General features: G+C 28.5%; 10 protein-coding genes across 17 annotated transcripts in view; 3 read left to right on the top strand and 7 right to left on the bottom strand.

The window, feature by feature from the left end:
* The window catches only part of LOC112688028 (putative ATP-dependent RNA helicase TDRD12), a 47,420-nt gene extending 38,059 nt beyond the window's left edge, over window positions 1-9,361 (bottom strand). Inside the window, exons 1-2 of one of the 2 annotated variants that reach the window (XM_025561043.1) lie at window positions 9,093-9,361; window positions 8,881-9,030 (exon numbers count right to left, since the gene is read on the bottom strand). The gene's annotated coding sequence lies outside the window, so the exon portion shown is untranslated. Of the gene's footprint in view, window positions 1-8,880 lie in introns of both variants that reach the window. The other variant, XM_025561050.1, reaches the window with a different exon arrangement.
* Window positions 9,362-12,303: 2,942 nt separating this feature from the next.
* LOC112687724 (THO complex subunit 5 homolog) lies at window positions 12,304-21,174 on the bottom strand. The gene is made up of 13 exons (XM_025560608.1): window positions 20,870-21,174; window positions 20,576-20,713; window positions 19,301-19,512; window positions 19,158-19,233; window positions 18,901-19,095; window positions 17,598-17,730; window positions 17,409-17,503; window positions 15,230-15,556; window positions 14,970-15,162; window positions 14,726-14,899; window positions 12,791-12,924; window positions 12,570-12,736; window positions 12,304-12,471 (listed from the first exon to the last, which is right to left on the bottom strand). Exons 1-13 carry the CDS (start codon window positions 20,939-20,941, stop codon window positions 12,402-12,404), a joined length of 1,986 nt encoding a protein of 661 aa, XP_025416393.1. The 5' UTR covers window positions 20,942-21,174; the 3' UTR covers window positions 12,304-12,401.
* Window positions 21,175-22,558: 1,384 nt separating this feature from the next.
* On the top strand, window positions 22,559-28,457 carry LOC112687490 (sterol regulatory element-binding protein 2). Its single transcript, XM_025560223.1, has 16 exons — window positions 22,559-23,810; window positions 23,878-24,278; window positions 24,353-24,452; window positions 24,523-24,695; window positions 24,764-25,030; window positions 25,489-25,666; window positions 25,722-25,909; window positions 25,990-26,171; window positions 26,235-26,501; window positions 26,564-26,753; window positions 26,831-27,023; window positions 27,083-27,248; window positions 27,308-27,431; window positions 27,490-27,654; window positions 27,891-28,026; window positions 28,103-28,457. The coding sequence occupies exons 1-16, from the start codon at window positions 23,762-23,764 to the stop codon at window positions 28,321-28,323; spliced, it is 3,000 nt and encodes a 999-aa protein (XP_025416008.1). The 5' UTR covers window positions 22,559-23,761; the 3' UTR covers window positions 28,324-28,457.
* An 849-nt stretch (window positions 28,458-29,306) lies between these two features.
* LOC112687837 (max-binding protein MNT-like) lies at window positions 29,307-52,558 on the bottom strand. 2 transcript variants are annotated; one of them, XM_025560795.1, is made up of 9 exons: window positions 36,719-36,904; window positions 36,233-36,605; window positions 35,247-35,403; window positions 30,706-30,889; window positions 30,310-30,609; window positions 30,066-30,176; window positions 29,869-29,970; window positions 29,683-29,798; window positions 29,307-29,591 (listed from the first exon to the last, which is right to left on the bottom strand). In XM_025560795.1, exons 1-9 carry the CDS (start codon window positions 36,792-36,794, stop codon window positions 29,466-29,468), a joined length of 1,545 nt encoding a protein of 514 aa, XP_025416580.1. In that variant the 5' UTR covers window positions 36,795-36,904; the 3' UTR covers window positions 29,307-29,465. The 2 variants fall into 2 exon arrangements, with proteins under 2 accessions (XP_025416580.1, XP_025416573.1); XM_025560788.1 differs by lacking the exon at window positions 36,719-36,904 and adding an exon at window positions 51,842-52,558 and having other exon boundaries at window positions 29,309-29,591.
* Window positions 52,559-56,251: 3,693 nt separating this feature from the next.
* On the bottom strand, window positions 56,252-61,899 carry LOC112687851 (phosphorylase b kinase gamma catalytic chain, skeletal muscle/heart isoform). Of its 2 annotated transcripts, XM_025560808.1 has the most exons (10): window positions 61,806-61,899; window positions 61,315-61,450; window positions 61,044-61,198; window positions 60,692-60,976; window positions 60,265-60,355; window positions 57,355-57,384; window positions 57,169-57,275; window positions 56,978-57,075; window positions 56,675-56,920; window positions 56,474-56,614 (listed from the first exon to the last, which is right to left on the bottom strand). In XM_025560808.1, exons 2-10 carry the CDS (start codon window positions 61,398-61,400, stop codon window positions 56,474-56,476), a joined length of 1,239 nt encoding a protein of 412 aa, XP_025416593.1. In that variant the 5' UTR covers window positions 61,401-61,450; window positions 61,806-61,899. The 2 variants fall into 2 exon arrangements, with proteins under 2 accessions (XP_025416602.1, XP_025416593.1); XM_025560817.1 differs by lacking the exon at window positions 61,806-61,899 and having other exon boundaries at window positions 56,252-56,614; window positions 61,315-61,644.
* A 13,816-nt stretch (window positions 61,900-75,715) lies between these two features.
* LOC112687150 (helicase sen1-like) lies at window positions 75,716-94,220 on the bottom strand. Its single transcript, XM_025559723.1, has 19 exons — window positions 93,962-94,220; window positions 93,749-93,875; window positions 93,206-93,331; window positions 92,048-92,206; window positions 91,789-91,870; window positions 90,251-91,452; window positions 89,974-90,179; window positions 87,123-87,232; window positions 78,360-78,533; window positions 78,213-78,301; window positions 77,811-77,960; window positions 77,494-77,752; window positions 77,295-77,422; window positions 77,078-77,226; window positions 76,842-76,992; window positions 76,392-76,651; window positions 76,194-76,334; window positions 75,951-76,131; window positions 75,716-75,867 (listed from the first exon to the last, which is right to left on the bottom strand). Exons 2-19 carry the CDS (start codon window positions 93,845-93,847, stop codon window positions 75,751-75,753), a joined length of 3,783 nt encoding a protein of 1,260 aa, XP_025415508.1. The 5' UTR covers window positions 93,848-93,875; window positions 93,962-94,220; the 3' UTR covers window positions 75,716-75,750.
* Window positions 94,221-99,422: 5,202 nt separating this feature from the next.
* On the top strand, window positions 99,423-106,528 carry LOC112687035. Its single transcript, XM_025559563.1, has 3 exons — window positions 99,423-99,528; window positions 106,160-106,304; window positions 106,366-106,528. The coding sequence occupies exons 1-3, from the start codon at window positions 99,423-99,425 to the stop codon at window positions 106,526-106,528; spliced, it is 414 nt and encodes a 137-aa protein (XP_025415348.1).
* A 9,544-nt stretch (window positions 106,529-116,072) lies between these two features.
* On the bottom strand, window positions 116,073-118,495 carry LOC112687138 (tRNA (uracil(54)-C(5))-methyltransferase homolog-B-like). Of its 2 annotated transcripts, none has more exons than XM_025559701.1 (8): window positions 117,956-118,494; window positions 117,588-117,815; window positions 117,352-117,519; window positions 117,042-117,274; window positions 116,739-116,950; window positions 116,537-116,679; window positions 116,397-116,475; window positions 116,073-116,341 (listed from the first exon to the last, which is right to left on the bottom strand). In XM_025559701.1, the coding sequence occupies exons 1-8, from the start codon at window positions 118,070-118,072 to the stop codon at window positions 116,127-116,129; spliced, it is 1,395 nt and encodes a 464-aa protein (XP_025415486.1). In that variant the 5' UTR covers window positions 118,073-118,494; the 3' UTR covers window positions 116,073-116,126. The 2 variants fall into 2 exon arrangements, with proteins under 2 accessions (XP_025415486.1, XP_025415494.1); XM_025559709.1 differs by having other exon boundaries at window positions 116,235-116,341; window positions 116,401-116,475; window positions 117,956-118,495.
* A 2,774-nt stretch (window positions 118,496-121,269) lies between these two features.
* Window positions 121,270-137,710, top strand: LOC112686863. Of its 3 annotated transcripts, XM_025559337.1 has the most exons (5): window positions 122,160-122,199; window positions 127,064-127,200; window positions 127,355-127,456; window positions 133,588-134,909; window positions 137,588-137,710. In XM_025559337.1, coding segments are annotated over exons 3-5 (1,371 nt in total). In that variant the 5' UTR covers window positions 122,160-122,199; window positions 127,064-127,200; window positions 127,355-127,408; the 3' UTR covers window positions 137,589-137,710. The 3 variants fall into 3 exon arrangements, with proteins under 3 accessions (XP_025415114.1, XP_025415122.1, XP_025415108.1); XM_025559329.1 differs by lacking the exons at window positions 122,160-122,199; window positions 137,588-137,710 and adding an exon at window positions 121,270-121,805 and having other exon boundaries at window positions 133,588-135,096; XM_025559323.1 differs by lacking the exon at window positions 137,588-137,710 and having other exon boundaries at window positions 133,588-135,096.
* LOC112686881 (lanC-like protein 3) lies at window positions 122,213-124,699 on the bottom strand. Of its 2 annotated transcripts, XM_025559356.1 has the most exons (5): window positions 124,574-124,699; window positions 124,025-124,501; window positions 123,262-123,480; window positions 122,718-122,834; window positions 122,213-122,648 (listed from the first exon to the last, which is right to left on the bottom strand). In XM_025559356.1, the coding sequence occupies exons 1-5, from the start codon at window positions 124,650-124,652 to the stop codon at window positions 122,401-122,403; spliced, it is 1,140 nt and encodes a 379-aa protein (XP_025415141.1). In that variant the 5' UTR covers window positions 124,653-124,699; the 3' UTR covers window positions 122,213-122,400. The 2 variants fall into 2 exon arrangements, with proteins under 2 accessions (XP_025415141.1, XP_025415134.1); XM_025559349.1 differs by having other exon boundaries at window positions 124,025-124,699.
* Window positions 137,711-144,179: the final 6,469 nt, after the last annotated feature.

The following is a 144,179-nucleotide window of genomic DNA, read 5'->3' as shown; positions in this document are numbered from 1 at the left end:
AGTTGCCAACATGAATAAAAATAATATTAATATAAAATATAAAATGATTAATTTGTTTAATTGCCAATATAAATATGAAGAATATTAATCTGAAATCTAAAATAGTTTTTTCGACATTCTCAAATTAAATTTACATAAAAATTGGATAAGGATATAATGACTAAATTCACTACGTAATACTCAAATTTCTACAATATTTAACAAAATAATAATAATATCTTGAAAAAACAAAAATTCAACCAGCTACAGGTTTTAAGTTCGAATGAACACAACGTTAGTAGGTAATTTAGTAAAATTTCAAAATTTTATTTTACCACCAAAATTGAAGTACAATTCTGCAGATTGACCTAATAACTATGTAATACTCTTTTAAATAAATATTATTTGTCCTAAGAGCAAAGGTTCTACATTATTACAAAAATATTAAACTCATACGGTCAGATATTTTTTGGATTAGCTGGGCTATTTTGCTCAATCTAATAGTCTAGTTAAAATATATACAACAATTACATTAAAGCATTATTATAATTTATAATTTACCATTTTTTGTATCAAAATGTGAATGGAGATAAACATGTATCATATAATAACAATGGAATAAGTAAACTTTTTGATCAAAAAACTAAAGAAAATACTATAGTTACATATTTTGGAAGTATTGAATATAAATCTTTGAATTTAAAAAATAAAACAATACATAAGCATAGCCAAGGGACCTTAGGATATACAACTGCATATCCTGAACACTTATATAAATAACAATTTATATTCTACTTTTTTGGAGGTTGCTATTTTTGTTTGTAAATACACTTTTTACATACATAGCTAATAGATATAGCTTTCTTGTTTACCTAGAACACGTATATATTAGTTAATAACAGCATAACTGATCCAGGTATCTTATCATATTATAATATAGTATCGCTGTTATGACACAGAAAAAACAAAATATTCACTCTCAATATTGGTGTTGTTTATTAATATATATACCGTATAAATAGTGTCCATACTCAACCATTTAAACACTATCTATTGTATGTATTGCAGCTAAATAAAAATCTAAAAATCTAAGATGTTTCTGACCATGCCAGCAAGATACCTATTTGTTATGAATCCTAAGCCTGGGTTAAAATGAGCTGCATGTCCCCAGCCCCCCCCACCTCGGACTTTCAAGTTCAAATGTTTACAGTCGTTTGTGCTTGTTTGTGCTTTTATTCCCGTCGTTTGTGTTTAACCCGTTTCCGAGTTATCGAACTTTCAAGGTGGGGGGCTGGGGACATGCTCAACCCCCCCCCCCCCCTTGAAAGTTCGATAACTCGGAAACAGGTTAAGTAGACCAGTCAATTTCAAAATTTCACTATCACCATCATACAATATATTATAATGAAAAAGAGTCTGAGTTTCCAACACTATGTAGAGTTTTATAATAACAACTCAAAAGCAGAGCCCAACTTAGAAGAGGGCTAGGGAGGCTACAGCCCCGGGCCCCAGTATTATTTGGGGTCCCGGGCCTCTGTTGACAATTAAATATTTAAGTGATATTGTAAAATTTTAAGATATTTCTTTCGTTTAACATTTACAAAACAAATTAGTCATGTTTCGTAATGGAATTTAAAATTATTATCTAATCGATAAAATAAAGCTATTCAATTTTGAGATAAAGTTGGCCAAAAACACTTTACCATTTATATTTACCCATCCTGTCACCTAACCATCAACGTATATACCTATAGGCCAAGTTTAAACACTTGTAAGATAACACGAATCGCAACAGTTGTAAGCCGCGCATTATTTAAAAATATCTTGGGTTTTTGCGAACACTCAGTTTATCTAAACGCGGGTATTCACTATATAGTCTACTGTTTACCTCTATCAAATCGTTAAGGTATTTTCTATTACATACATTTTGTTGGTTAGTTTTACATCGTTAATACAATCGGTACGTTAGTTAGTATTCTGTTGAGTGTTGTGACTCGTGATTTTAAATTGGTTTTAAGTAGAGTTCGTGAGTTTTGTTCGTTATTAGTGTATAATAAAAACTATTGAATTTGAAAATGTCAGACAAAAAAAGGATTTATCTCAGTGGTTATGTAAAACGAAAATTAAAGAAGGAGGCTGAAGATGCAGTAAGCAAATTACCTAAATTAACAAATTTAAAAAAAAAACTGTCAATAGTGAAAACGAAGTAGAAGTAGAAGCTAATACAAATAATAAAGATGATTTGGTTCTAAATAATAGTTATCTTGATGTTGAAAACATAAATAACGATAGTAATAATATGTCTAATACAATACAATCACTTCAAACTATGATGCTTTAAATTTTTCTGATAATGAATCTGACAATTGTCCTGCAGTAGAAAATCCAGTGATTGCTATTAATTTTAATTTAGATGTTTATAACTTTGAAATTGATATTGAATCATATCAAAATCCAGGAATGTGGCCTTTAGTATTAAACAACACTTTTATAGAATTATGCTGCTTAAAAGGACCAGCATTTTTCAGAATATGGATTCAAAAAAATTCCATTCTTCCAAAAAAAAATTTAAAAATTATAATCGCTCATTAAATATCTCAGTATTCGAATTAAAATTGCCTAATGGTGAAATACACTCACGTAAATGACTTATGTTTTCTGCGCATACTGGCATTGTTTACAATTTTGTTTGTAAACTATTTAATAAATCAAATAATTTAAGTTTTATTAATCCTGGTATTAACTATTGGAAAAAATCATACGAAAAAAATTAAAGAACATGGAAATAGTGAAAACCATCGTGAATCAATGTTAACCTAACTTGGTTAGATCGTGTAAACACTTAACATCGTATAGATAAAACTATGGCCGAAAAAATGTTGAATGACAAAAAGTATTGGGTTTAAGTGTTGCACCATGTAGTATCTGTTGTTAAATTTTTGGCTGTTCGTGGGTTAGCATTTGAGGGTAATGACTTGCAGTTGGGTTCTCTGAGTAATGGAAATTTTCTTGGAATTCTTGAAGTTATTTTCGAATTTGATCCCTTTTTAAAACAACATATGAATGAACGCGCTAATAAAGGATCAGGCAATGTATCTCATTTTTCGATGCGAATTTTTAACGAAATAATTGACCTAATGACAAATGAAGTTTTATTTAGAAATAACTAAACAGTTACAAGAAACTAAATACTTTAGTCTAATTTTAGATTCTACTCCAGATAGAGCACATAGAGATTTATTTGCTGTTGTTGTTAGATACTGTTATAAAGGGTTAGTTGTTGAGCGATTCTTAACATACATTCATATATTAAGCCATACTGGTATTTCAATGGCCGAAGAAGTATACATTTTTTGGAAAATAATAATATTAATTTGCAATACTGTAGAGATCAATCGTACGACAATGCTAATAATATGACTGATATATATGAGAGTTTACAGGCTTAAATAAAAAAAAAAAAATGTAGTGTTGCTTTATTTGCACCTTGTTTTGCTCATTCCCTAAATTTAGTAGGGTCTAATGCAGAGAAAAGTTGTTTAGAAGCAATCAATTTTTTTGGTATTGTTCAAAAAATGTATGTTTTTTTTGCGGTCTCATTACATAGATGGAATTTGCTTTTAACTGGTTTAAAATCGGAGGAGAAAAATAAAATAATCGTTTTGAAAACTTTAAGTAGTACAAGGTGTGAGTATCACGCGGAGTCTTGTAAAGCTATTATCTTAAATTATGACCAAATAATATGTACATTAACAGATATTTTTGAAAATTCTAATGAAAAACAAGAAAATCGTCATGAAACTAAATCAATGAAAAATAAAATGATAAAATTTAAAACAACTTTTATGGCAGTTTTGTGGAGTGAAAATTTATCGCAGTAAATACCTTTAAAAACCGGGAATAGATTTATTTACAGCCGTAAATTTATTGAAAGAATTAAAAACTTATGTTAGTTCATTAAGAGAGAAGTTTATATATTTTGAAAACAAAGCAAGGGTATTATCAACAAACTTTCTACCCTGTGTTGGAAAAAAAGTGTAAGAAAAAAAAAATTCTCGGATGGTACAATAGAAGGAAATTCAAATTTTTATGGTATAAGAAAGTTAGAGATTGATACTTTTTACGCTATTATTGATCGTTTAGTTACTGAACTTGATAAAAGATTAAACGCATATGATAATGTTTCTAATATTTTTGAGTTTATTACAAAATTTGGTTCGGAATTATTTTCAGAGACTTCTGCCGACATATTCATTAGCACATTTAAAGATGATATTGATATAACTAATATAAAACAAGAAATTATGCACTTTTAAAATTATGTAATGCAGTTAAATTTACCAATAATTACTCCTTAAAATATTTACTTCTATGTACATGAAAATAATTTAAAAAAAGTCTTTCCAAATGTGTGAATTTCTCTACGAATTTATTTAACTTTGCCAATTTCGAATCGTGAAGCAGAAAAAATAAATTCAAAATTAGAACTTATTGAAAACGCCAGAAGAACGTCTCTTCACCAAGAAAAATTAAACTCACTCGTTCGTCTAGCTGCTGAAAGGGAAATAACTGACACATTAGATTTTTCAGATCTAATTCAGAAGTTTAGTAAACTAAAATCTCGAAAGAAACCATTGACTTAAATTTTTATTTATGTAATTTAGTAAACATTAATAAATAGCTAATAATTTTCATTTTTACCGGTACTTAATAATTATTTTTAAATATAATACGAGTTTTAACAATTAATTTTTGGTCTGTAAATAAAACTTTTGTTCACTAATGCAATAATGTTATTTTAATGTTGACTGTAATTTTTAAATTACATTAAACAAATATTAAAAGCCCCTAAGATTATATTGCCCCGGACCCATATTTCATAAGTTGGGTTCTGCTCAAAAGTAATGGAAATACAAACGAACCAGGTCATACAAAACAATAAATGATGCACCAAATCAAATGTTTACATTTCTAATTGTAATAGCAAACTGTATAAAATATACTAGGTTTACCATACATTTTCGTGTTATTAAATTTTAACTTAGTGTATATTTTTTATTTTTTTAAATATATATATCAATAGCTATGTATACTTATTTAAATGTAATAAATAATAATATAAATATACTAAATACAGCAAAACTTCAAATACCAATAAGGGTATTACGTATTACTACATATACTATATATGTATGAATATGTAATGAAAAAAATATATAAACATTTTAAGAAACTCACAAGAATCATTATATAAGCCAAATGGTTTGAATGTTTTTAACTATAAAACTTTACCATATAAAATACAAGTAGATTAAAAATGTATTTAAAAAATACGTTATGACATAAAAATTCTGAACTACATGTGTATTCAAATATAATCAATTAAAATCTAGATGGAGGATTTTCTGACTTCTGGCCATAGAAAATTCTATGAACATTTGACACTTAAATATAATTAACAACTTATAAAACACTTATAAATTGGATTATTGGAAATACTAGCAAAGTAATAATTTACTATTCGTTCCTAAGAAAAGCAAGTACTGTATTTTAGTTTTACCATGTATTATTTATGGCTATATAAACGAGTTTGATTAAGAGGTTGTCTTAAGTTGTAAATAAAATAATTTTTATACTACTAAAAATCTTGAAATTTGATATTATATTTTTATAACATTAGTAAAATAATGTATAACCAAGTATTTTACTATTCTATTACTTCTACTATTTATTATAATTATTATTTGTTTGAAAATAACTTGATTATATGTTAGAACATTTAATTTTAGTGTTGAATATTTTAGTAAATTTATAATTAATGTTTGTGTTGGTGTATCATGATTATACAGTATAGATATGAAATACATATATAAATATTTATTTTATTTTTTGACAAGTAGATTTAAAAAATATTGAAAAACAATGAGACTCGTATATTAATATACAATTGTCACATAACTATTATTCATAAACAAGTAATTTATTTTTATATGATTTTCAATATTCGAACACCAAACAATTGTATGGTGATGAAAAAAATGTATTGTTTTTTCGTAATAATAATTTTTATATGATTTTCCATTGATAAAATTAATTATTTATGTGATCAAGTTTATATTAAGCACCAATTAAAAAATCAAATTTATTGTAAAATATAATACTTATATCTTACATTGATAAATATAATTGCTCTGATTCTAATTAATAATACTTCTGAACCAATAAAATCAGTTATACTAATTGTTAAATATGAATATAGTTTGTGTATTAATCATGTAACTTTATAGCATAAATTTCTAATACATAATTAGCTACAAAGTAAAGTTTCCTTCCGTAAATTAATTTTAGAAATACGATTACATATTCCGTATAATTTTTTAATTTGTACTGTTACTTTTTAATTCGTTAAATTTTTGTATAATATTCAAAACTTTGGTAAATATGGTTGAATGAAAATTAGTAAATATTATTTTCATAAACATTATCTCACAGAATTGCACATCATCTAACAATCACCAATTATATATCATACAATGTACACAGAAAATATTTTAATATTTTCCTAAATAAATCCTCCCGTGAAATTCCATGATAGATATTCTAATATTTATCATTATTTTAAATACAAATTTAAAAAGTATGTAATATTTCTACAGAGTTATTTAAAAAACAAATTAATATCCATTCTTTATTTTAAAATAAATAAATATATTACACAATAGACGCCACTTAATTTGAATGATATAGTCATAAAATGCATGATGAATGTTCGTTATTATGTTGTAAAGTAATAATGTATAATAGAATAGTACTTAAAGAATAAATGCATACCAAACATAAGAAATCCAAAAACGGCGCGTTGTATAGGCATTTTCACCACATTTATGTGTTGAATGCTAAATACGAGATACGAGAGTATTTTATTCGTCTCTTATTATTGCTTAACTCAGTGCTTTTCAACCTTTTTTGTTATAGGGCCCCTTAAATTTAATGTAAAACTGTCAAGGTCCCCTCAATCAAAGTCATTAATTATTTATTGTTAATGATATACTAAATTAACATACACTATTTCACAAAGTTAAATTATTAAAATATAAAGAAAATAAATGTTTTTAATATATTTTTGAAATGTAATCTTATAATTGTATAGTATTTACACATTTATAAAAAAAAAAAGAATTGGTAATAACTATAGAGCAATACAAAAATATTCTATAATAATGTTGATTTGGTTTCAAACAAATGCTAGGTTAATAATAATAATAATAATGAAAATAAAAATAAATATTATAATTATGAATGTGACGGTTGGGCTTCCATATTTTCGCATAGCATACTTATGTCAGGTGTGATATTTGAAAATAAAATACAAAGTTTGTTTCTAAAGCTGTTGTGAAATGCATGATCTATGTTTGTTTTTTTATAATTTGAAGTTGTGAAAATACAGTTTCACAAAGATATGTTGAAGCGAAAGGTATTAATATAAGTAAAGCTACTTTCGAAATTACAGGATACTCTTGTTGTCGTTTTAACCAAAATTTAGTAAGTTTTTTTTTCATTAAATTCTGTTTCAAGAGCTTTAAATTAAATAAATATTTCACGGCCCATCAATTATATAACCAAGGCCCCCAGAAGCACTGACTAAACCAATTGCTTTTTTTATTGTAATACTCGTATTATTCATCTGAAAATTACCCCGAAGTAGAATATTATTTTTGATTTCTTCGACAAAATATTTTCAACTCTACTAAATCCACCAATAATATAATTATACCTATTGATATGAAATTAATTAATATAAATCGAGTGCCAGGTTTTAACCGAGACCTCACTGTTGCGCACCTTCTATTGATGTGAGACGATATTCAACAGGCATGTTTGTACAAATCTAAGTTTTCCCTGTGCCCTAATATCTATGTTCGTACCTGTCTAGAGCATGAACACAAGAACCGTGTTAGATACTGTGATCTCCACTGGATGGTGTGCTTTTGTTACTATCTAGTGTTTGTCCCGGCAACCACCACGCTGTAATCGAAGTAAGAATCTCCCTTGGGAGGAGAGATAACATTTTTGGAACGGCAAGCCGTTCTGACTTATGATAAGGCTCCCCCTCCCGTGTTACCAACCGAATTTTATATTGACGTTAGTGAGTAAACCCGAAACGTTTCACCGCTCTCACTATTTTGACTTCTCAACCGACTAGTGATGAACCGAAATTCATACAAATGTAATAATTTATTTAAACTATTACTACAATTTCAATACTTGACATAACTATTGTAATTGTTTCAAAATTAAAGAGAATTAAATTTTAAAACAATTTTTCTTTTTTAGAATATACCTATAGGTACTCTAATAGTATGAGAATAAAAATCTATTATTTAGATGCAAAATAGTTTATCGAAAATAATAAATTTTACGAGTTGATTAAAAATATATACTTGAACATTTTTTCTTGTCTTAATATAATCGAAAATAAAGTGTTATGAAAATTAAAAAAAAACAAATTTGTTCTAGTTATAAATTAAGATACAATTAATAACTGATCAGATTTAATCATCATCGTTTATCCGTTCAACATTTAAATTATATATTTACGACAAACTATCAAGATTTTTTGTGGGTAAACGAAGTGACTAGTCATAGTAGGTTATCATTGTAATCTAGTGTCATAGTCGTTATCAACAGTTGTAATAAATTTATATGTTTAAGCAATACGTACAATAATTTGATAATTTGATAATTCATAATTAATAACTGAAAACCTATTTTAATAACTATCACTCAGTACGTTAAATTATGTATAGATAAAATAATTATTGAATAATTATATCGTATAATACGTGTAAGTGTAGTGTAGTAAAGAGCGATAACACAGATGTTATGTAGCAACAAACTCACCTGAAAATTGTGGATTGCCGGTTAATCAAAAGACGACGTGCGTGATGTGGGCATTATATACGGGATTGAACGGACGTCCGAGGTCTGACCGTCATCAAAAATGTCGGATGTTATATTTTCGAAAAAAATCCACCGAAATCAAAAGTCAGACTGAAAACGTTGAAAAATTCGTATGAACAAAAAAAAATGATAATGGATCGGATTATTATTACGAGTGTACGTGCGCGTATATATCTGATGTGTAGTATGTGTGTTCATGAGCTCGAGAGAGAGAGAGAGAGAGAGAGAGAAAGAGAAAAAAAAGAGAAAGAGAGAGTGCGTTGTGAATGTCCGGTCACTTGCCTATTGGCATGTTGACTAATATAATGATCACATCGCCGTCGTAGTCGTAGTCGGATGTTGTCCTGACAGCCATCCCGCCGTTCGTCCCGTCGTCATGGAAACGCAGCAACCCAGCGCAACGGTATAGCGGTCCATGCGCTTTGCCACATCCGTGACGTATGCGGATAGAAACAATGATAATAGTAATTGTAAATACCATACGCGTGCGCGCACTCGTGTGCGTTTGCGTATCTGTATGTGTAAGAGCGATCGCGTGCGTGTGTGTATGTGCTTGTGTGCGTACGCAAAAATATCCGTATACCTGTGCATATGTATGTTTACCTAAATTATAAATAAATACGAAATATGCACACGGCAGAAACGCACGCTTATGTGCACACGCACTGCCGCACACATAGACCCAGCGTATGCATTTAATAGATCCAGAAATGATAGACAGCTGGTGGGGTAGTGTGTGCACTTTGCATGCAAAGGTAGTATAATATGTATTTAGATGTTAAGTGGGCCCATCTAGTGTATGTATGTGTATAATATATGTGTATATATATATATATGATTTATGAACGAGCTACACAATGCAATACAACAACAATAAAGTGTGTACGAAATAGTGTAATGTATGGACGAAAACGACGACGACCGCAACAACGTAATATTATTATGTATACATTGATGAACGATGTCTTACGGCCAATAGCGATAATAGTATACGTGTAACGGAAAATATCCAACCAAACATATAAATATCATATTTGTACGTTTTTGATACCAAAAATAAATGCATGAGCATTTCGCTAACTACGTACGCGCGAGCGTATCAATTACACGCCAGATGTATACCAGACGTACAGCACGGATAAGTAACTCGTATTATAAAGAAAAATACGACCGAGTAGTCGACGGCGACGCACTTTGTTCTTGCAATTTTAAGATTTATAATTATATTATATATATATATATATATGTAACTTTGTAAACATTTTGCCCAGCTAGTTAGTTCGCATCCCGAAGGCCTTATTTTATTGATTTTATTTTCTACTACTAACCACCTTAACCGCTTCAACGGGAACAAAGCATTTTAAATGTATGTATACCTAGTTTTATACACTATGATATATTCTGAATACACGAGTTGTACGAGCTCTACACACTATATATGTCACAAATATAATACTCACTTCTGTTGAAATCTACTGTTCTTATATCTATATTCTATGTTTATATACAACTATATAATACAGGTACATTTGAATATAAACGTCAGTTGAATGTTATTATTATTTTATATAATACATTAAATTGATTGCTATATATAACTGTATAGTTTATATGATGGCAGTGTTTTTAATTTACAATATGATCTACTATATATACTGTTGTACGACACGTTCATTATTGTACAATTGCGTATTTTATATTTAATATTCAGCGGAAATTAAATTACGATTACAATATTGCACTAAAAACCAATGATTTATATACGTTTACTTATCAATTCGTCATAATTATATTTGTTATTTTTAAAGGATTCTGATTTGGTGTTGAAATAAGTACCACGAAATACCTATATACAAATATAGTGCAACGTGTTTACGTGAGAAATAATTTACCCGACGTTTATATTTTCTTATTATCATACTTTTTGTAGACAAAACAATTAAAATTGTTTTATGAATCAATATTGAAATAATAAAATTTAATTTATATAATATATAACATATTATGTTGTTTACAGTTATTTTATTTGTGTGTGATTTAATTAATTAAATATTAATAATTAATATTTAATTAATTAAATATTAATAATTAATAATTTAGTTGAAATCGCTTTTCTAGTTGTTTTATGTAGCTTAATTGTATTGTTATTTATAATTACTGAGGCAAATATTTTAATGCACCTCTTAAATAAAAAAAAAAAAAATTGTTGAAATCTCAGTGATAATCAAAATTCAAATCAATAGAATACGGACAAGTATAAAAGAAATTAATGAATCCTATGCTTTCCACGAAAACTGCCAACTGGAAAATATTTAGCTTACTGAGTGCAAAAAAAAATTATATGCATGAACTATTTTTATTTTATTCAATCAGTATACAGTAGGTATAATTTAAAAATATATTCAAGACATGTTTTTCTCTACAATCGAGTTATAAGCTATACACCACGGACGGTCAAACTTTTTTCGGCCACGATCTACTAAAAATATACTTCACCTTTGAAGATCGATTTTCTTGGAAAATTTTTTTATAAACCAGAATAAAAGATAAAAACTATACAGATAAAATTTATCGACAATTTGTTCATAACCACTATTAATTTTCGTGCACGTGGCCTAAAAATAAATTCTAACACGATCGACTCTGAAATCGTCCACGATCGACCGTTTAACCGCTCCTGCTATAAACCATTACAAAGATTAAAGTTCATGACCGCGGTCGTAGATTTAAATAATCTAATTAAAAATATATTCACCTATTTGTTGTATCCATGAAAACGATTGAAAGCATTTTCTATCCCAAAAAGTTTACCAAAATAATTAGTTTTGGATCCAAATATTGGTCAATTACTGTAGGTACATTATATGGCAATTTATCCAATTATTTTTCAACCATATTGGTAATAATTCAATTTTTAGATTACATATACACCATTTTTTTTAATAACATGAATGATATTATTATTGCCATAAGTCTAACAGACATCTAATAGAAATCATAATGAAAAATTACATATAGATATTACATGTAAATTTTCCATGTATTTGAAATTAAATTAATGTTTTTCAGTGGTGTTAGTGTTCATATATTATGTATATCAAATTGCATCAAATTATTTTCATCATATTTGATTAAATTAATAACTTTACTATTTTAACAATCTAAGACATTCTTTAAAAATTGTCAAGAACTGTCAAGAAAAAAAATATAAACTACATATTTATATAAATATGAATATAAAAAATTTAATAAAAAAAAGTATTTATTACAATATATTAAAAACTTTATAGATTTAAATAAAAAAAATCATTTAATTACATAATAAACTTATTTATTCAATTATTGGAATTTTAATTAAATCATCAATTGAGTAAGTTTAAAATAAGAAACCAATTAACAGTACAATTGTAGAATTAAAAAAAAATACTCTATAAGATACATTCTAAATAAATAAAAAATAATTAACGGTGTTCAAAAATAATTCCTGAATGATGTTTCACTGCCTTAAATGGATGACTTCTGGTTCGACCCCTATGAATAAATAAAAAATAAATTTTTTTTTTTATAACTATTTGTAAATTATATTAAAATAAATTTAATATTTTATTAGTCTATTTTTCCACATTTACCTTATATTGTATAAAATTGTTTTAGTTTTGGGGAAGTCAGTATGTCCCCAAGTCTCCATCATCACCTCAAAACATACAACGAGACGGCCAATTAAATCGATTAACATTTCATTAATGTTTTTATCTTCTACTTCTTCATGGAAAATATTGATTTCTCTTTCTAATTCCTAGATTAGTTCAAATTAGTAAACTTACAACAATGGAATTTCATCTGAACTTACTCTAACAGAATTATTATTTGTAGAATTCAAAACTGATATCCCTTCATTTATAGTTGGTATATTTAATTGAAGGGCAAAAATAGGTTTACTCTTAGGATAATCACATTTAATAGCCATAACAACAGTTAATGTAGCTGAAAAATAATTGTACCATAAATATTATCAAAAAGTAATACATAATATATAAATATGTACCAGTAGTAGCTTGAGTACAGGGAAAAATGGGCAATCATTAACTCTCTTGATAAAATATAAACTATTTTATTTAATTTGTTTGATATCAATTTAAATCAAATGTCTAGTTATTTAGATGAAAAGTATAAATGATAATTGTCAACCATTTTGATAAATTTATTTTCAATACTTCAAAAAATATTTTATGAACTTAGTATATATACTTAGTATATATATATAGAATATATACAGTGTGTTCAACGATAAAAGTAACACGAAATATTTCGAACGCATAACCTTGTATGCAATTCGGATTTTTTGTAATGCATAAAGGACATAAAATTACATTTATTTTTGATAAATCTTAATTTTTTAAAAAAAAAAATTCTACACATGCGAAACAAAATAAATTTTTTTTAAATGGCACCCCCCATTTTTTCAAGCAACTTTTTGACCTTTAAAGTTTTGCTCTATTTTCAAATTGACTGATTGAGGATGAGTTAAACTTTCGATTTATAACATTTGTATTTATCATATTTTTCAATAGTCTATTTAGGAGTTTTACAAATTTATAAGTGATTTCGTATGAAATTTTCTTAAAAATTAAGTGTACTGTCACAAGTACAAGTAATTTACAATACTTCTACAGACATTTTAACACAAATTTCTTGTAAATAGTATAATTTTGGTTAATTAAAACTAACACATAAACAAACAGACTAAACAAACTAACACATATTCTATTTTTTTGATTCAGTTTTAAAATAAAATTTTGATTTTATTGAACAATTAAATTTTGTACAGGTGAATTTTGATTAAATTTTACAATTCATCATATAAATTGCTTAAAGTTATTACCATTATTTGCAATGCATGCTTCACACTGTCACAATACTTCTCTGTGTGTCGTAGAAAGTATTTGTTCCTCGGTTAACTATGGACACGCAATAATTATTTTATTTTTCAAATCTATAAGATCATTTGGTGGGTTAGAATAGACAACTGTCTTCAGATGTCTCCATAAAAAAAAATATTAAGGTGTCAAATCTGGTAATCTTGGAGGCCATTGTACTGGCCCAAGAGTATACATCCATCTATGATTTAAAACACTCTCTAAATATTCTCGAACAATTAATGCGCAGGTGAGTTAAAATTTCTGTAGAAGTATTGTAAATTACTTGTACTTATGATAGTACACTTAATTTTTTAGAATAATTCATACAAAATCACTTATAAATTTGTAAAACTGTAAAAAGACTATTGAAAAATAGGATAAATACAAATGTTTTAAATCGAAAATCTAACTCATTCTCAATCAGTCAGTTTTGAAGATAGAACAAAACTTTAAAGATCAAAGTTTCTTGAAACAATTCACATAATTCCAATTTGAACTCAAAAATGGGGAGTACCATTTAAAAAAAATTAGTTTGTTGCGCATGCGCAGAATTTTTTTTTTTTAAAAATTAAGATTTATCAAAAATAAATATAATTTTATATCCTTTATATATTACAAAAAACCCGAATTGCATACAAGGTCATGCGTTCAAAAAATTTCATGTTACTTTTATTGTTGAACACACTGTATATAATTTTTTTTATTAATAAATAAGTTAAGATTTTTCATCGACAACCAATTAATCAATAAATATAATAGGAAAATATATATGTAAAATATAACTGTATTTTATACATAACTAAATTACTATAAGTTAGTTATATTAACTAGATCAGTCAATGATTAAACCATAATGAAATAAATACCTGTTTTATAATTCACTACGCGTTTAAATAACAAATCATTTTCTGTCACTGTTCCAAATTCAACATGTGGTATACAGTATTCAAGCTTATTAAAATTATCCCATGTCATTGTATTCCAAGGGGATAATACTGAAGTTAAATTGACTCCATTTATACTAAATCTACGCTCTAAATCTAAAATAATAATACTAATAAAATTAAGGAAATAAATAGGTTAGATAATATTTTTGTTTTCAATTCTTACCACTACAATCAAGCTGAGTAATTAAAGAAAGTCGAGTCTTAAGACGATTATTAATTGCCTTTAATACTTGGGCAATATGATTTCTTGAAATAAGGAAATCAGGTGAGCTAGGGTTCAAAAAATCAAAACCACATATACTCTGAGCCCAAATATAAGGCTTACCAACATCTAAAGTGTTTAACTCGGTTTTTGCCTAAATTATACAGTAAAAATTTAACTTCAATAATAATTAGCTATTTAAAATAATTATAATTCCTCACTTCTTCTAATTGATGAAAATTTACTATTTGTGGACTTTCTTTACCATTATCACCAGGGAATAATGCATCAAGTATAGAACTAGGTGAAAGCAACTCTCTAGAGTAGGATGATGAAAATCCTGACCATGATGAAGAGACAGTAACCGTAATTAAGTTTAAATTAACCAAATAAAAAAATTCCATGACAAACAGAGTATTGTTTTTTAAATTCAAAGTCAATTTAACAGATAAGGGATGTTTAGATAACAAACTTTTCTGTTGAACAGATTTAGTATCAGTACGTGATTTTTTATGGTGTCGTTTTTTGGGTTTTGGTGCATCAATTTCCTGTAAAATATAATGTGTAAGAATTAATTTCAATTTCTATGTAATTACAGAAATTAATAAAAAAATAATAAAAATAACATTTTTATTATTATTATTACATTTATTACATTTTTTAAAATCAACAAAAAATATCAGACCAATATAATTTGAATAAAAAATAAAAAATGTCACACTTGTTATCGTAAAATAGCCAAGCTATTATTTGCAATAGCGATTTTGAGAAATTTTTTTGGAGGGGGGAGAATCCTTTGATATTTTCTTATAATATATTAAGGCATACAAATGTTTAACCCATTAATAATTTATTACTTAAAATATAATTTTTATATTTAATTCCTTATATTCTTAAATTTAATTATTATAAAAAATAAACATAATATAACATTTTAAACTCGAGCTATCAGAATGAATAATATATCATTGCCTGAACTCAAGACCAGAAGGAAGGAGGGGTTGAGACCCACTGGATACATGTGAAACCACTACTATATATATGAATACCCTGGTTATGGATATATTTTACACACAATGCATTATTTTTTTAAAAACAATTTATTTATTATAGAAAATTCATAGTAAAATCATAGTATTTAATGATTCTGCTTATTTCAAATATTTAAACAAAATTTACTATAAATTTTATTGCGATTTCATTATGGAATAACTATGAAAATTATATTATTGGTGGAAATTATGCACTTTCTTTGTTTTTTTATTCTACTCAATTGAACAGTAGGAAAAGTAGGGGAAAAAAACTTAAAATCAGTATAGTTTGCAGTAAAACAAACTTATAAATTATTTATTTATTGCTAAATCAGAAATAATAAAATTTAATTGTAATAATATTTAATTTAATTATAAGATCACCAATATTTTTATTTTTTATTTTTTATAGAATTTTGAAATATGAAAGCCTTTCAACTATTTACCAAGGAAAACAAAATAAAAAAATTAATTAATTCAAATTTTCGAAATTAAAAAAATAAGTTAATTTAGTAGATATCAGTTATAATAAAATAAAATAAACTTTTAGTTAATATATTGTATAAAATAATATAGTAACTATAGAATATCTAGAATTTTATTTAAAAATAATAACTAATAATTAGCATTAATTGGAATACTTAAAAAATAAGTAGAAATATTCGGTGGATCCCAAACGGCTCCCGTCCATTATTGGCTTACTCCCAAATGACTCCCATTAAAAAAGGTTTAATGAACAGTTATGTTAAAAGTTATACAAACAGGCAAATTTCCAAACTGCTGAGGGTAATACCGAATATATCTGACGTTTTTATAATATCGAAAATGCCAAAACTAATTATATATTATATGTACTAGTGTACTTGGTAAACATCACCAATGCTTGTTTGTATTATGTCATATCTATACTAATTCGTATATCACTGATATCTAATTGGCGTGTATGGCATGTGTTTATGGCTAATTGATACTATTAACAATAGTAAGTACTTTAAATAGATACATTATAATCGATAAAAATGTACCCAACATATAATTTTTTTTTATATTTTTACATATAAATACAATTTTTTATATTTTTTAATGCTAAAATGTAATAAAATTTAATTCACAATAATAAATAATATTTTTATATATTTTTATAATGATTTAGTGTATACCAACACATTTTTAACCATACCTTTTTCAAAACAGTCCTTCCTTCCTAAATTCCTTCCCACTACATATAAAGTCTATATGTAGTGAGAAGGAATTTAAGTTATATAAACATGAGTCGTTTAAAAGTTTACCTGTTTGTAAAACCTTTTTTAATGGAAGCCAAATGGACTATGTCTGAAATATTTACTTGTATATATAATTAAATATTTACCTCATCAGAATTAGTATCCACTACATTATTTTTATTGGAATCAAATCGTCTAGCTTCTTCTTCATCGCCATTTGTTAAAACAGTAAATTTAGATTCTAAAATATTTTTTGTGATTAATATCCATGAGATTGATTAAATATTTAAAACCTCACATTAAGTACATACTAATTACTTATAAATATAACTTACTGCATGCTTCTCTATATGCATCTGTTTGAATGTATAAATAATACAATGGTTTGGGTAATAAATTTACTATATCTGCATATGATCTTGCTTGACAAGGAGCTAATCCAAAACTTTGCTGCAATGGCTGAGCAGCCTGCAAATAAGTAAAATTTTATTTTAATATAATTGTAAACTTATAAGTGTGTGTGTGTGTGTGACATTAAAATTCAGAAATTTACATTAGCCAGATAACCAATTTTAGTAATGTTAACATTAGCCAGATCAAATTACATTACCTTTAGATAATATCTCAATACTTATAAATATTACATGAAATAAAATAATTTTAAGCTTACAAGGTGTCCAGAGTGAAGTGACCATACAAATTCATATGAATATATACCAAAAATGATAAAGAAATACCCTTTAAAGAGGGAGTCTAACTTTTATTTTTTTTAGCTATGAACAATTTAACAATTTAACAATTTTTAACTATACCTTACATAAATTTTTAATGTACTTTTAAAACTTTTTAACTTTTTAAACTTAATATTTAATTTAAATCTATTTAATTTTACTATCAACCAACAAACACAATTAAACAAGAATGGACATATTATTTTTATTAAATTGAAAAAAATAAACATTTTTTTATAAAAAATTAATATTTTTAAAAAAAAATTGTGTATTAATTTAAATAATTTCATATTTACTATGGTTTTTCATCACATTTTATTGTTCTGCGAAATAATACCAAGTATACCTAAAGTTTGGTTTTCATATCATTCATATTTTAAGAGCTATACCCTGTTAATCATCATTATCTTAGTTTTCTTAGAATGGAGTATTAGTCATTGATTGTTATTATTTTCTTTAGTAAATTTTAGTTGTCGTGAAAAACTATAGTAAATAAGAAATTATGTAGAGTAATACACAATTTACTATAAAAAATATGAATTTTTGATAAAAAATGTTTACTTTTTTCATAACATTTTGATAAAACCCTCCTTGATATATCATAATTTTGTCAAAATATTTATTTCATAATGTGAATAAATATTAAGAAATAGCAAAAAATGGTTTAAAATTCATTTATAATATATGAAGCAAATCAAATTAACATTAAATTTATTTGAATTTTATTTATAGTACTGATAATAATATTAACAAACTGTAGTCATACTAAATAATTAATTATACTAAAAGCATTTAATTACCATATAAAATTATAAAATTATATACATTTGTGAATCATATTTACATAATTAATTCTTAATATTTAATATTTATATTTTAATAAACCCGTAAAAAAATATTAACTTACAGAACGTATATCTTTCAGCATAGGTAAAATACTTTGTAAAATTCTACTTTCTTCTTGAATCTCAGAAAGTATAATTTCTTTACTTTTCTCAACTTCATCACATTGTTTTTGTTGAGTTTGCCTTTGTTCAAGTTCCCATTGAAGACGTTTAACATGTAAATCATGATCACTTATCAATCCTTTCTGCAGATTATCCTAAAACAAAATATAGAATCTAAATAATTAAATATTCTTAATTATAGTTTTGATTCACATACTATATAATCAATTGATCCTGGTGATTCTCGATTAAATACATCTAACGGTACAAGATCAATATCACAATCGCTAGATCTAAAAAAAAATGAAATAAAACATAATATGTTTATATTACTCAAAATATATTAATTTGGAAGTATACTTGTATTGAAGGCATTTTGAAATTTCTTTTTTTAAATAAAATAATTCATTTAGCAAATTTTCTTGCTGTAAATGTTTACTGTCGATTTCTTGTTTTTTTTTGTTTAATAAATCTTTTTTTTGTTTTGAACGGATTTTGTCAAGTCTATTCAACTTTTTTAGTATTAAAAAAAAATGAATGGCATCATTTTTATACTCTTCAATTTTTTCTATCTATTTAACAAACATTTTAAAAAAAAATATTATGACTGAATGACATTAACAGAATGTTGCTCCAATTTAATTGTCTTTGTTTAATTAAATATAATATTGTTTGACAAAATCATAACTATATAAAAATTTTAAAACTGAAATTCCTGTACTCCTTCATCAATAAAATCACTACAAAAATATTATTTTTTTTTTTTTTAAATTTTGTGATATTGATTTAAATTCTGAATCTTGTATAAATGTCAAACTTAATTTTCTGCACAGAATGTATTTTTAAAAAACATGTTAAATAGAAAAACGTAACCAAATATAAACTGTTTCCACTTAATAAAAATAAATAATAATAGAAACAATAAAACAAATCATTATGTTCTGTTCTTAAAGTAATATTTCATTTTTGTAGAATGTATAGTTCATTTTTTTTAACTATAAAGCTGTATATACTTTACCTAATATATATAATAAGAAAACATAAGTTAAATTAAAAAATTATGTGAATTTAAAAATCAAGATGAATACTAGTAAAAATTAACTAATTTAACAAAACAAAAAAATTAAAATAAATTTTTGAAAATGTGAAATTATTAGTATATTAAAATACCTTAAAAACTAATAAATATTGTTTATTTTTTATATACAGAACCAAATTATTTTCAATACTATATATAAATTGCACATAAAACTAAAAACTAGAAAGATTGAATATAATTAAATAGAGCAGCAGTTCCCAATTTTTTTTATAGTGCAGACCACCAATTTCGTAGAAAATCGTTGAGGCCCACCGATAATTATAAATGTATAATGTGCACGTACGTCAGTTATTACAATTTATTTATTAAAAAAACAATTTTTTTATCAAAAAAAAAAAAAAATTATTCAAGAATTAAACAATTTAATGTGATTTTCGATTTCCCCCCAAATTGGGAACCACTGTAATCGAGGACAATTTTAATAGGTATATTTTAATAGTAAAAATAATAATATAAAAAACATAAAATTTTGTTTAGTAAAAAAAAAAAAGTATTTTAATAAATAGGATTTTTTATTTTAGTACTATCGAACTCACTGGTGGGTTTTCTTTATTTTTTAACTCAAAATTCCATTTCATTACGTCTTGCCATTTATGCAAGGTGTTGAAATAAATTGCAGAATCGCAATTTTCATCTCTATTGATTGCTTGTTTTTCTTCATATTTTGCTACTGCCTATTAAAAGAAAGTATATGAAAGTATATACATTTGTTAAGAGTGTTAAAAGTTTATACTGCACATGATGTTTAATTTATAGTTTAATATTTAAATTAGTAAACAAAAACATTAATAATAATATTATGGATTTCTAATCATAATTAAGTTCTGTACCGTGTAAAGATCGATTTCGGGTTCTTTATTCCTGATGATGGTCGGTTTATTTTGTAAAATTTTTTCATTCATCGTAAAATCAGTTCGATGTAGTTTACCGGGAAAAAATGTACAAAACCAAAACAAACGATACACAAAAATATGAGAGAAACATAAAGGTGTGTTCTTAAAGATAATTAATAACTTATTCTGCTAGAGAAATGAGATAGGGTATCGTCATAGATAATGTAAAGAAAACAAATAGTTAAACGTTTAACTAATGTAACCTAAAAAAATAAATATTGCTGCTATAGTGTACAAGCGTCTAGAGACAGAAAACGCCGAATGGCTGCAAGATGGCAGCCTTATGCTTTTATCAATCGTACCTCTTATCTTCAAAAACATTTATCAGTACTATCACAGAATACTTTTATTATATGATATTATCTCAAGAGATTATGAAATATTAAATATTAACAAACATTCATAGTTCATAAAAATAATTATTAGTAATTCAAATTTTAATGTAAATAGTTATAAATTATAATAAATTCAACATAGTTCAGTTATATTACTATTTTACAATATCAATTTCAACAATTTTTTTAATTAATTTTATTTATTTATTTATATTATTATATAATACATACAAATATATTGATCCACCTTCTATAGCATTAAAATTTAACATTTTATATGAACATAACATATTACTATGCTGGCCATATAAATGAGTCAAATCAAATGATGCATCATTAGTTAAACAAGTTATAAAAAAAGCAAAATTGCATGAGGATTGAGGATTAACAATATTGTATATTTACTATTTCATAATCTTTTTTTTTTTTTTTTTGTTATTAATTAATTTTATTATACAATCTGTAAATATATTATTTTTACAATAATTACAAGTGTTGTAAAGACAGAAATAGAATACAAATAAAATAAAAAGGGACTGATGACTTGAACAAAAAATTCATCCAGCGATGGAACTTCTTGAAATTGTGAATGGGCTTTATTCAGTCAGATCCCGGCACCATTTGCGTCTTAAACGTCTTCCAGGGTCACCTGGGATGCTGAGACTAGATAAGTTTGAGATTACATAATTTATTTAGATTAGACAAGATAATCTTTTGAGATAATATCACATAATATAAGTATTCTGTGATAATACTGATAAATGTTTTTGAAGATAAGAGGTACGATTGATAAGAGCATAAGGCCGCTATCTTGCAGCCATTCAGCGTTTTCTGTCTCTAGACGTTTGTGTATAGTGCTGTTACCTTGTGATTATTTTAGTCATATTAATGAGGAGATCCTCATATAACTTGATTATTATTTTGGATTTGATATTTATTACAAATATTGTGTTATAGTCAGTGCCGCATTACCCATTAGGTAGAGTAGGCGCCCGCCTTAGGGCCTAACTCATTTAAGGGGCCCCGTGAAAACGGAAAACTTTTTTTTTTTTTAATTCAATAATACCTGTATTCTATTGACGAATTTACGGGGAAAAAATCATTATGAAATATAATATATGTTAAGTTGTAGGTTTTATATGCAGTAATAATAATAAAATTATTTTGAAAAAAATTAAAACAGTGTAACAATTGATTAATTTTTCTTGCAAATAATAAAATGTAATGAACACGATTTTATTCATTATTAATATTCGGTTATAATTAAAGCTTTTTATTTTAACTATTGGATACTAATGTTAAAGATGTATATAAAAAATAATTTTGTAGGGCCCAACATTTTAATCACCTAGGGACCCATGAATGTTTAATCCAGCTCTGGTTATAGTGTACTGAAATGAGGAAAACTAATTGCTAGATGCTTTTTAATGAATAGTTAGGGAAACACTTATTTTTGATTTTACACTTCAGGGAAGAGGGGACGCAAAATTTTGTAGCCCCTCGATGGAGAAATCTTAAATACGGCCCTGGTCTAAATTTCAAATACCAATAAATAGCATAAACACTGTCGAAATTTTTACTAACGAAAATCAATTAATGAAGAACCTTACAATTAATTTTCAAGAGTTTTTTAATTCAAATTTCAAATGATTAAAAAAAAGTTGTGATTGAAGACTTCTCATTAAGTTCACAATAGGTATAGTATGTTAAAAAAAATGTCCATCAGTAATATTCAAAAACAATTTGATTATTTCGAATATTCAAATAGTTAGATTGAGGTTATCAAATAGTTCGGGTACTATTGAATAGTTCAATTACACTAAACCACAGATTATATGAATATTATATAATCTGTGACCAAACTATCGAATAATCTTATAGTGCCCATCACTAGTTATATGTAACTAAGTAAGTAAAGATTTTTCAGCTAGAGTAGAGCAGTAGCTACAGCTGTACACCCCAACGACATACGCATGCACCATCTGATTTCGCTATCATATGCGTTTTCCATAGTTGTTGTTTTCGATGTTTACATATATTTATCGTGAACAATATCAAAGTGGTACGATGATTTACTCGAATCCGATACGATGAATTTGAGTTTTATTTTAATGGGTACTTTTATTTCATTGATATTCGTACACTAATTGTTGTTTCAAAGTTATTAAGCTACTACTACTTTCAAAGGCTTTAACGCTTCATAAAAACAGATGTTTATGCTCTTGAAACTATCCGTTCATTTAATCGTGTAACAAACCTGTAGTGTCAGTACTTAACGACGTGTAAACGTGCTATTCAAATTCTAATCGTCTACAACCAATCATGATCATTTGAAAGAACTCATAACAATGAATCACTTCACTATTGCACCTGTTTGTATTTAATCACAAAAAAACATGTAAAAGGGATTAGAGTGAGATGACATATAAAATTTAAATTTTTTTTGAATAGTTTGAGTTTTTTTAAACATCATACATTTTTTTATTTAACAACTATGGATTCTTTAGACATGTCGGAAGATTTAGATTTTGCTGGTTTTGATGGTAAGTGTATTAAGTTATATTAAATCTGTCGAATACTACTAAGAATACTCTAATTGTTCTTTTATAGACTTGTTAAACAAATATGATATTCAAATGCCAGAAGTCAACACTAACATGTTCATTGATGATAATTTACTATCTGAATTTGATGATTTACAACCAATTGATGTATCTAAAATTGAACCAGATATTCAGATATCTCCAATAAAAGTTGAGATTCCACAAATTGATAATAATCCTGTAGTTCCACCCACTACTTTAAAGAAGCAAGAGGTTAAGCTTTGCCCTAAATCATTTAATGTTATTAAACCCAATCGTAAACTTGTTGAAAAACCAATTCAACCTAATTATGTTATTGAACAAAACGTTGACCAAAAATTAAGATATATACAAAAACCTGGTATGCATACTATTCTTCCAGTTCAAAATGTTAGACGCATAAATTTACCTGATGATCAAATGGAACAAGTATTTAAATATTTATATATTTTACTAAAAAGTTACAGTGGTTAAAGTGATAAAATCCAATAATCAATTTTTAGGTTATTTTTAATTCCCAACTAAACACATCACCTACTGTTTTATATACATCAACAAATGGTCAGCCAATTATACTAAATAATGCTGCTTTTGTTACATCAAGTAATATAATTTCATTTTTTATGAAAATTATAAATAATCATTCAATATAATTAAATTATGATAATTTTAGGCATACCTGTTATGATTGATTCAGATATGTCAATGAACTATAATATTAATATAAAATCACCAAAAGATGAAAAACCACGAAATTCTCATAATGTTATTGAAAGACGGTATCGTACAAGCATAAATGACAAAATTTTGGAACTAAAAGATATGATTCTTGGACCTGAAGCTAAAGTATATTTAATATAGTCAATAGTCTTGAGTGTATTTATAACTACTAAACATTCATGTTGTTTTTTTAGCTCAACAAATCAGCTATACTTAAAAAAGCTATAGATTATATAAAGTACTTGGAAATGGCTAATGAAAAATTAAAAGCCGAAAATAAAATGCTAAAACAAAATGTTTCAAAAAAACATTTCATCCTAAGTCCTTCTCCTTCTCACGAAGAATACAATACACCTGCTCCACTTACACCTCCTCAATCATATAGTTCTTTTTCTTCACCGGAAGGTGTTTCATCTCCACCTACATCACCTGAAATCTTGACGAGCACACATACTATTTTGGTAGAGTATATTCATTTTTACTTATAAATTTAATAGCATTATAAACAACTTATTAAGTTTATATATAATAAATACAATTGACCAAAATATATCTACCACGGACAACTTCTGAAATTTGAAAAACTGTAAACATGTTATATCTAAATAAAAAATAAAAAAAAAATTGACAAATTTATCTTGAACCAATATTCATTTTATTGTTTTAATTATTTGATTTGATTTTTTAATATTTTTAAAAGTAATTATTTGTATTTGAATTAATATTTCTTAATAATTTTATATTTTTATTTTTCATTCTTTATTTTTAAACAATAAATATATTTAAACTTTTTTTATTTATTAATTGAATAAAAATAAAAATTGTTGGAATGAGTTAGGAGCTTGAGCTTAAGAAGAAAAAAATTATTTCAGCATATTTCTATTCTCTTCTATTTACTATTATTTTTTAATAATTATAGAGCAAAAAATCTGGAAATAAAGGAATGGCTGATCATTCAAGATTAGGATTATGCATTTTCATGATTGCAGTTATTGCCTTTAATCCATTTGGAAATATATTGAATAACAATGTATCATCTTCTCAATCTTCTTGGACAGAGAAAGTTGATGGTAGAACTATTTTAAATGCAAAAACAGGTAATTAATTATTAAACTATTTGTAAATATGTATTTATGATAATTGATTTTAAAGATTCTGTTATGGATACTGACACATATCAAACATATGCATTTACTTTATCGGTTTGGGCATTAAATATTCTTCTAATGATCATTAGTTTAACCTGCCTTCTTATTGATGATCCAATAATATACTCAGATTCTGAAAATTATAAAGATTATATTCAACTGAAAAAACAAGCTGAAGAAAATTTGTATAAGGTTGTTGCAAAATATAATATATATATATATATACATATATAGTACTTCTATTATTTAACCAATATTTCAATAATTTACAGGGGAATAAAAAACTTGCTGTTCTTGAGTTTTCTAAGTGTTTAGAAATGTTAGGTCGGCCAATTTTGACAAGTCGTAAAAAAATATGGACTTCATTAATTTGGCAAATTATCAGACAATTTTTACATCAATTCAAAATCATTATACTTTTAAAGAAGTGGAATAATTCAATTTTTTATAATGAGTATGATACAGTTTTATTTTTTGTATAAAATAGCTAATTGATAATTTCTGTATTATTTGATAGGACCAAAAAGCATAACACTTTAAATACAGCTAAACAGCTTAGTGAAATATACCATGTTCTTCACAAATTGTATTTGATAAGTGGATCTGATTGTCCAATACCTAATACTCATAGGGGCATTGGTTTATACTTAGGACTTAGTGCACTTAATATGGCTGAAGCAGCTGGGCAACAAATTATTTCAATTGAAACTCGTGTGCGCCTTTATTCAACTATGGCTCTTCATTTCAAAACTGTATCATTTAAAGGTGTTGGATTTTATACAAAGTAGGTATTTTATATCAAAATATTTTCAATTATGTAAAAAAATTTTTTTTTTTGTTCCTTAGGTATTACCTACATAAAGCACAAAATCAAGTGGTTAACTTTAATAGATTACCAGCCAATTTGAATTGGCTTACAACTGATCATGGGTTTCGATTTTTTATTGATCATAACTGGACTTTTACTCCATTCACAGCTACATCATCTTTTACAACACTTTTAGACTCTAATGACCCTTTATCACATGTTACCAGGGTATGTAATTGTAATCTTATTTGCTACTACTTTAAAACTACTACTTTCCTACTTTAAAATATAATTTCTTTAATTAGCTTTTCAGAGAATATACCTTAGAAAAAGCTTTACAAACGTTGATATCACCTGGGACAAAAAAAATTGTTCAAACAGTTGGTCATGCCAAACAACCAACAGTAACTTCAGATGTACTACTGTATATACAACGCATCGTAGAATCTAATTTAATTACAGCAAAACCTAGATTAATTGGAAGTTCTGAAGTAAATGGTAAGTCTTAATTAATAAACTATACAACTAATATTTAAATTTATATTTATATTTCTTAGTGGTAGAAGACGAAAAAGTTGCATGGTGGGGTGCAATGTTTGCTGTTGGAGCTTATTGGATTTTAGGTGAAGATTACGGTATAGATTTACTTGATAAAAAGATCTCAAATGTTCCACCAAGTTTACTAGTAGACCCATTGGCACAAGCTGCATTGGCTGCTTACAAGTATGATTATTTACCATGAAGTAACTATATATTTTTTAACAACCAAAAATTGTATACAGATGTCGAAATAAAATCCTAATGATGAAACCAAGAATTTTAGAACACCATTGTCACGAAGCTAGCAAAATACTATCAGAAACTTTAATCCTATTACAAACCAATAAACCCTCTGCAGTTGTTATAGTAAGTCAAGTATTATAAATAAGGTAATTATGAATAATTTGTTTTTCTTTTATTATAGATGACGTTATTATTGGCTTGCGACTGGTTATTGGAGACTAGAATGTTATCATGGCAAGAAGAATATAAGAAAATGCCGGCAGGCTATATCAATTTGGAATTCTCCAATTTGAAAAGTTTCCAAGAAGATTTAAATTCTTTACGAAAAATTGCACAATTTGTACCTGTAAGGCTTGAATTATACTAGATAATATTTATTTAATTTTATTATGTTTAAAACTTAACCTCAATTACTAATGGTTAAAGAAAATGACACTTATCTAATTACGATTCAGTCATTTACAAATCAGTACTACTGACCTTATTACTCTTAATTAATTTGTTCCGTATATATAGATAACATTATTTTATTTAGCAATTATATTTACATAATACAGAATTTATTTTGTTTATTTTTTTTAGTTTGCGACGGCTAAAGTATTCTTGTATGAAGCAACTGCTCGGTTGATGGCAGGAGCTTCACCAACAAAAACCCAACAACTATTAGATCGTAGTTTAAGACATAGATCAACAAGACATTTTGTTATTTGTACTAAAGGTATGCACTTCTTAATAAACCTTGTTTTAAAAATAAATATAATACATAAGTTCTTATTATGTTTATACTTCTTTAGGTAAAGGTGAACAAAGTACAGTAGGTCTAAGGGAACATGCAACCGCATTATTTCTGGCATGCAAACATTTGCCCACGTCACTTCTATCACCACCTGGAATTAGAGCTGGTATGTTAGCCGAGGCAGCCCAAACATTAGAAAAAATCGGTGATCGTAAAAATCTAATGCAATGTTACAAATTATTAAAATCCATTACAACTAATTCATCCGTCTCAGATTGATATTTTATAACTGAAAATGTTTTAAGTAATTTTTATTTTATTACAATTTTGTAGTTACCATGTTACCTAATGAAAATGACCTGATCATTTTTTATTTGTTGAATAAAGAATTAAACCTAAAAACAAATCTAAAATCTATGTTTAATGATTGATTAGTTTCAAAATCTATTCCATATTTTGATTGTTCCCAATTTATTATTATTTTTATCATTTTCTTTTTAAATTTTTATATTATATCTTTTACACTTCTACAGATATATAATATTTTAATAAAAACCCACAAAACATTTAAGCAAATAACCAATTTCCATATATCACTAGTAATGACAACTTTGTAAATAAAAATGCATATTTGCTAAATAATTGGTAAATATTTTGTGAACTTTTGCATTTTTATTATAATAAAATAAATAAAACATTTTTTTTTTTTAAATAGTTATTAATGACTAAATATAGCAATTATTTTTGTATAGTTAATAATAAGTCAATTAAACAGAACATCAATTCTGTAAAATTATATTACAAAATAAATAATATTAATTCATAATTTTATAAATAGATAAAACTTTAGCTTAGTTAAAAATACTAATTATAAATAAAAAAAAGGGACAGTATGAACTGTTTTCATTAATCTAAAAAAAAATTTACTGAGATTATTTGGCATTGTACACTTGTCAGTCTTAAATAGGGTTTCCGTACTTCAAGTTTTAAATTTTCAATGACCTAAAATATAACCTTAATAAACTGAACCAGGTAAAATAATATTAATATATAGAGTTAATTGGAATTATATGCAATATAATGACCAAAATTATCATAATGACAAATATATTTAATTACGATAATTAATTTTTTAATGTGATATCTTTTATAACTTTAATAAATAAAATTAAAACTATAATATTTACAATAGGCTTTTAAAGATGTCAGGTTTTTGAAATAATAAATATAATAAAATAATTTCATTGTAGTCTATATAAATATTACATGGTACAAAGTCATTTTTTTTTTTTTTGTTTTTTATTTTTTGTTTTTTTACTGTTATTAACACTATTTTTATACACTGTTATTACCAAAAACCCCAAAAAAATTAGTATTATTGTACAATAGTTTATATAATTTAACATAAAGATCGGTGAATGCTATGCTTTGTGGCCGGAATGATGCGATTTAGGCTGTGAACTGTTCATAACCACCATCGCACTCGGCTTGACTAAGAGATGACCATTAGACAGTGGCGGTATTTGCTGATTTGGAATAGTCACTGCCTATAAAAATCAAATACAAATTATATATTAGGACACATATTATAAATATTTAAGAAACTATAACAAAAGGTTAGTTATTTTATTACTATACCTTAGAAGAAGCTGTTGATAGTACTAAATGAGCTGGAGAAGAGTTAGTATGATGATGAGTTAGGAGTAATGGCCGAGTTATGACATGATTTGGAGTAGGTTGTCCTCTATTTACAACTAGAATACAAATCATGATAGAAGCTATTAATCTTTATGCATAGTTTAATTTAAAAACAAAATATAGTACCTGACGTTTGTGCTGTTATTAAACTATTATTCTGCAACAGCCTGATTGGTGCCGCTGCTGTGTTGTTGGAATGATCAATCACACTTGGGCCAATCTTTATGCCTGGAAAAAAAATGTATATGAAAATACCAGGTGCAATAATGTTATGTAAGTACAAAAAATAAAAACACATATCTAACGTTTTCATTATTGCATACCTGCAAGAGACACTTTGGAACGATTGGGTGTTAGTTTTGGATCGCCATACAAGGTAAATGAACCATTCGACACCTTGGTCAACACGGCTTGAGTAGTACCATCGTGTTGATCTAAAAATAAGTAAGTACATTATGTTATTTGCAGGTTTCTGTCGGAGAACAGATTGTAAATTTAAGCAATAACCATATAAGCATTAAGACGAAAGGGGCAAATATACATTATATTCAGTAGTTTGATACTTACTCAGAGCGTCTTTATGATGGACAAACGTGAGAGTTTGCTGTTGCAAAGTGTTAGATGGTAACGAAGACGAGTTTCTGGGCTGAGGAACTATGTGAATGGTACTCCCCATCATCGGAGACGTGCTGACGACTTGCACCTGATGGGGAGTAATATCGGAGATGAGCGGCAGAGTGGGCGGAGAGGAACTTGACAGCGATGATGTACTACTATACAGAGCACTGAGTTTGCTGTCGTCCGCATCGCTAGTAACCATACTAGCGTCCCTTTCCGTCTCGAAATCTCCGTTTATACTTGTGGCTACTGTAAAGCGAAAAAAATTTCCCAATTATTTTTTATATAGTTTTATTATTATATTTTTTTTTTATTAATTACAACTATTACGGATAAAAGACTCACTAGTAGTCTTCCTGGTGGTCATCACGTCGGGCGGCAAGTCCGGCAACAATTTACTGAAATCAATGTGATCCCATTTAGCAGCCAGCTCTTTTTTAAGAGATGCGTGCCTCTGTTGGGCCCAAATTTTTTCCCTGGCTAGTCTTTCCATCTCGTGCTCCAGCTCTCTCTCTCTTCGCCTTAACACCTAAAACAATATGATGTATGCAGTCATAATTATGAATCGTCAAATTGGTACTTAAATTATAGTACTCGCTAAGCACTACGGAAGAAATCATGAGCGCAATCGTTGTATCATAGGTGCAAATAGGAGAGTTATACTAGTATTCTTCTATCCCTATTTTATTGATTTTTTTAAGTGATACTGGTCCACGCAACATAGATAAAATAATATTGAGATGCACATTTCTTACCCAATGAATCTCACAATTCAAGCGTATAGTAATGGTGTACAGAAAAAATTTTAAAAATTTCCAGGGGGAAAGATAAATAAGTTAGTAGTTTTAAATAAATAATTTCCAATTGAAAACTGAATAACGTCCTTGTTCGTATAATTCGTAAAATATTGACGATCAATTTGGATAGCCAAACTAACGATTGTCATAATACGTTATTATATTGTATTAGTTTTAATATATAGTAAAACCGTATATGAAATAATGGTAAGACGGAATCCCAAACATTCTTCACTATAAAGCTATACTATTCATATCGATTTTTGTTTACGGCGTATAAATTCATCGTTAATTCAAACGTCAATACTCTTATATACTTGACATTCAATTGGCTTGCTTAGAACACTTTTATGTACCGCGTTAGTCCATGTGCACAAAACGAGTTAAATGCTATTTTTTAACTCATCCGAAACTATCAGACAATCGTTCATAAATTATTACACTTATACATTTAATTTATCCAAAAGCTACCAAAAAACCAATCGAAAATCAAACTAAAATTGTAAAAACCCTTTTTCAAATTCGTTTCGTTTGTTAATGAAAATAATGAATTTTAAAATGAAATTAACGATTAAATATTTGTCTACAACCAACAAATGATTCTTATGCACAGAAAATTAATTTAATGTCATAAAAAACAAGCTTAGATGTATATTTATATTTTTTTTAACGTGTAACGCATTTAATTGTATATTGTAAACTTTAACATTCACAGTAAATTATTATACTAGTTATAAAATATGTAAAAACAAAATCCGATTAATAAACTGTATTTACATGTATATGAACAATCGGTAATGAGTAATACATCATTAAAATTACGCAACGTTGACTATTGCCGAAAAACTTCAGTATATAATTTTATAATATACCTACTTATTATAAATTATTTTAATCTACAATTATTGTAAAAACGCGAAAATTATTTACATAATGATAGTAAAAACGGAAATCAAAATTTACTTATGTTTTTTTAGAATTTAAAATACTTCCACAGTATAAAGAAAAACTTTTTTTGCTGACATTTATGGATTATAAATAGTCATAAATATTATATTGTGCGTTAGAATTTTAAAATATATATGTTAGTAATACATATATATAAATATATATAGAATGATTTTTTAAATATTGGTTCAATACTATTTTAGGTTAGTTAATACGTTTTGGAAAAACATATTTTACATAATATGAAGTCTTTTTTTAATATGATTTTACGAAAAATAAATATGTTTACTGCAATCTTATTGTAATAATTTTATTAACTCTTATTTTATAAGGTAATACATTATTTTATATTATTCTATAACCAAATATTTTTTTGAATATTTTAATTAATATAAATCAAATATCGAATCAGTAAATTATTTACAAATGCTAATAATTTTAAAGTGAACTTTAAATGCTAGTAAATAATTTTTTACTGGATCGCTTGGTATTCAACTTTTGTACATCAACGTTTTAAAAACAAATTCTGCATGAGAATATGAAATACAATCATAATCCATTGTCATTAAGAAAATTATTATAACACCGTAACATCAAAAACTTTTCTAATAATAAGTGATGTTAAATATATTCAGTGTTGTTTCTTGTTACTGTTATCATTTATCGTTGTCTACCTAATTGTTGTTATCCTGTAATTGATTTTTATTATTATTGTTTTAATTTTAGTTCTTACTGTAAAATGCTTTAAAATGTTAACCTACTATTGCTCACACAAGTGTTATTTCCCGTTTACCATAAATAAATAAAAATAAATAAATATTTAGTATACGTAATAACAAGAAAAATCTTCGGTTGAAGAGAGTTCAATATATCGTTTTTTGATACATATACAAATGTTTTTATACAGTCAACATTACATGGAGAGTTAGTATCAAATCTATAAAAAAATTAATATATATTTATGACAATTTAAATAAATATATAAAATAATAAAAATTACTTTTCCTTATTTCCTATACACATCAAAAAGTCGAATTACGTGTCGAAAACCACTTAGTGCGTAGAGTGGGATTAATCTTTTACCTCATAATTGTTTTCACTTCGTATGAACGAACCTTTGTTTCAAAAATATTTTAACGATGAAAAAGTTGTTTTGTCATTCAAAAAACAAAGATATATTTAATTCACGTGTACTCGTTTGGAAATGCAATTAAACGAATTTTAATATACCATCTATTGATTTATATTTGTAAAAAAAAATATTGTTATGTAGGTATGCTGCATATACTTAATAAATACTTAAAAAAAGTTGTTGTTTAGACATAGTACACTCACAAATACTTATAAATATTTATCACATTGATACACAAACATTTATATAGACACATTTTCCTCTTCTAAGTATATAATGTGTCGATAATAAAATAATTTTAACAGAATACTGTTTTTATTATTTTTATATTTATTTTTACGTAATCCGAGTTCAAAATCCTCATTCTCGATCAATATATAATTTTTAACGTAGGTAACATAACAGTGCGCAATAAGTACGTATAAAAAGTGTGCGACATTATATACGTACATACAGAGCGAGTAAAAAATCCATCGCCACCGCCTGTAGGTCATGGTTATGCACATGTGTGAACAGTGAACCAAGCGAATGACACTGCGCGGGCGCAGCTTACGGTGGGACTGTGATGTGAAAAAAATGCCCCTACCAAATATTATTATATTTTGATCTTTGAAAATGACACGTGGAAAAAATAATAAACTACAGACATGCAAACATTTTTATTATAGATAACTGCTACAGTTGGGTTAGATTTTTAACACAATTTTATAACCAATCTCTAATAGAAAAATTACTCTACTCGTATATTGATTATATAAACATTAGTGGCAGAGTCACTAGCTGCATTAGATTTCGAGAAAATATAACATAATATATTTTGTTTGTGTTACTACAGTTTATTATTTTGAGCGCTAAAACCTATCCTCAGACCAGTATAGTAACAATTAATAACTTATGTTTTAATTAACCTACAAACATAAAAGCTGGTCAAGAATAATATTTGTGCTAAAACTATCAATTTTAAGTCAACAATGGCTGTATAAAAAATTAATTAAATACATTTTTCAGAAAGTAAATTATAATTAGATGAAAATATTAGATATATTAGATCAATTTAACGTTACCAATAAGTGCATCATTCGTATTGAACACTATTGAAGATTAAATTAAAAATTAAATATATTCTTGAAAATTAAATAAAACCGTTAGGAATGTTCATTATATCTATATTATTATATACAAGCGTAAAAAAAAAAGGAAAACTTATATTTATTACAAGGAACACGACATTTAATACACGCAAGACAACTTTTTTGGTCATAAGAGAGGTTAACCTCACGTGTGTAAATCGAAGAACATTATAGATGACAGTACAACTCCGTAAATATTCAGGGGCAATAAATAGTATAAAAGGAGACCTCAAGCGTTGTGACTACTAACCTGTCAAATCATTGTATTTTTACCAAAATCGAAAACAATTCCCCCACAGAGAATTAAATGTACAAAAAAATAACTTAAAAATATATTAATGCCGTCGGTAAACTGTAGATACCTAACCTACCTATGTATAACGTGAGACCAGATTAATCAAAATAAAGGTAAAAACGTATTCTGTTTTAGAAATTTCTAAACAAAATATAGGAACACTGCAATAACAATATTTAAAGCAAATGAGCATTTCCACCGGGTTTCATTAATATTATTTTTTTCGAGAGATTAGCAATATATATGTGTTTGTGTCTTTCTATATATATATATATATATGTATGCTTGTGTGTATATAAGGATGTATATGTATATTAGTGATCCTGTCAGAAAAACTCACGAGGCCGTTGATGGTGTATGCTTATTTAGTAAATGACCTCCTACGACCGTACAAACAATAAATGTGTGCCAATATATACAGTACGGAGGAAGCATGCGTGCATATTTTTAACTATATTTATAATACAAGAGTTAGTATTCCATTATAATAAATATAGACAAAACAAAATAATAATAACAATACCAAACAATGCACAAATTGTGAACATGCAAATGTAAAAGATATTATTAGAACATCGGCTTACCTGAATATACCGAATTGCGCTCCTGAGTATACTTAGGTTCGAAGTCTTTTTCTCGTCTTGAGATGCGGGTACTTGTTTCTTGAGCAGCTCGAAACATTCCTTAAGATGCGCACGGCGGTTCTTCTCCAATTTATTATGCACTTCTCTTGTGCCAGATCTGAAATTACACCTTATTCTATACAACAATACTTCCATACATTTTTTAACTTCAATACTTAGATAAAAACGGATAATTAATATAAACACATGCGTTACCACTAAAAAATGAATATATACGAACTGTACTATATTGGTATATAACATAAATTCAAGTTTATTAATTGAAAAATGATTATTTGTACATAACGATGACTGGAATTATCAGTACTCTTAAGTTTATTTATGTAAACATGTATCAGTAGTCAAATCGGTAGTCAATTTAGACATACAATTTAGGAATAGTCATTTTTAACTAGAAAATCCATCATAATATATTTATTTCACATTTCAATTACAGTTTAAAACAATCATCATCATTAACCATTAAATCAAAAACTCATGGTATATGTTTAGTATTGAATGGAAAATTTTTAAAAAAATATATTTCCGTCTCTAATTTTCCTACAACATAACATTTATTTTAATGTACAATGCTAAACGCAAATTCCTTAATTATTACATTTTTTACGAAAAAAAAAAATTAAAATTATATATTTTATTTTTAATTAATATCATAATCATCACAAAATTATAAACATACAATAAAATTCTGAAAGTTTAAAACTTCCCAATTACAACCTTATGGATGGTTTGTATTTTCCACTTAAATAAGAGTAAAGTTAATATAATAAATTTTAAAAACGTATATACGAAATACACAGAGTACACAACAGAATTCGAAGAAATATATATATTTAACTAAATTGAAACAACTATATTTGGATATTCGAGAAATGCGATATTATATATAGACTAAAAAAAAAAAAAAAAACGATAAAATCACTTACCCGGTGCGTCTTTTAAGTTCTTGAGCCAAAGACAACGCGACAACATTTTCGTCGTGATTGTTAACAATGGCAACAGCGTTACTATTGTTAGTGGTTACAACGGTTGTGACTGTAGGTTTATATACGTGGTGAAGATGTTGTGTTTGAGGCTGTTGTTGTTGTTGGTGGTGGTGGTGGTGTTGCTGCTGCTGTTGTGCTTGTGTTTGTGGTTGAGGTTGTTGCTGTAATAAGACAGAGGTGGCTTGCTGAAGCTGCTGTTGACTTGGTGGCGTGGATGGCGGTTCGATATGGTTTAACGACCTCGGTAGATCGGAGCTAGGTAATGTTACCGAGGATGGATGATAACCAGCATCGCTATTCGACAATGGTTCTTCTGAAAAGAAAAAAAAACAAAAAATGTTAGTAAATACTTGGATATTGTTGTGTAGTAAAAAATTAATTATCGGCTAAGTAACATGTGAACATAGTATATCAATAACTATGTACCCAGGAGATAATGTTTAATCCACTTTTTTTTCGGTGGTGCCACCCAGGAGTCAACGTTTAAAATCAACACTCCCATAATAACAACAATACAATAACAAATATTTGATCGCAGTGATCTTCGAGTTTTCTTATCAACGGGAAAAAACGTTGCAAAAGAAAATAAATTATTAAAAAATTACATCGTCTATACTTTGCACAAATTATAGATAAGAATTCGCGCACGTACCGGACGGATCGAGTTGTCTGAGCTCAGGAATGGCACTGCGAGTCGAGAGACATTGGAAACCGAAAGCAGTTTTAGGAGGATCGCGGGCGAGCAAAGCTGAACGTCAACGGTGACGTCACGGGCCATCTCCTACCGCCACGCACCGCCCACCTACGGAGAGCGTGTTTGCTACCGTCACCGCCAATTTTGTGATATCATACAATATAAATGTATGATAATTATACATACATACATATACACATAAGCGTAAGTATAATTTGTTTTATTATTATACATGTGTATTAAATTTGCTACGTATGAATCTACGTATACAGGGTGTCCCGCACGAGTATGTACTATTCAAAAATGGTAGGCGAGTAATAAAAACTCTATTCAACCATATAAAATTATTAAGTCCTAGCGGCATACTCTGTATGTACTATCAACATAATATGTTATACATTATAAATTATGATATAACCATGCAGATATCTAAGAGTTTAGTCCTCACGTGATTTCGTCAATACAATATTACGTGTATATTATACATATTTATCTTTTTTTATTATAGCATTTAAACTGTATATACTTACTCCACCCAAACCCATTAAGCAAAAATTGCATGCGCTTGTCTGTCTAGAGCACACAACATAAATACATTTATTATCACACTAAAAGTATAATGAACTCTATAGCAGAATTTATTCTTGATGGCTAGAAGTGGGGGGGGGGGATTGAAGCTCGTAAGAAGTTAGGAATTTAATTTCTGATTTTATTCTAGTTAAAAATATTACACAGTTGCGCATATAATAATAAAAAAAACGCTTTTTTAATTACGCATATATGTAAAATGAATACATATAAACATATACTCATGAATTTGTTAATCACACAAAACTATTTATTAAACTCAACTGATCCATAAAAATGAATAATTTTAAATTTACATAAACTAAAATAAAAACAGAGCCCAAGAGGGATGGGCGACTTACTTATCCCCCAACCCCAATTTAATAATCAAATATTGTTAATATTAAAATATCAATATAATTTAAAAAAATGTTATTACTTTGTTAGCACATAACTTATTATCAAAATGTTTTTTTTTTCTTTGATTACGTCTTTCAACTACATGGGATCGATCAACTTCCGTCTTCGTCCACCATATGTCCGACACTTCACCAACAATTTACTCACATCATCTACCTTCATAAAATCACCCTCAATTGTATTCAATATTCTCTTCCTTGATCATCCATATACTCGTATAACATAACATCATTCACTACCTCCGCTTCACTTTTCTTCATATTATGCCCGAAACATACAATCAATTCTTTCTCATTTTTTCTTTAATTAATGCTACCTCTAAAGCAGTGTTTATTTCAGATCTTCAATCCCGAGGGATATCGTTAATTGTCAAAGGGGTATGTGCAGGGGCGAATTGGCAATTATTTTCGGCCCAGGAAATATGAAATAAACCGGCTCATGAATCGCAAATCAAACTATTTTAGCCCTCCCCCCTCCCGAAAAAATGCTTTATTTTGCATAAATTTCAAAATTTGTTTAGTTTCATCCCTAAATTAGTAAAATCTACAATAACTTTACTATAATTATAGCTATAATAGTTTTGGGTAAGTTACATGATTAATCAGTTCCAACTTGAACTTGAAGTTTGATCTTAATGCATCTTTAAATATATATTTATTTATAAAATAAATAAAACTTTTTTTTGGGAATTATATAATAATATAGAGCGGTCCAAACAAGGACCAGCCCATCGGGAAGATTCCCGATTTTCCGATAGGCCAATCCATCCCTGGGTATGTGATATGCGATAGAAACAATTAATAAATAAATACGTTTTTTGAGGGGATATACCTTTTTCTTCGATGGAGGAATTATTCCCCCCTCTCCCGGTCAAACTTCTAAAAAACACACTGTTCTAAAGTACCTTAAATGCACTCATTAACTATTTCTACCGATGAATAGTATGGAAGGCTCATACTTTTTCAACATGTTATAGATTGTTTTATCTCGGACCCATATCCACTGGAGAGGGAGAAGTAAGCATTACCTCTCAAACAAATATTAAATGTGCATATGTGCTATGTAGTGATAAGTTATGCACTATATTATTTTTTTCTTATGTTCCCTCTAAAATTTGATTTCCCCCACCTGATAATTTAGTCTGGCTATGGGCCTGCCTTAACTAACTATTTGAATATTTTATATTTTATTATCCACACCTTATTTATTAATTTTATATAATGTTACCAAAATTCATGATACACATCATTAAAAAAATTAATATTTTTTAGCGTTCAATGTATTATGAAGTATACTTTTTGTTATTAAGCATTCAGCCTCTTTCCTCTAATCTCCTCCATATAAAATTCCTAAATACGTCACGGCTAAATATTATTGGTATAACTCACTATATATAACAATATTATTATTACGCACTTATAACATATTTTTCCAATATAAATATAATATGTTTAATATTATAAAATACAGTAATATGTGAGAACACAACACGCATTCTTGACGTATAATAAAATATGACTGAAATACTTGAACCCAAAGTTGATAGTATGGACCTATTCGCAGAGAGGTTTTCAAAGAACAAAAATTAATCACATATAGATATATAACAATACTGTATTAAAACTTAATAATTACGATATCTGTTATAATACAAATGTCAAAAACTATAAAGTTACACAATTTATATATTTAACTATAACAAACATTGCATGTTTACCATGCTAATTAAATACCATTCAATTTAACTTGTATACTTGTAAGGATATTTAAACAATAATGGTTTCGAGTCACCATTAATTTATATTAACAGGACTCAATTATTATTGTACTTTTGTAAGTACTATTTTCGTGTTACACATTTTAGTAAATAATACGATGATTTTGAATACAAATATACAATAAAAGCATACATTCTAAATATGAAACAAAGAATAAATAAATTGATACTCCCCAGATACATAAAAGCACCTGTAATAGTTACTTGCTAACACAATTAATAGCAAACCTTTTAGTTTTATGATCAGTTATTAATTTTTAAAACTCAAATTATACTTTATAAGTATTCATCATTAGAATATATGAATTCCGAATAAATTATGAATATAACAATGACATACATTTTTAAAAACAATTTCAATTCATCAATTACAATTAATTAATTAGTTATGTAATACATTTTCACCTACATTAATACATTTTCTAAATTACTTGGTTTTTGTAAACTGAATGAAATATTTTTTACCAAAAATGACTAAGTACCTACAATATAACATTAACTAGCTTGTACCAAATATACTAAATTGACTAGAAAAATATTAAATATATTTACCAGATAGTAATTTTTTTAATTATCGGTTCATTTTACTAATTGAATGTTTAAAAATATTTTAAATTATAATCTAAATGATTTATAAACATTTCAAATACATTTTATATTTTTATCAATTTCTGGATGAAGAGCACCACTTCCTGATATCTATAGGATATTTATAAGACTAAAATAGAATTTAAGTAGGTATCCAATAATTATTAATATATTAACTAATACAATTCAATACAGACGCTGTATATCTGAAGCTTTATGGAGTTTGTTATAAAATGAGAAATTTGAAATATTTAGTATCGAAGCATGGGGATAGAACTATATTAACATTAATTAAAAGTATATTTTAGACCAAAAATATTATCAACTTTATAAAATTAAAACGCTTTACAATGTAACCATGGCAACTAGAATTATAATGGATACAGGTATAATATAAAATAGCTTGGGATTGTAGAAATCGTATTGGACAAAAAAAAACATAAAAAGTAAATCAATGTGAAATCAAAACCAACAGGCTTAAACAATAATTACGTACAAAATGTGAATATATATACACGTATATGATTATAAATATATTCCTTATATAATAATATTTAAATTAGTAAAAACTAACTAATTTTTAATATTAAAATTAACAATAATAAAAGACACCTAATGTTGATTTATAATATAAGCCATTATAAAATGTAACTAACTCATTACGTATATTATACTTAGCAATATGCTACCTATATCAATAGATAATATATTACATTAATAATTGTTTTTAAATATTTTTATAATAACTTATAAGAAACAAACTATTCAAGAACACTAGGTGAACCTATAGTATGCAACAAAATGTTATAAAATTGGAAAGTAATACTTCAAATAATAATGCTAGTGTATGAAATCAACAAGTATCTGTATATTTTACTTATTATATTTTAAACATTTACTTTATATTATTGTAATACATGAATAAAAAAAATACTAAAATTAACTTTATCTCATTAGCATTATTGTATTATATTAATTATTATATACTTATTAATACATGTATTACCTAATTATTATTAAAAGAGCAAATGCGCTTTTAACGGAATCATTGTTGTAGGTACCTACCTAAAATAAAATAAAAATATGTACAACCAAGTATACCTAATAAAATACAAACATTGTACTTCGTAAATTAGCATAAATAGGTAACAGTGTTAATTATATGTAACGAAAAAGTAAATTTTTTTTTTTTAATCTTAATTGTTTGTTCGTGGCTATAAGCAATAAAAAACGTTATCTTTATAGAAAAATTTTTACCTGAAAATTTAAAAATGTTGAATACATGCCATAAGTACTTGTTAAGAACTAATTAAAGAATTTTGTTAATTTTTACAAGTACAAATTTATAAAATTATACCTACTTATAACTAAAAGCTTACACTATCTATCTTAAGAATTATGATGTCGTATGTATGACATAGATACCTAATAGTAAACTTAATTTGTGAAGTTACTATAGCCACCATCTCGACGATTGGAAAACATTAAGAGTATAATAATAAATCTATGCCATATGACATCATAATTTTTAACTTTCAATAAAATATTAATTTTCAAAAAAACAAAATGTCTCTACTAACTGAATTCTTTTGCCCTAATTTTATTTTTTAAACCACTGTGAAATTAACAATATAAAAAAGGGGAGGAAAGAGATAGGAGAACTATTTTGGAAGCATGTCCCGGTTCCTCATGCCAAAAACCAGCTTATTTTTGTTGCAAACGTGTCGCCACAATTTGCATATTGCAAAGCCGATTTTTTTGCTCAAATTAACGGTAAAAGACGCACACACGTTTTGTCTTCCGAAGTATTCCGAAGATCGTATTATATATAATTAAAATAATAATCTTCAAAAAACCAATGCTATTTATATTTTTATTATTCCACAGACCATTTGAAAAAATTTACCTATTGTAAAAATCACATATTATTACAAATCAATGATACGATTATATAATTCTGTTATTATTTTTATTTCTATAGTGTTAAAATAGATAATTCTGTTGGAATTACATGTATTAAGAACATATATTTCACTAATGATTGCATTAAGTTTCGAAAGTTGGATAACAGAAAGTGGTGTACGCAGAGGGTGGGAGATAACTTGCTGAAGCCCACACCCCATTGACAAATTTGTTATTATTTGTTCTTATATTTACTCACGATTTAATATAGTATCATAAAACCACGGTCATATCTGTGTAGATAATCATGCTTAAAATTGTTATCATAGATTGACCTAATTATTACAATTTACAACCAATCTATAGATATAAATGATTAATATTGAAATTTTGTTACCAACAATCAAACTATCATTAGATTATTTTTTCAGCCACACCAGAGAAAACATTTCCAATATTGAAACGTTGAATTCGTACTTACGATAAATCATATCGAAGGAACGTTTTAATGGATTAGCTAAACAAAAATTCAAAAAATAAAAAAGAACTTAAAGAGTTTGAAATTCTACAACAATTTTCAAAAACCTCACCTAAGCGAGTACAATTATTAGACTGGATCAAAATTAAAATGTATTTTGTTGCCATTATTTTTATAATTATATTTTTATGTTATTTTTTTTTAATGCATTTTTTTTATATTTTATGCTTAATATAAGGAAGAACTAAGAAAGCACTATCTTTATTTTTCAAACTTAATCTTATGACAGTTGAGTAATCATACATTTGAACCCCCTCCTCTAAATCAAAATTCTGTGTATGGCACTGATAACAATAATAAATAACGAATTACTTCATTGCACAATGCCATTCAAATGCCACCAAAAACCTAAGTACATACCAATATATTGGTTATAAACAAATGCATAAAAGTAAAATTATTATCTAATATATAATTAAGGTAAAATGAAAAAAATAGAAATATAATTATCACAACCAAATTTATTTAATAATTCGTCAAGATTCAATATGCAATATAAATAACATAAATAAATGAACACTATTACCAAAGCATTTACCTGTATGAAAACAATATTTTAATAGAAATTATTTTCCATAAAAACGATAAGTAACAAATATACATAAACTATAATAAATCATAATAAATATATAATAAAGTTATCAACGTCAGCTTAATTTTTTTAATCATAATTAAATCATTTAAATAAAAAATTTTAATTTCATGCAATTAAATGAATTTTTCTTATTAGAAAGTCCGTTGAATGAAATATTTCTCAAAAGAGATTAGCAACTCAAGGATACTCAAGCAGTGAGCTTTCGTTTCGTTTCGCTTCAATTATTTCCGAGTAAAATTGTTTATTAATTTAGTTAAAATATGAATGAAAAATCAAGAAGGAAACTCATAATATATTTCATAATTGTGATTTTGTTATCTTTTGATACTTTTTTAAATATTTATAAAAATTATGTGTTATTTCATTTGACTGAAAATCTAAACAACAAAACCTAACCAAATACAATTTATGTTCTACAGCCAATTGATATAAATTCAAACAATGTTTGGTTAATTATTTATGTTAATAGTTTTCTAAATAATAAAGCACAAACACATAATTATAATAAACTTGTAATTGCTTTGTAACAGAAATAAAAATATAGATTAAATATTTCATAATGATTAATAAAAAATTAATGATTTATTTGTAAATAACGTATATTATAAAGAAAAATAATAGAAATAACAAGGGTATTCACAATTAAGTCTTACGAAAACACGTGTATTTACTATTATATTATTATCACAACTGTCGGGTAACGCCATCTGTTGTTTCGATACGTATGCAACAACGATTGAAATAAAAAAAGATGTTTTAAAAACGCTTTACATTCACAGGACAGATAACGAACATAGTTAACTAAAAAATGATCCTATTAGTAATAATTCTTATTTCAGATATATTTAAGCCTTCAGTAATATACATACGATTCAAACCCATTGCAAGTTATATCTTCAAACAACTCAAGACATACGATGTGTATGGAAAAAGGAATTATTACGAAGTCAATCGATGATATATATATGATTTATGTGTATAACAAATTTAAATGAGAAAGTATGATGGCCAATGTACACGCATATTTTTTGAAATATAACTATGAACAGAATATAAGTTGTAATATCTGTGGCTCTGTTGGATAATACAAAACTAAAAGATGAGTAAGCCAGAATTATTATTAATAGGATTTAAATAATATTAATCATTTTTAGTCCTGTAGAACAAGAAGAATCTCCGAAAGGTTTCCCGTTATAAAGACACAGTAGTTTCGATAACATTTCAAATTCTTGGATGGGTAACTCAAAAAAATTATCGATTTAAGGTATCATCTACATTTTATATCGAGTCAAAAAAATTGAAGAGAAAAATAGTTATAAAAATATTTTAGTATTTATGAGTAATTCTTCATCCCAAAAAAGTGAATACGAAAAATACATAAGATTCTCGTACAAAACACAATATTAAAAAAATAATTATGGCTCTAAGTTATTTTTGACTTGGGAAACAATTATTTATAAGTTTTAACAAATTTATAATATGTTAATATTGACGATTATAACTATTATAATAGTTACACATGATTGTATATTTATAAAAATTAAACTTGAGGTTTTTTGATTGAACTTTTCTAACGAGAAAATATCTACATTATTGTACTGAACCCCGCGATGATAATCATCGGCACTGTCAACGCGAAATTTCGGACCTATTCGGCTGTGAGTAGATGTTATAGTCATTCACGTAACGACAGTAAAAAAGGGCACTTCAATAAATAATATTCTCGAAATTGGAAATAAATTATTTGAAATAAGCGAATTTTATCACGTTCGCTATGACTACACCAAATGGACAAACGGTAACGTCAATAATTGTTCATTCAAGCATATTACGCCAAAAGCAAAACTATGAATAAATGACAGTACCTAGCATTATATAAGTAATTCCCGTTGTTAATAGAGATAACAATAACAATAACAACCCACCAGCACTTGATAACTAATACATATAGACTATATATATAAATAAATTCAGGGTACAAAATATTATCGACCAATTTAACCTGTCAACGAAAACTAGTAAAAGTAGTAGACAGTAGCCGATGTAAAAATAACATAGCATTAAAAATTCAGCCGAAAATTAAAAATAATATCGGTAAAAAACACGGGCATATTGAATTCTGAATTCCGACGACCAATTCTCATAGACATTTACTACGAACGTCGACTGGGCAGTAGAATGGATACAGTTGCCGTTCCATTACATTTTCAGACCAAACTTATGCCAGTTTGATAAAAAGCCAATATTAACACAATGTGTAGGCAGCCAAAAATCCCGAAAAATAAAAACAGAAGAAGACCGTTAAGCCCTAACGATTCTTCACCTCGTGCTAATCATTATAATCAAGAGAAAAAAAAATTATATGCAGCTTTTTTGTTTCCATGGTTCGAAATAATAAAAAAAAATTAAAATATCACATTAATTTCCTTGTTGGCGGACACAAGGAGGATAGATGGTTGAGAAACCGTAGTGGTCAAGACGAGTACAGAGAAATACACCATGGAGAACATAGCAGACGTATTATTTTTTATTGTTGGTATGATACGCCGTTACATTACAGCCAGAACCGAACTCGTTGTTGTTGTTGTTGTTATTATTATTGTTCAACGTGCAATAATACTCTTGCACGGACGAGCGTTCTGATGAGACGACAGAGGCCCAAGTCCACCACCTGCCCACGAAGGCGATATAGAAGACTGCTTGCTGCTGATTAACACGCTTGCCCCCCCCCCCTCCCTCACTAAGGTCTTCTCTTCGGACCACTAACGTTCTCGGCCGCCCGATTCGTATGAATAAAGTGAGAAAATTAAAAAATAAAACAACCAAGCTCAAACAACAAACATAAGCGCATCGGTCTCCGGCCACTATGCGGAGACGTCGAGTGGAAAAACACGACCGGCAGAAAACGAGTTGGCAAACGCACGCGCGTGCACATACGCTAACACACGAATACATACGGTTGCACGCAATGTTTTATAATAATAATATACACACTTCAAAAACGGTCACGACTCGACGGTTGCCGATTTTGTACGACGGTGGGCGGCTGCCGAGCGCACTAAGCGACAACGTTGCATTGATTACTTGAAATCCCAGCGGCGGCCGGGTGCCTGTGTTTGTGCGCGCGCATGTGTACGCGTGTACCGGGCGGCGAGCACGCCGCTGCGAGCAGTAGACAACAACGTGTTGTGTTGCTCAGTAACGTCGTCGGTCGGACGACGCAGGAGTGGAAGTGATGGAAACGGCGGCATGGCAGAACATGCGCAACAACAATAACCGAGCCCATGTGCTTCGGCCGTCGTGCATAGCGACCCCTTCACCTCTACCAACACCGCCACCGAACAACCCGTAACAGCATATAGCTTTGCCACCAACCGCTAGCACTCCCACCGCATCGTCGTCACGTAGTCAGGCCGACACGACGGCATGTATCTTTCGACCCAAAGCACCTAACCTCTAGTGACGTTCGTTGGCTTTCTAATGATATAATGTATACTACACTTTATTTTTCTTAATTAACATAAAACAACATTTCGATGATTTAATAATTTCTTTTTTATTTAATTTTTTTCCATGTTTTTGCCATTGTTTTCTTTAACGAACGGCATTGTAAAAACTAAAATAAAAAAAAATGTAAAACTTCAATTGTCAACGAGAAGCAGTATGAAAACTGGGCAACGCAACATAACACCTACCATACCTAAGTTTTTTTTTTTTTTTAAAATACACATACAAATTCGGTACACACGTTATTCAAATAAACGTCGATCTACTACCGCCGTGACGTCAGATTAAGGACGGCCACATTAGTCATTTCTCCGGTATATATAGTAGTAGAGTAGCAGCAGTGGTTTTTATCGACGAAGAAAAACGTGCATAATGAAATTGCACACGTTAGCGGTGGTGGCGGCGAATATATAACACAACAGAGGGGGAGGATGACACACGGAATCCCGGAAACTGAAGTTACAGACATTATTTCCACGTGGACTAATATTTAAATCCATTACACGCGCGTTACTAACTGTATGTGTATATGAGTGCGCTCATTTTATTAACTAATTTTAATTTGCTTACGCTGTAGATTTACTATTTTTCACGGGCATTGAAAGAAGCACTAAATGGGCGCGGTATAGTATTTAAAATAATACGGGCAATAAGAAGTCTCGTTCTCAGACGAAAATCATCCGAATATTGTATTATTACCGAAATAACCAGTTTTATAGGACAATACACTGTTACATTGCAAACGAGAGTTTCATTAGTCAAAACGCACGAAAAACGAAATAAAAAAAAAATCTACAAATATTAAAAAAAAAAAATACTTTTGTAGAGAAAAAATAGTGTGTGTGCTCGAGTAGACTTGTATTATTATTCTAAATGTACAATACAAATAATTAAGAAATGTAACAATGTATTATTTAATTAAACCAAACGGGTAAAATTTGAGTGCAGATATTTTAAATTAGTTTTAAACTGTAATAAATAAATAGGTTAGACAAACAAAAATAAACTTAAATTATCATTTAATTAAGAAAATATTTTATTATCATAAAAAAATTAATAATGATTGTCTTTTTAGTTACAACTATACCTAACAATCTAATTTAAGATATAATAATTGGATTATTTTTTTATCACGATCGCATTATAGCAAACTCTATACAAAGCTGTATGACATTTTTTTTAATAATAATTACATTTAGATACCTATGCTTATAATGTATATAATATATTTATGTAAAACAAGTACAATGAATTGAATGTGATTATAAATATCTAGTTATTTACGTTAAAATAATATCGATAGTCCTACAACACGATATGCAAAATTAAAAAAAAATATTTTTTTAAAAATAAAATATAATTACTTTTATAACAAAAGCTTATAATTTTAGCAAATGTAAATTAATTTGAATTTTCTTAATCTCACATCAGTACATATTTACTATTATAAAATTAATTTAACAATATAAGTACATGTGTAGTTTTTATACAAATATAAAGAAAATAGAAAATATACATAAAATCAAGGAATGTTATTAATAGCTAAATAATAATCAATCAACATCAAGTCCAATATCAGTAAAAGACAAAATAATACAATTTAAAGCTGTTAATCAATAATTTCTATATCATATTTCATAGTTAAATGATTTAGTAATATTTATAATTCATTATTTATATTGGTTAAGAATAATAAAATACAATAATTTGAGATAAGAAAAACAAGAAATAATAATAAGTTCAATTCGGCTATAACGAGTACTTTAAAAAGTCAACTCAAAATTATTTAAAAACTAGCATTATAAATTCATATAGCATCAAAAATTATTATTTTTATTTCATTTTTAAATGAAGATTATATAAATTAATAAAAAACAAATTGACTAATATGTTTAAAAAGTCACAATCATATTTTAAAATCATTGAACACATAATACAATTATTTTAGAAAATAAAAAACAATAAGGACACAACTCAGTATGAAACATTCGTCTCATCTTGCAAATTTTGGCCACAACAACTTATCTCAGTGAATGAATATCGTCGTATTAGTCAACAACAAAAATAAATCATATAATTTAAAGAGATTCCATACAAAGTTAAGTTTAGTATGGTTTTCCAGCCAATGATAATAGCACAAAAGTACGTAATATTTAAATATTTATAGTTATCTCAATCATAATTATTATTAAAATCAATAATACTATGATGAAATGTTGACTTAGAAGATAACGTCGGTTTTTAAATTTTTAATAATACTATTAAAGATGATTACAATTCACTATGACGAGCGATAGAATTTTAAATTCAGAAAAAAATTGTACAAAACTACTTGATATATTCAAATTTTTAAAAAATTCATATTAATAAATACACTTAATTGAACTTGATATTATTATTATATATTCGCATATACCAAACTTCAAATATTTTTCAATGATATACTACATAAAAATTATGAAAATTTAAATTTTTAATTGAATTATGTGTAAATGGTTGAATTAAATGGTTTAAAATATAATTAGTATTAAATAATATAATAATATTAGTAAATTATTATAATAATATAAGATATTAGTATAAACCTAGTGCAATTATTAAAGCAAATATTATTTTTCATAAACAAGCGACAATACAATAATAAAAATTGTCATCTTCTTCAATACGCAAGAAATCAAAAAGTTTGTGATGTTAAAAACGATATTTTACATATGTAAATGAATAAAACTCAATCATTACAAACAATCTTATATGTTGTTCTAAAATCTTATCTGTCGATAATCTCTTACTTATGAAGTAAGTAACATAAGGTTATACATAATAAAATAACAACATTATCAAAAGACAAAGAATTTTATTAATTCACCTAGTTCTCTTTTTTTCTTAAAAATAAGTCCATAAGTCTTAATTACCTTTTTTAATGAAATTATCATTAAGTAAAAAACCGGTAAAATGTAAATACATAATTTAGTAAATTTCTAATTTTTTTCACCCCCCTCATAAATCAATGAATTAATCTACTTAATATTTCAAAAACACACACTTTCACGATTCATAAGTACATGTATAATTTATTAACTTAATAACGCATACAACAGCGAAAGAAAACGTGCCAACAGCATCATTGGTTGTACAGTGTAATGACTTAATGTGGCGGATGTTCAAGAAAAACGTATCATACATAAATGTATATTTAATCGCTTACCAGAGGTACTGTATATTTTATTGCCAAGTTGACTAATCTATAAAATATCTGTTTTAATGCATTTTGTTGTTCAATAATAAAAACTTATTACAGATTGATCTTTTCGACAATTTTAATGTCACAATATATAGGGGGTCGGTCATAGGAACAACCACTATTCGGAAACCGCTGAAGCACCATGAGTTTTTAGCCGACTGATCGATTCTGTCGATTAGTTTTTGTATTCATTTTTGCAATACCTATCACATATGAGTAATTCGTGACATAACTGCCGTACGGCAAGGGGACGAGGAAAACAACTTTCAACGGGACGTAATTGTAGAGAACTAGAGAGACAACGACAAAAAGATTGGTCACAGTTGTCCGAACATCTCTTCGAGTTTAGGGGGGAAACGTAAGCCAGAGAAACTCAGGTTCGCCAACCACGGCGAGTACACATGCTGGAAAATTAGAAACCAATTAATTGGCGTTACGGAAACCAGAGTTTGCACTTTCACCTCAGCCAGTTTATATAATAACAATATCTTCACCAAAAGAATCAGTATTCAGCATTGTACATAATATGTATATCGTTAACTATGGATAAATGTAATATACATATAGTTATTAATCGAATGTATAAATTATCATGAGCGAAAAGAGAAAGTAGTGGGGTGTTCAAGTACAAAGACGCGCAAAAGAAATAAAAACAAAGTGGTGCGTTACGTTTCCTTTTCAAATCGATCTCACGACACCGCGTGTTTATACGCACGTACAGAGTACGCGCAATGTTTTAAGTGGGGGAGAGATGCCGCGTGTAGCACAGTAGTAATAGTAATAGTAATAAAAAAAATAATAATAATAATAATAATATACAAATATGCAATAGAAATAATAACAAAAACGCATTGACGCGGACTGACAGGACCAGACGAGAACTCCACGTGGTCGACCGTGTGCTACGTGGCAGGATGGCCAACGTAACGATTGAAAATAAGCCAAGCTACACAACGAAAATTCGATACACGCCATACATTGAGTAATTTAAATTAATAAAAAAAAATATAATTTCGGCAGTATAGGAAAATTTTCGAGGGTGAATGGTTGTGACGCGGTATGCGGCGGGTAGGGGAGCCATGTGGCAAATGTTTACGCGCGCACACACATACTTCACATGCGTTCGCACGAAGTCTGTATGTTTGCGTGTATGTACCGGCGGGTAGATGAAGTAGAGGGCGAGTTTTTCCACAGCACGTGACCTTCAGGACGCTGGTATCTTTAGGCGCGCATGCAAGAATCCACGTTCTGGCAAAGGCGGCCGTCGCGACAGCAATGACGAAGGCGGCAGCGAGTGGCCACCATACCGCATCACACGTTGCGAGAGAGAGAGAGAGGACAATGAAGGTCATTCCACAAATACAGTGTGCGCCCAGCCACGCCCGCTCTCTATCCGTTCACGGAATCTTCGTTTCCCACTACCACCGCCGCCCCCGGGGGACCCGATCCACACACCTCCACACCGGACCAACCCTCCACCCATTGCGAAATGCTCATCCCCCCTTGAATTCTAACGCGCACCGTTCAATGCACATACACGGTGTGCACAACATAAGAGCTGTGCCACGGAGGTCGGGTAAACATTAAAAAAATATGCGTGACCAAAGAAAATTAAACTTTTTATTTTGTTTTTCTTTCATCTCAACATATTAAAATATTTTTTTCTTTTTTCCATATTGTTCTCTATAAAATAATTTAGAAGTCATATTGTTATAATTACCAGCTGCGTGTAAGGTGACCAACTGTTGTTTCTCGAATTCTTCCTGTAACTCGACGAATTGCGCAGCCTCAAGCAGTGTCTGTAGCCCGCATCTCATGCTCATGCTGGCCCGGGCAAGCCACCTCCTCCGTCGTCGTCCACGTGTCAACAGCAAACATATCACAGTACCCTGGACGCTAACACCATTTACACAATCGCGAGACGCCCTGCCGTGCCTAGTCACGCTCGTCGCGACCGCTTCATGTTGAGTGGCGCGAGAACGAACAGGAAACTAAGAGTTCGTTACGCGGACGAGCGAATAAAATATATTAACAATCACTTTTATCCTCTTCTTGCCGATAGTAATTTTCTTACTCTAAAAATCTAATAACTAGCAGAGTAATTTTCGAGTACTCGTAACTATGTTCACACGCAACGGCGGCAGTGGCGGTAAACAAAAAGAAGCGTAATTCACTAAAACGGGAAAATCGGTTGCACACAGTCACGCGAACATTAATACGGAAACACACAAACACAACACACACACACAAACAAACACACACGTCGATCCGGTCAATTGAGAAAAACGGAAAAAAAGTGAAAAAAAACGTTATAACGTGCCCACGGATCGGTCTTCGCTGTGTGCCGTTGAGGCTACTGGCTGTGTGTTGCCGGGTGCGCGGCGGGCTACGTGGTGCGCGTAGGATTTTCGCAAGCCGAAATGATCGGCGGGGCCCGGGCGCTGCACGCTGGCGGTTGTTCACGTGTCCGGGTCGCCATCCAATCCGACGCGTACAAGTCCACCGGGTAGGCGTGGCCTCCAGCGGCGTCCGTATTGAGTCGTGCGCGTACGGCGGTGACGGCACAGCGACAACGACGACGGCGGTGGCGGTGGCAGACTTCGGATGGCGGTGGTGACAGTAGATCGTACACACACTCAAACCTTCGAACTCGGAGAATGCGAGCGCGCGGCAAAACGCTGTCCTGCGTCCTTTTGTGTGAAATACGATGTGTGCATGTAAAGCTGCGTAGTTTTTCGTCAATGTTTATCCGCACGTTGTCCGCCACTGGCCTTATATATATATATATGTATACACACATATACAATATAATACAGTATAATATAATGTATTATTTTACGTATACTGGTTTGTCATAATACTGCGGTGTTAACGTCGCCTTCGTACTCCGTACACACAATACGACTCAGTAATAGTAGTAGGTAGTATGAAATATTGTTTACGAGTGTGTACCGCGTTGAATCGAAATTGTCAAACTATTGTTTTCGAAACTCCCCACAGTTTTTGCTTGGTAATCAAATAGACCGATGATCATACGATGTTACAAAATATTATAAATTTCGTTATTATTATCAACATTTATTGACCTGTTAGAAAAATATATACTGAATTTCGATCTCGTACTATAATACCTATTGAAAGGGACACATACAGATGTGTATATATATATATACACACAAACAAAACAGGTCATATCTATCTACAATGTAGTATTTAAAATATGTGCACTTATTCGCCGAAACAAATGCGGTCAATGAAATTGGCAACGTTTTAATTTTACGCGCGAGTATCGAGTGTAATTGGCAATGTGGGCTCGTCGCACAATATTATTGTACGCACGGTTAATAGAAATGGTGAAGTATAGCTGTAGTAGTGTTGTAAGTCGTATGGTTGAGCGATGATCAGTTATATTCAATGGGGAGGGGAGGATTGATAGCGGCGGCCGGTGACTAGAAACTCCGTTGCAAGAAACCCGGCCGTTTTTCCCCCGTACAGTGAGCAGCGTGGCAGCGTGCGTGTGTACGCATGCGAGCGGAACTTGAATTTCAGGGGACACCCGGGGGAATAGGTATGCAAAAAAAAATTGCACGTCGTTGACCCGTAATTGGGCCAAGGAAACGCTATGACAATATATGTGGGTGGGGAGTTTCGATTTTAAATAAACATACATACAAATATGAAATATATATTAGAGTATATGATTTCTACCTGTTGTTAAAAATAAAATTTGTGGTGGCGCCGCCAAAAAAAATTTCGTTAGTCACCTGAAAATTGCAAAAATATTCAAAAGTAGTCACCGCTAGTTTACCTTTTCTGTGTGTACGCTAAAATCTCATTGTAAATAGTGTTGGATGTTTGGATGTAGTGTAGTGTGAATTCAAATGTTAACCCTGCACAATACAATAATACGTAATATAAGAACCAGTGCCCCGACCAGAATTTATTTTCAAAGAGGGAGGTATACATATGGAAAAAATGTCATTTCAAAAAGGGTTAAGTGGAAAGAATGGAGTAAAGTTAAGTAAACTACAACAGTGATGCCCAACTTTTCTTCTCGGCAGACCACTTTGGTAAACTATTAACTTTGAGCGGACTACATAATTGGGGAGGGGGTCACAACCCCAAACTCTTATAGTTGCGTCACTGTCTTTAAAATTATTCTTTAATTTATTTAATATTGGGTATTCAGTGACCCTATAGACTTACTTCTTTAAAATTTAATTTTTAAACAGTGTTTTGAGTATTCTGCTATAAAGTACATAGGTAGTATATAGTATTCTGTTGAATATCATCACTGATTATAAATAGGCCTCAGATTTTAAAGCATAATAAATAAAAAAAAAAGCAAAAATGAAGCAAATGTATTTTTAAAAAATGCAAAACAAAAGCATGACCAAAAAATAACATGAATTAGTTATAAAACTGAATAAAAAAATTTAATTAAATCAAAAAAATAATTAATTACCAACCATGTATTTTGTAAGATTTACTGTAGTTAAACCGTCTTTATTATCTGACAGAATATTTTTTTACTTAGAAAACGAATGCTTTACATCCAATGAAGTTATCAGTACACACTTTATGCAAGAGGTTTCACTTAAATCTAACCTAAAATAATTAATTTTGTTTGATTAAATGCCACCAGTATATTATTAATGTCTAGTTATCGTTTCCAGCCTTCGTTTTTTACAAGAACACGATTTAGTTTACCCGAAATTACAGTTGAAATATCTGTATTAGCTTAATTTAACATCTTTTCTGCATCTAAGATAATATTTATACATTTTGTCAATGATCTAACTGTCTACAGATTGATAATCTATATGTTTAATAAATTTAACAATTAAGCTGAAATACAATAATAATCCAATACAACCATTTAGTCCATATTCTGGATTTTCACATTTGTTATTAATTAAATATTTTTTTTTTGTTATTATTATTATAATATAATAAACATATAAAAATTCCACAGCTGGAATAACTGAAAAAACAACAAAAATGCAAAAAAAAAAGCAAAAATAAATTGGTTTATTTGGAAACAGAAAGACGTGAAACAAATTTATATTTAAAAATTAAAGTTCTACCTTATATATATAAAAAAAAAAAAAGCATTTGCTTTAAAATCCGAGCCTTAATTATAAATATTAGTAGTTATAATCAATGATATAATGTTATGTTGAATTATATTGTAATATTGTAATATAAATTGCAGGTAAAATATCTTAACATCAGGAAGAAAAATAATAATAAATAAACAATTTTAAATTAGTTCCATTGAATTATTAATTTTAATTTCATTAGATAGTTGACACTTGAATTATGTATAAATATTAATAATATATTTCTATTGTGTTTTTATATACCTATTATAAAATAAACAAAATAATAATAATAATATAAAGTTAATGTAACTAAATGTTTTAGAACTTTTTAAAATGAATCTTTTAAATATTGTATCAAAAATCTAAATCAATCATTTAATGATAACAAAAAACTTATACTTTTTCTTTCTGAAAATTAAATAAATCTATAACCAAGTGTATTAAATTTTTTTTTTCAATTTCTATAATCATAGCTTTATAGAACACTTTGAAAAGTACCAGTACAAGAAGAAGCGGGCTTATCAGACCCTCCCGGTCTCTCGGTTAAACAGAAAAAAGAATGAATATGCATAAAACTCATACATGATATTTTGTTGATATCTCTATGTATAATTTATAACTTAATATTAACAATTATAACTATGTACTGGTAATCAAAACACACAACAGGATTTAAGGTGTTCTAAACTAGTGTTAAGACACATAAAATTACAATATAATTTTTAAAGTATTAATATAATTAAAATAAAAGTATAAATATTATAAAAACAAATTAATACCATATTCATTGTTTTTAATATTATACTCAACAGCTAATACCGATAAATAACTTTATTTTTTAAAATCTATCAAACAAAAATATACCATTATTTAGTTTTATAAATTATTTGATATTTCCATTCATCACATCACTTATATATTAATAACTATATTTTTAAAAAACATCCTATTATCATTATATTTGTATTTTATTTTATTGTTTAATTTTTTGTAAATAGGTCTATAAAAAAATATTTCTATAAAAATCATTTCAAACAATATTTTATTAATATTTAACTAATTAAAAACAACTGTACTAGAATTAATAACAAGTACTTAATCTTAAGAGTTAATATCAACAATACAATATAACAGATGGAAGTTCACAACGGAAGACATTAGTTTAAATTAGACTTAGGTTGATTATTTTTATAAAATAATTAAATTATAATGACTATCATAAATATAACAATCATATTACTCAAAGTTTACAAAGATGGTGATAAATTACTCATATAAATTACTTTTAATTCAGTCTTATGTATGTTTTCAAAGAGAGCTGCTCTATTTTGTCCTTCGCCTTTTTTAATCCAGTGACCATATACTCTGAATGCCATTGCATCAATAAGCTATAAACATTTAAAATCACCAGTTTTATAAATGTAAAAACAATTAAAGATTTGACTTACTTTTCTTAAAATTTTATGTCGGTAGGGGTCTTGTTTAACCAAATTCACTGAAATTTTACCAGTTGAACACGGTAATAATCTTAATAATCTTACCATCACACGCACAACAAGAATAACATACAAAAATTTCTTACGAGCATTAAATGGTCGTACTTTTATTTGTTTAGCTAATTGGGATATTTCATTGAATTTTGTCGATCTCATGCTAAGTGTTCTTTTAAGTGGTGCAATTTCTTGATCAAACATCTAGAATTCAAACAATAATTTTAAAAATTTTCCTTTATTTAAATAGTATATACTTACTTTCACATTGAAAAATGGATGTTCCAGTGCTTCATTTACAGTTAACCTATCACTTGGGTCCAAAACTAAAAGTTTTCTTATTAAATCTTTTGGTGAATCTATACTTATATAAAATAAAAAATATAATTGACATTTATACATATATTTATGTTTTCAAATAATTTTTATCTTGAAAAACTAATTATTTTTACCAGAAATATCTTGCCATTCCGGAGAATCAAATGAATATTTTCCTTCCATAATATTTCTCAACATAATCATTTGTTTACGGTGCCAAAATGGAGGACAACCAATTAATCTGTAATAAATTCAAATATTGAAAGTTTTATTTTTGAATTATATTATTCAGCTAGTCTACTATTAATTAAATTACTTACAATGTATACATAACCACACCACATGCCCACCTATGAAAAAAAAACATTTATTATATAAATATTAAACAATCATCAGAATGAAATAAACAAGATATATATATATATAAGCAAACATTTTTGGAAATCATATATATATATTATAAATTAGAGGCATTGACAATTTCTTCTCTCTGAGTGGTCGCCCTGACCAAAAAGCAAAACTGCCAAAAACAAGTTCAACCCAGCAATTGTGCATTTAATACCACTATAACAGAATGTTTCTAAAGTAACATACTATGTACCTCATTTACATATACCTACAATATTTGATTAAATGTTTTGGTTTAAATTTAATTTTACCTAGTAGATTATAAATGATAATCCTTCTTCTTCTTTTCAGGCTCAAAATAGAACATTAAGACTTTTGCTGATTCCACATTTCTCACCATTTTTTTCTATCGTAAAAGTGCGTCCTCACTATACCGATCGGTAAAGCTGCACTAATGTGGATATGGCTGTTGGCTTCGTTATTATGCCTAACATATTGCTGATCGTAACCCGCGCGCTGGCAGTCTATATCAAAGGAAGTCGACATGCCTAGTATAGACGCTTTTTAGCTCAATCTCAATTGGCATTTGGTTTTTGTAGTAACCAAAACTTTAATTGTAGTCCACTTATTTCATTTTCTTTTTCTTTTAAATTGCTATTTAAAACATATTTTTTTAAAAAAGGAGTGAATTGAAGATAAAACTTTAAGAGTGAAAAAAATTTCTAAAACCCATATCACATCAATATTCTAAATTTGATTCATCCACATCGTTCTAAATTAAATCTTTTATCAAATCACTGGCATTACACAATTTTACATTCAAATGTTTCAGGCTTCTCTTCTATCCCATATAATGCATTTTTTTAATGTGTCTGTTGGTTTCATATTTCATCTAATTTTTCCAGTTTTCATGAAATATCTAAATTTTTTAGTACTGCTTAGAGCTCTTCACGATCAATACTATCATGTGTTTGTTTTAAATCTATAAAAATAATATGAAGATCTTTATTGTATTCATAGAATTTTTTGCCATTAACTGTCTTATCTTAACAATATGATCTGTTGCAGTCTTTTTTCTTCTAAATCAGCCATATGATAGGTCAGTTCTTTATTTATTTGGTTCAATTTTTCTAACTTGTATTGAATAGTGTCAATATTTTTTCTAAAATATTGTACTATATCTCTTGGTTCTGAAAGAAGATCATTTTGGTCATTTTTTAAGAAAAATGTAAGTAGTATAAAACCTTATTAAAGCCATTTGCAGTGTTTGAAAATCTTCCATAGATTGTACAAGTATTTTAATAAGATAGAGACACCTATCTTATTCAAATACTTGTTCAAGTGCTTTTTTTTATAAAGTCTTTGGTGTTTTCTTATTACTTTATTTGCTAACTCCTTAAATTGTTTAAAATTTACTTTATTTTATTTATTTATTATTATTTACTCAGCCAACGGGTTGTGCATCATTTTTATGCAAGCATTGTTACTCTTATTGAATTCCATAGGTCTATTCATTATTGAACCAGTATTTATTTTTTTTATTTTTTATGATTGAGTTTTACTTTGAGATTTTTTGCAGCTGAATTATGTTTTTGATATTTGTCCATTAATCTTCATGACTAGACAATTTGTTTTCCATCTTTCATCATTTATATTTTAGAATTTGTTCTATATTTCTTTTCTTATAGTTCTTGTCCTATATATTGTACAATTTTCAATGAATTTATTTAATTTATCTACATAAGTTATATTTGTTTTCCTCCAATTTGTATTCTCCTTCCAGATAATCAATAACTTTTCAGTAAGGCTTGCTACTTCTAAGTATTGTTTTATATCTGCATCTGCTCTTTTAATAACTTCAGAAATTCTTGAACCACGAATGATATTTTTTATGTATTATTACATTACAATTTGATTTGATTGTTGCATCAGAGGATATCTATGTCTGCTTGTAGATGTCCTTTTCCTAAAAGTATGTGCTACTGATGATGATACCATGAGATATTATGAAATACATGAGACGAGCTCCATTATCATTGAAAGTGCTATGAAGACTTTCCTCGGCAATAATTAGTCTATATATATTTTCTTGTCCTTTGTTTGCATCTATGTCTCAAATTATTATATTAATGTGAATTATAAACCTACTCATTTTCATCATAAACATGTCTTTAATTTCTCCATATTTTCCTTCAGTTCGTAAGTGACAGCTGAATACTATAATATGTTGCCCATTAATTCATATATGAAATATATATATATTCATTTATGACTTAAAATCTTTTGTTTGTTAACAATATATTATTTATCATAAATCTGACACAAAATGCAAGTTTGATTTTCCTTACATCCTCTATATAAAATTGTTGACTTTTTATGTCTAGTAATACCATTCACTACTCATCTCATCTTCAGCAGAGTTATGATGTTTAAATTATTATTTGTTATCTTACTAATAATTATTTTCATTGACCCTAATTTAAAAATATTCTGATATTCCAAGTGCCCTTATGTAAATTACTGATTATTTTTCTGTTTTCATTTCCAGTTTGAGATTCATTAAGATAAAAAGTCTAAAACTTACTGTGAAGTTTCTTAACAAAATAATTTAATCCTACACAAGCCCATAGCCATAGGGATACAAGAGGGGCATTGCCCCCGAACATAATCGTTGCTCCTCCAACAATTATAAAAAATGCATATGTGCTATGTAATGGTATTTTATGCATTATTTGTTTTTTTTTAATATCCCTTCTAAAATTTGGTTTGCCCCACTTGATGATTTGATCTGGCTACGAGCCAGATTATACAACTAAGATAATGCAGGAAAACCATAATATTAACAATAAGGTATAAATTAATTATTTTAACAATATAATTACAGATCACAGGAGAATCCATATCCTTCAGCATCATCAAACATATTTACTCTTAATACTTCTGGTGCTAAATAATTTGGAGTACCACATAAATCTAAATAATAAATAAAATAAAAAAGTGTTAGAAGAAAAAAAAGATTGGACATTAAAAAATTATCATTTATTTAAAAATAAAATTAATTAGTAAAATGTGTTAAAATATTGAAAAAATAAACAAATTTATATAAGTTTGGGTATTATAGTAGTTCTCACCTCAAGTATCTTGCAAAACAACTTCTTATATGAAATAAATAATGTTATTAAAATAAAATATAAAAGTATAATAATAACTATAGATAATTATAGAAAATAATTCAATTTAAAAGACTAATACATTTCGATGTTTGTAGGAAAAATATGTAACTATTTTAATTATTCTTTGTCAACTTACCTCTAAGTAATTGACCTGGTTTTAGAACACTTGCAAATCCAAAATCCGTGAGTTTAATGTCAAGTGAATCATCAAGTAAAATATTTTCAGGTTTAATATCTCTGTGCACAACACCTTGCTTATGAACATGTTGTAAAGCCTCAAATAATTGCCGCATAATATACCGGGTTTTTTTTTCAGATAATGTTACAACATTAGTTAAATAATCAAACAATTCACCGTTTCTGCAGAGTTCAAAGACTAAAAATATGAATGTCTCTGACTCAAATACATCGTGCAAATGTACTAAAATTAAATTAAAAAATTTGGAGAGTTAAAAATGAATATTGCTATAAATAAAATAATTACTTACTAATATATTCATGTCCAATAACCAATCTAAGTACGTTAATCTCCTCCATAGTAGCTTCTCTGCTTTCTGGATCATTGCTGAGATCTATAATTTTAGCCGCAAATTCTATTCCAGTCTCTTTTTCAATACACCGCCTCACAGTCGAACTGACACCTCTAGAATATAACCAAAACACCGATTGAATTTAAAATAAAGGATTAAAATGCAACCAAATATTACAACAAAAAAAATTAATTATTAGAGATTAATAAATGAAAATACTTGAACACACCTGCCCAGTATTTCTTTGGGTTCATATCTAGCATAAAATTCTTTGGCCGCATCTTTGTCAGGTAATTCATCGTCTTTATTGTCCATTATTAACTGCAGAAATTCGTCGACAATGGACACAGTTTACTAATAACTTTCTAACAAATAACATATAGAGAAAATTACACACACATTATCGAAACTAACTGGACGACCCATAAATAATTCCTCAGATCTCACACATATTATGATAAAGAGTTCAAAGGCTTTCACATAAAATTATAAATAAACCATACGACGGGTATATTTTACATTTCTGTGGTTCAAGCATTAGATTATGAAATTCTTAAATTAAAAAAGATAAGTACAGTTATTGATAAGTTATTATCAGCTGTGTATTGTAAATATTAAAAACGAATCCTCTTATCTTCGTGTTATAATTATTTAAACTTAAAATTAATATTAACTTATAACTTATAAGAACTATAAGTTTACTGTTAAATTGTAACTTACAAAGTTTGAAATATTACTTCTGCCTTGTTTGGATCATAAAGTAGATTTTTTATTTTCTAATTTCTTCTATTCTATAATTAAAAAGACCTTCAAAAATAGTAAGCCAACTGTTTGATCCCGACCAATAACTGTAAAATTAGTTAAATGTAATATTATTTATTATTAAATATTTAGCTACTGAATGAGTATATAGCTATAGTTCCCCCCCCCCCTTATTGCTCGTGTGTATGTGTAAGTACAAAAATAGTACCTATACTCATAGGCGTACGCACGAGTGGGGCTTATAGGACTATAGCCACACCTGAGACTTTTTTTTAGCTATGTACTAGGTACATAAGTAAAAAGGGCTATTATCTCTTTTTTTTGAAAAATAGAAATTTTTTTATCAATTTCATCAAATTATAAAAAAAATAAAAATTGCCGAGACTGGCGTTCATTGATAATAAGATTGTACATCAGTTTTTCTAATAAATTTTATTTCTACTTACTATGTTTTGTATATCTATTTTTTTTTAAGGTGGGGTTTTATAAGTGGGGGGGGTGATCAAAAAAATAAAAGCCACATCGGAAACAGGAATCTGCGCACACCTATGTCTATACTACTATTTGGTATTTAAATATTTTAAAACTTTGATACCTAATAACTAAATGTTGACGAATAATGGATGTCTGTCATTGGTAAATACCATTGATTATAAATACTATAATAGTATTTATAATCAATGGTAAATTCTATAGGCGAATATTTGATCACATCCGCGAAGGGCCTAACATTTTTGTCTTATCCATTAGCGTAAACAAACATTTTTAGAAAAATTTAAATATTCCTTTATTTCCTTTATTACCTACAAAATACGGTTTTCCGGTATAACGATAGTCCGTAAGAGCATAGCCCGTTTCGCTTAGACTAGTTTAGATAATTTTAAAATTAAGTTCGTAATGATTATTTTAAATTATATATTATTGTAATATACTTTTATTTTAAATTATATAGTATTGTAATATTTGAGTATCATTTAACGTTATCCAGAGAACACAACGAGGAGGCGATATATATACTGTTTGTTCTCCAAAAAAATTGCTTTTGAGTTCACCAAAAGGGTCAGTGCATTTTATAAGGAATTTTCACTAGGCGACAAAAAATATTTTTCTCAAAGTAGTCAATATATAATACCATAGTACGACTATAGTATTACACGTTTGTTTCGCATTATTTCGCCCAATCTTTTAAAATACTTTCGACAGAGTATAATCACTGGACAAAAATGGTAAAATTTAAAACTTAGTTTTTTTTTTGCTTCGCATAAGAGCCAGCGGAGGGAAGGACAAACTAGACACTCGCAAAGGACCTAGGATCTCGCACATCTAGGGACTTCGAGTTTTTTAACTGAATAATTGGTACAATTTACTGCAAGAAGTGAATATTGTAAAAATATACAATGTCCAAATACTAATATATATGTATACATACATATGCAACTAAGTTTATGTATAAGTAGGTACCTTCAGAAAAATGAGATTTAATAAAGCTAAATTTGAATCAAAAGAGCTTACAGACTCTTTGGAGATGAAACAGAACTTAAAGCTGCTCGATACCGAAAAAAATTTTGTTTAAATACGAAGGTAATACAAATTTTACAACAGATCCAGATAATGGATTGATATTCATACTTCTTAGAACTAATGGATTATGCAATTCAGTTAATAAAAAAAAATATTTGAAAAATCATATTTTAATAATATTTTTGGATTTTTATATAAAATTGGAAAACTTTAACGTCTACATAAGAAGATATTTTATGGTATTGAAAGGATCTTGCCATGTTTTTAAAATTAGGCGATGAAAAAGATGTTTCGGAATCAGATTTATTTGTCAAACTTTATGCTCATAATTCTCATTATCTCGACGGAGGCTGAGCGAAGTTTTTCTAAACTTAAGATTATTAAAAACTACTTTAGAAAGTCCAATGTCACAAGACCGCTTAAGTGATCTGGCAACTTTATCTAATGAAAAAGAATAAATTTAAATATAATAATAAATAAATATAATATATATTAATTAAATTTAAAAACTTGGTGGTAGATGGTGTGGGGAGGATAAAGGTGAATTATCATATCCTCTCTTACCTAACTTATCCAAAAAAGTGATTAGCCACTCTCATTTAAAAATCCTGGCTACGCCACTGAAAGACGTTTTAATGCTTTTAAACTTTTAACTTTTATTTGGAATTTGAAGTTTGACAAAATGATATTTCCAAAAAAATATACAAATGACATTGTTAGAGAAATTGGGAAAACCGTTAACATCAGATCAAACATATCATGAATGGATGATATCAATAATTAGGTTTCTTAATGTGGGGAGTTAAATTTTAATCATTGGAACTATCAATCCAGTATTCCGAATGGCCAACGAATTGTTTGCTAATAAAGTCTACAGTTTTTTTTTTCTAGATTTTTACAGACAGAACAGTTGTACACAATTTTAATTTGTATTATTTGTTGTTATGAATAACAATTATTTATTTTAAAAGTTTTATTAATGTATTCTACAGTATTAGTATATGTATATTTTTTTATAGGTAGAAAAGTTGAATTTCTAATTATATTTTATATTTTCTTTTTTTTAATACTTACAGGATAAATATTTTAACTAGTATAATTATGTATATATTTTATATTCTGAACGAAATGATGAATGTATTGATTTTACAATGATATTTTTTTTTTTTTTTACAAGATATTTACAATCTATTCATAGAACAATAAGTAAATTTGATAAGAGTAATAAAAACATGAAAAATATGACGGAAGAAGCCACCTAATGATGACATTACCTATTTTGTTTCAGATTAGTAAGGGGATTTTCTAGGGGTCATGCATTTAGCAGGTCACGACACCAGTTGCGTTTAAGACGCCTAGCGGGATTACCCGGAATCGAAGGGATTGCCAGATTTTTTATAAGAGGGTTAGGATGGTTGGGTAACCTACTGTGAAAACGCTAATAGTAAATTTTTGCTTCGTCTTTGACGGAATTCATCCTGAGGTCTTGTTGTATAGAATGGTTGGAGACGTAAGGTGGGGCATTAAGTAGTTTCCTTAGCGCAATATTTTGAAAAGTTTGAATCTTGTTGATGTTGGATTTTTTTGCATTACCTCAGAGCTGTATGCCATATGTCCAGATGGGCTTGATTAGAGATTTATAAATAAGAAGTTTAGTTTTAATGTTTGTGTATTTATTGTTATTGCAGAAACTTTTTAACAAGCGCAGCCGTAGGTTAAAATTTTGTCTTTTAGATTTAAGGTGAGGAGCCCAGGTAAGTCTGCGATCAAGTGTAAGTCCTAAATATTTGACAGTGGAAGAAGTAGGAATTTGAGTACCATATATAGATACCTCGGGGCATGGAGAGAGATGCAGTGTAAATGTAGTGTGGATAGATTTTGTCTGGTTAATTTTAACTCGCCACTTGGTATACCAGTCTTCCATAAGGGTTAGGTGATTTTGAAGATTGTATGAAGCTATTTCCGGATTTGAATTGATAGATATTATTGCCTTATCGTCTGCATAATCAGCTATTAAAGTGTTTGGTGTGGTAGGTTGGTCAGCAGCATAAATGTTATAAAGTATGGGAGAGAGTATACCCCCTTGGGGAACACCGGCTGAAATATTGGATATAGTTGAGTGTGCATTACCGAATCTAATTTGAAAATGACGGTTTGACAGGTATGATTTAATAGTTAGGTAAAATACAGGGTGCAAGATTTTATTGAATTTGACAAGAAGACCATCGTGCCATACCCTGTCAAACGCTTGTGACACATCTAAGAAGGCACAAGTACAATACTGTTTTTTTTCGAGTGAGTACGAGATGGCATCGATAATTCTGTGTACCTGATGAATGGTAGAGTGGGCAGAACGGAAGCCAAATTGGTTATCAGGTAGAATCGAGTTTGAGATACTAGGTAAGATGCGCTTAAGGATCAATTTTTCCAGAATTTTTGCGAAAAAAGGCAGAAGACTAATAGGACGGAAGGAAGATACGGTATCTGGAGGTTTTTTAAGCTTGGGAATCATAATAATAGTTGAAATTTTCCATAATATTGGAAAGTAAGAAAGTCTTAAAATACAATTAAAAATGTGGGTGAGGTGTATTATAGCTTTTTTTGGTAAGCATCTGGCCACTTCGCCTGTTATGAGATCAAAACCTGGAGATTTTTTCTGTGGGTACTTATCAATAATAAATTTGACTTCACTTGGTGAAAAGTGTTTTACAGGGCGAGAAACAGGAAGAGGCGAATTTAGAGACTCGGCAACAGCAAGATTATTTTCAAGAGAGAAGATTTCAGGATGGGGTTGGAATGTCTCACGAAGAAAATCTTTAAATAATTCGGCTTTTTCCCAGTCGGTGCAGACAAAGGATCCATCTGATTTTTTAATTGGTACGTTAGGAGAATTGAGTTTACATGTTATTTTAGTGGCTCTCCAAAGACTGCCGTCATTAGGAGACAGATTCGTCAAGAATTTTTCAAGTAAAGAGGCTTTGTGTTTGGACAACATTTTTTTAAGGAGATTTGAGAGTTTATTATAGTTATGTTTAAGAGAGGGAAGGCGAGTACGTTGGAAAAGAGCTCTAGCCCTTCTCTTATTTGCAATTAATAGACGAATATCAGAAGGAACTGAAGTCTGATTTAGAGAATGATGTGTGTGTGAATTGGATGACCAAGCCGCTGACTGGATCAAATTTGTAAAATTATTTATAGCTAGATCAATGTCATTGATAGATTTAAGTTTAACATTTAGCTTAACGCCCTGATTTACGAGGTTGTGAAATTTTAAACGGTCGGTAGAGGGATTAAATAGTTTAGGTGGCGCAGAGCGAGTTAGCGGAAAGGTTTTGAGTGTACATAGGACTGACGAGTGGTCGGAGTTAAGATCCAGGAGGTTAACAGCAGAAGAGTGTAGAATGGAGGTAATTTTTGTGACAAAAATATCGAGTATGTCAGGATTTTTACGAGGAGAAGAAGGCCAATAGGTAGGGTCAGGAGGGGCAAGTACATTTAAGTTTTTTGCACTTGCGTAGGAATGAAGAACATAGCCACGAGGATTATTTGAACGACAACCCCAACTTTGATGCTTGGCATTATAGTCGCCTCCCACAATAAAATTATTGCCAAGGGTACTAAAGTAATTGTGGAAGTCTACATTTGAAACTTTGTGTTTTGGAGGGGAATATAATGCTGATATTGTCATAGGAATATTACTTAAGTGTATTAGTACAGTGCACGATTGTAAGTGATCGTAACAGTAATTTGGAAGAGTTTGAAATATTATTGAAGATTTGATGAAAATGACGACACCACCGTGAGCAGTTTTGTCCGGATGATTAGCCTTCACCAGCTTATAACCAGGAATGTAAAAATTTGAATACTGTGTAAAATGAGTTTCCGCAATGAACGCAATGTCAATACGTTTATTGTGAAGCACGAATTGGAGCTCATTTACATGATTTTTTAAACCGTTAGCGTTGAAAAGAAGTATTGTGAGAGATTGGTTTGTGAAAGTGTTGTTAGTCATTCTTTTTATCAAGAAGAGAGGATATTACTTTAGTAAGAAGAGCTATTAGAGGGTTAATTAAAGCTTTGAATTCTTGCAGAAAGCTGGACATTAAGTTGTTAACGTCGGGAGCTGCAGGGGGAGAGGGGCGGTTATCATTTTGGCCTGAAGTGGCCTGCGCATATGTGGTTTCATGGGTATGTGTACGATTTGGAGGATGGCTATCTTTAACAACGCGTGACTTATCTCTAACATTATCAAATGGAAAGTTACTTGTGGGTTTCTTACGACGTTAGAGGTCCTTGTATATTGAACAGCCCTTGTAGCTAGCCAGATGAGTGCCTTGACAGAGCGCGCATTTCGGCGGAGTACCAGGTGGGTTTGGACAATCAGATGATAGATGGAAAGCGCTGCAACGAACACAGCGTGACGGATAACCACAGTACGATCTTGTGTGACCATATTCCTGACAATTCACACACTGGCTTATTGTTTTCGTCTTAAATGGTTCCTCTACTTTAATTTTTGTATGAAGCAGAGACGTCAACTTAAATATGTCATTTGAGTAAGGGACGGGTTCCAGATCAATGAAAAAGAGCGGAAGAGGGTATTTGTTTGTTTTGTGAAGAACATTGGTCACAGATCTCACTTCAAAATGACGGAATTCTAGCTCAGATTTTATGAGACTAATTGGAGTTGTTGGATGTAGATTCCTAATTACAACACGTATTGGCTTATCTTGTTGTAATTGATAGGTATGGTATTCAGCCTTCTCCTCCTTCAGAAAATGGATAAGTGATTTGTAGGCATCGGGAGTGCTGGTTTGGATTTTTAAACGGTCAGTAAAAGATTTACAGATAAAATTTTCGACGCCGATTTTTTCAATTAGTCTTTTACATAGTTCTGGAAAGTTTTCAACTCCACGCACAAAAATTGGAGGAGGAGGTTTAATTGAAATAGAATCCATTGGGTCATCTTCACGATTAGAGTTTGTGTCCAGAATAGCGTCCGGACCGACCGTAGGATTATTGTCTGAGTTTGAGGTTTGGGAAAGAACTGCGAATCGGTTTGAAGACGAGAATAATTTTTTATGTACTTTATTACCCGGTGCTTGAGGTGAGGTAGGATTAGATGAGTCAGAATGATTCCTTTTATTATTACTCTGTATAGTCCATTCATTACTTGGACAAGAGTTCGTTGTTATTTTATTAAGTTTAATCGGGCTGACCGGCTTGTTGGAGTTAACACCAGTGTTGTTATTTTTATTAGGATTATTCTGATTAACCATTTTAATTGGTATTGAAAAATACTATGCTAACGGTTTATCGTTTTAAGATAACGGAGCCAGAAAAACGGGAAGGCAGCGATAACCGACGGTGAGTGTTATATATATATGTATAACAATAACAAGGTCGCCGCGGCGACCTACGAAGAGCGACGACGTATGCGAAGTATATCGCACTAGCCGGTTGTTGAATATAAATATAATTTATAATCTGAACGACGAACAAGAAAGTTAAGTAAAAACTTAAAGGGTAATTTAAATGTAAACAGTCGTATAATTTAATAATTGCGCACCTTTTATACCAAAGAGCACTGATGTTAAAGATAGCTATAACAAAACGCATTAGTAACGGAGCATACACGGCGTGCGTGTGCATCGAACGACTGCTATCGCAGAACTTAACAATGATATGCCTTTTTTTTTTTTGATTTTTACAGACTGATAAGTAATACAAAATGTTAAGATATATTATTTGTTAATATGATTATATGATTTACAATTATTTCTATTATTTTTTAATTTTAGTTGCCATAACTAACATATTTTATTTGAAACAATGTATTATCTTGAAATATAAATTTGATATTAAATTTAAAATTGGTATCTTTATTTGGTAGATAAATTTATATATTAGATATTTTACATATACCTTAAGGGTCTTATAATACATAATAGCATTCATTATTTTATATTTTTATTAGGTATTAATTATTAAATATTTTAATAAATAATTAATATAATAGATTGATAAACAAATAATTTTTTTTTTTGGTAATATAATTTCCGTGATTTATCAAATTTGATAACTGATAACAGATAATTAATAGCGAAGGTTATCTAATCCCATTGGGATTAGAACCAATCGTAGAACAGTATTTTCATTGGGTTCTCAACAATGTACATTATGCTTAAATGCGGTCGGGACACCGGGACGAGTGGCAAGCATAGTAGTAGATATAATGAGTTTTAAAGAAATGATAAGTCATTTCTTTATCAAAATAGTTTTGAGCAAAGGTTCAGTATAAAAATCAACTATTTATAAGTATATTTTACCATTTTTAGTCTAATTATCGGTAGATTCTGTTTTTATCAACCTGTTTAACATTTTACTGTCTGAAGAAGAAAATTATTAATATTATTATTCAAAGTTTCATTATAATTGGATGGTCCAAATTTTTTTAATAAACATTTAATGTTAAAAATTAATGTAAATCAGTAAAATCCATAAAAATCGTAGGTATAAAAATTTACGCTTATGAAATAAATTTCAGACTAACAATATTTTTCAAATTTTTTCAGTATCGGTAAATAAGTAAGTACTCGTATATGAGTTAAGTGATATTACATTTTTACTTAATATACAAAAATAAAAATTTTATAAAGTAGACTTTCAAAAAATTAGGTATTTTTAAAGTTCTATATTTAAATCAAATGCGGTTTTTGAAAATTTTATCAAATACGAAAAAAAATATCTTTGCTATAAAGTAAGAGTTTCAAATTTCTAACCACATTACTTTTGGAATTATGACTAAATAACTAAAATCTGAAAAATGAAAATCTTATTTACAACGAATTTTTACCGTTTCAGACAGTTTTTTCCTCACACCTAGAAAAACTATTATGATTTAAAAAAATGATCTATCTAAAGTAACATCACATGCCAATTAAAAATCTAAAAAGTTCCTAGAAAAAACTTTTGGACCAGTATTTCTATTCGAAAAAGTATTAAAAAAATAAAATACAAACATCATTATATTACCATAATATTCTTACCAAATCGCTTCACTCAGAATCTAAATGTGATCATGTAATGAAACATTTTTGTTTACAGGCGGGTAATTCATTGTACGCGCAATAAAAATATAAAATCAAAGTGAATAATTTAAATTAGAAATATTTAAATATTTACCAAATATTTTAGTAACTGTTGAATTGTACGGGTTGCCGGTGTCTATAACCATTAAGGAACATGAAAAAGATAGAAGGGCACTCCTAGTTTTTTCATTGAAATTGCGCCCCTGGTACCGAAATTGACTGTCAGCGTCTACACGTATTTATTTGCTTAGCCGAGTGACACATAAGTTCACTACACGATCTACTCGGATGGCGGTTTATACACGCCGAGTACAGTCAATTTTGGTAGTGGCGTTAGTCGCTCGGCCGAGTAAATACAAACAGTTTCTATTCATTAGCTGGTTCATTTTACTGGCATGAGTACTAGTTCCTTGAGTTTACACGAGACAGTACTCGGTCGAGTTGACTCTCTCGGCAGAGTACTCGTCACGTGTAAACCAATGGCGTATTTGAGGGGAGGAAGCGATGGAGGCAATCGTCCCCCCCGAGAATTTTTAGACCAAGACAATTTTTATATAAATAATGGATATTTTATTAAGATACAAAAATTATGATTTATTTTATAGTATTACACCGATATTTGAAAACGTTTCAAATTTTACACTAATTTAAATTATGCAAAATGCTAAATTTATCATAACGTTTTAATTGTCAATAACGGTAAACGGAAAATTTTTTAAACGTTTAAATTTGTATAACGTATAAACGCTTAAATTGAATAACGTTTAAATTATTTATAGCGTTAAACGTTCAATTGCTTATAACGTTTATATGTCCCATAACGATAAATAATATATATTATTTTGATCGAAGACCCAATCCATACTTAGTGAAAAATTAGATAAAACACAAACGAAACTTTCAAAACACAGATAGGAGTTAAAAAAGAACTACACAAAAGACCATTCTAAGTGGATCCGGCATTAGATTAAAAAAAAAAAAAACCACAAATATTAAGGATTCACCTGATACAAATATTATCAAAAATGTTACTTGTAAATTTTGAGCCTGAATTAAAGAGAAAATTTGAGTCCCCCTCCAAGAAGTAAGTCTAAATACCCCCTGGTGTAAACAAGGCATTAATTATTACATCGAGTATTCGGCTGTCGAATAATAATTCGGTTACCTGGAACATCTCAAGTATTTACAGGACTGGACTTGGGATTTTTGCGCCCGTAGACACTTCTGAACACGCGTCTTCAATGCCAAGTAAAACATAGTCGAGAATGGTTAACAAGACCTCCAAAAATCTAGTTAAAAAAGTTTCGCTCTAAAAATTGTTTGTATTCTAGTTGTGCCTTTAGTCCTTAGTCCTTAGCCTGTAGTCCTCCAATTCATAACCTCACAATTTTTATTTTTTATTTATTTGCATGTAATGTAAACAAAAATAAAGTTCTTATAAATTATTTAAATTATTAATATGTGAGAAATTAAAATCAAATATTATACCAACTATTTATATAAGTTTGATGTATTCAAATTTGATGTGTCTTAGCTCATGGTTTTTTAGCAACAAAATCATCCGTTATTTCATCAAATAACAATTGCCGAGTTATTTCGTTTTCAATATAAATTATGGCTATTGAATTAATTCTATCTTGAAGCATAGTAGATCGTAAACATTTTTGCTGGACAATTAATAACAACCTTTGATATAAAAATACGCAACATAATTTCAATAGGTACTTGGGTAAATTTCTTCAGGGTTTTTCTTATACAAAAATACTGTATTACAAACAAGTTTTAAAATAAAAAAAAAGTGCAAAACTCCTGTCAGGTGAAATACACGGACTGCTGAATGATATTACCTACTGTATCAATATTTTAAGCTTGAATCCAATGTACTATTGCTCTCCAAAAAAACGACTTTGAGTAAAAGATGTCGGGAAGATCTAAAGATGATTGATGTAGTTAAACCAAAATGTTGACGTAAGTTAAAAATTAGGGTCAATGTTTTTCATTGATCAGTAAAAAATATGTATAATGAACTTTGTAATATATTTTCTACACCGTGTATAATCAAAATAATACTATTGATATTTTACGAAAAAAAAGTTTAGAAAACATTAAATTTTCAAATAAATCTTTAAATAGCTCAAAAATCTAAATTTAAGAATTAAATATACCTAAGAATACCATATTGTTTATATATATATATATGTTTTATTACTTCTGATTGATATTGATAAAGAAAAGTTCAAATTGTTTTGTGACAACGAATAGGACGTAAATCGACTCCGCCGAAAAAGTCTTTTTACCTGTAAGAAACCTATCGATTACGTTGACCTATATACATGTAAAATTACTATATGCACATTACATTATATATACTATATATAATATACATATATCATATCTAGCACGACGGTATAGTGGCACGAAGCTAACTAAGAAAAAAAACATTAACATTTTATAGAATAAATAAATAATAATAATATATATAATAATCAGTAACAACTGTAGATGGATTGAAATATAAATTTTAAGCTGATCAATTTTTTTTAATACATTTGAATGCGGTAGTGTATGTATTTGTGCTTTTGTCTGGCAATAAGAAATAGAATAATGGAACATAATATCCATTTTAAAAAACATGAACCGTAAATAGTTGATAGAAATATTTTGGGCAACTATAAAATGTACCATCTATAAATATTTTGTCACTAGAGCATAGCAATTTTAAATTAGAATTTGTAGAGTAGAATAAATTATTATTTACTGTGTCAGTATTTAGTAGAAAATCTGCTGGAAACAATATTATGTATTTACAAAATTCGAAAATGTTTTAATATTATAATACATATGTTATAATCTTATATACATATATAACCCTTCGGCGGAATCGATATATGAAAATGTTCGGCGCAATCAAGACTAGCATACATGTCTGACATATTTGACCGTTTAAATATTCTAAGTATGAGTCTGCAAGGATCGAACACAAACATATTTTATGCTAGTGATAAAGTTGGATTTATATATTTTTCAAGTATCCAAGAATGATCTTTCAGCATTCGAGACAATAAACAAATTTTGGAAAGACAACAAAATTCAGCCGAATTCAAAATAATTACAGACATTTCGGAACACCTATAATCACTAAAATTCAACGTTTCACAATATTTCCTTTAGGATAACTCAGAAATTAAATGGATCATAAGCCCTTTCGAAGATGATAATATTAAGAATATTTCAGGTGTTATTTTGGGAAAAAAAATCATTCATTGATCTTACTAGTGATTCTACCGTAAAAACCGCTTTCAAAACCAAAAATATTTCAAATTTTTGGCTGGAGGTGAAACAAGAATATACTGCGTTATCTACACAAGCTCTACAATTTATAATCCTTAATGCAGTGGTTCTCAACCGGAGTGACATGGTCGCAGTGTAGGGGTAACACGAAATCTCCACGGAAAAAGGAAAAATAAGAAAATAATTAATTTTAATAAAATCATATTATTACCACAACTGTCATGTAAATAACATACCTTTAAGTTTGTACCTTTATATTATTTAGATCCGATAAACACGTGCAGTATTATTATTAATACGAAATCGCTGCATTATCGATTATTTTATCGACTTAACCGGGGTTGTTAGTCAGTTATTTTGCAGTCACTAGATATGTAGTATTATTATAGTATATTATAGCTCTACAACTCTAAAAGACAATATGAGACTCAGTCTTTCCACCATCAACCCTCAACTTTGTAAAAACCACCAGGGCCCAATTTCTCATCAGTTTTTATACAAATCATTAATATTTTTCTTTTTTTTTTTTAATTTGCAAATTTAAACTTTAAAATGTCAATGCTTATTGAACCCTGCAACTCAATAAATTGTAGGTGTACTTATTATTTATCTGTGTACCGTATTTTTTTTTTTTGTTATTTCAAAAATTATTCTAAAATACACAGTTAAGATTATTTATTATTTTGATGTTAGGGTGACGCGGTGTTTGATTCTAGTAACTAAAGGTGACATGAATGAAAAACGGAGTATCACTGCAATAAGAATCACTGCCCTATTGTGTTAACATACTTGTGCGAAAATACATTTTCCCACTTAATGTATACGAATAATAAGTATCGAAATATATTGAACTTAGAAAATGATTTAAGACTGAAAGTTATCAATATGGAGCCCGAAATTGATGTCATACGTTCAAAACAATACCAAACGTCTCATTGAAGTAAATCATAATAATAATAATTGTATATATTTTATTTAACTTCATTATTTTTTTTGTGCATTAAATACTTATATTCTCATAAATATGTAGTGTAATAAAATAAAATTCTATACATATGCAATAGTTTATACATTTTAATAAGAAAAAAGAGTTATTAAGTAAGGTGGTACGTAAAAATTTTCAAATTGTGAAGATGGTACAAGAATATAAAAAGGTTGAGAACCGTTGCCATATGTATATGTATATGTATATGCATATCATATGTCTTGTACTAAATAACACAATTATATTAATTTATAACTTACAGTTATAGTTAAGTTATAAACAATTTAACAATCAGCGTACATTTAAAAAAAGTTTATAAATGTATAGAATTAAAAATTTAAAAAAACTGATATAATCATCAGAATATATTTTTAAAATTATTTTTACAGAATTAAGGTGTTCACCAAGTGCAAATAATTTGTATGTTATGTAAATATAACAAAAAAAAACAAACACTAGGAGTATTTGAGAGGAAAGTCTTTGATAATGAAACAAACGAATGGAGAAAATTGCATAATTGTGAACTCCAAATGCTGTTTTAGAGAACTGATATAGTTAAGGAAAACACAAAAAGAAGACTCATGAGGGATTGCCATGCCTGACGTAAGCAAGGATTTATAATAAGGCAAGTCATAAAGTAAGAGCCTATAGGGAAAATACCTTTAAGAAGATCCAGGTTGAGGTGGGAAAACTGGATGAAAAAAGACATAAAGACGATAGGCCCAGGAATAAGATGGAGAGAAGCTGCAGATGACAGGGACAGATGGCAAGATTTTTATTTAGCGGTAGGGTCTTAAAGGCTGAAACCAAAAAGAAGAGAGAGTTATATAAATATGTATTAATTATGTAATATAAACTATAAATTAATAAAAATAAAACTGTCTTACCAGGAAAATGTGATATATAAGTTAAGTAAATATAACTTTAAATTAAAAATAATATTTTAAAACTAAAAATACAAACATTTATAATTTACTACATAATGTTAATAATTATTTTTAATAACAAATACAAATTAGTATTTTATCATAGTCAACAAAGCTTTAGAATTAGAAAATACATTTTTTGACACTTTTTTAATTAATTTACGTTTTTTTGCATCTTCTAATAAGTCGCACCATACCCGTTCACCCTGAATACATATACATGAAAATTATAATCATGTATAAATACAAACATAATATTGACAATTTTGTTAGAACATTTCTTACTCACTTTTAAAGACTTAAAATTACCACATATAATTAAAGATTGTTTGGCACGCGTTAAAGCGACATTCAAACGACAAATATCATCTAAAAATCCAACTCCGTTAGTACGAACTACTGATATCAATAGAACATCACATTCACCACCTTGAAATGAATCTATTGTGTTAACGTTCAATGACATTTTCCTTTTGAAACATAAGTGTTAATAATTAAAAATAGAAGATAATTTTAAAATAAAATCTCTTACTTATTCCCTAACAATACATTAATTTTTTCTCTCTGTTTATGGTAAGGTGTTAATACAGCAATGTCTAATGATTTACATTCCGAATTCAGTAAAATCTCTACTAAACTCACAATCATATTAGCTTCCCCTAAGTTTATTTCACTAAAATAGTTGAATGTATTACAATTTATTAAAAAAATAAATAAACAGAATAAATACCCTGAACAATCTTGTTGACTTTCATGTTCTAATATTAAATATGGCTGAAATGGTAGATTTTTTCTCTTCTTGACAGATGGAGCAGTTTTAATAAGACTTTTATAAAAATAAACTGATGGAAATTGACAAATTTCATGATGCATTCGATATTGTACATCCAAAATTTTAATTGGCAAACTTTTTTGTGTATAGCGCTTATGTTCAAACCATGTTTTAAGCCGTTTAAACAAGGAAATACCTAGCCCATTATCTTTAGCCACCTAAAACAAAATAAAGACATATTTATAATTAAGACTAAATTAAAATAATAAGGATATTAATAATGGTTCAAGATTTAATAAGATTTATAAAAAAAAATAATTTATTATTTTTTCAAACTTATTAAAAAATTTAAAGCAAAAAAATATTTATTTTTGTTTACTAAAATATATTTTTAGATATGCAACTTACTTTACTCTTTATTAATGGTTGTAGCTGTTTATCATCTCCAACTAAAATTAATTTATCAATACCAAGTAATATTGGAACACAATTAAGAGGTTCAATACTTTGCCCAGCTTCATCAACTATGCAAGCAGTAAAATGACAACTACTCATTGTTCTATAATAAAAGTCAAATAGTTTATAATATTCACTTATCCAAACAAGAATACTAAAAATTATTATATTTATAACATTTTGTATACTTAATAGCTGAAGGCATAAAGGAATTTTCCATGGTTTTCGAAAAACAAGAGTTTAGAGTAGTTAAAACAACATCAGTATTTTTAAGTATGTATTCTTCAAGATCTCTCTTATTGGTAAATATTGACAAAGTATTTGATTGGCCTGGTTGCTAATTTAAAATAATACCTATTAAATAATTAAAAAAATACCATAAACATCACATTTTTTTTAACTCACATCAGGTTCATTTAAAGGATTGTTCATTCTATATTTTACTAAATTGTCCAGCATTACATCAGCAATAGGAGAATGTGGGTCATATTTTTGTCCACTGCCTACTCTAACAATATTAAATTGTAATTCATCTAAATCAAACAAGCCACATTTTTACCATATAAATAATCTATAAAAAAAAAAGTAAAAATAAAAAACTTACTTTTTATGTCTTTTTTAATTTCTATGATTCGTTTTACGATAGCATCAACAGCTTCATTAGAAGGAGCACATATAAGAAGCTTAGGTCTATTATTGGTTTTTGCATGTTTGGACATAAAAGTTAATATAATATTACAGATTACATTTGTTTTGCCAGTGCCTGGAGGTCCAATAATCAAACCTACATTAGGTTCTTTTGCTGAGCAAATTGTAATAGCCATTTTTACTGCTTCCTTTTGACTATTGTTTAATGTTAAACTCTAAATATATAAAAAAAATTTAAAATACTCTAATTATATGTAATCCTAAATTATTTACATTTATATTAAAACTTTTTAAAACAGATTTTGAATAATCAAGAGTGTTGTTATGAATTTGTGGAGTAATAAGTGCTTTGCTCAATGAAGATGATGTCACATTATTTATAGCTTGAAATAATCGTAATTCTGAGTGTAAATAAAAAATATCCTATAAAATAAATGATACAGTTAATGTGTATATAAACAAATCTATACTTAATATAATATGAATACATTAAATTAATACAACAATGATTATTTTTATTGTTATATTGATGTGCCATAATAGTTTATTATATAATGAACATCTATGAATATTTTTAAGCCACTATTGAATATATTTATTTAAATGTCATACAATTACAAAAGAATTTAGGTTAAAGAAGATAAAATAAAAAGTTATTTTTTATATTTTATTTACCATTAAATGAATAGTTGTTCCATTTGGAATATTTTCAGTCTTTCTAGTTACAATAAGTTCAATATACAACTGGGTGCTTAAATGGTAACCTAGGACATTAAAATTATAGAATACTTAGAAAAATATTTAAAGATATAATACATTTACCTATTTTTTTTGCTACATTTACATAAGCAAAAAATATATTTCTTGACTTGGTAGGTCTTTTCACTCTAACAGCATCTGTTTCAAAGCATTTTGATTGTATTATAACAATACACAAATAACCTTTAAGTGAAAATCTTGGTCTTGTTAATGTCTCTTGATTCTTTTTATTTGTTTCTAAAGGAATTATATTATTTTAAATATTATAAATATTAAATTATACTAAAATATTTTGATTTAAAATAATTTTTACATATGAAACATAACTCTAAGCTTTAGACATGTTTTGCAAAGCAAATATTTAAATTTCAATGTAAATTATTAATATAAAAAGTTTGGCTTTTAATTGACAGTTATACAATTTAGCCATTTAATAAATAAATAAATAATGGCTTAGCCGGGATTATTATTATATTTGTAAAGTACTATAATAATATCTGAAGCTAAATTTTTATTTATTTATTTACTAGCTGATCTGACAAATGTTATTCTACCATATAAATTATCAAATAAATCGACCGTAAGTATAAATTAAAAGTGAAATAATATATAAATTAAAAGTAAAATAATATTAAATTTGATACTGAAAATATGATGTTATGTGTTGTAGTTCTGTTCTAGGAATGTTTCAAGTCAGATTTCAGATGTCACTGTATTTTCCGGTTACATCAAGTACAATGATAGTAAAGACAATCGTTGAGAATAGATTCCATTTTAAAATTGCTATCTCATTGGTGAAAAAAATGCACCGTCCATTTTCAAGATGGACGGCTAAATATATAACTACTGTATAATTTGTTTATTTATTTATATATTAACCAGCTGACCCGGCAAACTTCGTACCACTTAATAGTCAATTCTATAATTTTTTATTTTTTTTTAATACTAATTCTGCTATTTGGAACACCAGGTCAGCTAGTAAGATAAAAAAAAAAAAAAAGTTAATCAGTCAACAATTACAATATGTCAAAAAATAAAAATTATAAAACACTAGTGATGGGTCAAATTCTGATTTTTAAATCAAACCGAACTTGAACCAAACTTTAAATTATTTTTTCGAACTCAAACTGAACCGAACCTTCATATTTTCTACTAAACCGAACTGAACCTATTATGATTTTAAGTCGAACTCAAACTCAATACATATCATGTACATTGTACCTACCTACAAATTAAATCAACAATAATTATTAATTACTATTGTATTTTAAGTTTTCGTATTACCTATTCTACATTTTAACTTTTAAGTCTAAGTAATTATATTATTAACAATACATTTAAATTTTAGATGATTTCTTATTATAATTATTATTTTTCAAAACCAATATTGTGCTCTCTTGTGTTGTCTTGTAGCTTAAAAAATATTCATTGAGTATTGAGTATTAAGTGTAACATGACAATACAATCAGTATATTTTAATAATATATAAAAAATATAGTAATAATAACCAGTTGCGTAATTGTGGGGAGCAAGGGGGGCAAGTGCCCCCTCTGACAATTTTTTGAGAGATAAAGGTATAATTCCCCCCCCCCCCCAGATAATCCAACAGTACAAATAGCACCTTTTATTAATAAACTCTTATGGATATTATTTAACAATATTGGTACCTAGTGCATGCTACCTATCTAATTTATGTTTATCTAAACCATAAAATGAGTTAAAAGACTCATGTAAAATCAAAAAAAAATTAGATATAGTGTATAAAATACATACAATAAATATATGTTTTAACTGGTGAGGGGAGGGATGACAGGGTTTTGGTAATAATAAATATATAATATTGCCCCCCCTAGGTTTCTTCTCAGTTACGCCACTGATAATAACTATAATTCACAAATACATAATGATTAGTAGAATTTATAATGTAAGACGTAAGTTGTAAACATGTTTTTATTAACAGCATAGTCGCAGTATCGGAATATTACCATGGATTTACCTAATGCTCGAATCGGGGGGTACGCAGGGGGACGGAGCTCCTCTACTATTTTTTTTTTTTTTTGCTTACCCCAACTATATTTTTTCACCGGAACGGGGGGACGCCACGTTCATCCTAATTGATGTCCAAAATAATATTTATGTGAATTTCAATTTACGTCAATTGGAAAATTAATTTTACGATTTATAATATCAAAACTAATTTTATAATTAAAGATTATATGGTGATTATGATAAGGGACAACGTTGTCATTGCTGGAAAAATATAAACAGTGATGTCTGTGAATTTGGTGTATTATACTTTATACACTGTACGATTTTTTATTAATATTGGCGATCAACGATATTGTCATTTCGGAAAAAAATAAATGCCTTCACCACGACCTTAGACTAATCTTCTAAGGCCGTTACCCGCACTAAAGAGTAAAAATAGATAAAAACAAAAACCAAATAAATGATTATATCAATCGATTCATGAGACTGCCTGATCGCCTACAATTACCTATGTTAGTTATTATTTTATTTTTATTTTCTATTGCAACATATAGGATGTTGTTATTGCTATCAAAATATATTTAAGGTTGGTGGAGGGGGAAGAGGGGGGAACCCCCCATGGGTCTGTGTCAAATAATTGCGCACGTGGAACGCAGTTTTCAAATCGTTGGACTGAGCTCCTCTACTTAATTTTTCCCAATTTGAGCACTAGATTTACCTAAAATAGATTTTGACCTCTGTAATAAAGCCTGATTCACACCTTTCCGGCACGGCCCAGTACCGGACTGAAACGTAAAGGTATATTATCATTCATGTGTTAGAATTTTGTAATTTATTTTAAATTGTTTTAGTAGGTGTTGATATCTGGTAATAAGCACTGGCTAAAACTGCCTCGGGCGCCAAAATTTAGTGGTAGGAAATGTGCTCACTTGTGAATTATTGAACTTTTAAAATTATTTTGGAATTATTACTTTTTTTTGTTTTTAATAACAGTATTATAAATTAATATCAATGTATTTATAGCAATATAGCTATCAGTGATCCGGAATATTATTAATATACCTACCTAATATTAGTTCCCAAATTTGTTGTGATAATATCAATAAACATAGGTTATTTATAATAATAAGGCGTATTATGTTATCGCGTGTGGCATACGGTGGTGTGCCTACTACATAAATATAGCATTGATTTTAGAATATCTAAAAGTTCATGAGGATCTATCTCCTCATATATTTTCCGTGGGTAGGCCCCTTAGAGGGGTGCCAATTTTTTTTTTTTGCGCCAGGTCGCAAAATGTCTAAATACGGTACTGGGTGGATGTTTAACATGCGACTGGAAAAATAACATTATTATTATAATAGCATTATTATTATAAATAATGCATAACGTACCCTTTACAGATTATCACTTTCTATCGCCAATAGTCTAATTATTTCTAAATAATCATTATCAATTTTTATTTTTCAAAAATAATTTTTGAAAAATTGTACAAATATTTGGTTTTCGAACTATCGTGACCAGTAAGTCTAGTTCGACAAATATTTTCAAGTTCGATTTTCGAACAGTAAAAAATGCTTGATAGTTTGGTTCGATTTTTTTTCATGTCGAGTTCGAATTTTGAACAGTTCGACCCATCACTATAAAACACTTAAAATTCTTTTAATAGTCACTAAAAAATCACAATAAAAATTACAATTACAGATTTCTTATTATGATACCTACTTATTATATTTTATTTTATTTTTACTTATTCTAAATTAAGTTTCAACTTTATTGTAGTACTTTATGGTACACGATATTTTTTGTTTGATTCCCTGGCGCGTAAACAAACAGAGCAGATGGGTTTTCAATACGGGAACAGGCAACATACAATTGACCATGAGAGAAACATGGATTTTATAGATTAATACTGCAAACACTTAATGACTGTTCCTGGGATTTGTTTATAGTCATGGCGAAAGCAAGACGTATTGGAAACTGTAGTTGTTTAAACTCGAATGGTACGTCAGTCGGAATCATTAGAATGCGGGGTATCAAAACGTCTTGAATTTTGAAATTTAATTAATTTACATCAGTGTTTTTGGCAGCTAGTATAGCTCGTTTGCTCAACAAATCATGGAATAAGTAATTTTGAGCAACGTTTGGAAACACTTTTTGAATGAGTTTAGCTTTTGATTGCGTTAACTGGAAAAAACTCTCAGGAAAGGTGATGTAGCCAGTCAGCACATCTATAGGAAATTAACCATTACCAATATCAACGAGTTGTTTAGAGAATATGTTTCCAGATTGATCATTTTGCAACATGATATGTTTCCACAAATTGGAGGATATTAAACATGCATTCAGTTCATCAGCTTACGTTTAACGTGGAACCACTGGCAATGTTTGGTGAAAATCTCCTGATAATAAAATCATTGCGCCACTAAATTGGTTGTTCCGTAAATCTTTTAACGTTCTATCAAAAGCCTCTAAAAATGTTTTATGCGCCATCGTGCATTCATCCCACACTATTAGTTTACATCACTGCAAAACCTTTGCCATTGCCAAATGACGGTCATCCCCGATTGACATAATAACTTGTTTGACATTTTCAACCACATATCCTCAATGGAAATCAATGCTTGATTGTAAATTACTTCACTTATTTGTAAATTCAGTTCCCTGATCTATTGCGTACATTAAATAAAATATCGTCACGCATATTATCTTTGTATTTTATCCACAAATAAATTGGTTTTGATGGGAAGCATGTATATATAATAATGGAAAACAATTTTTATATTTGATGAGCTTGTGATGAAATTACAGCACCATTGAGAGTTTGATCCCAATGTACATCATTTTCTAATAGTTGCAAACGATAACTGGCTTCTCTGTAAGATCCACACAATTCACCATCAATTGTTCGTAAATGTTGGAATGATGTTGAGCCATGCATATTGACTAATAGCAGCTGTAAATAAAAACATTCATCATTGCTTGGATGAACGGAATGAATTCGACCTATTGCATCGGTTGAATATATACCTGGATAACCTGGAACTGGTTTTCCTTGTTTCCTTCGCATACATTTATTTGTTGTTTGATTACAAGTATAATATTTTGGCATTTTAGAATATAGCAGTGTTTGTGAGAAATTATCATTTTGGCACGTCTCGAAAAAAATGGTAAAGGTAGTTGATGGTGGTTGGTGAGCTCTCTGTACTGAATTCTGAGCTGTGAAATACACTCTCTACTCGTTTTCCAAGTGCATGGCTAAGTGAACAACTGTGGGGTATCTTTCATGAATTGGAAAAGAAAAAATTCGCCAAAATGCTTCATTACTGGTAACATAGCGGCCCATTTGGTATTAGGTTATTTCATCATTTGAATTCTTTGCACCAAATCCAATCACAGCCATATCACTTCTTTTGGTTATATATGTACATATGTACTTGATAGATTTTACTGAATGGCAAGATTCAAAATTGATGTGTGCTTTGAAAGTTTTTGATAAAATCGGTGAATATGGAAAAATACAGCGATTATCTATTTCAATATCTTGTTAATTTATTTTGAAAATTTTTGATCTTTCATTGTCTGCTAGTAATCATCGATGATAGAGTAGATAACCATAATTTCTAGTAATTGTTTCCGGTATTAATGTCCGTGTATAGCGCTTTGAATATTTACCATCTATCATACACGGTGCATTTTGATTTTGTATTTCGCATGGACCATGTATCATGTTTTTGATAACTATCTCATGCAAGCCAGGATCTACTTGTTAATTAAGGATTTCAGCTGATATGACTTCATCAACTTCATTTAGTCTAATTTTTACAACCAACCTAATCAAAATATTTGCATGTGGCAATCCACGTTTCTGCCACTCTACAAAATACATCCAGTAGCGTGTCTCACCAAACTCACAATACTTAGCAATCAAATCCATTTTATATGTCAATAGTTTTAATTTACTTTTAATTGATTTTTAATTTTACTTTTAATTTAATTGAATTTTTTTTAACGAACAGCAATTAATTTATATATATATAGATTTACAAGTATTAACAATTTAATCATTTTTATTTTTTATTATTTAGTAGTTTGGCGTTGGGAAAGTAACATCCCCATCGCCCAGTTTCTGTTACCATAACCAGGAACAGAAACTGCAATAGTCATCCCCTGGTCTTAATTGATTGAGGATTCAGGATTCAGTTGGGGGTTGAGCGTAGAACTAACAACCCTACCTCGTAAAAAACATATTGTGGTAAATCAAAAAACCAAGCCTTGAGACAATCTCAATGAAAATCAAAACGGAAAAAGGAAAACAAGAAATTAAGGATCGGAACATGGAATATCAGAACTTTATTTAAGCCAGGTGCTTTAAGAATACTAATTGATGAAGTGAACAAGTTTAGGCTATCAATAGTAGCATTACAAGAAGTGAGATGGCCATGTAACGGCAATATTAAGTCCGGAAATTATACGATCTTCTACAGCGGAACAGAAAATAACAGACATGAAAATTATGTCAGTTTTCTAATCAACGATTCAATACTACCTAATGCGAAAAAATGTACAGCAATCAACGAGAAATTATGCACAATTCAAATAAAAGGAAAAATTTGTGATATCGCATTACTAAATTGCTATGCGCTTACGGAAGACAAAAATAATGATGCAAAAAGCGAATTCCACAAAAGCCTAGAGAACGCATATAAATCGTTACCTGGCAACACAGTGAAGATCATAGGGGGAGATCTTAATGCACAGATGGGGCGTGAGTCCAACTATATACCGAGTATTAGAAAAGAAAGCCTACATATAGCGTCCAATGACAATGGCATACGAGTGATAAATTTTGCAGTATCTAAACACCTTGTGGTAAGTAGTACTTTTTTTCCTAAAAAGAATATCCACAAACAAACATGGGTATTTCCAAACACAATAAATAAGAGCCAAATCAATTACATAATAATAGAAAAGCGGCATAAATCTTGTATCATTAACCTAAGTAGCTATAAGGAAGCGGATGGAGACACGGACCACTACTTTTTAGTTATAGGTTTTTCCGAAAAACTATCAGTTATTTGGGAAAAAAAAACAACAGAAAAGGAGTTAAAAATGTTCAACTGGATTAAAGCTACTGGCCTAAAATAATTAAATAGGTATCAGGACAAAATCTATAGTGAGTTAAGTAAATCACCAAAAGTTGAAGTTGGATCGACTTGGGAAAAAATAAAAGGAACAGTTACAGAAGCAGCAAGTATCCTTCAAGAAGAAGGCCCAAAACTCAAAAAACATTGGTTTGATAAAAGCCAGGACGCAAAAAAACTCGAAATATATGTAGATTATAAATGTTACATAATGAAACGGAGGAAAATATACAAGCATTTAAAAAATCGAAAAACCTAGCCAACAGTGTAATGAGTCGCCAAAAGAGATTAGCAGAAAACAAAGCGATTGAGGATATTGAAAACTACAAAATGAATCTCAGACTGTTCTTTAAGCAATGTAAATCGGTCAAAGAAGGATATTAAGTGCAAAACTGCACCATGTTTGATGATAATGGAAACCTAATCAATGAAGCACAAGCCATAACTGATAGTTTTAAAAAACACTTTAAAAAATTACTGGACGACACAAGAGTGTGAACTGGAATGATATGCATGAACAAATAATATACGACACAGTGCAACCAGAGATATTTGAGCCAAGTCTTGACGAAATAAAATAATTATCAACTCCTTGAAAAACAACAAATCACTAGGGGAAAACAATATGAATTCGGAACTTCTTAAATTGGCAGGATCATACTTAGCAACACAGATACAAAAATTAATTGGAAGCATATGGGTTAACGAGCAAATACCTAAAGACTCGAACACAGTGATCATCTGTCCAATCTTCAAAAAGGGAAACAAATCTTAAGTTGAAAATTACCGAGGTATCTCACTATTGCAAAGGTGGGTAAGTTAATGAAAATAATTATCTCGAGTTAAGTTAAGTTACGAGAACATAAGATCAATAAGTTAAAAATTAACAGTTCACAATTTATAAATTTAACTCAATAAGTTATAAGTTAATAAGAAAAAAATATTAACTTAACTCAGTTTAAAAAGTTCTATTTTTTTAATTAGTAAGTAGATCACATAAAAAGTGACTTCGTTCTTCAAAAAGATTTATTCCCTAAATTATAATAAATAATTCTATTGAATTTTTTGTCATAATATACAGCAGTGGTACTGAAGTGTTTGAAAAATACTATGACATTGTACAATGTATGTCAAGGGACCACTCATTACTATATTTATTTATCTTTATAGTTAAAATTCTTTATACATAACATTCTGTATCCAGAACCCAATACCCAAAGATGGGCCCCCAACCTACAAAGTCTTATATGATATCTAATTTACAGTGTATACCACCATTTTACTTTAAATGATTATTTAATTTTTGTATAAATATTTACGTATAAATGAAAAATTTAAAAAAATTTTAACTTGATAGATCCTTTTTAAATCAACTATAAAAAGCTAAGTTATTTCAACTGCCAGTTAATCTAGTTATGTTAAAAAGTTTAAAAAAATTAACTTTTTAACTAGTTAATGACCATCTTTAACTATTGGACACAAGTTACAAGGTGCTATCCCTTGCAGCGCTAAAACGATTAGAAATATACTTAACCTCCCTCCCCTTGCAAAATCCTGGCTACACCACTGCTACTTATACAGTTATAAGTAAACGTTACTCATAAGTTAATATACCTTAGTTATTTTAATTTTATTTTGTTAAAATATAATTTTTTTTTTTTCAATAATTTTATAAACTAAAAAATGTACTTACCTATACATTTCAAACACCATAATGGCCCACTTATAGATTGTAAAACTTTTACTGATTTGGAAAATTCTTTATTGACAGATTGAATATCAAATGTATGAAGTGGTGTATCTCTAAAAACATACAAATATGTATTTATAAAATATTTTAAACATAACACATTTATTTAAAAATGTATACAAGAAATACATTATTTACAAAATTATCTATATATATAGATATTGAATTATATTTTATAATTTTAAAAAACTAAAAACATATTTCAGTTATAAGATAAATAATATTAAAATGTATTTAATTTTTGCTTCTTCCAATAAAATACTAAATACCTTAAATACCTATTAATTTAAACAATTATTCACTAATAACAAAAATTAATAAATATAGAGTATTGAATTGAAAATTTATTATATTAAAATGAAGACTATATGGTAAAAGCAATTATAAAATTAATAATAAATAAAATAAATATTGATAAAATGAAAATAAAAATGGTGGCCGCAAGCAAAATAATTAATAAAAACAATAACAAAAAACAAAAACAATTGAAATTAAAGTTGCAAAATTATGAATGCTAGAATTCTTTGTTTTATTCATAAACAACCCCTAACGATACATGAAAATCCCTGCAACTGGTAAAGGATATTATTAGAATTATTAAAAATAAATATAAATAAATAAAAGAAATTGAACACAACATAGGTTGATGATTATGGAGACATTGTGCAGTGGAAAGAAGAAAAATATAATAAGTAAAAAGAGGAAAACCTAAAAGAAATTAAAAATTTGGTAATGCAAATTAATAGGAAACAAAGAAAAGGACTTTATAAAGTAAAAGAAAAAGCTGTAGGAAATGTTGAGGGAAATATAAATGAGGTTTGGAAAAGAATGGCAACTTGTATTAAGAATATAGCAAAAGGTTGTTGATGAAACCAAGTAGTATGCTAGAAAACAAGAAAATATGATGGTAGAATGAAGAGATTCAAAGAGTAGTAGCAAATAAGAAAAAACAATTTAAGTTATGGCAGAAAAGCAGGAAGAAAGAAGATTGGATAGAGTATACAAATGTATGGTATTGAGGTAGGTTTTAGAAAGTCATATTTTAGAATATAATATTTTAGAAATACTGTGTTTTAAAAAATAAAACTTTTAGAATTTCAACTTTTAGAAATATTTTTATTTTTTATGCTGTTTACTCGCATATAAAATGTTTTCTAATAATTCTTTTATATTAAAAAATAAATATAATAATTGTTAATATTAAGATTATTAGCAATAGCTCTCATAAATTCATCTAAATTATAATTAGAATCATCAACTATTCATTTAAATATTTGCAATAAGTCATTATTCCGTGTTTCATTGTACTTTCTTCTTTTAAATACTTTATTTGAAATCAACGATTCGATTGTTGCTTCAATTTCATGTTGTTCTTTTTGAATTTTGGAGATAAATGAATGTATAACAGGATGAGTTGATAATAAACGATGGATTTTGTTGTGCCAACCTTTAGCTGAATTGGATGTTCTTGGCATTTTGTAGACAGTTCAACTATGTGCTGACCACATATCAATTGGAAAACATGGTTCGTAACGCGTTGCTTCTTTTTTTCTAAACCTCATTCTAATTTTTCAACCCCGTAGTTTTCTTCGAAATATGTACTAGATCAATTTCATCGTCATCAAATTCAGATTTCAAAATACCCCACGCTTCCTTGACTTTCTTCGGGGACAAAAATGCTAAACTTACAATTTTACGGGCATCTCCAATAATAAACTATTTTTCCATCAATTTTACGATTATAAATTTTATTTAAAACGTATAAAAACCCATTTACATCTAACATAGGTATCATGTTTTTGATGAGTCGATTTCATCAATGTCAATGTAATATTAAAAATTGTATTTTGGTAAACAATTTATAATAATTTTATGTTACACTACATAAGTATTGGGTATGATGTACGGCACTAGACTAAAGTGAACTACTTTTTGATAATTTTCGTATTTTCGATCAGTTATAAAATAATTCCATATTATATCAATTTAGAACTCTATTGTAATTCTACGATAATAATTGATAATATCTATAAAATAAAATCTTGACAATGATTATTGAGCAACAAAGTATTATAATTATAAATATTATGTATGTTTGATATTTCCCGTCTTCCCGATCAAACATAAACTAATTACAGATTTAGAAATGTATCATAATTTCTCCATTCAGTATCTTAAATTCTATTACAAAATAAAACAGTATTTTAATTAAAAACTCTGTATTTTGATATTTCTCCTTCCCGATCAAAAATATTTTATATTCTAAAACACTATTTAACATTTTTCTAAAACACAGATTTTCTAAAAGTGTCATATTCTAAAATACAGATTTTCTAAATATTGTCATTCTAAAACTTGATTTTCGAAAAAATGCACCCAAATCCAAATATATGTATAACAGTGAAGAGTGCGGTAAGCAAAGCGAAATAGGGGGACGGAGCTCCTCTACTAATTTATTTTTTTTTTTTTGCGTACCCCAACTATATTTTTTCACCGGAACGGAGGGAAGATAGAATAAGGAATGAATATGTGAGAAGTAGTGTTGGTGTAGCGTTGATAGTGACATGATGAGAGAAAATAGGCTGAGATGGTTTAGGCATGTGATGAGGTGAGAAGGAACAATGTACGTTGAATGAAGGTTTATGACAAGGATGGCCAATCCCAAATAATTAGGAGAAAGGGGAAGGTGAAGAAGAATAAAAGAAATTGGAAAGATTCGACGTTTAGCACATTGAAGTATTATTACATCAAGTTTTTATTGAATCACATATATTATAAAAAATAATGTTCATACTTTTTTAAGGATTTTTCAAAAATATATTTCTCCAAATTTGGATTTTTATTTAATATCATATTGTATGATTCGCTTATTTTTGACCAAATTTCATACAACAACAATGGTTTCATTGAAGAAGAATAATCTGATGGATTTACAAATTCTCCTTTCATTTTAATTATAGTTTTTACCAATGGTGGAGGTTTATCAACAAACTTTTCTTCCTGCAAATTACATAAACTTTGATTATTTGGAACAGTAAAAATTTTAATTGTATTAAACAATTTAAACTTACGCGTAACCATACAGCATTCCATTTACATATTATGCTAAGTGTGTCAAAATAAGCAAAATTAAGAAGCTCAATTTTTGATGACAAAGAACTTATATTATTTATAAAGTTTATTTTGGATGTTTTTTCTTGGTTATTAAATTTAACTTGATTTGCATTACTTAATGTAATATTTTTATCAATTTCTGTAGCTAATTGTAATTTTGATGTACTTGGTATACAATCATAACTACTATTCTGCAATCTAGATATTCTAGTTTTTTTCTTTAACTTTTCAGTTGTTGAGCATTTATTAATATAATCAACACCAGTCAACAACATAGTGTTTGATACTTTTTTCTCAGGTGATAAAATTGATAATTTATCTCTAGCTAATTTTTGTAGTTTCAATCTTCTTTCTTGAATAATTTGTTTATTTTGATCTGTAGTCATTTTTTCAGCTTTTTTTTTGTTATTTATAATTTTTTCTGATCTAGCTCTAGTTTTTATTACATTTTCATTTTCAACCAATACTTTAGTTTTCCCTCTTTTTATAATAGCTCTTGATGGAAGCGGTTCAAATACTTCAGGACATTTACTATTATAATCATCATCACTATCATTTGAGTTTATCAAAGTATTATTATTATTAGAATTTGATATCGGAGGGATAAAAATGATATCATCATCATCATCATCTTCACTTACTGTTTCATTTCTTTGGAAATGAATGGGCGATTCAAGAACATTTAACTTGCTTTCATCTTTGGTGGTAGATGGATATAATTCAGTAGCTGGTTTTGAATCAACATGCATTTTTTCTAATTCAATTTTAATATTAGGTAGTACAAATTCTAAACCGTTTTCTTCATCAGATGAATAAATGACAATTACACTATCTTCTTCATTTCGATATGTTCCTTGGCTTAATACATTATTTATATTTATTTGTTCTGTTTTTATTTTCAATGAAGTTTGTAAATTATTTTTATAATAAGAACAAGACGGTTCTGTATTATTTGATGAAACAATTAAAGATTTATCTGAAGTTAATATCTGATTACATGAATCTTTTACAGACTCTAAAACAGAACTAGTTGACATTGATTGTTTAGAATTTATTTGTTGAATATTAGTAGCAATATTAGGTGATATTGTCATTTTTGTTGATACGTCTTTATTTTCATTTGAAAATGGCTCTTTAAATACACTTGGTATATCTAGCGCTGAAATATTTTGATAAATTTGTAATGATTATAATTATAATATAAACTAATAAAAACATTTTATAATTACATTTTTAATTAAACTATAACTAAATAACATGGCAACAATTTTAAGAAAATGAAGGCTGAATTATAAAAACTATGATTCAACAACGAAATTTGGAATGAACATATTAAATAGTTCGACTTTTTTTATTATTTAATATATAGTATTTAAGTATTTCTCATATGCATCATGCACATTAAAAACAAAAGGTACAATAAATATTTGATCTAGATCTTTATTAACCTTATAACAAGATTTTCTCGATTTTTTATTAATGGAAGTAAATTTACCTAGTTTAGGAATTTTTACAGCTGTTGGTTCATCAAAATTGTCCACACTAAATACTTTCCTCTTGTGACTAATTTCATTATTCTAAATATAAAATATATATTAATATTATACAAATAATTTATAACAATTTTATTTTCAAAAATTATTATTAAATATTGCTTTAAAACTATATATATTTATAATTTGCATGTACATATCATTTACAAAGATAATAAACATGGCATTTTTTTACTTATAAAGATAATAAATGTATCTTACACACAAATTTGTAAAATTAGCAGAATAATCAATTTTATTGATATATTGAAGTACCACTCCTTCATCACCACTAGCCAAAATTATGATATCTAAATCATTTAGTTCATGTTCATCAAATTCCTTTAAATTTATATTGCCAACAATAGTTCCATTTGATGTCTACAAATAAAATACTTATTGTTAGTATAATTAGTAAAAACAATTAAAAAAAAAAAATGTAAAATAAATTAATAAATAAATAAATTCTATTAGATAAAAATAATTCTGAAACTTATATTTTAAAAACTCTTCTATCATAAGATATATTTAGTAACTAATACAAAAAACATAATAAATTTATAGTACACAAACTAAATTATATTTTTTTTAAATATTGTTAATCTTCTAAGTTATTTCTAAATGATAAACTATAAATTTTAAATTCTAGGTAATGTGGAAATAAATAGATAAATACTATGAATTTCTTTTTCTTTTTTGGATTCCAAAAGGTTAATGTAGTAACAATAATAATAAAATATCACTGGTAGGTTTAAAATTAAAAAGAAAGTATTTAATTTTTTTTTTTTTATATTTTTTTAAATATTTTCTAAAGAGAACAGAGGACATTAAAACTGAAAAACGAGAGATCTATACTTCATATATACCAGACCTGAGACAATGATACTAAATTAATAACTGGAATTACAAGGCTTATAGTTTTTGATGCTAGAGAAACAGCATGACCTCTTCTATTAAATTTTTTTAAAATTCATGGGATTCCTAAGTATAATTTGATAGAAATGTATCAAATGGTATTAAAGGACATATTAAGAATAAACCAATATCATCTATAATCTTAATTCCAATTTATAGTAGTAAAAATATGTCATGTATATAAACATGTTAAATTACATATAGTGTTATATATTATTTATGCTTAACATTTATATGTTCTTATTTATATAATGATTTATTTTCTATTTTTCATGATTTAATATACATTATAAAATTAATAACTAAATACATTGTATTAAATAGTTAACTCAGACCAATTGGCAACACACATGGTGAGCAGTCTGCTTTGCATTATTTAATAAAATTGTATTTACTAATAGCATTTTTTATTAAATAAATATAATTTCTTAAACAAATATTTTAAAATAAAACTGTAAAGCTTACTCCCAAATCTTTGACATATGCAATATCTATAGATCCTTTTTTTTCTACACGTAAATGACAGTGCGTTCTTGATACATTTAAATTTTTAAGTACAATATCATTATTTAATCCTCTTCCAATAGTATTCTACAAACAAAATAAATAATAGGTACAAATTAAAAATGTTTTTACATTATAATCTATAACTTTTAATAAGTAATATAGTTGTTACTGTAATTATTATGACAAAGACAAAATAAAAAATAAAAAGTAATACAATCAAGATAATAATTCATATTAACTGTAAATACATCTTTATTAAATTTATTAAAATAAAGTCAATAAAGTTAAAAATTCAATAATTTGAATCAAAATCAAAATTAGTAGATCAATTTAAAAACAAAAATTTTACAAATATTTTCAATGATTTTCAAGTATTTATTTTTATAAACTTTCAGATTTTTTATTTAAATTACGATAATTATTTGCATACATGATAATTTGAATTCAATATCATGAATATAATTACTTAACACAATTATGTTATATTATAAATTTCCTTACCACTCCATATTTAAGTGGATGTAAACTGTGAGAAACATCTTTAACATTTCGAAGGCATTTAAGCACACAACCAGATATACTATCTTTAACGGTTTCCATTACTGATTTTATACAGCAACCATATAGTCTAAAAAATAAAAATAAATATATATAAATTTGATAATAATAAATATATGTGTTAAAACATACTAAATACATATAATTACTACTTACACTTGCACACACGTCAAATATCAAAATACATCATAACTAGGTATAAATATAACACTTATTACTTTAATAAATACTAATAACAAATTGGCTAATTCGTTCACAGACAGTGAAGTGTTAATAAATTAAAATTTGACAAATAACAATGTAGTATCATAATATTACACAGCAATCATTGGATATTGAGTGTTGTTTTTAATCACAGATATCCATACAATATCTGTGTTTTTTCATTCGAAATTAGTGTTTGAATTCGTGATAATAAACCAAGCAAATATGCCGGAATGGCGGGCGATTCGGTGATAAAATCTTATCAACTGAATATTCAGCGGTTTCCAAAATGTGCTCCGCGAAGCCGTTTGTTTTACTATAAAAGATGTAATAACGTAACAATTATTGATTGTTATTTAATACAACGATTTATAATATACAACAATTTAGCGTGCATGGGGTGCCTTAGGCCAGCCATCCGGTTGATCGCAGTTTGCGGTTGGTTCAGCAGGTAGCCGTTTACCTGAATCGCAGTTGACGGTTGAATCTGCGAGTGTGTGCACGAGCATATTAATTTTATAAATGAATCATTTTAACAATGGAAGTTGAAGAAGTTATTACTGTTCTTTTACATCTATGATCGCTACATAAAAAAGAAAAAGAATAAAAAAATACTGGGTACATCCTTTCCTACAAACCTGAAATGAAACCAGGCATTTTGACATGTTTTTTGAAAATCTTAAAAAATATGAAGAAAATAATTGTTATTACAATATTATATTATTATGTTATTATGATATTGATAATCAGAGGTGGATAGGTAGTTTTTTTGTTACAGGGAAATATTTTAATGGGGCCACCAAAATGAAAAAAAATTGCTTTTAAAAAATGTATTATGTTTACTCAACCTAATTTAATTTAAATAATTTAACTATATAAAAAAAAAAATTTCCATAAAAAAATTAATGGTATCGAGGGGGCCACCAACACATAATATAGGGCGAGGACCCACAGGGAAAATCTCTTTTTCTCTATGGGCCTATCCACCCTGTTGGTAATTCTGCATACCTATAAATATTATTATTAAATATTGACCACTTATTCCCATTATCTTTGCTTTTTATTTCTATAGAAATAATCTGAGCACTTTGTGTTCCAAAGAGATTGCCGGTTCTGGATTTCGACAGTAAATTTTTCAGTATCAAATTCCATGGTAGTTCAAAATTTGAAATTTAAAAATCACCAGGTACGCCAATAACGGTTCACCCATAGATTAGTTCACCACAAACTAACCGCACCGGTCAATAGTGATGTTAAACTGTGAAAAATATTCATCACACTGTAAAATTGCTACTATGATAAAAAAAATCACAGTGAACAGTGATTGCTACTCAAACTGCTACTTTCTATTGTGTACGTATCTATGGCCTGTGTTGTAAATATAATTTTTTTCTGGGGGGAGGGGGGGATGTTTAAAAGTAAGTTTTTAAGTGTTCTTAGTATATCTTAAGACGAGGTCATATGTAATAATATTACATTTAAAATGGTATTATTATTATGTCCCGTTAAATTTTAATGAAAATTATTTTGTTACTCAATTTTTAATATATACTTAATCATAGTAAAATCAAAAATTTTACTATAATATGTAAATATTAATAAATAAAAATCAAATATCATTAAAAAAAATCTGTGGGAAGGGGGGGGGTGGAAACTACTATGTAGTAAACTACTTCCATCTCCCATTATTTTTAGTATCTACAGTCTTAACATCAATTTATCTACACTGTGACTATATAATGCATACAAGTGTATAGTACAATAGTAGCAAGTAGCAACTAGCAATGGTCGCATTTCACTATTTCATAAATCAGTGTCAAATATTTTTCACAGTTAGACAACTTAACAGATTTGTGATATCATCACAGTTTGATAAAATCACTATATATTATGTATGAGTAGCAGTCACTGCTATTGCTACTCATTGGATCACTGTGAAAAGTAGCAGTGACTGCTACTTTTTAACATTACTAGCGGTCAGCCGTCGAAGCAGCGGCAATGATCCAAGCGACCGGAACGGTTAGCGGGCAGCCGTAACGTAGTGCAAATACAATTTTTCGGGTGTACAGAATTTGCTTATAGTTTATCACTTGCCGTCAACTGAACGGCTTACCACATTACGGGCAGCCGCATAGTGCGTATGTACCCTAAATTGGTAACGAGTGTGATAAACTTGCGGACCCCGTCATTGGCGTAGAGAAAGTAGTGTCCCCATCGCCCAGTATACCAGTGGTAAATTGCAGTAACCATACCCTGGCCCAGGCGCGTACTGGCCCACCGGGATATCGGGAAAATTCTGGTAGGCCCTCTTAAAAATTATATGACCTGAGCCCCTTACCAAATAGGTACCTGTAGTTTCAGTTAAATTCAGTAATTTTATTGTTTTTAACAATTTTAATTGAATAATTGAAAGAGAAAATAACATAAAGGACAAATAATAAATTTCGTTCGTTATTTACTGATAATGCAATTTTTAGTATACTACTCGTATAACTACTAGCTTTGATCATATTTAACTATTTTATACTTATACATAATATAATTGATTATAAATATAATAGTATTTATAATCAATGATAATATGTATAAATGATGTATATTATGCATACGTTATATTCACCAAAAACGAATAATTTTTATTTAAAATTCTAGTGAATTATAATAAAGCGCCATGCAGGTACATGGTATACTCTGACTGTATTTGCTTATAATAAAGTTATTTATAAATTACTTGGATTACCTAATAATTATAACGATAATTTTGAATATCCTCAGGTAATATAATGTGTATAAGAAAAAAAAAGAAATTCATGTTTATTATACATAACAAATGTTATTTATGAGTTCAATATGTATTCTCTAAAGCAGGGAAGATAAACCTTTTTTGGTTCAAGTGCCAAAATTTTCCTCTTTAGGTTTTGAAAATCGTTCACGTGCCTAAAGAATATTATATTTTCCAAGAATAAAAATTACAGATTTATTATATTATTTTTATTAAATTTTAGTCATTCTTAGTGAAACACAACTATCAACTGTTTCATTGGTAAACATTTTTTTTCCTTTTCAATTAAATTAAATTAAATTTGTTATAGCGAATAAGCTTTCAAAAACTAAAGTTGACGAAAAATATGAAAGCATAAGGAATATTGTCATTTTTAAAACTTATATAATTTGTATATTTAAATTTCTTACAACCAACATTTTATAAAAATAGTATATATATATATATATATATATTTTTTTTGTGTACAATTTTTAATAATTTAAATTTTTTGTACGACCATTAAAATTTGGTCAGCGTGCCATAGGTTTGCCACCCCTGCTTTAGAATATGATGGATTATTTGAAGTTTACAAGTTTTTTTTAACAATTCCACTTACTCAAGTAACGTGTGAACGATTGTTTTCTAAACTTAAAATTATAAAAACACGTTTAAGAAGTTGTTTAATACGAGATAATTTGGAATCATTTTTTTTTTATGAACTGTAAAAGGGAGTTGTTGGCCAACTGACTTAATGTGTGAACAAAGTACCTACAACAATGTTAAGAATGTTGTATGTTTGGTTTTTAAACATTTTACTGAACTAATTATATATTATTTTTAAGAACATACTGTGGTGACGTAAACAACGCACAGCGAATCGTCCAAGTTGTTTGCAATATTGTCAGTTAGGCAACTGATACTTCAGTTGCCGAATACGCAGATGATAAAGTTATTTATTCCACTCACACTGACCCCACAACTATCTCGACATCCCTACAAAAACATCTTGACCTACTTTCTCCTTGGTACTTCCAATGGCACATAAAAATAAACGAATCTAAATCAATCAATACCACATTTACCCTCAAAATGCAACAACCCCCTCCGGTTTCACTAAACAATGAAATAATCCCTAATTCGGACACGGTTAAATATTTAGGATTATACTTTGACAAAAAACTCAACTGGGCCAAACACATTCACATGACCAAACTAAAACTAAATCGAAGACTCTCTATTCTCCGTAGTACTATGGGCAAAACCTCAAAGCTCAACCTAAAATCAAAAATTAACTTATACAAACTACTAATAAAACCCATCTGGACGTATGGGATTCAGCTATGGGGAGCTGCTAAAAAAACAAACATTAACAAAATTCAAGTAGTCCAATCAAAAACTCTCCGTCTCATCACTAACGCCCCTCCGTACGTCTCGAATGTAACTCTACACTCAGACCTGAACATACCGTATGTCAAAGAAGCTGCAAAAAATCACTACCTTAAATTCCACAACAGACTACAAAACCACACCAATCCCCTCATTAAAGATCTTTCATCACACTCCCTTCCGGGTAACACGGTAAGGAGACTCCAGCGTAAGTGGCCCAGAGACTGGTTAGCATAATACACAGGACTATACGTTAAACATTAAAAAAAAAAAAAAAAAAATATTGTCAGTGGATAAAGGGAAATCCCATGTTCTAGAATATGCGATGATTATTTCGTTAAGGTAATTTCGAGAATGTTCTAGACAATCGACGCTGATATATATATATATATATATATATATATATTTCGGCTGGTCAGACCCTCATTCAGTCAGTCCGTGAGTACAATCCGCGACACACCGTGAATTACACTCCGCAATGTCTATTTTAATTAAATGTAATTGTGAGTGATTGTTATTACTTAAATGCCACAATACTATTCATATTATAAAATTGATACAACGTTCTAAAATTTATTTTTAATATTTTATTTACAATTTATTCAAGATAACTTAAATAAAAATAATTATTTTAATATTGTTGTGTATATATTTATTTTTATAGAACTTCAATCAAAATTTAGATTTAGTTTTTATTTAGGTTTATAGTTATTTTATAGTTATGTGTAAGAAATGGATAGATAACCTGGCTATTGTTATTGATAGGTATACATGAGACTCATTTCTATTTGTATTTATATTAAATGGGCCCTAATTATATCCAGTTTCCCGGTGGGAAAAATTAACCCAGTATGCGCCTGCTTTGGCCTTAACTTGCTGGGGTAATCTGGTCTTCCAGGTTGGTGGTTGGACACAGGACTAACGACCTTACCTTGCAAAAATATTTTTGTTCAGGATTCATACAACAAGTCTCAGGCTAGAGTATGTAGTAAAACAACTGGAAACTGGAAAACGGTCTGCTATGTAGTACATGGAATGTGCGAACCTTGCACAAACCAGGTGCGGCTTTGGATTTGATTAAGGAGTTAAGAAAAATACCGAACGAAGTGTTTAGCACTTCAAGAAATTAAATGAGAAGACGCCGGGATGACCAAAACGTCTTAATCAACCAACTTCAACGGAGAGTGCGAAAAGGGTCATAGACTGGGAACTGGTTTTGCAGTGCACGAGTCAATTATACATTTAATAAAGGACTTTAGAGATATGAATCCTAGAATTGCAATTTTAACACTTAAAACAGACAATTTTGACATGGTACTAATTTACGCATACGCACCAACAGAGGATAAAGATAAGAGGAAAAAAAGCTGTTATATGCGACACTAGAAGGTACGTTTAACTTGTTGAAAGGGGATATAAGATTAGTACTGGGTGATTTAAATGCAAAAATAGGACGTGAAAAATGCTGCAGGTCGACTATTGGAAACCATAGCCTACATGTAAACACAAATGGTAATAGTATTATAGAAATCGACTTTGCTTTAGGAAATTACGAAAAAGACACGAAAAGACATACATAAATATACATATATCTCGCCAACTGGGAGACATACAAACTAAATTGACCACTTCCTAATAAATAATAGATTCAAAAATAGTATTCTGAATATAAGAACCTTTTGGGGAGCTGATATGAACTCCGATCACTTACTGGTTGGTATATGAATGAAAGTGAACATTATAAAATATTAGAAATGTAATCTAACAAATAGAGGACGAACTGATAAATCTATCATAGCTAAGTTAACGGACAAACAAATATGTAAGGAGTATGCAGAATGCTTTCAGAATATTATTAAAAGTAAACAACAAGATATGGAAGGAAAATCTCTTCTATATTCAACTAAAATAAATAACAAAATTTACATTTCTTTACAATAATATTTGTTCTCGATTTCATAGTAAAAAATAAAAATAAAAAACGAAAATGGATGATCTATTTCATAAAATATTAATTTATCCATGTTACTTCACATTTTTGTTCGTAGATAATTGGAGTAAAACTCCTTTTTCATAACACGACAAACAAATTATATCATTTTCTTTTAAAAAGTATTCTTCAATAATCTCCAATCGTATTGCTCCCACATATGTACCATTCATACTCTGGAAAAAATAAATTTTTATACTCATACTTATAGGTAACCACATATTTTTCTAGTTGAAATGGAACAAAAAAAAAATCTTTATATTAAATTAACTACACTCATTAATAAGTAACTAATTTTTATTATAAATGACTTTTTTTTATTTAAGAAAAAGTGTCTATCTAAAGAAAACGGTCGACAATTTTTATTAAATAGTTGGAGCAACAAATAACAATGAATGGAGTAGCATAAAATATTATATCAACGATTCGATTTCCAAAGATCAATTGATTCACATAAAAAACAGGATTAACAATTCAATTCTATCTTCTCAAAAATAATCGGTTTTTTAAAAGATCGGAATAAGGAGCTTGATTCAAAAAATCCATTCATCGCGTGAAATATATCGATTCAAATCACCACTACTTCACATTACATATTTTTTAAAAACTCACAGAGGTCATTGTACCACATGGTCAAACGTCTGGGAAAATTATTTTACTTTAAACAAGATAATAAATATTTTAATTTTAATGTGTGATAAGCAGGGCCGGCACTACATTTTGCGAGGCCCTGGGCAATACTTATTTTACCGATAACCATAGGCACCTAGGCCGTAAATAAAGCGATTTGGTAACAGCTGCACGCGATATTTAGACTAAATTTAAGAAATGCGATAAAATAAATTTTCTAGGGATCCCAGTTTCCATGCAGTGCGGTGTGCTATACGTGTCATAGTGCATAGTTATATGATATATTAAGGAGTGTACACACGAGTACACCAAACATGCAATGCTGCGTCCAGACGGAGTAACCATCGGCCCCGTGCCACGCGGCAAACACGCGTCCACATGGTACGGCATTTATTTCCTGATTTGTATTAAATCAGTTAATAATAATAATACATTATTATTCATGGTTGCTATAGAGTTGTGTCATTTTTAATGGGCAACTAAGTGCACGAGATCAGCAAATAATCTATATTTTTGAATCTTGAAAAACATGAAGTTAAAGATTTTTGAAAAATCATTATTGATCTTTGTATTTTTAAAAACAGAGAATCTTCAGTATCGACATTTTGATAGAATAAAAATTGTGTCTTCTGGAGATTACTATAAAAATCAGTTTTACCTCAGTGAAAAAAGTTTGTTTTGTTACTAATTACTTAAAAAATAATTTAAATACCTACTTAAAAAATAAGTATTGATGCCGCGCGGCTTTGCCGAAAATACGTCCACACACACGCGGCATAGGCTTTCCTTTGATGTAGACCGCCTACTAGGTCGATCGGAAATTATGCCGCGCGGCATCAAAAAAGGCTGCGGAAAATGTATTCATATATTTACACTTACGCCGCGCGGCCGTACAGTGCGGCAAAAGCTGCTCCGTCTGGACGCGGCTTTACACTCGCGATGCAATGTAATTTTTAATTCACTACGGACACGCGCGGCGCCAACGATCCACTATCAACGCGCACAGTTTGTAGCGAATATTTTCTTGCATAGTTCAGATGTTCGAAGTCGTACCGTGACTGATCGTTGTTGTTTTATGAAATTATTTGAAATTTAGTTATTTTAATATAAGTAATACAACTTCAGTAATATATCTCGATCAACCGTAGACAATTTTCTTTTGACCACTCCATTAGTTATTCAAATATGCAAATACAAAACTTAAAATTACACAAATACGAGTACTATATAGTAAGTGGTAAGTTACGACAAGGGCGTATTTGAATTGAAACTATTTGGAGGGGGGGCGAAATTAATTTTCCTTCTATACAAACTTAAAAATAATTTACAGTTCATTACCTACAGCTCATGTTCCTGTTGCTCATTCGAGTGAATAAATAAAAATACAAGTACGAAATTGAATTAACTATTTATTTAATAAATTTATTTAAAACCTACTGCATATAAAATAAGTGTTAATAATAACAATACAAATAGTTCCTATATTAAAATTGTGCCTTCAGTCTGAATTATGTATAAAAAAACCACAACAAATAATCATAGTAGTAACAGTACCTTTCAATTATTTTTTAAAAACCTTCGCTCTCCCCTAAAATTCGCCCTTGAGTTACGATGATGTACTAATACTAAATATCAGTAAATAACGATATTAGTTTCAAAAGCACGTTGTTAAAGCAACATGTGCGTTTTAAGGATGATAAAAATACGTCCACACTGCTCCGAACAATTATTTTGTTTTCGTTGGAAAAACCGACAAAAACTGGTTCACTCCGCGCCGTTGCATGTTCGGCGTGGTCGTGTGTACAAACCTTTAAATATAGTATAATATTGTTGTTTTCTTAATTTGTTTTATTAAGGTTACATTAGCCCGCATACGAACGAATGGCGCACGAACACAACCGCACGAATAATGTAAACAGTTCGATTGCATACGAACGAAGACGTTCGTTCGTGTGCGGTCGTGATTAGAGATGGGAATCCAACTCATTCTGCTGAGCTGAATCTTTCAACTCACTTCAGTGTAATGAGTCGAATCAAAAAGTCGACTCTCAACTCTTCATGTCTAGACTCTTGATTCGATTCACTAACTAATTATGACTATAAGCGTACAACGTTACGAATTTTTCTCAGAAAATCAGAAATCTTGTTTTAAGAAACAATAGAAATATTAATAAGCAAATCCGAAGGGAACTACTGTTTAAGTTGGTATTACATTTTGCGTTTGGATTCGCAACCATTATCCAGGGAGTCGAGTTTGTGTATCTACAGTAGTGCAGTTGTGAGTTGTGAGTTTAACTGAGTCACTAAGTCGCCAACTCTTGTAAAACTGAGTCGATTCGTCTAGTTCATTTTTAAGAGTCGACTAACTCATGAACTGCACATCCCTAGTCGTGATCGACTGAAGAGCGGTAAGATCAAACAAACCATCCATTTAATTTAAACGGCATTCGGCTCGTATGCGTTGTTTGCGTCGTATTTTATGTTAAATATTTTATTTTGACTCAATTGTGGAGTGGACGGACGATGAATGTTCATATCTTATAAATTTATATTAATCAAGACCAATTCTATGGGATCCTGAACATCCTCATTATAAAATGGGCAAGAAAAAAATTAACTTCTGGTTGGAAATAGCTAATGAATTAAAACGAAACTTGAACGAAACAAAGAAAAAAATGGAGTCTTCTAGGATCTTGTAAAAATGTTTGAATTTTTAAATTAAATACACGTGATTTTGACAACATGACTTCACTCGACAACAGTTTAATCGGTAGTAAGTATACTAGGTGTATCTGGAAGCGAACTTTAAGTGCATGAACGAACGCATTAATGTAAACGATACAGGGAATCTTCGTGCGGTAGCGTTCATGCGCCATTCGTTCGTATGCGGGCTCTAATGTAAATGCACCTTTGCACGCCAACGGATTTCTCAACAACTCGCTAGGTGATCCATACATTTTACGTTTTATTTTATGAGATTTCCAAACAAAATATTTTTTAATTTAAATTTTAAGAGTGAAGCCCTGAACAAATACCCCGTTTTGTCTGGTAAAATACGATTGAGAACGTTATTTTTGGTAACACGATTGAGAACGCTCGATATTTTTTTTTTCCAACGTTGCCAAATGTAATCGAAAGATAATTTTACCACCATAATCGAACGATAAAGAACGTTATACCGTTATACGTTTATCGGATGTTATTTATAACTTAGATACCAGACATACGAGAGAATGACTTAATAGGCGTTGTAGTCATCGCACAAACGTCAACGTTTATATTCATCAGTTTATAAAATATTATATTAAAATATATTAAACTAGCTGAATTACCCGTCGTTGCCGGGTTTAAGTATATAAATGTATGTAACTTGCCAAGATTAAATTTTGTTAAATCTATTGAAATTTAAATTAATTAAGATTTTTGAAATAATATTTTATACATATTAATTTAGTTATTATCATAACCTATTCGATAAGTTATAGCTTACAACTACCTGAACCTCTCTACAGTTTGGTATTCTGTTGAATACATATAGCATCTCACTTCTCCGAATATTTTACCTTTTGTCAATAAGTTCATGGTCTTTTTGACTTTTAACCGAAACACTCTTGCAATTATATCATGTCGATCATATGATCTTTGACCGGGAAGTAAGAGCTCTTTTATCTCGTCCCAGCGAGGATTACATGTAAAAGTAATAAAAAGGTCAGGACGACCGTAATGTCTAACGTAGGTCATAGCATCTTGTGTTCTTTCGTGCATGTACCTTGGCCCACCAGTAAAAGTTGACGGGAATATAACCATTTGGCCTAACTGATTAGCTTCTATGTCTCGTCGTCCAATCGCATCTTTTAAATGAATATAACTATCTGCACGCAATTTGGCTTGGTTGTTTTTGATGTAATTTAGTCTTTCAGTTTCAATTTTGGCGTATTCATCTACCAAATATTGACTGAAAAGAGAACGATAATTAACTAAATAGTTGTCTTCCCCTTCTCTGACCATTATTCTATATGAGTAAAAACTTGATGCAGAGACAGTTTTTTTAAGCGGTAACTTGGTTTTTGGATCGCGTTGTGGTATATTGATTGCATACCCATCATCCCCCCCAACAAAACATTAAAGGATACTGCAGTGCGTCGTATGCTCGATGTATCTCACTGATACGGTGAAGTGAGTTACTTCGGTTTTCGAGGATGATGTGTCTTCGATCAAACTGCTGATCTATTAACACTAAAGCAACTTCATTTGCCGTTGGTGCATTATACCTGCCTCTATGTTCTTCTGGTGGTTTTTTATCTGCATGTATTACAACTTTAAATGACTCTGAAGGAGGTATTTTATCGATGGTAAATTGTAATGATCAATTGTAAATTATACGGTGGCATGCCTAGTAAATCCAATGAGTTTAAAAACTCTGTTGGATAATTTACAACTTCAGTAGCATCGCAAACTATATCTAGATTTGTATGACACCAAGTTTTCTGGTAACAAATTTTGTATCTTGAGATTCAATTCGTTGACCTCCACATTTTTTGCTACTAAAATTGCTCTTTCTGCCAGCCACTCATGATTTGTGTATTGTCTGTGTACACTGGGACATATCTGGTCAATGAGAGCATCTTGCGAATAAATGATTGTGCAGAAATCGTTCGGTAATTTTATACATCCCGTTTCATCTGTAGTAACTTTCCCATCTCCAATATCTAACAATTGTTTTGAGAATCTTTTGTATGCAGCTTTTTTTGATTGAATCAAAATCGAAGTATCGAAATCGTTCGCTATCTATCTTTATATATATTTCGACCATGAATTGTTGACAAAGCTTATGCATCGTAAAATAACTTAGTCCTGATCGCGTCTAATCATCAACCGATATGCATAATAATTTTTTGAACTAACATTCTTATTTGTTTTGGCACCTGTTGCGGGATCTTTTTGTTTAATATTTATGCAATATCCGTCATTTACTACCAAAAATAAAACTAATAGTTTTTAAATAGTTTTTAATAGTTTTTTTTAATAATTTTTTAATATAATTCATTTTCATTAGCGCAGTTATCGACCTGGTCAAAAAATATTAAACCGATTTCAACCCTTTAAATTTAAAATTTCGAAAAATCCTTTCTTAGCGCACGTCTACATCATAATAGCTATCTGTATGCCAAATTTCAGCCAGATCCGTCCAATGGTTTGAGCTGTGCGTTGATAGCAGTCAATCAGCTTACTGTTTTATATATACAGAAGAAGATATTATAATATATTAAAATTTTAAATAACTTTTCGTGTAATGGAAAATAATGAAATTAAAATTATACGAAGTGAACGAGGTGAAGATCTAGTACTATTAGATAATAATAAATATTGTTTAACGAAGTTGAAGATGCATTCTTGGAGTTAATCGCTGTTTTCCCAAATGAAATTGGTCACATTTTTTCAGATTATGTTTTACATAATTACATAGAGCCTGACTGTCCGTTCAATACGAAATTGTGGGCAATGAAACTTTCGGAAAATCCCAGGTAAGTTTCAAATAAATTAATACTTGCATATTAATAATTATTACAATTAATAACTTTCTACGACTACCAATGCCGCTGAAAGCTTTCATAGAACATTTAACAGCCAATTTTACAGTTCTCATCCAGCAATATATATTGTTATTCAAACACTAATAGAAACACAATCAGAAACTTCATTAAAAATAGCAACGGTAGAACAGGGTAAAAAAAAGAAATGCCAATAAATCAAAAGAAAATATTAATTAATATTCATAATAAATATGTATATGTGGTATGTAACAAATAAAAGTTCTAGTAATTTATTAAAATATTTAGATTATGTTGGATTACGCTATCCCGCTATAACTAATTTATAGATAACTCATTCGTCATTACATTTTTTTAATTTATTTTTTTAACATATTTATATATTACATATGACTTTTTTCTAGAATATTTGTTAAATGATAAATAGTAAATGATATGGCAACGTTGCACGTAAATTAGTTCTCAATCGTATTCTTTTTTGTATTTTTTTAGGGTCAGTGGTAAGTTCTTTGTTATTTTTAAATGTTCTTAATTGTTCGGCCAAAAAGGTATTACGATCTCAATCGTTCGATAGCCGTTTTGTCTCCCACTAACACTGGCTTTGGTGATAAGCTATTAAAATGTCAACATTTTGAACATTCAATAATAAAAAAATTAAATTTTACACAAATTTTGTTAAATATTGTTCACAATGCAAAATTAAATGGTACAATTACCTGACCTTTTTAATCACTAAATAATATTAATAAAATTATATACTAACTCCTAGATCCTTAATTACTGCCAAGCCATTATATTCAATCCATAATTGACAATGACTCCTAGATACAGTTTCATTATTCAAAACAATTGTATTATTCCATGATCTTCCGATATTGTTCTGAAAATTGAAAAATTAAAATTATTAAAACAATGTACCGTATCACAATATTGTATTATTCAATCATAATTGTGATCAATAAAATTAAAAATATACCAATCCATAGTTCAAGTTGAAAATTTCTTCATACTTATCATCTCCATTTTGAAAACATTTTAATATCCACTTATTCATATTATAGTTTTCAATATAATTATTTTTTTAATTTAAAAAGCTTTTCAATTTGATTAAAGAACAATAAAATAACTAATTTTTTGTTGTTAATACATGGATTATGTTTACTACTTAACGACTACCACTAAATTCCAACATAGAATAAGTTAAATGTATTCTATAAATTTATATAATTTGTCGCACATACAAATGTACTATACTTGCTGTGTTTGTCCAAAACCTGTCAATTAAATTACCCTATATAATTATTATTATTATTATTATTATTATTATTATTAATTATTATTAATTAATTATTGTTAAATTATCAATTGTCTATAAAATCAGGGGCGTCTTTAGACTTACTTCTAGGGGGGGGGGGGGAGACTCAATTTTTTTCTTTAATTCAGGTTCAACATTTACAAGTAAAATTTTTAGTGATATTTAAATCAGGTAAATCCTTAACATTTGTGGTTTTTTTTTTTAATATAATACCGAATAGAAATAGAAACTTGGAATCGACTTTTGAGTAGCTCTCTTTTAACACCTGTCTGTGTTTTGAAAGTTACGCTTTTGTTTTATTTGATTTTTCACTAAGTATGGACTCGATAAAAAGGCCAATTCAGTATTCACAAGCAATGCGTAATTTGATTTCGTTAATAAAATGATCCACATTAAAAAAATTTGAAATGAATATCTCACATATAATTAATTTATTAAATATGGATTCAGGGGAGTGCGATCGCCCATTCACATAACCCCCTAAAATACGCACATGTATAAAACTGGTCTCATACTACACGTTGAAACACCCGTAGTCGAATTCATCCACTGTCGCGATTTTGTATATACGTGCATGTAAACCATATTGGAGTCCCGTATTTAGGGGGGAGCTACACGGTGCTGTTTTCCATGGTGGTTGAATATGCGAGGGAGGCTATTTTATTTATATTTTCAATATTTAATGATCTTTTTTTTTTTAAATGAAACTTCTTTACATAATAAAAAGTGTATCTCAAAAAAATATATATATTGCCAATCACAGCGTCATGACATACACACACTCACATACTCGGTAATGGTTGAGTATTGTCAATAGATCCAAAGATTTACAAACAATCAATCTATCCTTATGTTCACATTGCACTTAGAATGTTTTTGTGTACACCAGCTACTAATTGCTCTTTAGAAAGATCATTTTCGACCCGCAGAAATTTGTATATGGTATAATGGGGCGTTTTTTATCGTTGCCCCCGGGTGTCGAATTCCTAAATACGGCCCTGCCGTTTGTTTTATTTTCGGCATTTAAACTCCACGTTTTAAAAATACGAAAACTAGCGCTTTGTGTGAAACTAACTTAAGTTTTGTAATAATGTGAATGAATAAATGATTACCGTTAAATTCATGTCATTCAGATATGAAATAAATGAGCTAGCCACCTCTACTAAGTCTCAACTGGAGATTTTATCTTATTCTGTGATTTGGCTAAATGCTGTCCTGGCAGGGGGAGGACATGACGCGAAAACTCATACTACAAAGTAGAATACTTTAACAGCATTTTAAATTTTGTTTAATTAATTTATTTCTTCTGTTATTAATTGATATTAAATTATCAATTTATCTTGTATATTTAAAATTCTCATATATTTTTTTATATTTTCTATATTAATATATTATCCAGAATGTGTACAAATATTTTTTCTTGATTTAATAGACTAATTCTTTTTCAAATATATTTATATATTTATATATATTCTCATCATTGAAGACCAGGGACGGCCTGGCCCACCGGGATACCGGGAGGTTCCCGATGGTCTGACCTATTTATTGGGATTTGTCATTGGCCTAACGGCCGTAACACTTTTTTTTTAAAATAATTAGTTTCTAAAAAAATTAAATAGTTAGTTTTTAAAAGAAGTTTTTGCACTTCAAAAGTTGTCTAAAACATAGTTAATAACATTTCATAGGAATATCCATGACCGCCGATAAAATAAAAATATAAGTTGAATAAACAAATAAATATGAAATGTTGTATTATTTACAATGACGCGCCCGCTGGAAGGTTAATATGAGTATTTTGGGATACAGAAAAGCATTATTATTATTGTGTATGTTTCGCCGACAGAAATGAAGGGCTGGGGTTGCTGAGAAATTAAGTCAAGTTATGTGTAATAGTTGTAGAAACTGTACACTGTGTTGTTAAAAGTATTGATAAAATAAAATTTATATAGTAACGCTCATCAAGTCTTAACAGTTGCTTATAAGTACTTATTGTGTCTTCCTGTTACCCAAGTTGCTTGTGAACGATCTTTTTCTACTTTAAAGTATATAATAAATAGGTTAAGAAGTAAACTTACTAATGAAGCGTTTATGTTAATGTCAGTTGAATAAGAAATTTCGATAAATATTGATAATGATCAAATAATTGATTTATCGTCACAAAAAATTAAGCTTTCAACATGTCTTAACTTATTAATTATATTTAAAATATAAAATTAATTATATAAGCTTAATTGATGTATTTATATTCTTTTTAGTTTGTTTACACAAAATAATTTATTATAAAAAATTCAATCATATAGTAGGTATTGCTTTTTATAAAAATTAATGGCTAATAGAACTTTTTTTTTCAGTTGTTTAAAAGAGAATCAGTGGTCGAAATGGCTCAAGATAAGTGGAGGGATGCCTTACAATTCAAATTTCCTGATATCATCATAACATTCTTCACACCTTGTGTACCTATAATATATTTATTTTTTTTTTAATTCACATAAGGTATATTATCTTAGTCCGTGGCTCTAAATACGGGTATAATACGGGTTATACTAAACAACACGATGAGCCGGGCGCCCGGGTCTGAATGTTAAAAACAATTATTTTCACCGAAAAAAAAAATGTCTTATATATGTTACGGTGAATGATGTAAACGTGGTAAAAGACGTCATTCCCCGGTAAATGACATCATTTACCTAAAAATTGGTAAACGTTGTAAATGCAGACATTCTCCGGTTATTGTCGTCAATCACCAGTTTAATTGGAGAATGATGTTTAATACTTTTATAAACGAAAATCCCAACTAGCAATAACGTCGATAACCCGAATAATAATGTGAGATAATCTTTTAGTTTATTAGTTAGTATCGACGGGTATATTATAGCGAGTTGTATTTGCTACAAATGTGTGTTTTATAATATTATTTGTAAAAATTTGTGACAGAAATGACAGAATATGGGGTGTTGAAATACAAATATACACGAGCACAAATTTCTCTATGTAAAGAAAAATTTCTAGAGCTAGATGAAGCCATGAAAAAAATTAAAGACAGGGAAATAACATTAAGAGAAGCAGCAGGACATGGAATAGCTGGTCATCAAGGATTTAATCGATGCAACTGCAAAACTGGTTGTGGTACTAAAAAATGTGCTAGCAATGTAGTGGAAATGTTGTGCAGTTCAAAATTTCTTAGTAACCAAAATTGTACAAATAAATAATTTGTAATATGCACGTATTTTATTATTTTTTTTATTTTAACAATAAATTATTATAATCATTATTATAAATAGTACCTATAGTAAAAAAATCAGTGTATTATTTGAGATTTATCATCATTTACCACCAGTTTTGGTAAATGACATCAATGACCGGTGAAAGATGTACATTTGAATTTAAAATCTGGTTTTTTACATCATTTACCTACATAATCGAATCATTTTGGTAAAAGACGTCATTCACCGAAGAATGACCATTCACCAATATTCATCTTTTACCGTAACATATACAAATATATATGTATAAATATAAAAATGATTATAAGTATATCATTTTAAAATACAAGTCTTAGGAGGAATGCGTTATTCTAGACAAAACAAGTAAAGGGATGAAAACTGTAAATACAAAAAAGTAGAGGGATGCCATCCTTCCGTATCCCCCCCCCCCACTTCGAGCACTGAAGAGAATACATAGAGTCACAGAGATAGACTTAACTAGGCCTTCAAAATTGAATTGACATGAACAGACAATAGTCTCACAAAAATATTGTTACTGATTGAAGGTTTATTTTTTTTTATGTCCACTTATACTTATAACAAAAACTAAAAGATTAGATAAATCAAATAATTATTAAAGAAATTGGTAGTGTTGTTGGGGGGGAGGTTGATTATAAATACTAGTATATATAATCAATGATATCACTAAATCTAACTGATTATGATTGAATAATAACATTGGGTTTTTCCATCTTGTTTTTTTTGTACTAAATTCTAGTGATGGGAACAATCGAGAGAAAATACTCGAAATACTCATTGTTCGATGTAATCGATTGTTCTCGATTGTTTTGGAAATCATCGAGTGATTCTCTCGGTATCAAAATCAGTTGAAATAATGAGTGAAAAATACTCGATTACTCATACACTCGTTTAGTTCCGAGTTATTCTCTCGGTAACAAAATCCTATATCAGTTGAAGTAATCGAGCGAAAAGTGCTGGTTAGTTTAAATTAGTTCTAAGATAATATAACACTTAACTAATAGGTAGTCGGTACTAGATTACTTTTTGTTTCTACTCTTCTAATCATACCCGAAATATTGGTAATCGAATTATGACAAAAATAAAAATGAAAAATTGTAAAATGTTTCGATTGTTAAATATTTTCGATTATTAATCTCTCGATTATTGAAATCACTCGATTGTTCCTATCACTACTATATTCATCCCAGAAAAAACAAAATTACGGATTCTTTATTTTAAAAACGATGGTCAACACACATCTAAGGCCGAGCGCCCACCAAAGTAACGTGACATGTGGCGTGGCAAGTGAAGTAGCAAGTAGCATGCATCTAGTATGCTATTTTGTATCAAAACAATGTAATTAATAGATTTAACGCCAAATAAAGTGATACGACTGTGATATGACAAACTACATGTTACTTCGGTGTCATTCAAATGCAGCATGTTCCATTTTTTGCCACGTGTTACGTGTTTTTACCGACTAGAGTGACAAGTGTTTTGAAAAAATATTGTTATTTTAATTATTTTATTAATTTTCTAACTTTTCTTTTCATAATTTTCTAAATTAAAAATGAAAGACGATCCAGATTTTAACATACATTTTGTTGGTGTAATTAACATTGTTATTAACATTGATTAAATTTACTAAAGCCAAAAAACTTTCGTCATCCGATGAAGAAGAAGACATATTGACAACTGGTGTTACTAGTTTCTAGATACATAGGTAGGCGTTGTGTCACACCATTCGTCATTTTGTTGTTACGTGTTTGCTATATCACTTGCCACGCCACACGTCACGTTACTTTGGTGGGCGCTCGGCCTAAAGCGAATTATACTTGTTTATTGATACTCGGCTATTAGTAGATTTAGTAGAAATCGACAAAAAAACCCAACAAAATCAGCAGATAACAAAAATTAGAACCAAATAACTAAAACGAAATTATCGTATTATATTATACTTACCTATATATTATCGCTGTAATTGTACAGAGCTGTATTAGCGTAGTCGGTCTATTTACTTAATCTATACATTTATAATTTAATTTAAAATTAAAATTAAAATTTTGAATCTTGAAAATTAGATCAACAAAAATCAAAAAACACGTTTACCAAAATACAATTTCATATAATATGTCCGATTTTGATTAAAACAGGTAAAATGCAAAAAAGTCTCAAAAAATCTAAAAAAAGCACTATGAACTATAAAACGCAAAATATGCAAAAAAAAGCAAAATAAAATTTTTATTTGGGTTCTCTGTATCATGAAACACATTTTTAACTTATTCTGCTATTTTTTAAACATAAGAAATATGCAAATGCTATAAAATCCCAACCCTGCTTATTACTATAACATTATTTTATAATGAAATAATAATATTTATTACAGAAATAAATATTATTCTTTAATTAAATTCCACAATGACTAGCATGCATTTTTTTTAGTAATTTTTATCTTTTTAGGATAGTTTTCTTCCTCTCCTGTTCGTTTGTCTTTTTTAACCCACGATTCAATCCATTTTGTTGTGTTAATCTTGTCAATTGGTGGAAAATTAAACAAAAAGTTCTCAAAAGGTTGTCAAAAGTAGAAAGTAGAAGCACCGTACGACTATACAACCGAAATCACTTCAAAATTATATAGTTATTTAGCCATGATTATTGTCATCAACGGTAATCGTTTTCTGGGAAAAAATAACCATTACTTTGTAGTTTGCTATAGAAAATAGAAATAAACGAAAACAAAATCCAAATACACCGTTCAAAAGTAAACATTCTCACGAGGAGACTCATTTTTAGCATTCCTCGCTTGATTAAATGAAGGATGATGTTGAAACAGTTGCGGTTTTTAAGGGGACGAAGGGGCGTTCCCCCCCTTGGATTTTTTTTTGTATCAATGATTATATTATGTATGTCATATTATTTTCACAATATATGTTCAACATTTTTTTGTAATTATTTATTGATTTTTTTTTTTTTTTTGATATCAGTATGAACTTTGAATTGATAACAATGGAACAATATGCATTATTTTTAATTAAAATTTCACTAAAATATGCTTAAATTGCTTTAAATTTATTACTTCAGTTATGCATTTATTATCTATGTTTTTGTTTAGATTATAGCCAAATCAATGGACTTTTTACTATATTTTTATATAAAATTATGTACATGGTTAGATGTAAGTATGATTCAGAGGCTGTTATTTTATAAAGATCCCAATAAAACTAAATACTTGAATTATGAAATAAAAAATGTATATGTCAATTAATTATTATAGGACCATAAACTTATTTGATGTATGTAATTATGGTGAGTGCCAATAAAAACCAAAAAAATTTAAAATAGCGCCCCCCCCCTTGATGTTTTATCAAAACTGCCACTGCGTTGAAATTTATGGAAAAATGAAAGCGGACTCCGTCCGCCCGCGTTCCCCCTCAATTCGAGCACAGGTAATACCATGTCTTGTACTAAATAACACAAGTATATTAATTTATAACTTACTGTTATAAACTACTTAACAATCAGTGTACATTTAAAAAAAGTTTATAAATGTTTAGAATTAAAAAACTGATATAATTATCAGAATATTTTTTTTTAAATAATTTTTACTGAATTAAGTTGTGCACCAAGTGTAAACAATTTGTATGTTATGTAATTATGTTTTAATTATGTAATATATACTATAAATTAATAAAAATAAAATTGTCCATTTTTAGTTAAAATATTTTCCAATATAGTTTGAGATCTCTTCCTTTTTGAATCTTAATCCATAATAACTACTGAAAATTATTTTTTATTACACTCATTATATTGACTTACTGTATACTGGTTGAGCATTGATCTTGAACTGAAATGTCTTATTTTGTGTCTATTTGAATGGAAATCATACCAGCTGCTTGAACTTTCATAACTATTGACTTTTTCGTCAACATATTAATTAAATCAATTATTACATTAACAGTAGTTTTTGATAAAAAATTTATTAACGACCCTCTTAACCTAACCTTGAACATTTATTGACTTATGAGATGACATGCATCTTTTGCTCAACTACATTTAACTATTTTATCAATATGTTCATTTAAAACGATATAATGTTCTTTTAAAAGTTATATTAAGGAAATTACCATTGTCTGCAATGGGGTCTAATAACGATAATGTGTACTTATTCCTATGAACTTTGTAGATAAGACCTCCTTAGCCTAATAATTTAACAGCATTTATTATTTGAATATTTTTCTTTGCCTCTTATTTTTTATTATTTTTTTGTGTAGAAAATTATAAAAAAATCTATTTTTTTTTATTTGAAAATGTAAGATATGCTTTAGAACAGTTTTTATGATTATTACTGTTTTCAAGTTCATCAATATCCTGATAAACATGTGTCCAAATATTAAGCCCTTAAGTGAATACATTTGGCTTTAAAGAAAATGCCAAACATACACTGCAGTAAATTGTCAAAAAATAATTATTAAAAGTCAACTAACACCGATTGGTTTTATTTTTTCTAAAATATGCTTTGAATGATTTAAATTAATGTTCAACAAGTGGTTGAATAGGATGGAATTTAAAAAATCAATCAAGCATAAACTGAGATGACTTTTGAAAACAATTATATATGTCGGTAGATTATTATAAAATACATTATATTATTTATCCATAATTATTATCTACAGAATACAACCAAATAAATTAAATATGTATTACAAACAACTTATTTACTATACTTACAATTTCAGCCATAACTGTTACTATAACATATCAAAAAATATTATTGTTTAAATTTTTATCATCATGAGATGATTTGGGCTTGTGATGAGGTGAGAGGAAACAAAAACACTAAGAATGGTAATGACAACGAATGTTGAAGGGAAAAGAGGAAGACCAAAATAGAGATGATTGGATACAATTGATAATTATATGAGAGCTGTTGGTGTTGGTTGTGCAAAATTTAGTTGAATAATTAGTAGACTAATATTAATACATTTATAAAGAGTTGGTTGCACAAATTTAAGTTGAATAATTATTTTGTAGTATATGATGCAAACTATTTAATAGTCAGTAGCAACAAATAGAAGCTTCTGCCCTTTACTTTTTGTGATCCCCAGTTTAAAAATCACTGTTTTAGATCAAGTAAATGCATGTCATATCAGTAAAGTAAAAAATAGACTATAGTTGATTAAAATAAATAATTTTACAATAAAGTAAATATAAATATAATATACATTATAATATAAAACAATTAATTTTATAATAATTCTAACGCTTAAACATTAACATCAATTCACAATGTTTAGTATGAGGAAACATGTCAACTGGTTTAATTGATTCTAAAATAAAAGGGGCAGTTTTATTATCATTCCTTAATAAATCTACAATGTTTTTCATAGTTATTGGACTATCAGCTTTACATGATACATACACCAGACTATTGATTAATCGATTTTTTCTAATAGCATTAATTACCCTAGGATCTACAGAAAATCAAAATTAATAATTAAAAAAATTAAAAAGATTATGTCAACTTACGCACTCCTGCACGACCTGGATTTAAAACTGCACATAATTCATTGCTCATGCTTAATTCATTTAAAACTTGATTCAAAACCTGAAAACAAAATAGAATAATTATCTTAGTTTGTTTATAAAAATTATGTCTGTGGACTTACTATTTCTACTTTTCCCTCTATAAAATCACAATTGTGAATATTATTAATTTTTGCATTTTCTTTAGCGTCATTGACAGCCTGTGCTACAGATTCAATACCAACACAAGATTGGAAATGTTCACTGCCAATTAAACTTACAGCACCTTTGGATAAATTATATTTGATTAGTAAAAGATTAAATATTATGATTATCTAATATTACCAGTGCCTGAACACAAATCAAGTAGTGTTGATGTTTTTGATAAAGAAGTTAATTTGAATAATTGATCATATAAAATTTTGGCCGCTGAAGTATTGATTTGAAAAAATGAATCTGGAGATATTCTAAACTTAAGCCCACATAAATTTTCATATATGAACTTATCGCCATCAACAAGGATAAAAGTCGAATCTTTTGAACTCCTTGTATGTAAACTAAACCAATTAAACAAAATCAATGGATTGAAACATTATATAACAAATCTCATTTACAACCTATATTTCTAAGAAAGGTATAAATATTCACCTAGGATGAAAATATAATGAATGAATATCTATGTCATTACATTTTAAATAATCATTAAATTTAAATTGTTCATTTAACATGATTTCATTAGTATAGCCCCTAGGATTGGCAATTACTATAGCCATTATATCTCCTTTTACATTACTTCGCACAACAATTCCTCTCCAAAAGCCACCATCCAGATGATCATGACTAACAGGTAATTCAGATAATCTAACAAACTTTTCAAAAACCTTTCGAAATAGTTAAATGTATTTCAATAACACAAAATATACAAGATATTAAAACCAAATTTTATTTTTTAATATACTTGAGCAATATTCTTATGTGATTCTTTCATATTTATTAGCTTCATGGTAGGAATACAATAAATATTTCCTTTAGGATCACTCACAAAGAATCCAAGAGTTTTAGGGTTACCATCTATACCCGGTCGGAAATTAAATTCATCTTTATTACGGTATTTGTTTATCTGTGGCTGGTTGAGTAAACAAAATTAATTTTGACATTCTTCTAGTACCTATATAACCATTGGTAAATACCTACTGCTGGAGAAATGGGATAGACTTTGGGTAGTCTAATAGGTGTTTTTAAATTGTGTACTCGACTTCGAATTTCTCTGCTAATTCTGTTAGTCCACTGTTGTTTAAAATTTAATTGTTTATCATATGGGATTCGACATAGCGGTGTTACAGCATTTTCTAATGCTTGAAATTGTGTGTCTTCAGTGAGTTCAAAAATAGGCTCATTGACTTCATTCATTAAAACTGAACTCTGTAGAAAAAAACAGTTGAAAGTTACACAATCAAGATGCACACAAATGTATTATAAACAAATGATAAAAATACAAGTTTTTTTTACAGTTCTAAACTGTAATAGTTTTAATCAAATATTTTAAATTTGAATTGATATACCTTTTTACGAATTTTTATCTGATTATGAGTCAGGATACAAATTGCTCCAAGTCTTTTGTTTAATATTTCATGAATGTTATTAAAGCACCAAGACGAAATTTTTTTCAATAAAACCATGATAATACAATTCTTAAGACAGATATGCTAATACGTAAGCCGTTAAAACTTAACTCGATATAATAAATAAACATTAAATATTTAAATACAATGAAAAGCGAAAAACAATTTACTTTAATAACTCCTTTATTTAATCATCCCTCAGCCTTATCAAAACACTAAATAGCATTAATATAGATAAAAATAGATAAATACTATCTAATCACAATTAAAGATATATAATTATATATATATTAATATACCTCGACCATGACTCCCGAGTTATTATACAGTGAAGACATGTGTATGGTAAAATAATGAATATTTTACATATGTATTTATGTTAATATTGAGTATAGTAATGATTAGTACCATGTTTATACATTTTCTTGATTAGAAGTCTTATTGTTTTGTTTGTCCGTGTCGTTTTTTACATTGATTGTTTATAATTTGTTATTAATTATTAGTAATATTTGTTATTATGTAATGTACCTATTCGCATTTTTCTTTTTATTACTATATTTAGTTTATTATGAATTATTTGTTATGATTTACTATATATATTTCCTACCACATACTATAACTTTTTTTATTATACTAATCAATAATTCTCCAGATATTATATTTGGAAAAGAAAAAAAAAGGAAAACTATTACAGGAATGATGCAAACTGATAATCCAAAATAAAATTTGAATATATTAATATATACTGCTTTGAATTATTAATTAAAAGTGTATGATAATTTTTAAGTGAAAATCTTTAAAATTACACAAACAATTTTTTTTAAATAATTAGTTCTTTGATTTTTACTGTATAAACCAGTGCTTCCCAAACTTTTTCGACTTACGGCGCCCTTTTTGATTTAAGGTTTTTTCAAGGCGCCCTTCTCCAAGACATAGCATGACTAATTATAAGGAAAATGTTGGACCTGATTGTATTTCATGACGGCGTGGTGCCTTTAAACAGACATCGCGGCGCACACTTTGGGAACCTATGATATAAACTATTTTTTCCGTGAATAACTGGTTAAACAGTTCTATTGAACTGGTCCTACTGTAGGCCTCAGGTGTCATGGTTGACTGATTCTTTGTTATCGGCTTGCCGCCCAAGAGTGTCCAACCTCTGGTATTATATCACAGAATATAATTAATAAATACCTACTAGCTTCTGTGTGCCTCGCTTCGAGTGAAATTCGCTTAATATATTTATTAGTAATTAATATTAGTAATATAAATTAATAATATTCAAAACATTTTTTATGTAAAATTTATCATGCAATACTACCACGGTTACCACTTGTGATAATGATTACTATTGATATTTTATGAGTGGAAAACCAAGACGGCTTCGTCGTCAAAGGCGTTCGCTATCTAGCAGATATCCACCTAATTGTTTTTTTAAAAGTATTATGGTACTAAACTTAAGGCGGGATCCTACGGTGCGTGGCGTGGCGCGAGGCGCGTTATTCGACTTGTACCATGCGCGCCTGTCTAGGCGCGTCCTACACGATCCCACGGCGCGGAAGATTGTCGCGAACCGTGGGATTACCTTTGATCATATGATTTGACGTAACATTTCCTTTAACGCGTGTCATAGAGACCGACAATCATTGGGAACAGTCGCGCCGCGCCATGTCATGCCATGCCGCGCCGCGCCCCACCAATCCCGCGGCGCGTTTATAATACCGCGCTGTACCACGCAACGTGCCTCGCGCCGTGGGATCCCGCCTTTACGATTAATATGTGGTATCAAACAAATAAAATCCAATATATGTATAAAAAAAAAAATTAATAGTAGAGGGCCAACCGCCGTGTATTTGAAAATAATCAAGTATAATAATTGTACCCGTAGAATGTTATGTATCTCCTCAACAATAGTTAAAGGTTAAATATGTGTATTATTTATTATATTTAATAGACGGCATAGAATTTAAAAAAGGTATAAATATGCATATAGATCTTAATATTTCAATAAAATATATATTTATGATTACAAAAGTATTATAAGTGTTATCTCCAGTAACCTAACCTATAGCATAACGAAGGGACACTTTTATTAAAGTATGTTAAATACAACAATTTATAAGTCTCATAAACGCTAGATAACTTGACATTTTTTGAAATATGGAATTATCAAAGTACAAAAACATTCAAATACATCATAGTCGGTTCAAAGAAAGAAGACATAACACATAACTTATTCTTTCAATAATAATTAATAAATATATATACAATGTGTATCTGCACACAAAAAAACTATAAAAATGGGGATAAATCTTCCTTGATGTTATCTGAAAAAAAAATGTATGAGATAAGTGAATACTTTATAATAGGTGTGTATAAATGAATGTTGGCGTTAGTTACGTTTTACACTCTAAACATTCTTAGTGAAAAACGCACCCAAGAAAGACAACATGGAGATCGCCAACGCCTTTTTCACATTCAGATTAGGTACATTATAGTACTTATCATCAATAATAAAAAGTTATATAGAGGGAATATATAAAATATAAATAATTTATGAAAGACAGAATGTGGACATTTCTTGTAATCATGTGCTTTTAAGCCTAAAGAATATATGAAGAATATATAAAAATATGAAACATAACAAAATCAAAGCAAATACTTTTATTATTATACAACATTCCAGTAAGATACTAACCTAACCTAACGGTATAAGTAAATAAATTATAATAATAACCGACAATAATATTTTCTTATAATATTAGGAGAAAAGTGTATTAATAACCAAGCTCTTGGGTACAACAGTACTATACTCATGTTCGAGCATTTATTAATTCATTGCTCTGCAATCCATTATGAGCAAAGTAAACAATATAGTTCAAGATATTTTAAAAAGACATTTATATCATAGTGGAATAAGAGCGTTAAAAATTGTAATTCGTACAGTTTTCTTTATTTTATAGTTGTGTTTGTTTTGAATAGTACCATTAGCACCAATAACTCATTGAATTCAATTCTATTCCAATGAAAAAAGTATAATGAAAACATACAACAGCTATCTCCCTATATTATTTGGAAAAAGAAATCAAATTGAATGTTTTAACATATTTAAAAAACAAATTTATAATAATTTTACATAATAATTTAAAGACACAATTAAATCATAGTCGAACAATAGACTTAATAAATATACTTGTATATGTGAGCAATAGAATTATAAAAAGTGTTGTATATAATTGTTATCAGTGGTGTATTTTCAATTTTTTCTAGGGGGGGGTTGATTTATTATTTTATAGTGTTCCAGTTTTATGTATATAATGTAAAATTGTAAGGCTCTTCCAATACCGTGGGTCATTTCTATTTATGAATAGATTGATAAATTAAAATGTTGTCCCCCCCTTGAGAATTTTCCTATGGGCATCCTTGGAACCGACACTAGCGGCGGCGTAATTCCTGCGAAGAATCCTGGCAGCGCCGGGGTCGGAATCGAAACCTGTAACTACCTATCGAGTTGAAATCGTTGAGGAAAACGTATGCATTTAAACGATTTGATGGGGAGATAAGGTAGAGCGACAACCGTCGATGAGTGACGTCACGAGCGTGTGAAACGTCACGGCGGCGGGAGGGGAACAGGTGCGGATCGCTCCGATTGGGCTGGTGCTTAGTCGTCGAAATCTCGGATTTTCATCTGACGCAACGGGAAAACGGCCGGTCGGAAAATCGAATGGATCCCTGAAATGGATAGATGAATAAGAACGGAAACGATCAAGAGACCGTGCGAAAAAAGTCGGTGAGATTTAAAAAGAAATGCGACCAATCGCGTGCCAGGGAATTATTTTAATATAATAGATAGAGATAGAGAAGAGATAATAGAAGATATGATCATAGACTATCAAACATAACTATGGTAGTGGTAGTATTGTATGGCACAGATTATATTCACAGAAATTTTAGTGTTCATTTTCCATTTTTGTAATTTCTATACTAATCAAACTTTTCTTTATCAGTAATTTATTTACTTTGTGTTATTTATTTTAACTGTTCATGAGTGATTACTGGTTATACACTATACAATTTAAACTTTGATAAAAATTTATATCAAATTGGTAAAATGAAATAATTAAAATTAATATATTTTTACATAACATTACAACTAGAAATTTTTATATAATAAAGATTACAATGTAAGTACTTAAGTATAATAATTCCTACAAAAAGTTGTGCGCTGTTAAAAAAAAAAAATTAATAATTGTTACTATTTAGAACTTAAAAAGTATGTTTGGATACATTAGAAATCATATAACTATTTTTATCAAACTAAAATGTTATACATTTCATAACATATTTGTCCTAATTTGCTGTAAATCTAACCTTATGTGTGTAATTTAAAATACATCTAAAAATGGAAAACTAGCTTTTTCTGGTTGTATCAAATCAGTTAAATAACATACGGTACCAGCTAATCCTTCGTATAAACTATACAAATGATCTGGTTTCCTAGATCTTTGAATACATTCATCAGTGAATATAAATTCTCCAAATTTTAAAGCTCTATTTAAATGTTTTTTATCACCAGTCAACCTGTATAACAATAAAAAAACATATCCATTTCCAGCTATTCCATGGCAAATGCCTAAAAAATAAATTAATATTTTATCCATAAATACATATAAAGTAAAAATGTTGACAACAAGTAGCTTACCAGGACCCTTTTTTAATAGACCTTTTGTCCACACTAAATCACCACATTTCAAACAACATTCCAAGTAAGAAGGATCTTTAAAAACCAAATATGCCTTTGCAAATAAATATATCACACCTAAAGAGAATATTACTTTTATTATTTCAATATAACAATTTATTTGATTGAATTGTAAATTTTCGAAAAAGGTCTGTCACAAGTTTTTATCAAAATAGACTTTGCTATATTTTTTCATCTATACATAAATCGTCATTTTATGAGTGAGAAGGGCTTATATCTCTTTTTTATTGTGATGAATAAATGAATAAATTATTTGTTAATTGCTAAAATAAAGAAAATAATTCAAAAGAAAATTATTTTTTTTAGTTTCCTGAACAATTTTAATTTTCAGATATGAGCCCTTTTCGAAATTCACAATTCAATTATTTGTGTATTTCATATAACTTTGTTATTATTTTAAGAATAGTAATCAAAAATAAATTAATTTTTTGAATATTATAAAATATTTAAAAATAAATTATAGTATTTCTAAAATAGAAATTACCTGGTGCACCATGACACCAATGAACTAATTCATCTTCTTCTGATCTTTGTTTTGATTCTAAAATTGGCATTTTAGTAGGAAAATTACCATTAGATGTTTGCAATGATTTCATTATATCTATGCAATTTTTAATATCTTGTTTAGTTTGTGGTTCTTTTTCAATAAATTGTGGAAATGAAAGCAATACTTGAATAATTGTACTTAAACCATGTGCAGCACCTAATAAAAAATAAGTTACAAGCTATTCTGTAAAATTTATATAAATATTGATGAATTATCTTTTCAAATAATTATTTTGACCAGATTGGTATGATAAATTTAATATTTTTAGTAAAGATCCTTATTATTTATATTTTAACATTATACTAGATATCTAATAATTAAAAGTAAAAACAAACATAAAATATCTCTTAATGTTCATATAAATATTTGATTTTACAATGCGATCAACTTTAATAAAAAATTTGTTCAGTCAAAATCTAATACATAATATCTATAATAGATATATAAACATATTAATTCTTACAAATTAGGTGAATTAGCTTACAATTGGCCTAGAATAAAATATGTAATGCTATTTTTCAATTTAATTTTCTATTTCCTTGAAACTTTTGATGTAGAGTAATTATTATTTGAAAGTTTAATTTGAGAAAAAAAAAATGTAAGCGTTAACCAAGACATTCTATGACTTACAGAAAGTCTAATATGAAAAATGCTTCTAGTAAACTCATTAATTATATACTTAACTAAAAATAAAACTTACCTAAATATTCCTTGCCATAATATGAGTACATTAGGGGAAATATACTTTTATTTCTTACAGAATATTTGCGACCTGATTCCACGATCGCTGAACAAAGTTCAAAAATATCCTGATCAGCCACAATTTTTTTTCCAAAAACTTTTTCTAACCATAAAACTCCGTAGAGATAACCAGCACGACCAACAAATAATTCGTCTTTTTCCGTTAAATTAGTTAGCCTATAATCAGCTACACCTTTTTTAAAATGTGTTAAATACATTTCAGCCATTTTACTATCACCTATCAAATGATAGATTGAAGCATTTACAGCATTTATTCCAGCATCTCCACAAAGAAATTTACCATTACTCTTTGGATAAAATATGTCTCCTTTTAATTGCAAGACTGTAATTGCTTTATTTAAAAATATTTCTGATTCATTTTTAAATTTGTCAGATGTAGCTAAGTGGTAAAACATATATGCAATACCACTAGTTCCTATGTACAATATTTGTTCATCAGATGATGAAGCATTGATACTAATGGATTCTACCAAGTAGTTTATTTTACCTTTCCAAAATGCATCAGAACAGTTTGAAAGAATGTCTCCATTGTCAGAAAGTACATTTTTAAAATAGCGTTTTGGCATTTTTTTTGTATATTGTTTTCACTTAATACTCGATACAATTTAAATTATTATTTTACAAATACAATTAGATTTTCATTGTTGTTATAAAAATCTAATTTATAACATAAAACTTATATTTATAAAAGTTATACAGTCCGATACACTTAAAACACAAATTCAGTATAAAATCGATTAAAAATATATTTGAATGTTAAAATATTCAATTACATCTAGTTATTAAACCTATAATAACCAATTATAGCTTTATACTTCTACTAAGTATTGAAGTATTTTAACATGAACACAATAGTAAACAATAAAGAATTTATTTTTGATAACAATTATAGTGCATGATCTGTGATAATAAATTCCACTTTTTATATAGATCAACTTATATGATGAATACTAGAGTACTCTGTTATTCATGTCTTGTAAATATCTCTACATTACTGTTCTAAATTGTAGATTTTTTTTAAATTGATCTTGATCTGTTTCGACTGACTCTTATGATTTTATGTTATTATTGTGTGGTTTCCATAAGTGTTAAAATTTATCATATTTAATGCAGACATTATTTTAGTTTATCACGCTACACGCCACGCCAATATTTTGAAAATATGGATGTCTTCGAATACGACAGGGTTGCCATATGTCCCGGTTTGGCCAGGACAATACTGATTTTTAGTATGGCGTCCTGGTATTGAAATTATGTATTTCAGGACAGCCATTTATTTTGGGATGAAACTCCAATAATGTTTATTTGTGTTATATGAAACTCTAGACTGAAAACTCATAATATAATAAAAAGTTAAACAAATGACTAACGAAATCTGTTTTTAGTTATTTTCCTGACTAAGTGACAATTATTTTTGTCGAATCGTTCTTCGGATTTTCGTTTCCACACGATAATTGTAGTTAAGGCTAACGAAGCAATAATCATTTAATATTTTAAATCAAAAGTACCACTATAAATAGTGTAATTAAACATGTTGATTTACAGAAAAAAATAAAAATTACTATAATAAAATGATTCGTTAGTTTGCCAACAATTTCATGTTAGTTAAAATATTGTTTGTACTATCTTTATTGTCTTTTTAAAAATGAACCAAGCAGTGGCGTGGCGTGGCGATGTGGGTATTCGAGAGGCAGCCACCTCTCAGTTTTTTTTGGGGAGAGGGTTGGTTGGGTATCGACAAAATATATTTGCCTCTGAAAATTTTTGAGTTCGCCACTCCACTGACATACAGTATTATAAAATTGTTAGTTAAGTTATATTTAACATCTAGGTAAACTTATTACTCATTAAATAAGTAATTACAATAAATATACAATTAGGTAGTGTCTTCGTAATGGTATCTACAATCCAGAGAAAGAGTAGTTTGAGCATTTTTAAACATATTTTGATGAACTAAGAATAATTTCTAAAATTTATTTGAATTGTAATTTATGCAATAAAATATTTCGTTATTAAATACAAAAAGATATATTTTCAAAATCTGATCATAATTTAAAATTGTTCGTTTAAACGCTCAATCAGTCTAAAAAAAAAAAAACATGAAATACCACATCTAAAAATAAAATTATAGTACCTATAGTAGAATAATAAAAAGCACAACAGACATGTATGGTGTATTATATATAATCTATCTTCATATATTTGCTATTTAGTAATTTTTAAAAAGGACTAAAAGAATAATTCTTTAAGTTTTACAAAAACAACTCCTCTAAAAGTTCCTAATTATATAATAAAAAAATGTAAATAAAATATATAAATTGACTATACTAAATCGGCATCTTGATGATTGAACAAATACTTTTCCAAAGACTACTGAGTCTGGATTTCATTATAAATTAATATTTTAACGTGGAATCATAACGATTTATCTATATAAATATATATATATTTAATGTTAATAATAAAGGACTACGAAACACATATTCATATTAATAATTTTGAAAAGAATATTATTATTTTTATTGTATATTTATTTGAATTTTATTTTTGAAGTTCAAAAGATTTATTTTTAATAATTTTTGAAATGTTGCTGTTAATAACTTATAATGTTATAGTTGTACTAATACTATTTAGTTATTTCAAATATGTTATGTATTATATTTAAATTACAAGTATGGCGATGAAGCATTCGCCTGTTTCCGGGTAGATGGAATTTTATTTATACCTATAGGTATTGGGACGGTTAGGAACAGGTAGTACATATATTTACCTAACATTTTACTAAACAAAATATATGAGACAAAATATTTCTAATATAAAACCCATTTAATATAGGATATATTGTAAATACTCTTCCAGTTTGACAATAATCATGCATACATTATTCATATTTTCATTGACGTAGCTTGATAAACACGTTAAAAAAATTATCCATATTATTATGAAGATTACTTATGTTAACTCGATTTTGTTCTAGAATCGTATCGATGAGACTGCAAGATAACTACAAAAAGAGCCTGAAAAACACTCCTAACATTACACACTATTTTTGCTATTTGCTGCACACTAAAGAAGATATATAATATAATAATTAAGGAATCTTTTATTATCAAGGTAAACATATAGATCACATATAACATAGCAACATTGCACACTAAGAACTGCTGCTGATCACTATAATGCAATATTTATATGACCAGGAGTATTTTAGTATATCTATGTAACTATCATATTCAAGTTAATTTTAGGTGATTAATAATTTTATTAGGTGATTGAACTATAAGGTTTTTGCTGTAAAAAATATTGAAATCTTGTGTCGAAAATGCAGGAGCCAATTGATCCAAACGTGTATAGAAGTCTCCCTGAAAAGGTTTGTGCATATAAATTACATTAAGTATAAGCTATAATTTCATTCGGATAATGAGTATAATAAAATAAACTGCAATTATTTAGTATTCGACATTTTTTTTTACTCTATTAGGTATATTGCACATTTCAAAATATGTTTTTTAATGTCCATCATTAATCGGGGAAATTTGTGATTCTGAAGAATTTATTAATTTATATTTCAAATTTAGATTATTTACATATCTACCGATTAAACAGAATTTTTAGTATTAAAATATTTTATAAATTTTTATCGCAATATAATATATTTGATAGCTGTTACATCATTCACAAATAATTATATTGTAATATATATTATACATTTGAACAAATATTTTTTTGTATACTTATTATTTACGAGACGTAGAAGAATATTTCAATATTTAGAGTTAAGTAAATAAAAAAGTTTTATAACTTCTGGGTCAACGAATGTCATTAATTTCATCAAATTTGAAAAATGTTGGTTCTTATGATTTTCATATACTGATAGCTAGGGCTCGAAAGTTGATGACCTTAAAAACATTAGAAAATTACAAATATTTATTTTAAATTAATAAAAATACATATTTTAAATATTTTACTCTATTTTATTGTAATATTCTATATAAATTTATCAAAACTTACAAATTACTCAAAATATGACAGAAAAATGACAAACAACGCCTTAAATTATGAAATTAAAAAATTACTAATATTGTTTTATAAATATATCAAATTACTTCAAAAGCAAAATAATTGCATCGTACAATTAGAGCGTATTTGATGTTATCAAGAGTTAATGAACGATAATTATTTGTTTATAATTATGTATATTTGGAAAAACTTCAATCCACGTCCAATAAAGTGATTGGGAGATACAGATAAACACTAAAGGTGTGATTCCTATGGACACGCCTAGAGACGCGCAGCCGATGCGGCGCTATTTAATTTTAACCGCGCAAGTACTACTTTACTTGTTTTTAAATATAAACGATTCCTATGACCTTTGAGAGCAGTCAAATCGCACGAGCCGCTAATAGCTCATATATAATTTATTGTTCATATTTTAATTTTCGAAGTTCGAAATGTTGTGAATACCGTGTGACACAAAATGTCTTTTAAAGTATCATTAAATTGCAGTGGCGTAGCGTGGGTATCGGCTGCCCGGGACGGAAGACAATTTTGCCGCCTTCTTAATTAGGTATTTAAATTTAATGTATACTATACATTACATACATTAATTCTAGAGAACTTTTCGGCAAAAACAGTAATCATTATTTTGAATTATACAGGTTAAATTTTAAATAAAAAAGTTTATTTGTTTTACAATCACGTTTATTAATACAAAAATGTTTCAACCATTGATATAACAGGTACAAAGGCATAGGCGCAATTAAAGGAGGGGTGGCTAAAATGATTAGCCCTTCCCATAAAAATTCCATGATATACATGGCATATTGCATACAGCATACTTAACTCACAATAGTGCCACATACAAAAAGACACATTACAGTAAATCCAACTAAAATACCTGTATTAACATGGTTTATAAGAGTAGGGGTGATCTACAGATTATTTTAAGTTTTGATAGGAGAGCTCTGTAGCCCTACCAGATATTTTATCTTAGTTGCGCCTATGTACAAAGATATTATTTAATCATGCGATCGTCAAGGTGAACACTAATTTTAAGTAGGTAATAGAACCTACTTATTGATACTTATACTTATTATAAGTATCTTATTCCGCCCAAATTTCTTTTATTCTTTTCATTTTTGATACTAAAATAAAAAAAAATTGTAATGATAAAAGTTAGAATTACAAAAGAAACTATCGAACAATTCAAAAACTAGGTATATTTTACACCACACCTATCTATAGGCAAAAATCTGAAAACCGTAAATATTTGTTCGGAACCCTGGGTATGCGAGTGTAAAACTCATATAGGGTCGTATTTTAATAAATTAAAGCTTGAACAACATATCAGACAGTCTAACAAACAATTACATAAATAAAACATTTAATACTTACACATGTGTGATGATGATAACTGCTGTTGAATATAGTTAAACTTAGTAGAAAATTCAAATTTTCATAAAGTTATCCAATAATTTCATAACCACTAAACGCACTTATTTGCATAAAAATCACAGTAACGAATCAGTGTGAACTAAACAACTGAAGATCCATGAATAAAACTTTCTTTGAATTTTCAAATCATCACGTACTTTCTTAAAGGGACGTAATAAACAATATTGAACGTAATATATATGTAATAGAATTCATTCTCGTTGATTATAAGTCATAAACAATCCAAGCAAAAAATACCATTCAAAGAATGGGAATTCACGAATTCGTCACAGAATAAGTAATGAAAAATTCCGTGCTCTTTTCATTTGACCAGAATTTATAGTTGCGTTAAAAATATGAAATGGTTCAAATATTTACAAAATATATTCTATTATTTACTGTGAAATTTAGCCGCCCTCTAAAAAGTGCTGCCCGAAGCGGGCCCCCTGCCTCCCATCATTACACGACTGTAAAATTGATCCCAGCTTAATTTGAAAAATTCTCTGAATTTGGTTTCGTCTCGCTATAAATATTTTTCAATCAGGACACCAAAAATTCCTTCAGCTTCCCAGGCTAAGTAAATTTCATGCACTTCCTTTTTATTTTTTGACAGAACATATTTTTTGATGGCTTGTTCTTCTTCTACTCGTTGAAAAAAAAGTACGAGGCGTGTCCCAAAAGTAAGGTCTCCATGCTCCTAGAGCCAGAAATAAATTAATTTTTCAAAATTTGGTAATACTGTTGTATAGTGTCGGTCGTACCCTTTACAAACGAGAGGCGGCTCAACTAGATCCGATGTTTAGTTTGCGTCTGACACGCGTTTAAGATGGACATTTCTATGTCGACTGCCGCCACCTCTATTCCCGTGTATGCTCAATGCGAACTTCGCGCTGTAATTCGTTTTTTGCATTCAACGGGTGAAACACCAATATCCATTAATCGAAAACTTTGTCAAACATATGGTACGGGTTGCATGTCTTTAAAAAATGTTAGAAAGTGGTGTAGAGAATTTTCAGGAGGTCGGACGGAAATTCATGATGAACAAAGAAGTGGGAGACTTTCGATTTCAGACGAGTTGAAAGAACAAATTGAAAGAGAGCTTCGTTAAGATCGACAAGTGACGGTTCGAGATCTTGAACAAAGATTTGAGTTGTCAAAAAGCACTATTTTTTAATGATATAGGCTATCACAAATGTTGTGCTCGGTGGGTGCCTAAAATGTTGACCGAAGACCATAAGCGCCAACGCATTGAGACTTCTCGAGAATTTTTGTCACGTTATGCCGAACAAGGAGAGGTTTTTTCAGACTCCATAGTAACGGGTGATGAAACATGGGTTTACCATTTCACCTCTGAGTCTAAACAACAGTCACTGGAGTGGAGACATTCTCGCTCACCGAAAAAAAGGAAGTTTAAAGTAACGCAGTCTGCTCGAAAAATCATGGCTACTTTTTTTTGGGACAGGAAAGGAGTTCTTTTAATTGAGTTTATGCCAACTGGGACAACCATTAATGCAGCTTCGTATTGTGAAATTTTGAAAAAACTTCGCAGAGCCATCCAAAATCGAAGACGAGGGATGCTGACAAAGGGGGTTTGTCTTTTGCATGACAATGCCAGGCCCCACGTTGCCCGTGACACAAAAGCTCTCTTGGAGAAGTTTGGTTGGGATGTGATCTCCCATCCCCCTTATAGCCCAGATCTTGCCCCGTCCGACTATCATTTGTTCTTGAACTCAAAGAAACATTTGGGAGGAAAACGGCTAAGCTGATACACATTTTTTATCATACTAATATTAGTAGTTTTATAGACATAAATTGTATATACCTACCTATTAATTTTATAATTTTATAATGCAATTGACAATTTGTGAAATAGCTAAAAAAAATGTATCGGTCTGCAAGCGTAGCGAGCAGCTTTGTAAAGCATGTTTTGTCAAAAGAGCCCATATAAAATTTCAGCCCTGGGGCCCAATAGGTGCTTAATCTGACCTTGATTAAGGACATGGTTAAACTAATAATAATAATATTTTAAAACACATTTAGATGCATATAACAGGACCAAACAGAGGACTTTATACAACTGCATGTGCGTGCCTAATTATTTTTGTCCCGTAATGTTAGCCGTGCGTCTTCTGACGCGTACATAGGAATCAATATTAGATCGCGCGGCCAAAATTCAAATTGCGTCGCGTCGGCCGCGAGTCTTTAGACGCGCGCATAGGAATCCACCGATGTTTTAATTTTCGTAATTTCGAAAATATTTCGAAAAAAATAATAAAATTTAGATTTAATAGGTATTATTATTATTATTATTATTATTATTATTATTCACTATAACATGACGATGCGACGACTGTAATCGATGAGATAAAATCGGACAAACAGTGGCGCATTTAATATATACGCGTCCTGGGACAAAATAAATTTTTCCACCCTTTCCCTTTACCAAAAATATATATATATATATATATATGTATATGTAAATAAATTCAAAGCTAAGCAATAAAAAAATTAATTTTATGAAACAAATTATAAATCAGTTGTTTTACGATATTGTATTAGATAATTTCATAGTAATAAATATCCTAAAGTTAACCTATTTTTTTTTTCAAAGTGAATTTTCTTTTCTTAAAAAAAATATATACCTATATATTTTTACCTATATATTACCTATATATATATTAAATATAGAAAACGGAATTAACACTTATTATATGCACGATGATTAACAATACATGGTTTTTTATTAGATTATATATATTATATTTATTATTAATTATATTTAATAAAATAATCGATAGCTTATAATTTTTTTTTTGACTTTTGAGAAGAAAAATGTTCAATAACATCATTAAAATTAATAATTTTCGTTAAATCAGCTTAAATGTTGAGGGTTGTTAATTAATTAAGACGATTTTCTCTCGTTGTTGATCTTAAATAAGTTTTGACCCTTTTTAATGTAGAAAATGATTTTTCCGTTGTACAATTACTTGAAGGTGTACATACATAGTAGCATCCTTAGAGCAATATCAATATAAGGATATACTTCAACTAAACTATTCTCTTTTATAAATACTAACATACATTGAACACTTTTAGGTACAATTTTACTCCTTTGTAAACTTTTTAAATGTGTCCTAAAGTTATTGCCATGTTCTGTATACCCGAGTTTTTATTATAAACATTGAACGAAAATATAATATTTTATCGAATAATAAATGTAATATACCAATTTTGCTATTTCACTATTACCTAGGTGACTAGGTATAGTATAATTTTTTTAATTGCTTATTAGATGCACAACAATATTTTTTGAAATACTAAACAATTTCGAAAAAGGTGTGAAAATTAAAAAAATCATGAACACATCAATAATAAAAATTAGAATATTTAGCCGCTCCCAAAAATTTGCCGCCCGGGGCATTTGCCCCTTTCGCCCCCCCTTAAATGCACCACTTTGGACAAGTCTTAAGTTATCGGCATAATGGTCGACAAAAAACGATAAGAAGTGAACTAGTATTCAGTGAAATCAGTAAAATGTCTAAAAATGTAAAAAAATTACTAATAAGTAATAAAAACCAAAAAATGCAAAATAAAAATTAGTTATTCGGATTCACATGCTAATGAAACACATTTGTAGCCAGGATAGCATTGTCTAAAAAGTTCAAAAAAAAAAAAAAAAATGCAAAGTGCATAAACTTTCGAGCCCTACTGATAATGTTATCAGTATGTACTGACATCCAAAAATGTTCTGTCTTTTTTACTTTCGGATAGGCTGTATATTGATGCCCGGAATAGGCATAGAAAGAATGACGGTTATTGAATAATGGAACATTTACTACACTTATTTACCTTATTTCTTTAACTAATGTTCTATTATAATTTTGTTTATATAAATTACAAATTAATGAAAAATCATGTATAGTAATCACATTATTAAGTATTTTCAAATTTGCTGCTACGGTCGACATAAAATCTAAAATTTTTTTTGGTAATTTGATACCATTCAAAATATTACAATCTTCAATAAATATTCCAAAACTTAATAATTATGTAATTGTTTACTTTCAGTATGTTAATGTTCATCAAGAGAAGATCATCTTAAAATATTTCAAGAAGCGAAAGGCCCAGCATTTTAATATAAAAAACAATGATTTGGTCAATCTTATTTCTCAAGATAGTGGTTTGGATAAACACATTGTTCAAAATACTATATCTAAGTATCTACGATCCAAAAATATGTTGCTGCCCAAAAAAATAAAAGAAATAAAATCTATGGCTAAAAATGTTGATAATTTAAAGAAAAGTGCTATCAGAAAAAAAATTCACAGTATGTGGTTGGCTGGTAAAATTCCAACAATTGAAAAAATTATAACAGCAGTTAACATTGATTCAAATTTACCGAGATTCAATCGACCTACCATGGATAAAATCCTAAAAGAATTAAAATTTGATTTTGTTCCTATGTCAGGTATGTTTGCTCTCATCGAAAATGATGAAATTGTTCGTCGGAGGCGACATTACTTAGAAGCTCTTAAGAAGTATCGAAATGAAGGACGGCCTATTTATTTTTTGGGCGATACATTGATTGAAACTAACGATAGCAATGATAACACACAGAAAAATGAAAAACATTATTCTTGTCCACATACTTCAAAAGTTCAAAGTGAGATAAGAAAGAAATTCATTATTTTACACGTTGGATCAATAGATGGATTTGTCCAAGGTGGTTTATTAGGCATTGAGTCAAATAAAAATTCCTACGATTATCATGACGATATCAGTAGTGATACTTTCATGAATTGGATTAAAAAAGTGTTGCCATTATTGAAAGAAAATGCTGTTATTGTAATGAACCACACTTCTTATAACTCGGTTCATAAAGTTGAATATCCAGACAAAACTTGGACAAATTATAAAATTATTGAATGGTTGTTGTCTAAAGGACAAATCGTTAACAATGATATGATTAAAGTCCAGTTAATAGACCTTGTAAAACAAGTTAAATCGAAAACCGGCCCATATCTGATTGATGCGATTGCAAATGAAAATAATAAAGTAGTTCTTAGAATTCCAACCTATCACTCCGAACTAAACGCAATTGAGATGGCATGGAATAAAGTGAAATATCATGTGAATACTAACAGTGTTCCTGCTTCCAAAATAATAGATATTGAAAAACTTATCATTGAAGGGATAGATTTGGTTACACCTGAAGAATGGTTAAATATTATTGAATATACAGTAGTAAAAGAAGAAGCAGACTGTTGGAACGTGGATTTAAGCGTAAATTTATTTTGTGATACTCACAGTACAACTATTACGGATAAAGAGAAAACAATACCGTCTAATGATGAAATAGAGTTAATTGTATCTAGGCTCCAATCATCATGGTAATTATTTTTAACTATTTTTAATTTTATTTAATAGATGATTTATTACTTTCTAGTAGGATTACGAAATACATGTACTAAAAACTACCAAAATATGCGCTTATAATTACTTATGAATGTATTTAATTTTTTTTTTTTACTTTTCAAAAATGAATTGTATAACAAGACTTAAAAAATAATGAATAATCTTCGTACATAGAAGAAGAACATTAAAATGTATTAGTTAAGAAGTGTAGTACAATTAATAGAAATAAAAAAGAGTTTGTAAAAAAATTGTATACTAGCTGTGTGCCTCCAATCAACAAGACTTTGTAAATTTATGAATTAATTGAGAAATAGCTATGGGGAGGACCAAGGATTGTTAGGAAATAGGCAATAATAGATAAACATTTTTATTGAACTTTTTCAATCAATGAAATCAACTGATAATTATGGGTCCCAAAGAATAGAACCATACTCAACAATTGGACGGAATGGAGAGCAAAAAATAGTTAATAGCGAACAACTTAGCTATTCGAAAGAAATACGATGGATGTATTCAACTATTTTAAAAGTTTTCCAATAGATTTATGAATGTTTATACACATTAACACGGATTCAGCTCATTTGAAAATACTTAAAAATTAACGATAAAAACGTTTAATTTAAATTTAAATCAAAGAGTTATATAAGAACACGAATGACATAAAATTACGACCGAGATTTAAATATGATCTGTTATTTTTTACATTTGATACGTTTCATGTATTATTTTCGTACAAACACATTTTTTAACAAATACATTTTAATGTTTCCAAAGAACAATATTTTTTATGGAATTGTATTTATTTCTGGACAGTTAAAAAATAATTATGAAGTAAAATAAAATATTATTTTAAAGCATTATGTACTCATAAAACCCTTAAAACAGTGATTCCCAACTCAACACAAGGCTCGGACCATTTTACATATTTTTCAATGTCAATGACCACGACTTATTTATTATCACCCTTTCCCCCTATGACACCTATATCGCATGAGAGTCCATAATTATTATGTTAATCGTGTAGGGTTGTAATTCAAATATGTAGTTTATCTATCAATATTTGGTGTATTTGGTTAAGACATGAGCTACCATACTAACCCCCGTGCATCTGAATTGGGTCCGAAGTACTAGGATCTTATCCCAGATACTACACTAGATGAGTCCAGGATTTTTTCAAGTACTACACTAGATGGGTCCGGGATACTTTCGGGTTCTACACTAATTGGGTTCGGGATTATTTTAAGTAAGAAACAAAGTATAATAAGTAAATATACAATCTAAACGAAAAATATTAAAAATTCTCATAATCCACTATTAGCTATTTTAGCTATTATTATTTTGGTATTTTCCTATATGAAATATGTTGGTGCTCAATTATCTATCTAAAGCTGCGTCTACACCTAGCAAACATCTGGGGAAACATTGTTTGTTGAACGTTTGTCAAATATTTGTTGAACAGTTTGTCAAAATAACAATCATTTTATTTGTTCGCTATGTTTGCTCAATTCATTAATCTACAGTTTTGATTATGGCGTTTCGAGAGCAAGTCGCGTGTGTAGGAGCTACATTCATTATTATTCATAAACACTATGAAAATAAAATTAAAGATAGAAATAAAAGACGATGGTGGACAACTACTACAACGCCGAAAACTTATAGTGGTGAGCGTTTCATTTTGGATTAATACGCAAGTGATTTGTTTGATAATTTTTTGGTTTTTTAACCAAACTTCAAAAAGGGGACGATTTTAAATATCAACCCCACTCCCAAGTGTATATTACAAATAATAAATAGTAAATAAACAGTTATTTGTATGAAATCATTTTGTTTCTCCCAAAATTTATGCCATAATGTTCGAATAATTAGCGAACAATTTTGTTTGGGATATTGACAAACAAAATTGTTTGGGAACACGTCTATACCAACCAAACATTCAACAAACATGTTGGTTGGATATTTTGAATGTTTGATGAACGTTTGACCAAACGTTTGTAAATTGTTTGTTAGGTGTGGACGCGACTTTATATATTTTTACCAACATCCATGTGATTTTTTTAATAAACTTTAAAAAAAGATGGACCCAACTAGTGTAGTACCTGTAAAAATCTCGGAATTAACTAGTGTAGCAATTTTTAATTCGGGACCCAACTCGGATACAGCCACTAACCCTATTTTTTATTAATTAGGTTTTTGAATATGTAAGTATGTTTAATGACTCATTCGCCATAAGTTTATACCATAATTTAATTATAGACATTTATTTACGTAAGAATATTTTTATTTGAGTCAAGAAATGTATATTTAAAAACGAATTATTAATTTTCAATTATTAAGAAACATATGATTATTAATTACGACTGATGAGTTTATACACTATTTTACATCATTCCATTGATTTTTGTAAATAAATAAATCATTTCGAATTATTTTGTAATATTTAATCAATTCATTTAACTTATTTATTTAAATTATTTTTACGTTTTTTTAGTAGGTACACAAAGTAAATAAATTACAATAAAGGGACAAAATAATTGGTGTAGTGTAAAAAAAATATGTATAATTAACTGTAAATATTATAATATTATTAAGTATTATAGATTTTAATAATACATATATTAAACAATTAAATTGTATATTTTTTTTATGTTCACAGATTTATTGATTTTGAAAAGTTGATTTGTACCTTTTGACACTAAACACCTAAGAATCTATGTAAAATATTTTTTTTATTCTAATTACTATTTCAACAAGTTTATTTAAGTTAACCTAGTCTAATTACCAATTAATTAAATTAAAAAGTTAGCATTTTATGATAAAACCAATATTATAGCTTTTAAAAAAGAAACTATTTTTGGACAAAAATATATAATTATGAGATATTTCAGTTTAAATTTGTCAAGTTATATTACTGTCCAAAAGTATTAATCTAGTTATGCCGATGCGTGTAGATATCGACAAAATTTGTGTAACCATTCAGGCAGTGTTGTACATTGATAACCAAAATATTATCTAGATAAGATAACGGATAATACATTAAAATTTCATCTAGATAAGATAATAGATAACTATTTAAAAGTTTATATAAATAATAGATAACTACATTTATCTAAATAAAAAACAAATAAAACTAGATAAAAAATTTTTTTTAAAAAATTTCCATTTAGAACTTACATTTGTAAAATGGTTATTTTTCTATGAAGAAAAAAATTAATTATTAATTATGATTTAATTGGTTTAAAATAATCTTAATTAATTTTGCTAATTTAGACAGAAAACAATACATAAACCTATTTTTATTTATCATTACCCAAATTTTTTAAATATAAATATTTTAAGATATTATAAATCAACTATTTTTATTTCTTTTTATTTTATTTTATTAATTAGTTTACAAATCAAATTAATTTATTATAATTTAAATAATGTATAATTAAAAATGTACCTAGTTTTATGATTTTTATGATTTAAACATATACCTAGGTATTTATGGGTTAGAAATTTACATAAAACTTTATATAGATGTATGTAACTTAAGTTTGTTATCTTGTAATATTCAAATTTAATTAAATAGTCAACAGTGATGACTCATTACTTTGTCTTCGATTTATACGCAGTTAAATGCAAATAAATATATAATATATATAAATAATACAATATTTTACAAATTAATTTTATTGGACAAAACACAACAACATTTTAAATGTCTTATCGCCTAAACGGTTCCTACTTGGTGTTAATATTTGACTTCCGCTGCTAGACAAGCGTTCGACAGGTGCAGATGAAGGAAGTTATATTTATGAAATTCAAATTTGATTTAATATATCATAATTTTAAAACTATTCTATATAAATCCATATATTATTTAAGTGTTTATTATTCCTCGTTTCAATTCCCACAAAAAAAATTATCTTTTTCAAAATTATCTAGATAATTTATCTTAGATAACCATTTTATTTAAAAAGACGGATAAAAAATACTTTAACTATTATTATCTAGATAAGATAAAAAGATTAATGTTTTTATCTAGATAAATCATCTAGATAATGCACAACACTACATACAGGCTATTTGGTTTAGAGTGGAAAATTCGAAATTTCAATTATGTCAAATGATTACTTATGTACAGGAAGTTCTGCAGTTTATGCATAAATTTCAAAAACCAACCAAATTCAGGAGAGACTTTCTTTTAACATCAGTGTATTTCCAACAAGGTTCACAATTCACAAAATAAATAAGTTGTTCACCAACAGTATTTAAAAATAATGTAAAATCGTTAGTACTTAAATACTTCCAAACTTTAATTACATTAATACAATTATTTTAATGTTGAAAGCATAGTCTCGTAGTATAATAAATTAAATAGGTGTAAAAAAAAATATAAGCAGATATTATATATATATATATAGATATATATGGGTTACTTGTCAAAATAATACTCATATCTCATCTCCAAAAAAATAACTAAATATATCTAAAATATATTTATCATATTTATCATAATAATCATAATTATATTATAAAAATAATAAGCAATATAAATCTTACTATAAACTTTATTTTTGTTGTGACACTGAAGTAATGTGATTCGAGAGAAATACTGCTAGAAAAATTAAAAACCTATTATATTTTTCCACAATTCTTAAAAGAACATGATTATAATTAGTTCAGTGCTCGAATTGGGAGGGTGCGCAGGGGGACGGAGTTCCTCTACTATTTTTTTTTTTTTTGCGTACCCCAACTATATTTTTTCACCGGAACGGGGGGACGCCACGTTTATCCAAATTGATGTCCAAAATAATTTTTATGTGAATTTCAATTTACGTCAATTGGAAAATTAATTTTACGATTTATAATATCAAAACTATTTTTATAATTAAAGATTATATGGTGGTTATGATAAGGGACAACGTCATCACTTCTGGAAAAATATAAACAGTAATTTCTGTGAATTTGGTGTATTACACTTTATATACTGTACGGTTTGTTATTAATATTGGTGATCAACGATATCGTCATTTCGGAAAAAAATAAATGCCTTCACCACGACCTTAGACTAATCTTTTAAGGCCGTTACCCGCACTAAAGAGTAAAAATAGATAAAAACAAAAACCAAATAAATGATTATATCAATCGATTCATGAGACTGCCTGATCGCCTACAATTACCTATGTTAATTATTATTTTATTTTTATTTTCTATTGTAACATATAGGATGTTGATATTGCTATCAAAATATTTTATATTTGGAATTTAATATTTTAATATTTAATTAAAATACTTGTTTAGCTGAAAAGTGGTATTCAAAATATATTTAAGGTTGTTGGAGGGGGGAAGAGGGGGGAAGCCCCCACGGGTCTGTCAAATAATTGCGTATGTGGAACGCAGTTTTTAAATCGTTTGACTGAGCTCCTCTACTTAATTTTTCCCAATTCGAGCACTGAATCAGTTGATTAAAATATGTACAATTTAACTATAAACGTTTATTTATACCTACAGTTTATTATTTATATGTACATTTACAGTTATATGACATCAATCAATTCTGTATGTATGTTAAGTAATTTTTATGGAAATAATACAATAAAAGATATGATAAATATGTAAAAGGATTGCTGGAGTGAATATTCCGTCTGAGCACTTATTTTTAAAGCCGTTTCCGCTAATATTTTGAAAAAAGGCTTTTATATGTTCGCATACAATTTTTAAAAATGCTTTATATCACTTTTTGTCTTATCTATTTTCTTGACTTTCATCCACAATAATAGGTAATACTCTTATTTTTAAAACCGTTTTTATAACTTTATGAAAAAATTTGTATTTTTCAGCCACAATTAGAATTTATAAAAATTATACGTTATTGAAATCATTTAAAATAATGTTAAATTATTTCTATAGTTATTATAATCATGATAATTTGATGTAATATATTTAAATAGGTACTTAATATAATACAGATATAGGGTGTTTCAAAAATAAAGCAGGATTAAAATCTGCTATAAATTAAATTTATTTCTTTTAAAAAATCATAAATATATCATTCGCTTCAGAAGAAGTTAAGGTTTAACAGTGAAAAACAATATGAACTTCCCTATTAGCCCTACAGGAGATTATTCTTGTCATATAATTGATTATCATTGGATAACACATTGCTCCATCAAGTTCATTGAGGATACGACAAATTTCTTATTTAAGTTCCAAGACATTTCGAACTTTGTTCTGGTTAACTCGTGATTTAGTGTATCCCTATAAGAAAAAGTTACACGGCGTCAAGTCGTAAGATCGAGGTGGGTAGTTTTGGTCACGCGACGAGATTAGTCTGTCCGGGAACTCCTCACGCAACAGAGGGATTGTTTTTCTTGAAGTGTAACAAGTTGCACCATCTTGTAACAATACAAGAATACTTACTGAGCTTAGTAATTTTCTTTGGCCTTATTTGAACCAAAAGAACATAAAAAATGTTTGGTTTCAACTTGTCACATTTCAAGAAAAATAATCACTCTGCTGCGTGAGAAGTTCCCGGACAGACTAATCTCGTTGCGTGGAGACTAAAGCTACTCACTTCGGTCTTGCAACTTGACGCTGTGTGATTTTTTCTCATGGGGATACACTAAGTCACGAATTTTCCAGAACAAAGTTCGAAATGTCCTGAAACTTAAGCAAAAAATTCTTCGTGTCCTCAACGAACTTAATGGGGAAATGTGTGATTGAGTGATGGTCAATTTTATGGAAAGAATAATCGTCAGTATGGCTAGTAAGGAGGGTCATATGTCTGATATCATAGGCGTAACTTGGATATTTATTAGGGGGGCAAATATATAATTACATATTTAACGAAAAGGGTGTCTGCGGTTAAACGTCATTTTACTACCTACATTAGGGTGCTCAGACGTCCTGTATTTTACAGGAACGTCCTGTTTTTTGATCAAGTTTCCTGTGTCCTGGGATAGAATGAAAAAACATGAAAAATGTCCTGTATTTTCTTGACGTCCTATTTAGTTCTTCGTGTCATTAGATTTCATTATTATATTAAGAATTAAAACGGTTATCAGTCAAAAAAAAAAAAAAATTGTTTTCTTCAAATTACCACACTGGTGACTACTGACTTTATTAATTTATTCTGTGGTTATTAATATCACAAACCACGGATTTATTTACATCCGTGTCAACTATGATTACTATTGCTATTCGATTGGTACTTTTATAATACGAGTATTTATTATTATCCGTTGTACATTATCTACAGACTATAATTTATATATACCAAGGTCTTAGATTAAACATTGTTTTATGCTGATTTGAATTTCGCTATCATAAATCAAAATTTTCACATTGTAAATAACGAATTATGAATTAGTAATTACGATAACAAAAAAAAAATTTTATTTTTTTTATTTAAATTTAGATTTTATTTTATGTTAACAATTAAAAATTAAAATAGGAATTCTTTTTTTTATGAGTTTACCATGCCGAAACGAAAATGTGATTTCGGAGAATCGTTACAAAAACAATATAGTTTTTTTAAAAAAGTGCTCTAGAGAAGGTGTTAATGATAAAATAGAATGTATAGTATGTGGTGCTGTATTCAGTATAGAGAATGGTGGACAGTCAGCTATAAAACAACATTTGGACATAAAACGTCATAAATCTGCAACTAGTGCACCTCAGGGTATAAAAATTAATGATTTTTTTTCATTGAATACATTTGGATCAAATGAGAAATGCCTAGCAGTAAATGAAGGTACGTTTGCTTATCATATCTGTAAACATAGTAAAAGTTTTCGTTCAACGAGTATCACTTCTAATATTATTCGTAAATTATATGACAAAAAATTTAGTTGTGGTCCTACTAAGACAAAATCAATTATTTTTAATGTTTTAGCTCCTTTTGCTAATGAAATTTTAAAATAAGAACTACAAGATATAAACTTTTAAACAGTAATGATAGATTCTTCGAATCATAAAGATTTAAAAATTATACCAATACTCGTTCAATATTTTCTCTCAGATAAAGTACTAAAAACTGTTATTTTAGAATTTATGGATCTTCAAAATGAAACATCGGAACAACTTACTAGTTATATATTAAATGTTTTAAAAATTTGGTCAATTGAACATAAGCTAATTGCTTTATCTACTGATAATACCAACACAAATTTTGGTGGATCATCAAGACGTGGTAAAAATAATGTGTATTCTAGATTAAAGGACTCTATCGGTAATGACTTAATAGGAATTGGTTGTTCAGCTCACTTAATATTCGTAATAATTGTAATATTATTCAAACAGTTGCAGATACATTGCCGATTGATATACAAATCATAATTTCAAAATTTTTTCAACATAACCTAACCTACTTTTAAATACTCATTAATAAAATTAAAAACTATAGCAACGCAGTTGATTCTGGCATTAGGGGGGTGTGGGGGCAATGCCCCCCACGGACCTGTGTACTATAAATTCCAGCACCCCCTGAATTCATACACAATGTGCGCCTATTCTCACTAGCTGTCTTTAACCTAGATAAAGCAAATTTATTTGCCACAGACCTTAAAAATAGAATCACGCCCCATCCAGATATCTTAAACAGGGATCACGTGTTGCATGTAGAATACCTACTTATCCAAACTTTTCCCATGCCTCTACCTATTAAACATACCTCCCCGTCCGAAGTTCTACACATAATCAAAAAAACTTAACAACAACAAAGCACCAGGTCATGACTTAATAACTAATCGTATGATAAAAAACCTACCTAAAAAATCCATAATACTTCTTACGTTCATCTATAATTCGATCCTTCGACTATCCTATATTTCACCTTCATGGAAGTATTCAATCATTATACTAATCCACAAGTCAGACAAACCTGAAAATCTTCTATCGTCTTTCCAACCAATTAGCCTACTGCCTTCACTCTCAAAAATACTCAAAAAAATCATACTGAAAAGAATCTACTCAATCATAAATGTTCAAAACACTTAATTCGGATTTAGAAAAAAAACATTCAGCCTTTCATCAAGTCCATAAAATTGTAGATAACATCGCTTCTTCACTAGAAAGAAAACCTTTTTTCTCGGCTGTATTTTTAGATGTTGCCCAGGCGTTTGATCGCGTTTGGCACAAAGGACTTCTCTACAAAATCCGAATTCTTCCTGCTTCTCTCTACCTTACCCTTAACTCATATCTCTCTAATCGTACCTTCCAAGTGCGCTGTGCAGACGAACTCTCCGAAATTCATATCGCAA

The sequence above is a fragment of the Sipha flava genome, unplaced genomic scaffold (genome assembly GCF_003268045.1).
Source record: "Sipha flava isolate LNK unplaced genomic scaffold, YSA_version1 109_pilon_pilon, whole genome shotgun sequence".
In the NCBI taxonomy this organism is placed as follows: domain Eukaryota; kingdom Metazoa; phylum Arthropoda; class Insecta; order Hemiptera; family Aphididae; genus Sipha; species Sipha flava.
The sequence above is the reverse complement of the archived record's forward strand: the minus strand, read 5'-3'. Positions and strand labels throughout refer to the sequence as shown.

Coding starts and splice junctions, on each gene's coding strand:
- LOC112687724 (XM_025560608.1), bottom strand. CDS start 20,941: ATGAATGAAAAAATTTTACAAAATAAACCGACCATCATCAGGAATAAA. Junction 19,096..19,157: donor CAGGATCAATTGATTATATA/GTATGTGAATCA, acceptor ATTTTGTTTTAG/GATAATCTGCAGAAAGGATT. Junction 17,504..17,597: donor TGCATATAGAGAAGCATGCA/GTAAGTTATATT, acceptor AAAATATTTTAG/AATCTAAATTTACTGTTTTA.
- LOC112687490 (XM_025560223.1), top strand. CDS start 23,762: ATGGATTCTTTAGACATGTCGGAAGATTTAGATTTTGCTGGTTTTGAT. Junction 25,031..25,488: donor CGAGCACACATACTATTTTG/GTAGAGTATATT, acceptor TAATAATTATAG/AGCAAAAAATCTGGAAATAA. Junction 26,172..26,234: donor AATTCAATTTTTTATAATGA/GTATGATACAGT, acceptor ATTATTTGATAG/GACCAAAAAGCATAACACTT.
- LOC112687837 (XM_025560788.1), bottom strand. CDS start 51,944: ATGAGCATGAGATGCGGGCTACAGACACTGCTTGAGGCTGCGCAATTC. Junction 30,890..35,246: donor GCGCAATTCGGTATATTCAG/GTAAGCCGATGT, acceptor ATATTGTTTTAG/GTGTTAAGGCGAAGAGAGAG. Junction 29,592..29,682: donor TATCAACAGCTTCTTCTAAG/GTATAGTAATAA, acceptor TGATTTTTATAG/GCAGTGACTATTCCAAATCA.
- LOC112687851 (XM_025560808.1), bottom strand. CDS start 61,400: ATGGACAATAAAGACGATGAATTACCTGACAAAGATGCGGCCAAAGAA. Junction 61,199..61,314: donor CCCAAAGAAATACTGGGCAG/GTGTGTTCAAGT, acceptor GTTATATTCTAG/AGGTGTCAGTTCGACTGTGA. Junction 60,356..60,691: donor ACCAGGTCAATTACTTAGAG/GTAAGTTGACAA, acceptor TTTATTATTTAG/ATTTATGTGGTACTCCAAAT.
- LOC112687150 (XM_025559723.1), bottom strand. CDS start 93,847: ATGGAAACCGTTAAAGATAGTATATCTGGTTGTGTGCTTAAATGCCTT. Junction 77,423..77,493: donor AATTAAAAAAGACATAAAAA/GTAAGTTTTTTA, acceptor TGTTTGATTTAG/ATGAATTACAATTTAATATT. Junction 75,868..75,950: donor GTAATTTTAAGTCTTTAAAA/GTGAGTAAGAAA, acceptor ATATGTATTCAG/GGTGAACGGGTATGGTGCGA.
- LOC112687035 (XM_025559563.1), top strand. CDS start 99,423: ATGAATCCTAGAATTGCAATTTTAACACTTAAAACAGACAATTTTGAC. Junction 99,529..106,159: donor AGATAAGAGGAAAAAAAGCT/GTTATATGCGAC, acceptor TGTTTAACGAAG/TTGAAGATGCATTCTTGGAG. Junction 106,305..106,365: donor AAACTTTCGGAAAATCCCAG/GTAAGTTTCAAA, acceptor ATAACTTTCTAC/GACTACCAATGCCGCTGAAA.
- LOC112687138 (XM_025559701.1), bottom strand. CDS start 118,072: ATGGTTTTATTGAAAAAAATTTCGTCTTGGTGCTTTAATAACATTCAT. Junction 117,520..117,587: donor TCTATCCCATTTCTCCAGCA/GTAGGTATTTAC, acceptor TTACTCAACCAG/CCACAGATAAACAAATACCG. Junction 117,275..117,351: donor CACATAAGAATATTGCTCAA/GTATATTAAAAA, acceptor CTATTTCGAAAG/GTTTTTGAAAAGTTTGTTAG.
- LOC112686881 (XM_025559349.1), bottom strand. CDS start 124,652: ATGCCAAAACGCTATTTTAAAAATGTACTTTCTGACAATGGAGACATT. Junction 123,481..124,024: donor TTATGGCAAGGAATATTTAG/GTAAGTTTTATT, acceptor ATTTTTTATTAG/GTGCTGCACATGGTTTAAGT. Junction 122,835..123,261: donor TTGGTGTCATGGTGCACCAG/GTAATTTCTATT, acceptor TATTCTCTTTAG/GTGTGATATATTTATTTGCA.
- LOC112686863 (XM_025559329.1), top strand. CDS start 127,409: ATGCAGGAGCCAATTGATCCAAACGTGTATAGAAGTCTCCCTGAAAAG. Junction 127,457..133,587: donor ATAGAAGTCTCCCTGAAAAG/GTTTGTGCATAT, acceptor GTTTACTTTCAG/TATGTTAATGTTCATCAAGA.